At 39.0% G+C, this 137,295-nt stretch overlaps 2 protein-coding genes and 2 pseudogenes across 4 annotated transcripts; 1 reads left to right on the top strand and 3 right to left on the bottom strand.

The window, feature by feature from the left end:
• Positions 1-21,040: 21,040 nt before the first annotated feature.
• LOC308239535 (importin subunit alpha-1-like) lies at positions 21,041-78,639 on the bottom strand (annotated as a pseudogene). Its single transcript has 5 exons — positions 78,535-78,639; positions 76,740-76,803; positions 22,761-23,413; positions 21,509-22,319; positions 21,041-21,136 (listed from the first exon to the last, which is right to left on the bottom strand). The product of its transcript is annotated as an importin subunit alpha-1-like (transcript).
• A 317-nt stretch (positions 78,640-78,956) lies between these two features.
• On the top strand, positions 78,957-80,732 carry LOC308239534 (DDB1- and CUL4-associated factor 8-like; the record flags this gene model as incomplete). Its single annotated transcript, XM_080652315.1, has 2 exons — positions 78,957-79,204; positions 79,319-80,732. The coding sequence occupies 2 exons, from the start codon at positions 78,957-78,959 to the stop codon at positions 80,730-80,732; spliced, it is 1,662 nt and encodes a 553-aa protein (XP_080508441.1).
• Positions 80,733-107,204: 26,472 nt separating this feature from the next.
• LOC308239533 (tRNA-splicing endonuclease subunit Sen54-like) lies at positions 107,205-112,226 on the bottom strand (annotated as a pseudogene). The gene is made up of 3 exons: positions 112,163-112,226; positions 107,839-108,726; positions 107,205-107,663 (listed from the first exon to the last, which is right to left on the bottom strand). The product of its transcript is annotated as a tRNA-splicing endonuclease subunit Sen54-like (transcript).
• Positions 112,227-119,211: 6,985 nt separating this feature from the next.
• LOC308239532 (DDB1- and CUL4-associated factor 8-like) lies at positions 119,212-120,975 on the bottom strand (the record flags this gene model as incomplete). The annotated part of the gene is made up of 2 exons (XM_080652314.1): positions 119,212-120,610; positions 120,728-120,975. The coding sequence occupies 2 exons, from the start codon at positions 120,973-120,975 to the stop codon at positions 119,212-119,214; spliced, it is 1,647 nt and encodes a 548-aa protein (XP_080508440.1).
• Between the last annotated feature and the right edge of the window lie 16,320 nt (positions 120,976-137,295).

Here is a 137,295-nt window from a genome sequence, read left to right as displayed (position 1 = left end):
AACTCAGGAATGCTTTAAGATTGAAGTAAAAGAATCAGGAATATATTCAGGACTCATGCATTCACATAAGAGTTTAAGTAATATTCTAGGATTCAATACAGTTTTTAAAATACTGCCTTAAAAAGATAATTTTATGCTATGGAAGATAAAACCTTAAAGTGAAAATAAGGATACAGAACTGAGATTAAAAAGGGAACATGAAAATAGTGATTGTGCGCTCCATGTATGGGTGTGTGTCTTTACCTTTCCCAGATTAAATAATAAAGACAACACAGTGATAAATTTAATCCCAGTAGCATTTACAAAAAATAAATGAATATCTATATTGTAAATTTACTTTGCCGTTCTGTACCGCAGTAAAGTGATCTATTTCCTCAGAGCGGGTTGGGGGTTAATAATGAAGGTGAAGAGAGAGATAGGAAAATTAAGGGAGAAGTGTTTGCCTTTGGAAAAAATATCCTCAGATCTGAATAAGACTTTTCTCACTATTTTTATCTTCAGAGAAATTAAAACCTAATACCACATTTCTATACAATTTTGACCCAGCGCATATTCATTTGCTCAATTAACAACTCTACTTAAATGAAACAAAAGGGCCTAATGAATGCAAACAAATTGGACTATATAGCAAAAACATGCATAATATATTTTATTTTAGTTTTACCATCTTCTGGGTATGAAAACTCTATAATTGACAAAACATGATCCTATGTTTATACTTTTGCCGAAAAAAGTGAATATCCTGGCATATTATCTGGATCTCCGCTGTCTAATATGGTATCTATAGCCTATATATGGCTGTTTACATTTACCTTAATTAAAATGAAATAAAATTTAAAAGTCAGTTTATAATTAGCACTGGCCACATTTCCAGTTCTCAGTAGCCTCATGTGGCTCATGGGTACTGTTTCGGACAGCTCAGCTATGGGTCGTTTGCATCATCACAGACAGCTCCAGTGGACAGCACTCAATAATTCAAACCTTTCTGATGCTAGCATTTAACACATCATTCATTGTGTTATTTTAAGACAAAGTAAGTCAATTTACTTTTTTCTGTTTATGATCATTGCCTGTTTATCTTCCTCATTGGTATGTATAGCATCACCATAAGTATTTTCTTGATTAAATAGGTGAAGATTAGGATTAAAAGTAGACATTTTCATATCAGATCATAATTTTACTTTCAGAAATCCTACAAGTATGGTGTTCCAAGAAGCTACCTTTGACATAACAGTATTAGATACTTTTTAAAAACTAAAAATGGCGACTAGCTTCTATTTTTTTCTTTTCTCCCATTTCCGAGCTTTCGTAATCTTATCAAATGATTTGCTTTTTAATTTCTAATATTTTTAAGAGTTCGATGAAGTTTCTATAAAATATCCTGTCTAACACTGAGAGTGAATTTCCAAGCAAATTAAATTCCTGTCCAGGACAGGATGCCTTCCTCCGGGTGACTTTGCAGTGGGAGCACAGGGGTCCTGCCCCCACCACGTCTCCCAGGAGGCACTGCAGCTGGGGCTGTGTGGCCTCGCCTTAGACATGGCCATCAGGGGTCAGGCCAGCTTTCCACATGCACCAGGGGCCGTGCTGTGGGGTCTGGGCTAGACAGAGTGTGGGCAGGCTGGAGGGCTGGAGGGCGGGCGGCCCGGGCCCCCTTATCTAACCTCAGTAGCCCATCTGTCCCTGGTCAGAGCAGCTGTGTCCTTGCGGCCTGGGCGGGGGGCAGTCTGTGCTCAGGCAGACCCCCCCCCCCCCCTCGTTGCCCACAGCACTGCATACAGGTCCCCAGGCCAAGCCCAGAGGTGGTTATTGGGCCTGGTCCCTACTGGTCACCCAGTGTGCAGGCCCTACCCATCTTGCTCAGGCTCGGGGGTCGGGGGGCATGTTGGGGGTGGAATGGAGCCCCCAGACCTCTCTGGCTGCCTCGGGTCGGGGTGTAGTTAATTAATTAATTTATTTATTAGTCTGTGTCCTGTGGGAGGTGGCGACCAGGTCAGCCTCACACCAGCTGGAGCAGAGCTTGCATGTCCCCCCACCGCCGGGTCTGAGAGTGAATGCGGGGACACAGGGCGTGTCTTAAAGTGGGAGGGGGCGGTGAGGGGGAGATGGGAGGGGCACATCTCAGCGGCATGAGGAGTGGACTGGGGCCCACGGATGCTCAGCTGCTGCAGGGACAGGTCTGGGAAGAGGGAGCCAGCCCTCCCCCCCTGCTGTCCTCAGGTGACCCCCAGTCCCCTTCTCTCCCCCCCTCTACCCCCCACACTTAGAGCATCGTCTGGAGAGTTAATACAGCTGCTTCTGTGTAAATGCTATTTTAAACACTAAAAAACATTTACTTTCATGGGAAAAAAATCCCTGTCCATAATAAGAATACTGTAAAATAAAAAAAAAAAGAATACTGTAACTACTATATGTTAAGTGATTGTGACAGACATAATCATTGAATATATATTATGCCATTTAATCTTTATAACTATTATTATTTTCCTTTGAATATGAGAAAAATAGACTCAGGGATGCTAAGTAACTCAGATGTGATCACCTAGCTTGCTCTAGCTCTGAATCCCTTGAGTCTAACCATTAAGACATATAAGCACTTTAAAGATGGCTTTGAAATCCAGCTATGAAATGTCAGAATCAACTCACTGATTCAGCAATTGAAGTAACTACTACAAGTTTTTTCATTCAGTCCTTCAATTGTATGTATGGATTGCCTTTCTATATTCTAGGTACTGAGTTCTGGGTGTTCAGTTGTGAACAAAACAGATGAAGTTCTTGCTCCCATGGACCTGTAGAAACTGAAGTTTCAAGGCAAAGAAACTTGCTTAGATGTGTTCAGTCATGTGCAAAATAATCAAAAAGAGAAACAGTATCAGCTCCTGGGATCCACCATTTAGTTGCTAGGCCATTTTGTCAATTCCAACAACTTGAGAGCATTCCATTATTCCAACCACTCAGTCAGGCATCAGCAGGGATGAGGTTAGAATATATAGTAATATAGCCCTGACCAGTTTGGCTCAGTGGATAGAGCATTGGCCTGTGGACTCAAGGGTCCCAGGTTCGATTCCGGTCAAGGGCATGTACCTTGGTTTCGGGCACATCCCCGGTGGCGGGTGTGCAGGAGGCAGCTGATCGATGTTTCTAACTCTCTATCCCTCTCCCTTCCTCTCTGTAAAAAATCAATAAAATATATTTAAAAAAAAAGAATATATAGTAATATAGAATGATGAGGATCTGCCATACTGTTATTATTTCAGAGCAAAGTGATTAAAAAAATAGAACCATTGAAACCTTGAGTAAAAGAAACAAAATCAAGGGCAAAAATCTCATCCAATGTAAAGGTTAAAAGAAACCATAAGGACCAAAGATTTTTAAATTGTTTGCTACTTTTTTAATACTTTAGGTTGTTTTACTCTGAAGTGATAACAGTAAAAGTGATTTAATACATATTTCTAATGTCAGAAAAACAGACACACGATTAAGCTGACATGAAGGCCGAGTATTATATGTTTAATTTGGGGTGTGAAATTTTACTAGGTGACCATAATCTGAAGAATTTGAAGCAGATAAACTTTAAGATTATTTGGGAGACAGGCTAATCATTTAGAGTAATAATTTCTTGCAAGTATGGATTTATCTAGTTTTAAGAACAAAAACACATTCATGTAATAGTTGCCAGAATAACTGAACTCTTTGTCTACTTTAATATGGCAATTCCTGTTGGCTCATTTCGTTGTAAAATATTTTGTAAGTCATTAAAGCAAAATCAAGAAGAAGACAAGAAAATAATACCAGCAAAATGCATCACCTTGACTCATATATTTATAAACACTCTTCCTCAGGGAAATGCATTGCTGTAATAAAATACTTGTAAAGACATTATGTCTGCAATAGGAATAATTCAAGAATACAGTTATACACTCAGGTGGAAAGACTGTGACATATACTGTAATCTTATATTTTTCTCATCAAGTCAAGATCTAAATATTTATGAATAAGGATTTATGCAGCATCTGCTAGGAAATGTGCACTCTAAATTGTATTCCTTAACATTTGAAGAAAAATATGGAAAAAAATCCTAGGTAACATTTGTACAGAATGAGTTCAATTCATTGACACATTAAGTCTATGAAATAAAGTAATCATGCATTATTCAAAGAAGTTGGCCACATTCTATGAGACTTATGTCTCCTCCAGGTTTAAATATAAATAACATCATTATATTTTTCAAGTAGTCTGGAAATAAAGCTCAAAAGAGTCACTTTATTTTAGTAGCTGGAAAGTAGTAATTTTCAGATATTCATTTGTTCCTAGAAAAAGATACTGATCACATATTTTGACCTAATCACAGTGTCACATAATGTGATGAGCACAAAAATGCTGTGGCTTTTTCCCTATCTTCAAAAAAATTTTACTTGAATAAAAGAGATATAGATAAAACAAAACACAACCTTACAAAATGCTACAGGAAGAAATTATCTAAATTATATTTATTTATAAAAGAACTTTGTCTAGAACTAACAAACATAAGTAATCCTAGAATTTTATAAAGATAATCTCAATAAATTATTTCTTAGAAAAGAAAGCCTTTTCTTTTTTTAAAAAAATATTTTATTGACTTTTTTACAGAGAGGAAGGGAGAGGGATAGTTAGAAACATCGATGAGAGAGAAACACTGATCAGCTGCCTCCTGCACACCTCGTACTGGGGATGTGCCCACAACAAAGGTACATGCCCTTGACCGGAATCGAACCTGGGACCTTTCAGTCCGCAGGCCGACGCTCTATCCACTGAGCCAAACCAGTTGGGGCGAAAGCCTTTTTTTGTTGTTTACACATTCAATTAACATCCTGGCCATCTAAGTGATAGCTGAGTTTTTTTAAGTAAATACTAATAATACAAATACATACTGTGCTTACATTCATCAGGTTCTTCAAGAATAACAATTCCCTAACTTTCAACCTGTACAAAGCCAGCTTGCATACACTCATATCCACCATTGATTAAAAAAAATATTTTGTATTTTGTTGACATTATTATGCTTCCACTAGAAGCACTCTTCTCTGAAGTAGCCAGAAATGGGTGACCAGTCAGTTAATCAAAAAAAGCCCAATACATAGGAAATAACAACAATAACTACATGTGTATGCATATGTATGTTCATGTATGTATGCATACTTTAAAATACTCATTTAATGTAAATATCGATATATTTTACTTTACAACTCATTTTAACTTAGAATTAATGTAATTGCATTTGAGTTTTATTTTGCAAATCAAAGTTCCACAGTCATATGCATCATCTACACGTTCTAGTTTTCGGAGTTCTTTTATTAATTAGGTGGAAACTCAAAGACCCTTATGAAGCACTTTATATAAAAAAAATTCTAGAATATGGTTTTTCCCATTTTTGCAAGTGTCTCTTCCACTTATTTTAGCAGCTCACATTGGCACTAAAAATGTGAGGGGATAAAGCATAAGTGACTCTTTGATAAGCAAATAACTCAACTGATGGGGCCTGGACATTCAAGGGTGCAGTGGAGAGTAGCCTTGTAGCCATGAGCACTCACTCGGTGTGGAGAGCATCTGTCAGTATGCTTTATGGAGGAATTGAGGACAATTGCTCAATCCAGTGCTTAAGAGATTGTTATAAAGTACATTCAGGTAAGCATTTTCTTTTTTAAAAAAATATTTTTATTGCTTTCAAAGAGGAAGGGAGAGGGAGAGAGAGATAGAAATGTCAATGATGGGAGAGAATCATTGATCATCTGTCTCCTGCACGCCCCCTACTGGGAATCGAGCCCACAACCCAGGCATGTGCCCTGACCGGGAATCAAAACCATGACACTTTGGTCTGAGGGTCTATGCTCTAACCATTGAGCAACCGACCAGGGCTGGAAAGTTGATTTTGATTCTGAAGGCCGAGGACTCTGTGAGACAGACATTATTATCTCATTTTTACAAATAAAGAAACTGAATCGCAGGGAGGTTAAATGCATCCCCAAAGCTTCCCAGTTAGTAAATACCAAAACTTAAAACTGGAACCTTGTTCTAAATAGTACTGTCTCCAATATAGCTTTGATCATATTATATAATGATTAGTATTTAATTATTGCTGTGTGGTTGGATAAGAATTCTTTTTTAAAAAATATACTTTAATTGATTTCAGAGAGGAAGGGAGAAGGAGAGATAGAGAGAGAGAGACAGAGAGAGAGAGAGAAACATCAATGATGAGAGAGAATCATCAATGGACTGCCTCCTGCATGCCTCACACTGGGGATTGAGCCCACAACCCCGTCATGTGCCCTGACTGGAATAAAATCGTGACCTCTTGGTTCATAGGTCAAAGCTCAACCACTAAGCCACGCCAGCTGGGTTGGATAGGAATTCTTTAAGGGCAAGACCAAATATTTTACATTACAGCGCCCCCTGTGTATAACACCATGCCTGTGACACAATGGATGCATAGGTTCTTTGGAGAAACATTAACTTATTCAGACAATAGCTAGTTAGGTTGAACCTTGGTCTAACAGAGTGAGTTTTAAGTGAAATCGTTTTTGTCTCTTCCTTTTTAAACATCCTCTTAACAGATTTTAAGTGTATGTTATTGTTAACTATAGGAGCTAAGAGAAATAAGCCAGACACAGAAAGATAGGTACTGCATGATTCCACTTACATGAGGTACTGCATCAAAAATAGTCGAATTCGTAAGATCAAAGACTGAAATGTGGTTACCAGTGACTGCAGAGAGGGAGGAATGGGGAGTTATTGATCAACGGGCATAAAGTTTCACTTCTGTCTCTGTTTTTTAAAAGTGTTGCATTGGAGATTGCTACTTCTTACCATTACTACAGCTATCTAAATTTTTTTATATTTAATTATTATTTACAAGCCTCATTGAGTTATTAAAATAATATTTATTAAAAACCCTAAATCAGTAGCTTCTTGCATGTAAAATAATCTTACAGTAAATAAATTTGGTTTATATAATATAAATGAAAATGTATATAACCTCATAATCTAAAACGATGCTATTATCTGGAATAACTTACTGATTTACTTTCTTTTTCTTTCATGGAGGCTCAAGTTTTGAGATGAAGTTGGTGACTAGCAGTTACAAAAGTTATTTAGTGAATGTAAATTTAAAGATCTTTCTAGTAGATAGGATCTACTAATGTGGAGAATTAAAAATGGAGATACCATTCTGTTGAGGATGACCCTAAGTAAATTAGAACATGTAACAATTTTTAGGGCTTTCTTTTCTTGCTTTAAAAAAAAACACAAAATATTTTCTATGAATAAAGGTTAGCTACTTCCCTTACACGTTGTAAACAGGTTATTATGAAATCAAGTCTCAGAACAAGCTCTGTCATAATAGGAACATTTATTAGCAAAGAGGCAACAATGGTTCATGTAGCTTATTCTGTAAGCTTGATGAAGTCCTAGCTGTCTGTCATTATAGGAGTCCTGCCCCCCCAAAACAAACAAACAAACAAACAAGAAATATTGACTCAACACTGGACAACATCCCAGAAGTAGGACTCAGTTACTCTTATGGTCAGCATTAGGCAACCTGCATCTTTCTAAACCCAAGGCAGGATACAGAATAGCTAACAGACCAAGTCCTTGGCACCATTCCTAAAGGTAGAGACTACAAACCTGTTTTGGATGTTTATGTCCTGTTTATTCATGAGTGGGAAGTGTATTTATACTATTTGAGCCAATTCATGGAAGTTGAAAGCTTTTTGCTTGGGTAATTACCATCCATTTCTAACAGGTGCCATGCTAATTAATAGCTAGCCACTAATTTAATCAATGAGAAGCCATTTCTGACATGAAATATGGTGATTAGCAAAACACCTGGATCTGATCAAAGACAAAGATAGCTAATGTGTTTGCAATCACTGCCTCTGGAGGGGAGCCTGTCCTCTCTGACAAAGTAATATCTAACTGTCCCTGGCATGGGATTCCTGGTTAAATGCAAAAACTGTCTGTGCTGAATTATTTTTAAGCAAATCACAATCATCATTAAAATTTCTTACTATGATTAGGAATTCAGTTGCTAAGAAATGGAAAATAAGAAGGGAATAAATGCAGAGGAATTCAGCTCATTTATATTAACTTTTTTTCCTTTTTATATAGTTGTATTTTCTTATAGAGAGACGTAATGTATTAATCCACATTATCATTGACTTAACAACGATGTTCTTCTGTCTGGAACCAGCTGTATGATATTGGATGGGATGCTCTGAATAGAGTGGTGAGGGAGGAGGTAGCTGCCATCTTGAGAGTTTAGTCAGTAAAGTCATATTCTGGAAATTAATGGACAGTATATGTCTCTGCCATGGCCCTCACAATTCGGCTTATTCAAACCACTACACATTTAACATTTGTTCAGCTTTCATTTGGGGGACAAGTTGATTGTTGTGTACAAGGTTCAGAAGAAGGACAAATCTGTCAAAAATACTCTACCTCTAAATTACTATAGCCCCCTCACTGACATCAGTCAGATCATCACTCATTGGCTCTACCCTCTTAGTAGTAAAAAATCCAGTGATCCTCTATTATTACTTTTATTTATTTAACCTATATAATAAAAGCCTAATATGCTAAGTGTCTGGTCGTCTGGTCATCTGTTCAACCAATCAAAGCATAATATGCTAATGATATGCTAAGGCTGCTCAACCTCTCGCTATGATGTGCACTGACTACCAGGGGGCAGACAGTCAACTGGCCGGCCAGTTGGTATGATGTGCACTGACCATCAGGGGGCAGACGCTCTAACCAGTAGGTTAGCTTGCTATGGGGTCCAGCTGATCAGGACTGACATGCCCTGGAGCGCTCGCATGGTCCCTTCCGGCTGGCCAACCTCCCACATCCCTCCCGGGCCCAGAATGTGCACCATTGAGGTACCTTGGCCTGGCCTGCACCCTCTTGGATCTGGGCTGAGGGACCCTTCTTCTGAGTGCATGAATTTTGTGCACCGGGCCTCTAGTTTTTCAATAAAATTCTTAAGAAACCCATAATATTTAACTACACAAAGATGTGCTGGCTGGTCTCACTTTAAATTTATGGCCACAAACTTCAAGTGGGCCCTCAGGGTTGCCTATCAGTTCTTCATTTTCCCACTCAGATAATTTTCTCTTCTTTCTATTGTTACTTCGATTAACTGGGGAACTTATATGCATATATGCATAGCCCATGAGCACAGACAATAGTGTAGTGAAAGCTTGGGAGGGGCTGGTGTGGGAAGGAGGGGTTGAAGGGTGGGGGGGGTGACCCCAAAAAAGGGAACATCTGTAATACTGTCAACAATAAAGTTAAATTTAAAAAACATATTTAAAAAAAGAAAAACTATGGTAAAATATATATAACATAAAATTTACCAATTAAATCATATTAAGTGTACAATTCAGTGGCAAAAATAAATAAATAAATAAATAAATAAATAAATAAATAAATAAAGTCCCTTGTAACATGTGGAGGGAAAGGAATCTTTGTTAGTGGGAATGTGAATTTTTATAGCCATTATGGAAAACAGTATGGAATTTCCTCAAAAAATTAAAAATAGCACTACCATGTGGTCCAGAAATCCCACTTCATATATATATATGAAGGAAATTAAATCACAAATTCAAAGAGGTATCTGTACTCCCATGTTCTTTGCAGCATTATTCACAGTAGCCATGATATAGAAACAATCTAAGAGTCTGCCAACAGATTAATGGAAAAGGAAAATGTGGCATATTCTTTTTTTTAAATATATTTTTACTGATTTTTTACAGAGAGGAAGGGCGAGGTGTAGAGAGTTAGAAACATCGGTGAGAGAGAAACACCAGTCAGCTGCCTACTGGGGATGTGCCCACAATCACGGTACATGCCCTTGACTGGAATTGAACCTGGGACCCTTGAGTCCACAGGCCAATGCTCTATCCACTGAGCCAAACCAGTTAGGGTGGCATATTCTTTTTTATGGCCATGTAATATTCCATTGTATATATACCACAGCTTTTTAAACATTTTCCCATTGATAAAAAACAGGTAACTTATTTTTCTAGGCATAAAATTATCACCTAACTATATAATACTATTTTAAAAATGATTTTCATCAATAAAAAGTAAATATATATATATATATATATATATATATGTGTGTGTGTGTGTGTGTGTGTGTGTGTGTGTGTGTGTAATACATATATATATATATATATATATATATATATATATATATATATATATACTGAGTGGTCAGATTATTATGATCTCTGAACGCATAATAATCTGGCCACTCAGTGTACATCCTATATAATAAAAGGTTAATATGCAAATTGTCCCCTCGACCAGGAGTTCGACCAGCAGGCAGGCCAGCCAACTGCCCATGTCCCCTTGCCCTGGCTAGGCTGGCCGGACACCACACATGCACGAATTCATGCACCAGGCCTCTAATATATATATATATATATATATATATATATATATATATATATATATATATATATATTGTATTGAGTGGCCAGATTATTATGAGTTCAGAGAGCATAATAATCTGGCTACCAGTGTATATATAACTATTTTCTATAGCTGAAACACTTACTCAATTAAATCAAAATAACTGAATGTTAGTAGAATTCTGGTTATTTCATACATTGTGACAATTTAAAGGTTATCTCTTGTTTTTAATATTTTATTGATTTTTAGAGAGAGAGGAAGGGAGAGGGAGAGGGAGGGAGAGAGAGAAACATTGATCGGCTGCCTCCTGTGCGCCCTCTACCAGAGATAGAGCCCACAACCCAGGTATGTGCCCTTGACCAGAAATCGAATGGGCAAACTTTTTGTGCATGGGACAATGCCCAACCAACTGAGCCACACCAGCCAGGGCTTAAAGGTTATCTCTTCATAGAAATGATGCAGTAACAGAACATCAAAAGAAAATGACCACAAATGTTTTTGTCAGTCATTGGGCACAATAATTTAAATATTACATATCTTATTGCAGCTCTTTTATCTGTGTCACACTGGTTGAGAACAAAATTAAAATCATTAAACTGCATTATAAAATCCCTAATCAAGCTGTAAGGTGAGTCAATAGAATTTATATTCAGATTTACCTAGTTTATTTATCTATACTTTTATTTTTCTTGATAAAGGTTATTCTTATTTGTCTGTGCTAAAATGAATTATACAGAAATGTTAAGGTTTATTCTTTCTCCTTAATATATATCATTATGATAACTTCAATGTGATTTTAAAATCAAACATTAATTACTGCTGAATATGAGAAATTATTTTTTCTCTCTCCTACAACCTCCTTCTGTTGATTCTAACCCACACTTCCAAAGTTCTAGAATTCATCTACTTGAAACACCCCCACCAACTCCTGCATCCTGATTTTTAAATAACCAGGGAAAATGAAGAGAGAGCCAGAGAAAAATAAAAAGTAACTAATACAAATTCCACTCTTTGTGTACTGCTCACTTCAAAACGCTGTCACTGTAATCCAAGATGTTAAAATAATATGACACTTTCACCTCGAAGTCAGTCAACTTATGAGAATATTTGGAGTACTCTTTTCAAGAGACTGATTGGAATCAAGACTTTGGGCTGGTATAAGAATAGTTGTTAAATGGTTTTAGGTTACAGAGCAATAGTTAATCTATATACTAGTTATCCGTAGCTGATTGGCTCCAATTATTCCTTCAGACATCTGAGAAAGACAAAGCATGGACATAAACAGCTCTTGCTCATTTGCATGTTCATAGTACCTCAGTGAATCACCAGTACTGGCACTGAGGCTCCCTGAATATTAATGCAGAGCCAACAGCTGAGCTGAAGGGCAAAGCAATATATAGAAGCAAACTGCAATTTCCCTCCGGAATTCACAATTTAAATGGATGGTGGACGTTTTTTAAATCATCATCATCATCATTTCATCCCTTCTTATAAGAATGCTCCCCATTTCTTACAGCATCTAGTCAGATTGGTGTAGGATTACAGCACACCTTTTGCTTGTGTTTTAAACCAGGTTTAATCATTTAGTCTTCTTTTACACCAAAACCCACAAACTACACCCTTGTACAAGCTCAGTATCGATGCAGTATGCACCACCTCCCCCCACAAAAAAAAGGAGGACTCCAAGTTGTACACTGCATTCAGCTGAAGGACATATCTATTTTTATGCGCTTTTAAAAGCTTCAAATTTGTGAGCAGTTAAAAGTTCGGACAGTTAAATACCTCTGCCTTCAATCCTTCCCTTTAATTTCTTATAAAAACCTCTGCCTCCTCACCCTGCCCTTGGTCACAGCTCAAATGACTCTTTCTGACTTGACTTTTTTGAAGAGTCACAGATTGCGGCTTCCGGAAGAAATGCTGCAATTCCTTCCATGAGCTGCAGCAGAGTATTTGTGGAAGAATCTGTAGGAGGGAGATGTGTTAGGGGTTTGCATGTGTGATGTATTTGTAGCATCGCCATTACAGTTATACATCTGTGATCGCAAGATCGTTTATTATAGGATTCTATTTTCCTTGGAGAAGCGGCAGATGAGACAAAATCCACCCCAACCATTTGCATTTCCTTTTGCTGAAGAAAGTGCTGCCTGCCAATAGGGGTTTCAGAAAACAAATAGGAGGAGATAAAACAGTATTTCTTAAAAACAGCCTCAGGTTTAGAAAATAGAGTTCTGTGCCTTCCTGATTATCATGCTGTTTTGCTTTATTTGTTTTCATTAGGCTTCTATTTCAAATGATAGTAAATAATAACAGCTATGGCTAATCTTTATTAACCAGACTCTGTATCAGTGAATTTTTGCTCCATAACAAGTACACTTAAAATCAGTGGTTTAAAGCACTAAACTATTATTGCTCAGGTGTCTCTGGGTTGCCTGGGGTTTAGCTGATGTGGGGATAGACTCAGCTTGGCATTTCTGTTTTGGGCTGTGGCAGGCAGCATGGCCCTACTTCTCACTGAGTGGTCTGGAGTGGCTGTCCCATTTGTCTAGATCCCCATTAGACCTATGGGCTAACCAGGTAAGATTCTACTCAAGAGTTTTAGCAGAGGCACAGGGTACAAGCACAATATAGGAGGCTTCAAGGGCTTAAGCTAAGATCCAGAACACTCACTTCCTTTTTATTCTATTAGTCAAAGTTACCCTTTGAGATAGCATGGAGGGACCTGGAGAGTATTATATTAAGTGAAATAAGCCAGTCAAAGAAAGACAAGTATCACATGATCTCACTCATATGTGGAAGCTAGTGAACAAAATAAACTGATGAACAAAAATAGACCCAGAGACATAGAAGCATGGAACAGACTGATGAATCTCAGAGGGAAGGTGGGGTCAGGGGTGAGAGTAACTGGGGAACTTATATTCATATATGCATAGCTCATGGACACAGACAACGGTATGGTGAAGGCCTGGGAAGGGCAGGTGTGAAGTAGAGGGGGTGAATGGGCAAAAAAAGGAGGGGACATCTGTAATACATTCAACAATAAAGATAACTAAAACAAAGTCAAATATATATTATCTCTTTAGTGAACGAGATTGAGAAGTCACATGACAAAAGGAGAAGTGAAAAATGTAGACCAATAATGCAATCTACTACCCACACAATGCCCCAGGCTCCTTTGTTCAAGTTACATGCATCATTTCATTTAGTCTTCAGAGCAATCCCATGTATTGTTGTCATCATCCTATCTAATAAAAGAGTAATATGCAAATTGACTATCACTCCAACACACAAGATGGCTGCCCCCATGTGGTCAAAGATCCTGCCCCCATGTGGACACAAGATGGCCACCACAAGATGGCCAGCAGGGGAGGGCAGTTGGGAGGGACCAGGCCTGCAAGGGAGGGCAGTTGGGGGAGATCAAGCCTGCAGGGGAGGGCAGTTAGGGGTGACCAGGCCAGCAGAGGAGGGAAGTTGGGGGTGACCAGGCCTGCAGGGAAGGACAGTTGAGGGGGACTCAGGACTGCAGGGGAGAGCAGTTGGGGGGGACCAGGCCTGTAGGGGAGGGCAGTTAAGGGCAAACAGGCTGGCAGGGGAGCAGTTAGGCATCAATCAGGCTGGCAGGGGAGTGGTTAGGGGGTGATCAGGCTGGCAGGCAGAAGTGGTTAGGGGCAATCAGGAAGGCAGGCAGGTGAACAGTTGGGAGCCAGCAGTCCTGGATTGTGAGAGGGATGTCCGACTGCCCGTTTAGGCCCAATCCCAGTGGGATCGGGCCTAAACGGGCAGTCGGACATCCCTCGAGGGGTCCCAGATTGGAGTGGGTGCAGGCTGGGCTGAGGGCCACACACCCCCGTGCACAAATTTCATGCACCGGGCCTCTAGTTTTACAAATAAGAAACTGAGATTCAGAGAGGTTATGTAACTTGTTTAGGAGAACACTGCCAACAAGTGGTAAAGCAGTGACTGACATTTAAGCAGATCTTAAATACTATGCAATTTTTCTCAAATGTTCCATCCTACCTGGTTTCAAAGACTATTTCTATATTTAGTATAAAGATTATAAAGATGTGGGATATAATGTTCAGTCATCATGATAATGATAATGAGTAAGGATAGAGCATAACAAGAATTCTGCTGGGATAACACTATTCAATTTTAAGTCATCTCATCCTTAAAATTCATTTGTGAGACAGAATAAGGATAATGTCCTCAGCAGGAAAGAATCACAGGAAAACTAATAAATTAAATTTCCATTTATAGTTATTTTGTGACCAATAATTATTCCTATAACAATAAAGATACTTTTCATTGACAACAGATACCACATATAAAATTATAACTGATTCTATTTTATAAAAAAAGTGCAACACACAAATGTAGTTGTATATATTCTAATGCCGTTAAGCAAAACCCACAAATGACTATAATAATGATAGAGAACTTTAATGAATGGAAATTAGTTGTTACAGTGTCAGTAGAAATATAAGTATACTCCTAATTAAAGTATTTTCTAATTGTCTTCTTGGCAATCAAGGGCAATGTAATCTTAGAATATGTTTATATTTGCATTGGTCTCTTGATTTTACATATTTTCATATTTTTGTCTAACAATTGTCTTCAGAAAACTAAAGAAGTGCTTGACTGGCGTGGATCAGTGGTTGAGCATCAACCCGTGAAACAGGAGATCACAGTTTGATTCCTGGTCAGGGCACATGCCTGGGTTGCAGGCTCCATCCCCAGTGTGGGGAGTGCAGAAGGCAGTCAATCAATGATTCTCTCTCATCATTGATGTTTCTATCTCTCTTTCCCTCTCCCTTTATCTCTGAAATCAATAAAAATATAATTAAAAAATAAAAAGTAACCTAAAGAAGTTTAATTGAATCAAAAAATAGATTAACCCCTGTTGGCAGGAATAATGTCCTGTACCATAGGACTTAGTGATAATTCTATCCTGTTTTCATACTGTTCTTCGTTGTATAAAGTATGGCTTAGTAAATATCACAAACTGTTAAAAGAACATAATATTCTAAAATAAACATGAAAACAACAGAGCATAATTAAATAAGATGGGCTGTGGCATAAATACAACCTTCATGTCACAAAATTTTTCCCAAAGGTTAAGCCATACACAGTGGTTTTATTTGGGAATAAGATTAGCATTCATAGAAATTGGAATACTAAAATATTGAAATGAATGTCTATGTGCACCTTGTGACCATTATGTTTTTTAAGATTAATAGTTGTAATGAATCTCACACTTGGTCCACTTCCTTACTTCATGCCGAAAACGTTTCAGAATCTCATTAAATGCAGACTGGAAGCTAGGGCCTTGAGAGAATTTCTGTGTTTGTTCTGCCGAGGAAAGTGCATGGTATGTAATAAAAATTCAATAATTATTTGGAAGAATGCAGTTTTATGAGCTTTTACAGCACTAGACTCAAGCAGAACTGGGTTCTTAGTAGTTGAACAACCTCAGTCAAGTTATTTAATATTACAAAGCCCCATTTTTTGTTTTTTTTTTGTTTGTTTGTTTTTTACCCATAAAAATGGGGATAAAAATCTACCTATGTCATACAGTGGTTTAGAGGAGGGAGTCAAAACATTTATTTGTAACCAAGTTTCCCCAACCTTCATTAACTGATGAGTTAAAATGGAATCATACTATTAAGTCACATTAAAATATATATATATATATATATATATATATATATATATATATATATATATATATATTATTGACTTCAGAGAGAAAGGGAGAGGGGAGAGAGAGATAGAAACATCAATGATGAGAGGGAATCCTTGATCAGCTGCCTCCTGCACCCCCCTACTGGGGATAGAGCCATAACCCAGGCATGTGCCCTTGACCGGAATCAAACCCAGGACCCTTCAGTTTGCAGGCTGATGCTTTATCTACTGAGCCAAACCAGCTAGGGCTCTGAATCATATTGGAATCATTCTAGCCCCCATTTTCTGAGGCAGCACTTCAGTCCCTTCCCCCTAGATCTCTACCAGTTATGTCTAATGTTACCAGGAAGAGTCTCAAATGTGCTCATGAGAGGACATCTCCTATTTCTTGACCTCAAACCTTTTCACTGTTGCTCCTGGCCTGCAACAGCACTTGAGAATCAATTCTCCCCTACAGCTACCACTCAACATTCTGGAAAATGGTAATACTGTACCCTATGTTGCTATCTCTTGTTCCTGATGTTTTAGCCTCTCTGAATACCCAAAGGACATTCCTTGCTTTCTCTTGGGTACTCATTGAGTTGCTGCTCCTATGTATCTGATGCAAAATAGAGGGATCATCCTTGCCCTTCAGCCTGTAGAGCCTCTCTCTCTAAAGTTCAATTACAAATCAACTTTCTGAGCTAGGGGAGGTCAGTATCTGAGACAGAAATCATGCTACTGTCTGGTCAGGTAAATCCATACAGACAGACTACCTCCTAACCTTCCAAAGTCTCCTTCCACCTTTAGGATGGATTTTAGCATACATGAGAAGAAGAAACTCACATCAGCCAATCACAACCCCTTGGGAAGAGAAGACCCTGTGTTTGGTAGGGTTTTGTATACCTAGTGCAGTTTGGCTCACCTTTATATGGACATGCCCTGGAACCCTCCTGTGGTCAAGGTGGGGTTCTGGATTGTGAGAGGGCGCAGGCCAGGCCGAGGGTCTCCACCGGTGCACTGGGCCTCTAGTGGTATATAAAAATAATTTTGGTCACTCCAAGCTTCAGGGCATGGAATAGGATAAATTATAGCTGATACTGACAACCTCCTAACATATCACAGTGTTATCCCATAGCATGAAAGTGATACAATTAAAACAAATATAACAAGGACAACAAACACTCACTAAAGGTAGGGATTCTCTGTAAATATGTTCCATTAAGAAAAAGCTGCCCTAGCAGGTTTGGCTCAGTGAATAGAGTATTGGCCCACGGACTGAAGAGTCCTAGGGTTCTATTCCAGTCAAGGGCACGTACCTCGGTTGCAGGTTCGAACCTGATCCCCACCCCTGGTCAGAGTGCATGCAAAAGGTAACCATATGATGTGTCTCTCTCATATTGCTATTTCTCTCTCTCTGTCTCTCCCTCCCTTCCACTCTCTCTAAAAATCAATGGAAAAATATCTAATAAAAACTAGTGATATCCACTTTCATAAATAATTTTATATTTTATCGTGATTTGACTCTACATAGTGTCCTTTTAAAATATTAAATAATAAACATTTACAAAATTAATTAATACAATTTTCAGTAAAAATATGAATTAATCTTCTCTTAAGGTGTATGCAACCTCGGTACAGCCTCTAACGTTTTAGACAATAAAAACAAAGTTTTCATTTACTAAGGAGCCTCATAAAATATGGAAAGTTTTATTTGATGACTGTTTCTTCTGAATATACTAGTACATTTGGTTGTTCTAAGAGACACTTATTATTTTATAGAATAGTACAAGAAGCAGCTACTTAACCTTGCAAGTAAACAGCTTACACAATTTGAGGTCATATCTATTCAGGTAACAGATATCATATTTTCACTTGGATAGAAAATATTCTATAATGTAAAAGTGTCAAGATAGTCTGAATAATTTAAATCTTTGTAACGCAGACAAACCTTGCCAGTAACACAACATATTTGTTTTTCAGTATTGTTTTGTGGAACATGCTATGTAGGCAATTGAAAGATGGTAATCACTTTGGGGGGATTCCAGTTTAAAAGACAATTTTGTTTTCTGTGCTTCAAGGATGTAAAGCAAAAATTCTATACAATTTGTAATAGAATTGTTTTTAACACATACTATTTTTTAAAATCTCTATAGTATATTTATCCCTTAAAAGAATGCCATTTGGAAAAGAATGCAAGTTCAATGTTATTTCCTTTCATTGTAACATATTACCCAAATAAGAAAGGAAAAGGACTAGTGGGTTTCAACAATAAACACTATAGTCTGTCCACTACAGCGCTTTCAATCTTTAATGCACATATGAATCTACTGGAAAAATCTTGTTAAAATGTGGATCCTGATTCAGTAAGTCTGGGGAGAGTCAAAAATTCTGAATTTCTAACCACCTTCCCAATGATACTTCCAGATGTTCCTGGTCCCAGGATTATAGGTGGAGTAGCCAGCATCTATGATTAAAAGGTCCATGGTGGGGGTTGAGAGATCGGGAGTATTAAATGAGATACCAGGCAACGGACAAAAAGTGTTATAACTTTCCCTTGACAGGTACATATATTGATCTAGTAATTTTTGTTCTGTGAGTGGTTGCTTGTTTTTTTTTTTAATTATTTGATAATTAGGAACAAATAAAAAATCATTTTTGTCTGGTAATCAATAGTTAGGTTAAGTTGCACATGAGGTTCAGTGAGTGAATGTATAAGCCATCTTTTAATAGCCTCAAAATAAATATATAAGTAAATGTACTAAGCGAAAAGAAAGAGGATACTAAGGTTAACTATAGGAAGAGATCAACACAACAGGAGTTCCAAAGGTCTGTTTTATACTCTCCAGGAGAGTCAGACAGAGACGGACACAGGACTAGATAGCTTATGGGCAACTGTGTGAGAGCAGAGACAAGCTGGAAGTCACAAAGTCTAGTTCAGCTGGCGCAAATAAAATTCCGACAGACTCCAATATTTTGCCAGTAAGTAGTGGTTTAGTGGTATGGTTTTGTTTAAAAAAAATACTGAGTAACAATGGAGACTGAAATGGAAACTATTTGCTTGTCAAAATGCTTTAAAATCGTTTTCATTCTTCTGGGAGCCTTCTACGTTATGAAAGAGAATTTCCAGGATTTCTTTTTCTGCATAATCATTACCAAACCCATTAATTTATCAAGTTTCACTTCAAATATTCCTGTTTGGCTATTTTACATATAAAAGATACTGACTTCTGGGGGGGAGGGGAATTAGAGCTCAAGTTTATAAACTGAATTGATAGAAGGCATGATATTCTTTCACTAAAAAAGAATGGATTTGCAAGGCATATTCTATTGGTCTGGCATGCTCTTCTTAAGCTGATGGCTGTGGCACTCAAGCTTTCAAGATAAAGAAGTGGTTCCAATCAGTAGGTCTCTTTCCCCAGTGGATAAAACAGTCCTCATCCATGTGATCAATCATTGCTTTTGTTGTTAATCCTCACCCGAGGATATTTTTCCATTGATTTCCAGAGAGAGTGGAAGTGAGGGGGAGAGACAGAGAGAGAGAGAGAGAGAGAGAGAGAGAGAAACATCAATGTGAGAGAGACACATCAATTGGTTGCCTCCCACATGAGCTCCAACCAGGGTTGGGGATCGAGCCTGCAACCCAGGCATGTGCCCTTGACTGGAATTGAACCCTGGACCCTTCATTCCATAGGCCAATGCTCTATCCACTGAGCCAAACTAGCTAGGACTAATCACTGCATTTTAATCAATATAAAAAAACCAAGATTATTGACCATGAGGGGGAAAATATCTCTATTAAGGACAAATAGCTTCCAAGAAATACTATCATGAGAATAATATAATGAAATAGACTTAATCTTGGATACATCCTGCCAGCTAAGACATTGTTAGCCTATAAGATACATCCAGCTCTCAGTTTTCAAAAAGCAGACCCCAAGATGAAGCTTTGTGTAAAAGTGGTTTATTAGGAAGTCTTTTCAGTGGAGAAACAAACAAGCAAGCAAACAATGAAAAAATTGTAGATAAATAGAAAGAAGTGGGGCAGGGGAAAAGGGGGCCTCCCAAAAGTGAATATATCAAGCAAGGTTCCGTGGAGGGTAACACTGAATTAGTGTCAAAGTTACTGTCCTGTGGCCTGGCCGGCATGGATCAGTGGTTGAGTGTCAACCTATGAAGCAGGAGGTCATGGTTCCATTCCTGGTCAGGGCACATGCCTGGATTGCAGGCTCTATCCCCAGTGGGGGGTAGGGGGCGTGCAGGAGGCAGCGGATCAATGATTCTTTCTCATCATTAATGTTCTATCTCCCTCTTCCTTCCTCTCTGAACTCAATAAAAAATATATTTTTTAAAAGTTACCTTTCTCTGGACACAGTATAAATCACTAGAGTTGTCTCAACCAGAAGGCAAAAAAGCTGGAGTATTTATACTCCTGAGACCAGCCAGCCAGCCTCAGGGGTCATAAGTTATCAGGAACTTCTGGCTTTTTCAGTTCAGGTGAAGCAGTTCTGTGGCCTGAGGGGAGTTTTCAGACAAACACAGGTTGGAGGGAGCAGGGAGAGGAGTGAATGTCAATTGGGAAGCCCCCTGCACACAAATAGTAAAGGGCTGGATAGGGTAAGAGCAGGCCACAGACTGAATAGGCTTTCCTTCCCAAGTATCCAAAACAAGATCATAAGAGAAATGCTTTTTAAAAATTGAATCTTCATTTAAAGGACACTGCATCATATGAAATGCCACATAGAAATAAGGAACCCATTGAGAGGCAACACTTCATACAGTGTGTACAGATTGGAACTGTTCGAGCATAGTTTGTTGTTACAATAACAAACTACATTTAAAAACAGTTCTTAGTAGAGAAACAGTAAGACATACCTGTATGAACCATAGTACACAACAAACAAATTTATGCCTCAGCTGTACAATCTAACAGTTAAAATTCCCAAGAGTGCCATCCTTCAAAGGTAGTTTCTGGCATAACATTTTGATCTTCCTCTTCCTCTACAGAGAAATACTTCTCTATCAATTTCTTAAAATATATTTTGTATTGTTGATAGTATTATAGATATCTCCCTCCGCCCCACCTGCCTTTACCTCCTCCTCCCAGCCCCTACCCACCCCCCAGGTCTTCACTACCCTATTGCCTATGTCCATGGGTTTCTTTATCAATTTTTTAATTTATTTTTTATTGATTTCAGCGAGGAAGGGAGAGGGAGAGAGAGATAGAAACATTAATGATGAGAGAGAATCATTGATTGACTGCCTCCTGCATGCCCCCAACTGGGGATTGAGCCTGCAACCCAGGCATGTGCCCTTGACTGGAATCAAACCTGGGACCCTTCAGTCCGAAGGCCGACGCTCTATCCACTGAGCCAAACCAGCTAGGGCTCTTTATCAATTTTAATGAAGCTTTGTACACAGACTTGTTTTCATGGTTTTGTAGAGCATCCATTTTGTCCAAACCTCCAAATTCTTCCATCACTGTATCCACTAAGTTTCTCAGTTTCACCTAGTTTCTCAGTAGCCTGAAAGGTCTTTGAAATGGCATCCAGAATAACCAGAATAATTTTGGTATCTTTCGCAGTTAAGAAGTTCATCAGTTCTATAATGCCACAATGAACGAGGTATACAATCTGTTCAACTGTTCCACCACTTGTAGAGTTGGCCACAGTCCATACAGCTTCCTTTTGTGTCTTAAAGTCTGCCTTAGAAAGAACAATGAGGAATGGGACTAATCCCTGATTCACAACTTGCTATATCTGGTCCTGGAGGCCAGCTGTGATGTTTGACATTGTCCATGTAGCTTCCTTCTGAATATTAGTTCTGGAGTTCATTAGCAGGCTGTGAAAGACAGGAAGTGCTCCTGCATCTATTAAACACCGAGTCTGTTTATCTGTCTCAGTGAGATTATTTCTTATGGCTTTAGTGCAGGAGTCACAATTGGCAAGTCAGTAGCTCTTAGAAGCCTCACAATTGGGGGGCACAACTCCTTCTTTCATGACCATTTCAATCATTCATTTGAATGATCAGTAAGGTAGGAAATGGCCCAGCAGCTATCTGCTAGTATTTATGGATCATCATCATGTAGGAGACAAACTAAAGTAAGAAGAATCTGCTCAGTAACATCTAATGGGGGTGCAAGATTCTTGTTGCGATAGAGGTGTAAAAGTGTCCAGCTGAAATAAGTAACTGCCGAGGCTAACCAGCAACCTCTGGACGATGGATGAGCGGATTACTCAGACACAGTCTGACTGTGAAAGAGAGGGCTAAGGGGCCCCTGGCTCTAGCAGCCAGAGCAGCCTCAATTGCCTGCCTCATTAGGCCTTTATTGGAATTTTTATCTTTAGATACTATCAGTAGGGTGAGCCATCTTGGGAGGACACATTTACATTGTCCTCTGGGCAAGGGCATCCAAAGATTAAGCATAAGGATTCCAGTAAACACCCGGGGGTCTGCATATGCACAGACTTGTTTGGAAAGGCCAAGGAATAATTAGGGGCACCTCCTTTGACACTCCTCTAAGTTGGAATTCCGATAAACAGGGCAGACGGCCTTCCACACACTTCCCTTTTATCAGAATGTCCTCCTTGCAAGCTTCCTAACCAAGTCTCATGCTTCCCAACAAGTAACCACATTATATAAGTAAAGATGACATCCTAGGAACTACAAGAAAAGCCAGTAGTGGGTCAACTGCAGCATATATGACATCCAAGTCTCACAAAACTGAACCATCACCTGCAGTGTTTCCCAGAGCCCATGTGGCTTGTTCCCTGTTGTAAGCATGGGGAGATGCCAACAGAGAAATGAATGCTGGGATAGCACCTCAGTCTACTACAGCCTTGGTCTGTTCCGATGCCCTGGAAGCAATGTTAGCGAGGGCCCAAGCAGATTAAAACTGGATGGGACTACAATCAGTTCTGCCCAAGAAGGACACACATTTTGGGATCAAACCAGCCTGGATTATGTTGTCTATGGGTGGCTGTTTTTCCCTAGAAAGTAGTTTCCTCACAGCCTGAGTAGCTTGGAGCTGGCTTTCCAAATTGTTGCTATTTATGCCTTCAACCATGTCCTCAACAGAGCAATTTACAGTGCCCTGTTGTTGTGGTTTTCCTGCAGTGAAGAAGTACCATCATCAGGAAATGAGCTGACATTTCTCCTTTGAGCATCTGGTCATCCTTCTTCGCTTTCCTCAGCTCCACAGTAATTTCTGAACTGTCTTTCCCCTTGTTCTTGAATCTGTTAAAGTGGGCAGCTGGTGAATTAGCATTCTCGTTGGTGGACGTGGTTATGAGACAAAGGGAGAAAGCTACACAGTCAGCTCAGGCTTTCACAGGAGACAGTGAGGGGCACACAATCTGTGGTTCTGCTGCTCTGAAAACATCCACCACGAATCAATCTGAAGATGGTATCAGAAATGCTTATTTTTTAAAACAAGAACAAATATTTCAGTATATAGAACAGACATAGGTTAATATAATCAAGACGTATAAAGATCCTACAAATCAATTTTTTTAAATATATATTTTACTCATTTCAGAGAGGAAGGGAGAGGGAGAGAGAGACAGAAAGATCAACGATGAGACAGAATCATTGATCAGCTGCCTCCTGCACGCCCTTACTGGGGATGGAAACTGCAACCCGGGCATGTGCCCATAACTGGAATTGAACCTGGGACCCCTCAGTCCACAGGCTGACACTATCCACTGAGCCAAACCAGCTAGGGCACAAATCAACTTTTTTTTTTAAAAAAAAATCAAAGTGCATAACAAAAAAAAGAATAGGATATATGAAGTCATTCACAAAAGAAGGACTAAATAAAATCAAAACACATGAAAAGATGTTCAATTTCACTAATAGTCAAATTAAATGTCAGTTAGGTTTGCCATGTCTTTTTATTAAATTTGGGATGATTTTCAAAATAAGAAATGCTTTTAAAAAATAATATTTGTATTGCCTTACTCTATCACACACACATAAAAAAGATATTATCAAACAATAAGGGGAAAATATCTACATATTTGGCAAATTAGATAGGAAACACAGTTACTGTGTAATGTAACTTTTTATTTTTTTAATCCTCACTGAGGATATTTTTTCCATTGATTTTTTTAGAGAGACTGGAGGAGAAGGAGGAGTGCAGGGGAGAGAGAAACATCAAAGTGAGAGAGACACATCAATCGGTTGCCTCCAGTTGGTACCAAAACCAGGGCCAGGGATTCAGCCTGCAACTGCGGTATCTGTCCTTGACTGGGAATCAAACCTGTGACCCTCATGTCTGATGCTCTAATGACTGAGCAAACCAGCCAGGGCTATAACTTTGATTATCTACAAAGCTTTCTGTTGACAAGTTATCTCTGGTCATAGATGAGTTTCATTCCCAACACTTCAGTGTTTATTTTTTTCTTGGAGAATGAGTATTTAGTTTCCCAGGGTTGATTAGTTTAAATCACCTACCCAAAATTTCTAAAAAAGATACTGAGAAGCAAGTTTCTCTGGTGTCAACTCCATGACTTCCATTTTTGTTTCATTGCGGTTTTTAAAATGTTTTCTGCTTTGTTGCTGCCACACTTCCTGAGTTCCGTTTTATTGTTGGTTCGTTTGTTTATCTGTTTCTTAAAACCTTCCCTGATATTATAGATTGTTTCTCAATTTCTTAGTCAGACTTTGATTTCATGTAACAAACACACAACTGAAACTCCCTTCAAAGTCTAGGCCTCTCTTCCCTCCCATACTCCAAATTTGCAGCCTTAAAGTGAAAACATTCCTGAAACACAAAAATAATCCATTTCTAAACAGGGTGAACATCTTAATCTATCTTCCATCTATTCCATCTTCTCTCTTTTTTTTTAAAGAAAGTCTTTATTTATTTATTTTTTTTTAAATATATTTTATTGATTTTTTACAGAGAGGAAGGGAGAGGGATAAAGAGTTAGAAACATCGATGAGAGAGAAACATCGATCAGCTGCCTCCTGCACACCTCCCACTGGGGATGTGCCCGCAACCAAGGTACATGCCCTTGACCGGAATCAAACCTGGGAGCCTTGAGTCCACAGGCCAACGCTCTATCCACTGAGCTAAACCAGTTAGGGCCATTCCATCTTCTCTTGATAATAGTTTCTAATCTTCAGCTGGGTGATAACCTAATTTTAATGATATCCACCCAGAGGAAGTAGAGCCAAAAGATGGAGAAAAGAAATCTGAGGACTAGAGATATTCCTGAGTTCCTGAAAAGCCATATCTGGTCTTTGCATTTTCTTCACACTGCTCATTCCTATTTACTAAGGCTAATTTTAGCTGTTTTTTGTCACTTTCTTTACATATATATATATATTGATTTCAGACAGAAAGGGAGAGGTAGAGAACCATAGGAACATCAATGATGAGAGAGAATCATTGATTGGCTGCCTCCTGCAAGCTCCCTACTGGGGATCGAGCCCACAACCTTGAGCAGAATTGAACCCAGGACCCTTCATTCCACAGGCCGACGCTCTATCCACTGAATCAAACCAGCTAGGGCTCTGTCACTTTCAACTTAAATAATTCTAACTAAAACATACAATTACTCAGTAGTATTAATATATTTAGGGAGCGTCATTTTCAAAATATGAATTGAGCTCACTGAAGTCTCAGAGAATGTCAATTTTTAGAACAATGAGCCCAGAATGAAGTATTGAATTTTACATGCTATGCTAAAGGAAGTTTTAATTCAACTATAAACAGTCTATCTTAATATAGGACTAAAATCTTCAGAATGTAAACAACTCCCTGAAGCAACACAAAATTATATATACAATGTTAGAAACTACATGACTTAGAGTAGTGGTCGGCAAACTGCGGCTCGCGAGCCACATGCGGCTCGTGAGCCGCAGTTTGCCGCTCTGTTGACTAATGAGTTTGCCGACCACTGACTTAGAGAAAAGCATGCTGACACATATGTAACAAAACAATTTCAAAACATACAAAGATTCCATATCAAATAGAGTGTTTGGTTTTGGTTGAATTACTGTGAAATAATCCGTTAATGTTATTAGTGTGAAAATGTTCTTTGAACTCTCCAGTTTGTGCAGTTCAGGTTAGCCAAAGGTAGATGGAGGTAACGCAAAGCCGAGGGCCTGGCTTACTTCGGTAATCACTTTGGAACATTGCATTGGCTAGGACTTCTAGCTTATCCTAATTAATTATTTGGTGACATTCAAATAATTTGCCCTGGCTTGTGATCAGTTCAAATACATCTGCCAAGCAAACCACTCAAGATGATGAAGAACACTACATTTTCCCAAACACTCCCAACATTATGTTGGAGCAATTTCATTAGGTTTCAGACTTTCATTTTTAAGAAACTCAGAACTCAAGTTCTCACAGCTACTGCCTATTTGTAGCTTCACAGAGGGGAGAGAGTAATGCAATGCATTACAATAGGAGCATCTGAGAAGGATAAATGGATTGAGTACTACTGCCAGTTAATCACTTTGAGAAAATGGCCTTCACCTATAGCAGGAATAAACACAGTTGGCAAAAAGTTATTTCTGACTAATGCAGTCTGAAGACTCGAGGCCAAGACAACTACAGGGTAAACCCTTTATATTTGATAAATATAATCCCTCAATTTCAGATAAAGTGTAATTCATGGTTAGTTCCTCCAAATCTCTCACATTGCCTTTTCACCTGTCAAGTTTGATTTTCAGTTGGAGTGATAAGAAAAAAAGTCTCTGCATATTATTTGAATTAGTTACAAAACTAGCAACTGCTTCTACACTATTTTAGTTTGAGGAGAGATGAAATTTCTCCTCAGGACATCTTGACTTAAATATATAACAGGCCTATTAGAATGCCCACAAGCCCCTGAGGAGTTTTGGGTAACTTCATCCCCCCGCAAAAGACACACATACATGCACATACTACCCCTAAAACAAGGCAGCTAAGAAGTATCCTCATATATATCAGTTATATTTATATGACTATAATTTATTTTCTTGAAACTTCTAAAGAATCCAAAGATCAATCTTAGTTTTTGTTTGTTTGTTTGATGTTTTTTTGTTAATTCTCACTCAAGGATATTTTTCCATTGATTTTTTAGAGAAAGTGGGAGGGAGAGGAAGAAGTTGAGAGAGAGAAACATTAATGTGAGAGAAACACATCGTTTGGTTGCTTCCCACGCGCGCTCTGACCAGGGCCAGGGATAGAGCTGCAACTGAGATACATACCCTTGACTGGAATCGAACCCGGGACCCTTCAGTTCGGGAGTTAACACTCTATCCACTGAACCAAACTGACTAGGCCCTAGTCACTAGGGCCAATATTAGTTTTATATACAACTTGGGGGTAGGAGTAATATTAGCAATAATAATGACTACTAACTTTCACTGAGTCTTTTCTATATGCCAAATACTTTTGAGCCACTTAATAATGTTTAACATCATTACTATATGCCAAACATTTTTCTAAATGCTTCACATGTAATCAACTCATTTATTTTTCATAATACTTTATATGCATCCTGTTTTTTAGATCAGGTAGTCAAGGCACAATGTTTAAATGTCTTGCCCAAGATTGCACAACTAGAAAGTAGAAGATATTAAATATCAAACCAGGCAGCCTGCACCTGGAGCTCACATCCTAAATCATCCATCTTAACTCACAAATTTCTACACTTTTCCAAATATGGGTGATAGAATCAAGCAAGTTATTTGTTTAGTAATATCGGGTAGCATAGTAGTTAAAAGTGTAAACTTTTAGTCAGACATACTTTCCTACTTATTATGTTGAGTGACACTGAGTAAGTTAACTTCTTTGTGCCTTGGTTTAACAATTTTCTGTAAAATTGGAACACACATGTATCATTATATAAGAGGCTAATTAAAGAAAAAAAATGTCCTTGTTTGTATGTCTGTGTGTTCATGTAACATAACCTTTTTAAGCATTTATGATTTTCAATTCATGGTGTTTTCATCTATTTTGCACTCTCTGCTTATTTCCACCAGGAATGTAAGTCACGTTAGTAAAAAAAAAATTAATACTATAGGCTTTCTCTGCTTAGAGAATTAGAAAGAGTGGAAGATTAGAAAACTAGTGTCTAAGGTAGGGAGTGTAGGATGGAGAAATAGAATGTGTCACCTCTGTTAAAGGACAGACAGAAAGCCTAGCAATAGTATCTCTGATGAACAGCTCTTTGCAGACTTTTTACTTCCTGTTTGTCTTAATTTCCTGCCTAAATAAAATGCTGTCCTCTTCCTTTAGGAAAAAGAAAGTGGCTTATTTCACTTAGCATAATGCTCTCCAGTTCCATCTATGCTGCTGCAAATGGTAAGAACTCCTTTTTTTATAGCAGCGTAGTATTCCATTGTGTAGATGTACCACAGTTTTCTAATACACTCATCTGCTGATGGGCATTTAGGCTGTTTCCAAATCATGCATGCATATAAGCATAACCAATGGATGGAAGACACTGGGAGGGGGGTGAGGGCATGTGCCAGGGGTTAGGGGAGGCTGGGGGAAGGTCAGTGGGGGAAAAAAGGAGACATATGTACTACTATTTTTAATACTTTAAGCAATAAAATAAAATTTAAAAAAAAGAAGGAAAGCTAAAAAAAAAAGAGTGGGACAACTACTCTACAAAGGAAAGGGAACATGGTTTGCAGGATATTCTTAAAGAAAAGAGTAGAAACTGTGGACAAAGGGTATGCTTCTGGCTAATTTTTAAAGCTCTGTTGAATGTGGAATTATGGTGTTCAATTCAGCAAACATGATTGATCCCTAAATGTGGTAGATGTTGGGGATGCCAACATGAATAGGGCAATGCAAGACCCTTATCTGAGAAAAATGCCTGAATTCTGGGGATACCATAGAGACATAAATCAATTTATTCCTTCATCCCACAAGCACTGAGTGTCTATTCTGTGTTAGGAACTGTGCTATCTGTTCTATATTTAGAGGTTCAAAAAGGTAGACATGATGATGACCTCCTGAACCTTATGTTCTAATGGGTAAGATATCCTATATAATAAAAAAGTAATATGCAAATTGACCAAATGGCAGAATGAACAGAATGCCCATGGCCCCTCCCCTCAGCCAGCCCCGCCCCCAAGCGGGCACCCCCACCCTGATCGGGGGCGGGGCCAGCCAGAAAACTACCCACAGCCCTTCAACCCAGCCCCTCAACCCAGCCGACCCACCCCAGATGGCCCCCATCAGGCAGGCTGGCTTGATCCCACCAGTGCACGAATTCATGCACCGGGCCTCTAGTATTTTAATAAAAAAAAAAAAAACAATAAAATTTAGAAATGTGTTTTATGATAAGATTAGAGGCCCAGTGCATGAAATGCATGCATGGGTAGGGTCCCTAGGCCTGGCGATCAGGGCCGATTGGGGCTTTCCTTCCCCGGCTGCCAGCTGCTGGCTGGGGCCTTCCTTCGTTCCGCACCACCCCCTGGTGGTCAGAGCACATCATAGCGAGTGTTCGAACCCCCCCGTCAGTCAAACTCCCGAGGGGACAATTTGCATATTAACCTTTTATTATATAGGATGTTAAGAAAAAGAGAAACGCATTCATGTGAGCTTATAAAGGAGTTTAATCTGATCTTAGAAGTGAAGGATAACTTCCATGTCATGATCATAAAGAATAGAGGGTAGGGTCCTAGTTAGAGTGAATATAATTCACCATGTCCCTATTCCAGGTAGGAGACCCATTAAAAACCCAAGGAAACTCAGTACGATGGAAGATCAGAAAAAGAGGTAGACTTTGTGAGAGATGAAGCTGTGGAAGTAGAGGCCAGATCAGACAGGGCTTTGCCAACCATATTAAGAATTGTACACTAGAGAGTAGAATCATTAAATGTATTTGTAATAAAAAAGAATTGTGATCTTTATCTTAATAATGTTAAACCACTGAATATTTATTTTTCAACAGGTGGGTGACATGATTATTTATGAACTTTCTGGACATATTGCATAGCAGTGCTTGTAAGGAGAAAAGATAAGAATGGATATGGGTAAACCAATTAGAAGGCCATTGCCATTATCAAAATGATAATGAGAATTCTTTCTAGAGAAATGGTGATAAGGATAGACATAAATAAGTGGAATTAAGGAATATTTGAGTTAAAACTGACAAGGCAATGATATGAAAGGTGAGGAAGAGAGTTCAATCAAGGGTGAAATCTTATTTTCTGGTTTATATGCCTGCCGTTCTTCAAAAGAACACTAATGAAGGACCATATTTTGAGGCATAGATAAGATATTTTATTTTATTTTGAAGAGTCAATGTCAAATGGAAGTATATAAAAAGTATATAGTATGGTGGTTTCACAAAAGAACTAAAAGCAGAGACCTTGAACAGATATCTGTATACCAATGTTCACAGTAGCATTTTTGCAATAGCCAAAATGTGGAACAACACAAATGTCCATTGACAGATGAATGGGCAAATGAAATTCGGATACATGCTACAACATGGATGAACTTTGAAAACATAATGCCAAATGAAATAAGACAGACACAAAAGGACAAATATTGTATTATTCCACATATGCCAATTCATAGAGACAGAAAGGAGAATGGTAGTTGCTGGGGGCTGGAGAGGGAGGGTAATGGGAATTATTGTTTAATAGGTATGAAGTTTCAATTTGGGAAGATGAAAAAGTTCTGGAGATCAATGGTGGTGATGGTTGTACAACAATGTAAACGCACTGCATGCTACTGAACTCTACTCTTTGAAATCGTTAAAACTTTAAATTTTACATTCTTTATATTTTGCCATCATATTTTAAAAATATATTTTTATTAAGTTCACCGAGGAAAAAAGAGATAGAAACATCAATGATGAGAGAGAATCATTGATCGGCTTCCCCCTTCATGTCCCCCACTGGGGATTGAGCCTGAAACCCAGGCATGTGCCCTGACCGGGAGTCGAACCATTGGCCTTCTGGTTCATAGGTCGATGTTCAACCACTGACTCATGCTAGCCGGGCTTGCCATAATATTAAGAAAGAAGTATAGGGCCTTAGCAGGTTTGGCTCAGTGGATAGAGCATCAGCCTGTGGACTGAAGGTTCCCAGGTTTGATTCCAGTCAAGGGCACGTACCTTGGTTACAGGCTCCGGGCCCTGGTCGGGGGCATGTGGGAAGCAACCAATCGATGTGTCTCTCACATTAGTGTTTCTCTCTGTCTCTGCCTCTCCCTTCCACTCTCTCTAAAAATCAATGGAAAAAAATGTCTCCAAGTGAGGATTAAAAAAAAAAAAAGTATACGGATCTGGAGCTCAGAGTCCTAGCCTAGAAATGTAAGTGAAGGAGTCATTGCTGTATCTATGACAATTGAAACCAAGTGAAATTGCTGACTTTGAATATAAGATAAAAGAAAAATAAGTATATAACTAAGCCTGACGAACTCAAATATTACTTGTATACAGAGGAGGATTGATCTTCAGGAGGGACAGAAAAGAGAAGGGATGACTAAGAAATTGTAAGGAACACGAAAAGAAAATATTATCAGAGAAGTTAAGGGGCAAGAACATTTCTAGGAATCAGTGATCAATACTGTTTCAATGTTCCTTCAAACCTTCTCGGTGGAAGAATTCCATTTCTCAGTTATCTTAAAAACTCCTCCTGGGGCTATGATACTAGGATAGTTCATTTTTGGTCTAAAGAAGAGCTCTCTGAATTCCAATTTGAGATGTGTGTTTTTTTTTTTCCTACTTTGTATGTGATAGGGAATTCCCATCAGGCCACAGATGTGGTTTAAAGAAGAAGTAACTTGGCAGGATTAAGGCACTGGAAGTATCAGTTATCTGCTCATGCAAATTACTTATGCCTTTAGAACTTTCTCAGGCTCAGTGCTGTACGTATATTTTTTCACTTGATATTTAAAGGCTTCTGAGTATATGACTAAGTGTAACAGATTATATCCGGTTTATGACAGTGGCTGGGTCAGGTATTCTTGTGGGTCCCTAGGACAGGAATTCAGCCTCTCTGAGCTGATTCAGAGGTTCTTCTCAGGAAGCAAATAGTTACTTAGGAAAGAAGGCAAAACTTGGCTTCAAAAGTCTTGGATCTCCATGATTCTTCCTTCATGACTTCCGATGGGCTTGATAGCACACCCCCATCTGCCTCCTACAATACAAGCACCACAGCATGTGCTGTTTTATAAAGGCCAGTTGGCAACACCACTTGTCCTGTACCTTGGACCTCTAGCATCTCTTCCTTTACCCAGGGCTCCACTAAAACTGGCAGGCTTTTGTTCTGTCTAGTAAATAGGTTTAACTAGAACAACATAATGTGGTCTGTATATTTTTAAAATATATTTTTTATTGATTTCAGAGAAGAAGGAAGAGGAAGATAGAGATAGAAACATCAATGATGAGAGAGAATCACTGATTGGCTGCCTCCCACTGGGGATTGAGCCCGCAACCTAGGCATGTGCCCTGATGGAGAATGGAACCGTGACCTGGTTCACAGGTTGATGCTCAACCACTGAGCCACACCAGCCGGGATAATCTGGTATATTTCTTAAGTATCTCTAGAAGTCATCCAAGAATGTTTAGTGGTAAGGAAATGAAGATGTACAAATATATCCTATATTTTGCATCAGATCACTGAGACTTAAAAAAATTCCCAGGTAATAAAAACCTGTCCCTCCCAATCTCCAGTGCCATACTCAGCCATTTAGGATACTGTTTACCTCCTTCATCCTAGATCCTATTGCAAGAAGTCATTGCTGAAGTTCAGCACGACCTGTAGGAAGAGGAGTTAGTTGAAGTCCCTGTGAACTATACAGTGGCACAGAGCCTAGGAGTGGGCATATATCTCTATGGCAAGATTGTGAAAATGTGTTTGTTCCTGCCCTGCAAAACCCAAGATAATGAAACTGTGCTACAGTGTATGTGGTTGAGTTAGGAAAATTAAACTTCAGAAAGCACCGGTACTACTGTCCAGATCCATACAGGGTCTTAATAGTATTAAAGTATGCACGAGTAAGAATGTGCATCAGAAAAATCAATAACATACTGTATAAATTATATCTCTCCTTTTGCACAGAGTTAGAAGTAAACAATAATGAAAAATTCTCTTAAGTACTGGGAATCACTATTTACTGGTTGTTGTTCTTCCTTTTCATCAATTTTTCCTACACATCACAGGCTACCCACCCCTTCTGTAATTTTTCTGTCCATCCAATCCCCAGTGTCCAATTCCTCTCTGAAACTTGGAAGTTTCTAAATTCAAGCGTTTAGAGTAGTTGAATACTTGGCATCCCTGCATTATCTTAGCCAAGAATTGGTACTTAAATCCTTTCAAATGTAAAGTGAAAAGTGGAAATTTAGATATTGCCAAGCAAGTGGAAATACAATTTGAGTTATTAATACATTTGAAGACTCTTTATACATGAAAATATACTTGATTTAGTCCATTTTAGGTGATTGGATGGCTGGAACTATAAGGTTAAATCTTCACTGTCCTTGTTCACCTAGAAATACACCCTGGGGAGGTGAGGTCAGTAAGGATGGCTTTGCTGAAGGCTAGGTCCAATATCTTGCTAGAGGGGAGGCAACAGCTTCTTTGACCAAATTTTATTGCAAGAATATGGAGTCCTGTCTTAGAAGTAAATATCTGTAGGTTGGCTAGTGCCTTTTCATTGGGCTAATAGAGGAGGCCTTATACTCAGCAGTGAATAAAGGCATCCTTTGTGTGGTAAGTTTGAATGGGAGTGGCATAGCTGTTCATAGCAAAGGCAGAAATTAAATGGGCATGCACCCTCACACACCACATATCAGTTAGCAGAAGCAGTGAGTCAGTGTAGGTCTTGGCATTAAGGTAAGAGTAGAAGGAAGGGAGAGTGGTGGCAAAATCAGAAACAGTAAGTAGGAATAGAGACAGGGAATAGTCCCAGCATAATGTTGTATCCTTTGATTGTGAAACACTAGGTCACTTTTCTTGAATGGGGTGACAAAGCAACAGGTCATTAGAGCTATACCATCCTGAATTGCATGAATGGTCTTTAGTAGGTCCACTCTAAAATTAAATACCATTAACTAAAGCAACTGAAGAAAATTAATCTAGTACAATGATTTCAATCAGATCAATCATCTACTGTATAAGCTTTCATCATGTAAAAATGTATCAGTCAGTAGTATTTTATTTTATTAAAACAAGCTGTATATTTACCTTATGTGATTGGATTAAAATTATATAGTCAGCTGAAATGGTATAACAGTTCTTTCAACAATTCCTTATTGAAATATCTTTTAGAAAGAACCCATATATTAAGCCTTTGTTCTCTGAACCTTTCTTTTTTTAAAATTTAAATTATTTATTGTTTAAAGTATTACATGTCTCCTTTTTCTCCCATTGACCTTTCTCTGGCCACTCCCACCCCCCAACACTTGACCTCCCCCCCTCCCCCTAGTGTCCATGTCCATGGGTTATGCTTATATGCATGCCTACAGCTCCTTTGGTTGATCTCTTATCCGCCCCCACCCTCCCCTGCCTTCCCTCTGAGGTTTGATGCTTCTCTGTCTCTGGATCTATTTTTGTTCATCAGTTTATGTTGTTCATTATATTCCACAAATGAGTGAGATCATGTGATATTTATCTTTCTCCGCATGGCTTATCTCACTTAGCGTAATGCTCTCCATGTCCATCCATGCTGTTGCAAATGATGAATTCTTTTTAATCCACTCATCTGCTGATGGGCACTTGGGCTATTTCCAAATCTTAGCTATTATAAATTGTGCTGCTATGAACATAGGGGTACATGTATCCTTTCTGAGTGGTGTTTCTGATTTCTTGAGATATATTCCTGGAAGTGAGATTACTGGGTCAAATGGGAGTTCCATTTTTAATTTTCTGAGGAAACTCCATACTGTTTTCCACAGTCTGCATTCCCACTAGCAGTGCACAGGGTTCCTTTTTCTCCACATCTTCGCTCTCACTTGTCGTTTGTTGATTTGTTGATGATAGCCATTCTGACAGGTGTGAGATGGTACCTCAGTGTTGTTTTTTTTAATATTTTTTATTGATTTCAGAGAGGAAGGGAGAGGGAGAGAGAGATAGAAACATCAATGATGAAAGAGAATCATTGATTGGCTGCCTCCTGCACACCCCTCACTGGGGACCGAGCCCGCAATCCAGGCATGCGCCCTTGACTGGAATCGAAACTGGGACCCTTTAGTCCGCAGGCTGATGCTCTATCCACTGAGCCAAACCTGCTAGGGCTCAGTGTTGTTTTGATTTGCATCTCTCAGATGATTAGTGACTTTGAACATTTAATCTTTCATGACCCCAGTTTTTGTATTTGTACGATAGCTGGTCTCCACTCTATGATTGTTCAGATACTATATATTTTCTAAGTTGAAATTCTATGCTCATACTACAAAAGTCAATTTTACTACATACCTAACATACTGTAGAAATTCAGAGAATTATTCCTGGCCATAGATTACAAGAACAAAATGGCATCACATTTATTTATTTCAATTTTTTTTATTTATTGGGGGATTAATTTTAAAATGAGACTTGCCAGATACTTAAAAATATTTTTAAGGTCAAACTGCTGGTATATGTGGTAAATGAATTTTTAAAATTGTCTCTGAATATAGGTATTTCCTATGAAGTTAGGGAAGGGAGAGACCAATATTGAAAAAGACGTTTGAGAAAGCAAAATACAATAATTTGTTTTAAAGAGTGTCCAATAAAGATGGATCATTGCCTTCTACTTTATAATAACTTAATTTATCTGAGGTTTAGATTTTCTTGAAAAAACTTTTCTGTCTTCATTTAAGGAGTAAACACCTTATATGTACCAAAAAGTTCATTTATATAATGGAATTATATTGTTTGCAGTTGCAGATAATAGTGATTAAAATCCCATATGACAGAAGATTATGGGTCATTGTGATTCAGGTCAACACAAGTTCACAATGTTGGCAAAATGAGTATTTTTATATGCTGTTGAAGCTGTCAAGAGTCTTCCCAGAGTCCTTTATTTAAAGAAAGAAGACTGTATTTCTCAAGAAAAAAATCCTATAAAGTTTTATGTACTTTATATTGACTCTTTGTCTTCCTGACATATTTAATAGTTCCTGTTCAAGCCACAAGATATTGAATGAGATGTTCTCTATTGGGTCACTGCTCCATTTGAATAAACCTTTACAGCTTTAGTCTTCAGGAACTGACAGCTATTACAATGAGACCCATCTCATATGTAACATATAACAATCTGTCCAAAGATTATTATAATCACATATAAGACTTCTTTGAAACTAAAATCTTTACAAAGGAATAATGAACAGCTAAAGATTGAGTCCTTCTATAATATTTTGTCCTTTTAGCTTTGAGCATGCCTAACTCAGCTTTTGGTTTTATAGTGGCAAACCTTTCTTTTTGTGTCATGGGATAAAAGGAAAAGTAACTGGCTTTTTCTGTGCTAATTTGCCAGTGAGAACTTCAAATGCCCTTTCCACTGACAGTCACTGCTCTCATTGTGCTTTATTACTCATTCAACAGGCAGGAAGCGGGATGACAGTTGTGGGATTCGAACCCTCTATCCAACAAGTTTTGGGAACTGAATAGCATTGGTTCACCATGACTTTAGTTTTAGTTTCAACTACCTAATTAGGTTTCTACGCACTTCTTAAAGGTGTATTTATTGTTTCTTTGTGCTCCTATCAGCATGCAGTAGCAACAAAGTCCTCCCAATAGTCAGCTTATAGACACTCTGTAACTGTTAATGTTTATGCTCCAACCAGGTCCCCTTAAATCCTTTTTTTTTTTTTTACCATTTTTAGAGGTACCATCCATTTCCCTTTTCCTCCCGAGCTGCTGGATCTGCTTTTGTTCACAGCTGAAAAGATTTTGAAGCATCTAGGAGTTAGCGAGCCCATCGCCCAGAGTAGCCTTAACCAATGACTGAACCGTGTAGCAGTATGAAAGAGCAGCTCCCTAGCCTTGGATAAGGATAAATATGAGGCATAATTTACACTCCAGAGTTTCCCAGCAGGATCAGACTGAAGCTATACCATCTGAGAGACTTCTACTGGAGATGGAACCCTTCCTTGGCTTCCATTATCTCTTGCAGTAAATCCCTGGGAACACTTCCTTAAATTACTTTAACACAGATCCTCATATCAGGGTCTATGCCTAACTCTAAGATACACCTCCAAGGGAGACCTCACTGTCATATCAAAATATCTCCACCTGGTGGCAACACTACGCATATTGAAGTTGTTCTTTTGCATTCAGTGCATGACCTTTTATTGAATAGAGAGAGAGAAAAATATAACAATGGCATTATCTCTACCAAAGAGCTAATGATCTCTGCAACCAAAAGAGAAATGACAGCCAATGCGACTATAGGTAGGATCTGTACAGCTGTCATTTAGAAAACAAAGGGGAAGCAGCATGGGAAGTTTTCTGAGCATCAGAACCACAGACCCTCATAATACGAGACACATCAAACACATCCAGCATCTCTCCCAGCATGTTTTATCATCAGAAGAGGCCAAAGCAGAATTTTTCATATATTGAAACTCACCAGTTGCATATTTGAATTGCAAAAACTAGTTTATGCCCAATTAAAGTAGGATTCAAAATGGCAAAAATGAGTGAAGTACACAGGTGGACAGTAAAAAGAAAGGTTGAGAGACTAGTCCAGAGATTGTTTGATAGCATGGAAAATTCCTCTAAGCTCAAAAGCCATAACTATTCTACATTTAGAACATTCAGAATTTAATAGTGAATCCTACTATATTATGTTGAACTATGCATCATTAATATAGGTCAAAAATGGTAAAAACAAAAACAAAAAACAACTAATCACTTTCATATGGTTCCACCTAATCCAATATTCTACATAGTAGCACACCTTTGACATAAATTAGTTATGGAGAGAATTGTATAAGCCATCTAGTCCAAGCTATCCATCTACACATATTTAAGAGTTTTTAAACTTGATTCTACAAACATGTTTTCAGCATGAGATTTGTGATCATTTGTAGGCCTGCTCAGCTACAAATATTGTAACTTTATTAATCTTACTTATAATATTAGGAGATGAAACTGAATTCCTCTTTAATTTTCTCTTCTTAAATTACAAACTCATGTTTACTTTAACATCCTTTTCATGATGAGACCCTTTTGATCACTCTTCTTTGGAATCACTGTAACTGATCAGTTTTAGAACAGAATGTAGTATCGTATCAGCATTGTGCACTGAGCTTATACATACGGTATTTCTCTACAATTGAGAAATTTGATGCTTTGCAATGGGAACCTCCTGAATAAATCAAGAACATTTTTTCCAATTTCTAACTGAAAATAATATGTAAAGAATAATCTAGGTGAGAAAACCGAAGTGACTAGATAAAAGAAGTTTGGTATTGCCTCTATCACTTTAAAGTAAGCAGAACACTAGGGGCAGGCCACACCCAGACAATATCTGTCAAAAGTTTGACAATAACTTGGGATGAAGAAATAAATGATTTGTGGATATGCTACATTTGACAAGATTTTGTCCCACAAGACAATTTTATTCAATGATTGTGTTAAATAACTATGTAAAGGAAATAAACTATAATTATCAAATTTCTTTATCACATCTTTATTGTTAGGATAAAATGTACTTAAACAATTAGGGGGAAAAGTTTCAAGAATGAATAAAATTGAATGAATAAGAATATAAACAGATATCCATAACATCAAAATAAGGTAGCAAAAGAAAAATAACTAGATGCAAGTACTGAAAATATTTATAAATAAAAGTAATAAACTGTATCGGTGACAAAATTATAAGAATGAAATCCACATGATTCTGGAACATGTCAAACATACAATGACATTAAAGCATTAAGAAAATATTCTTTCTTTATAAAGGCACTTGGCTTTAGTCCCCTACCTAAAACTCTTATTGGAATATTAGGTTTAATTTGAATCTCTATTTTAATAAAGGATTTGAAGAAGTTAAAGTGTATGCCAAAGAATTTTTTAATTACTAAAGGGGAGAAATCTAGTTGTATTAAAAGGCTAACTACTAGTAAAGTTCTGCCTATACAGAAAATGGAATAAAAATGAATTAATTATTGTGTATTAGTGGAATATTGTTTTGTCTGCAGAGGATCAAATTAAAGGACATTTAAATGAAATGAAATATTTCAGCTACACATAAAGAAGAACTGCTAAATTATCTAATTGATGAAGAGTAGAATGGGCTGATCATGATGAGATTTAGAATAGGTTTTTTTCAACAATTACATTTATAAATACTAGAACTTCAAGGGAACATATGAACATTCAATCTCTCATCTTATTGTTTCTAGACCAAGAAGCAGACACAGAAATTAAAAATTGCTTAACTCACATCAACAAGTCAATGACAATCTAACACTAGAGCTCACCATTTTTATCTTCTAGTCTTAGATAAACTACTTAAAACTTTTGTGCATTAGTTTGTTTTGTTTTCATTTGTATAATTGAAATAATAATGCATAACTCAAAAGGACAACTATAAATATTAAATAAATATTTGGAAAATACTTAGCATGATGATCATCTATAATAACTGTTTAAAAGGGAGTAGTTTTAAAAAAAATCATTATTATTGCCAGGTGCTTTTTTGTCTTAAAAAATCATCTAACAATAAAAAAGAGATAATCTAGAACTGACTTTTATGGGCCACCTTTTATGTCAAAGTTCAGGTTAGAACAATTTAAAATGTTAAAGGTTTATAACTTTTCCAATGGGAGCAAATGCATAGTCTTAAATTATGCCAATGAGAAAATAGCTGCTAAAATATTAATGTATTTGATAAGTATATTGAGGCTATTGTTTTTTACTTTCATGTGTCATTCATTTTCAAATCCAAAGACAATTCCCTCTCTTTAAAGAACAGTCAACATAGGTTTCATTATCATCTCTACTTTATTGATGACTAAACTCACACTTCCAAGAGGTGAAATATCCATTTAATATTCTCTCTGATGTGTTTAGAGTACTCCTGGCATCTGAGGCTGATGACCAGAAAGAATATGGGAAAACATATTATTTTGCTGAATTCTAAATTTGCACCCCCTTTTAGGATACAATTTGGCTATCTCTATCAAATTTAAAGGCACACATACCTTCATTTAACAATTTTCCTTCTAAGAATTCATCTATTGAATATGCTCAAAATGCATATATAACAAATGTACTCACATATGTACATAAAGATATATGTACAGGAATATGTTGCAGTCTTTAGAACCAGAAACTGAAAGATGGTTACAAAACCTTAGTGTGACTTGTACAATTGAATGCCATGGAACCATTAAGAAGAATGGCATGGTAGAATATGGACTGACATGGGAGGATATCAGTGGTTCATTCACTATTACATTCAGCAAAGATTTGAGCTCATACTAAGTTCTGGGCACTAGCTACACAGCCATCAACAAGACAAAGTCCTTGCTTCTATGGATTTTACAATGCAGTGAGATAAGCAGTAGTTAAACAGAAAATAATATATATCATGCATGTTATATAATGCAATGGGCTGATAAAAAATTTAAAAATGGGAACAAAAATTATGTTTTGCTCAGTAAAAAAAACCCTAAGCAACAGGAAAAATTGACTATTATTGTTCTATTTGTGTTAAAATTAGAGGGAATATACATAATTACATGTATGCATGAGATATACTTTGGGGGGATGCATAAGACACTGTTGATAGTGGATATTTCTGGAGAGAAGCTGAAGGACTAAATTATGACAGTAAAAATTATTAAAATATTAATATTATTAAGTTATAAATTTCTGTGTTGTAACTTTTATACACATGACTTTTTAAATTCTGTGTATATAGTACATCAAATTGTTTAGTGCTAAAAGAAAAAAATATTGAATAGGCTTTTATTATAAGCTCAATAAAATGCCAGCTTGTTATAATGGCTCACAGAGTCTTCTATGATCAGGCCCTGCCACCTCTCTTTTCTCATTTTTTTTCCACTCTGCCCTTTAATGGCGATCACACAACAAAGTTAGTTTTGCTCTTTCTTGCTTTTAAATCTGCACATTTAGTAGTCTGTGTTATATGAACTACTTATAGCTCAATTGAATTGATACAAAAAGTCCTTTTATTCAGAACTAATATCCCTAAAACATAACTACTTTGAAGTTTTTCTTGACTTAGATGGTAAATACAAATTGAGAGCATATAGGCTCCTGGCCATTTATATTCCCATCTGTCATCAAGTCCCACTGAAATAAACATTTTTTTAAATGAAAGACGAAAACACATTTCCCTGTTCCAAGCAATTTTTCTGTATTTCTTTGCACATTTACCTGAAACTTCTTTAGATATATGCACATTCATCATTCTATCAGAATGACATTTAATATATTAAGGGAAAAAAGCTAACAAAATATCACATGTAAGATCCAAATCAAGTTGTAGCAATTTATTAACTTTATGGAACTAACAAGGTTATAGCTCTTCAAAAAGTAGTTGATTTTATACTATAAATTATTTTTATGTTAAATAGATGTAGTTTTTTTTGCTTCATTTATTTCTAGAATGTTGTTTTAAGAGAAATATGGATAGGATACTCCAGGTTTTCTAAGGATTTATAGAGTGAATTTAAATCTGTCAGGAAGGGAAAAACAGATATAAGTGTAATTCATTAAAAAATAAAATTTTAAATTTCTACATAAATCATTCATATACGTAAAAACTACAGCATTAGTTGTTGTTGGACTAGAAAGATGTAGTTTTATGTAATAGGAATATCAATACATGAATAAATAATGTAATTAATTTTAATTGAGACATCTATTTCTGTTTCTTTTTTTATTGAATTTATTGGTGTGACATTGGTTAATAGAATTATATAGGTTTAAAGTGTACAATTCTATAATACCTCATCCGTATATTGTATTGTGTGTTCACCACTCCAAGTCATTTCTCTTTCTATCACCATTTTGCCCCCCTTTACCCTCTCCTGCCTCCCCCATCCCCCTTTCCCTCTGGTAATCTTCATACTGTTGTCTGTCTATGAGGTTTTTTATTTTTGCTTAATCCCTTCACCTTTTTCACCCAGCCCCCCTCTCCACTCCCCTCTGACAGCTATGAGTCCATTTCTATTTTATTTGTTAGTTTATTTTGTTCATTAGATTCCACATGTAAATGAAATCATATGGTACTTGTCTTTCTCTAACTGGTTTATTTCATTTAGCATAATACCCTCTGGGTTCATCCATGTTGTTGCAAAAGGTAAAATTTCTTTCTTTGTTATGGCTGAGTAGTGTTCCATTGTGTAAATGTACCACCGCTTTTTTATCCACTCATCTCCTGATGGGCTTTTTTATCCACTCATCTCCAAATCTTAGCTATTGTAAACAACACTGCTACAAACATAGGGGTGCATATATTCTTTCTGTTGGTGTTTCATATTTCTTTGGATATATTCTCAGAGGTGGAATCACTGGGTCATAAGGCAGTTCCATTTTTAATTTTTTGAGGTAATTCCATACTGCTTTTCACAGTGGCTGCACCAATCTGCATTTCTACCAACAGTGCACTGGGATTTCCTTTTCTCCACATCCTTGCCAACACATGTTCTTTGTTGATTTATTGATTATAGCCATTCTGACAGGTGTGAGGTGATATCTCATTGTGGTTTAATTTATATTTCTCTGATGATTAGTGATGTTGGCCATCTCTTCATATGTCTATTAGCCATCTATATGTCATCTTTGGAGAATTGGCTATGCAGGTCCCTTGCCCATTAAAAAACGTTTTTATTTATTTCAGAGAAAGGAAGGGAGAGGGAGAGAGAGACAGAAACATCAATGATGAGAGAGAATCTTTGATCAGCTGCCTCCTGCATGCTCCCCACTGGGATCAAGCCTGAAACCTGGGAATATTCCCTGACCAGGAATCAAACGGTGACCTCCTGGTTCATAGTTCAACACTCAACCACTGAGCAACACTGGCTGGGTGGTTGCTCAATGAGCTTTATGAGAGCTTCAAGGGACTTAGTGAAACTTTCTTAATGAGAATGTCAAAGACATGAAAAAGGACCCGTCAAAAAATAAGCATACACTAACTGAAATAAAGAATAATTTACAGGGACTCAAAGGTAGAGGATTCTGAGAATCAAATCAATTATTTGAAATATGAGGAAGCAATAAACACTCAAATCAGAAGAGCAAAAAGAAAAAAGAATCCAAAAATAGGGAGATAGTGTATGGAGCTTCTGGGACAATGTCAAGTGGACCAATATTCTCCTTATGTGGGTTCTAGAAGGAGAAGAGAGCAGGATATTGAAAACCTATTTGAAGAAATAATGACAGAAAACTTCCCCTACCTGGTGAAAGAAATAGACTTACAAATCCAGGAAGCACAGAGAACCCCAAATAAAAGGGACCCAAAGAGGCCCACACTGACACATCATAGTTAAAATGCCAAGGGCTAAAGACAAAGAGAGAATCTTAAAGGCAGCAAGAGAAAAATGGTTAGCAAGAAGAAGAAGAAGAAAAAAGATTTTAAAATATGAACAATAAAATGGCAATAAATACATACCTATCAATAATTGAATCTAAAAATAAAAATAAACATTTTGTCTAATGCACAAAATAAACTGATGAATAAAAAAAACAGAGGCCTGGAAACATGGAACATGTCAAATCTCAGAGGGAAATGGGGAGAAGGGGGCAGGAAGAGATTAACCAAAGAATTTATATGCATAGATGCATTACCTATGGATAGACAATAGGGTTGTGAAGGCCTGTGGCATGGCAGGAATGGGGTGGAGGAGGTCAATGGGGTGGAAAAAAAGGGACATCTATAATACTCTCAACAACAAAGATTTTATTTTATTTTTTTAATCTTTATCATTGAAAGTATTACATAGGTCCTCCTTTTCCCCCCATTAACCTCTTCCAGCCTGCTCCTGTCCTCCCCCGCAACAAAAAGATTTTAAAAAATAAAGTAACTTAACCACATAAATAATTAAATAAGTAAATAAATTAACAGATATTCGAGAAGATCCTTTTGAAGTTACTTAACATATATGCAAATTAAACTCCCACCTGCTTCGTTTTATCAGTAAAATCATGGAACCCATTAACAAATAAGCAGAAATTTTGTACTATAAATCAGGAAATTTATCAAATGGAGTTACTACTTCATGTCTGAGTATCTGAAATGACTAAAAATTAAATGTTGGAATAAAAAGGAAAATCAGCTCTCCATAAATTATTCATTTTTTCCTCCCCCACCCCAGTTTTATTGATAAATAACTGACATACATTACTCATAAGATTAAGGCAGTGGTCGACAAACTGCGGCTCATGAGCCACATTCGGCTTGCGAGCCGCAGTTTGCCGCTCTGTTGACTAATGAGTTTGCCGACCACTAGATTAAGGTAATGCCACATATGGTTTGATTTACATACATTGTGAAATGATTACCTCAATAATTTTAGTTAACATGTCCTCACATACAGTAAAAATAAAAGAAGAAATTTCCCTTGTGATGGAACTTTTAGTATCTATTCTCTTAACAACTTCCCTGTACACTGAGTGGCCAGATTATTATGATCTCTGAACACATAATAATCTGGCCACTCAGTATACATATATATATATATATATATATATATATATATATATATATATATATATATATATATTAGAGGCCCAGAGGCCCAGTGCATGAATTCGGGCATGGGTGGGGTCCGGCCAACCTGGCCATGGGGAGGGGACATGGGCTGGTCGAACTCCTGGTCGAGGGGACAATTTGCATATTAGCCTTTTATTATATAGGATATACACTGGGTGGCCAGATTATTATGTGTTCAGAGATCATAATAATCTGGCCACTCAGTGTATATCATACAGCAGTGTTAACTATAGTCATCATATTCATTTATTTTACTAGTCTTCACATTAGAATCATTTAGATTTTCACTATGTATAACTTCTATTCCCTTATATTCTACCCCAGTTAAATAACTATATTTTTAAAAAATTATTTTGGGCCCACCTGGTGTCAGTAGTTGAGTGTCAACCCATGAACCAGGAGGTCACAGGTTCAATTCCTGATCAGGGCACATGCCTAGGTTTTGGACTTACTCAATCCCCTGTGGGAGCTGTGCAGGAAGCAGTCAATCACTGTTTCTCTCTCGTCGATGTTTCTATCTCTATATTCCTCTCTCTAAAAATAAATAAATAAATAAATAAATAAAAAATAAATAAATACTATAAAAATTTATTTTGGTTTTCCCCCTTATGTTCCTGTTCACATAAAATCTGTTCTATGATTTTATCATTATATTTTCATTTATTTCTGTGTTTAAATATCTCCATTTAACTATGCTTAAACTTATTTGAAAACTAAAAATATTATTTCTATCAAACTGATCTTTTTGTAAGGTAACAATTTCAAATGAGCTATGTTACTTATCAAGTACACAATTTAATATTAATGCTTGTGTAAAAGCATTAATAATAAATTGTGTACTTGATAAGTTACTAACCATTGTTTCTTTAAAGCATGTCAAGTAATAGCTACAGCTAAATTAACATAGAAAGTTCAACTATGTGAACAGAAAATATTATCTTTCTTGTCTACCTACTTATAGACAGATTCATTATTTTTTTCTTTTTTGTGCATCAATAATTCCATTAATAGTAATGGGAAACAAACCCAAATTTTAAAGTAATGTTTGACAGAAAACTTTCAGGTGTTCAAAGAGATCCACTAGATTGGAGATAGCCACATACATTATTTCTTGTCATGTATATATCAGGTTTAAGAACATCCCATGCCAGCCTTGTTTCTCATTATTATGACAATAGAAAAATGACTGTACCTGAAATGTAAACATAGCTAGTATAATGACATTCCAGCTATACTGTAGGACATTTTTATTCAGGAAGGACCACCTCATAGGGTTGAACTCTACCTACATAATGGGTTACACATTGCTCTTTTTTCTCCTTTTCAACCTCAGCCACACCAGTTTGTACAGCATATAGAGCTGACAGAAAAGTTTGAAGATTTGGTGTTCAGACCTGGCCCTCTTTATCACTGAAAGTATTACATAGGTCCTCCTTTTCCCACCATTAACCTTTTCCAGCCTGCTCCCGTCCTCCACCCACAACAATAAAGATTTTAAAAAATAAACAAATAAAGTAACTTAACCACATAAATAATTAAATAAGTAAATAAATAAAAAGATATTCCAGAGGATCCTTTTGAAGTTGCTAACATATATGCAAATTAAACTTCCTTATAAAGTCTTACATGCTTACATGTAAGATTTTATAAGGAAGCTCTTCAGCTTATTTTCAGGAACTATGATTCAAATTTCAAATACTCCATTTTATAACTTACATTTGAATTTGCATGTAAATGTGAATTTTTACAATTCAATATGAGTAGGCTAATATTGATATCAAAATTACAATGTAGCCCTAGCTGGTTTGGCTCTGTGTGAGTTCACACGTGTGGGGGTAAGAGGGAGAGATCAACCAAAGGACTTATATGCATGCATATAAGCATAACCAATGGACACAGACACCAGGAGGGTGAGGGCATGAGCTGGGGGGAGGTTGAAGGGGTAATGGGGAGATAAGGACACATATGTAATACCTTAATAAATAAAATAAATAAAATAATAAAAAATTTGATGTTTAATTAAGAGAAGACTAAGGAGTGACCTAAGGACCATTTTTTATGAATGTTGTTAATTTTGCAGGGTGGATTTATGATAACATGTAGCAGTTTATGCAGAGCAACATTTCTTGCCAATAGAAAACCAAATTATATGGACAAATTTTAAATTAAAGGAGAAGAGAAATAGTTTCAATCCACTATTGATATGGGCTACAGAGGATGGCATTTTGGAGTTATCAAAATGGATAAGAACTTAGGTTTTGTTTTTTTTTTTTTTTTTTTAAATAAATCTTTATTCAGATTATTACAATTGTTTCTCCTTTTTCCCCCCATAGCTCCCCTCCACCCAGTTCCCACCCCACCTTCTGCCCTTACCTCCCCCGCACTGTCCTCATCCATAGGTGTATGATTTTTGTCCAGTCTCTTCCTGAACCCCCCTATACCCCTTTCCCCTGAGAATTATCAGTCCACTCCCTTTCTATGCCCCTGATTCTTTTTTTTTAATTGTTTTTTTATTGTTTTTTTTAATAAATCTTTATTGTTCAGATTATTACAGGTGTTCCTCTTTTTTCCCCGCATAGCTCCCCTCCACCTGATTCCCCACCCCACCCCATGCCCTCACCCCCCGCCACTGTCTTCATCCATAGGTGTAAGCTTTTTGTCCAATCTCTTCCCGTACCCCTCACACCCCCTCCCCCCTGAGAATTGTCAGTCCACTCCCTTTCTATGTCCCTGATTCTATTATATTCACCAGTCCATTCTGTTCTTGAGATTTTTTATTCACTTGATTTTTAGATTCACTTGTTGGTAGGTATGTATTTGATGTCATTTTGTTGTTCATAATTTTTATCTTTACCTTTTTCTTCTTCTTCCTCCTCTTCTTAAAGAATACCCTTCAGCATTTCATGTAATCCCGGTTTGGTGGTGATGAACTCCTTTAGCTTTTTCTTGTCTGTGAAGCTCCTTATCTGACCTTCAACTCTGAATGATAGCTTTGCTGGGTAGAGTGATCTTGGTTGTAGGTTCTTTCTGTTCATCACTTTGAATATTTCTTGCCACTCCCATCTGGCCTGCATAGTTTCTGCCAAGAAATCAGCTGACAGTCGTATGGGTGCTCCCTTGTAGGTAACTAACTGTTTTTCTCTTGCTGCTTTCAAGATTCTCTCTTTGTCTTTGCCCTTGGCATTTTAATTATGATGTGTCTTGGTGTGGTCCTCTTAGGATTCCTCTTGTATGGGGTTCTGTGCGCTTCCTGAACTTGGAAGTCTATTTCTTTCACCAGGTAGGGAAAGTTTTCTGTCATTATTTCTTCTAATAGGTTTTCAATATTTTGCTCTCTGTCTTCTTCTGGCACCCCAAAAATTCGGATGTTGGTACACTTAAAGTTGTCCCAGAGGCTCCTTACACTATGTTCATATTTTTGGATTTTTTCTTTTTGTTTTTCTGGTTGGGTGTTTTTTGTTTCCTCATGTTTCAAATCTTTGGTTTGATTCTTGGGGTCCTTTGATTTACAGTTGAGTTTCTGTATATTCTTTATTTCAGACAGTGTATGCTTAATTTCTGACTGGTCCTTTTCCATTTTTTTGGCATTCTCATTAAGATCCTTGAAGGTCTCACTAAGTTCCTCAGCGGTTTTTAGAAGATTCTTGAGTAACCTTATAAATGTGGTTCTGAACTCTATGTCGTCCATTAGTTTGCTTTCCTCCATTTCTCTCATTCGTGACATGTTTCTTTGTCTCCACATTTTGTTGCTTCCTTGTGTTGATGGAGTGGCTTTGTGTGGTAGGTGACCTATAGGGGCCAGTAGCTCAGCCTCCCCAATCACCTGAGGTGGACGCCTTTGGTACACCCCTTTGTGGGCTGAGTGCAAAGTCTTGGTGTAGTTAAGCCTTGATTGGCACACTGGGAGGAATTGACCTCCAGGCCAATTGGCTGTGAGGACCCGCTGTGTCTATAATAGAAGAACTGCTGTGCTGGAGACACGCTTATGGTGCAGGACTTGTTTCAGTGGGGCTTTGGTGCTCACTGAGTCTGCCTCTTGAATGTGTCACTTATGGATGTGCGGAGTTGAAATCTGGTGTCTCACACTGACCACTAGGTACACTGGCTTCTGGATCTTCAATGGGGTGCAGGTCAGCTACTGTCTGAGGCCACCCAGCAGGAGCTACAGCGAGAACTACAGTTTTCTCCTCTTTGCTTGGGGTTTGGAGGTTTTGGAGCTGTCTGACCCGGGCTGCAAGTTTGCTAGGTTAAGCTGCGATAGGGCAGGCCATTCATATGCTAAAGCCGCTGCTTGGAGCTTGGGTGGGTTCGTAGATTGTGCAGGGCGGGGTCTCAGGGCGTGACTAGGCTAGGGCGTGGCAAACAGCGATGGCTGCCAGTAAGCTGGCTCTGCGTCTCCGACCCCCGCGTCCAGCGCCCCAACACAATAAACAATTATTCCTGTGCGCAGCCCTGCAAGCAAGCCTCCCTCACTTTCCGACCCCACGGCAGACAGTCCAGCTTCTCCCCGTAGGAGTTTGGGTCCCCTGCTTCTCCCCAGAAACTGGAGTTCGGAGTAATCGGGAGCTTATCTCCCTTCGGGTTGAAAACAGCAGCGCTCCCAGATGCCCCTCGCCAGCCCGATTTGCGCGCGTCTCTGTACCTCAGCTTTTCAGCGCTTGTGCACCCCTCAATGCTGTTTGCTCTTTCCTTCTAGTTGTAGAACTTCCACTCAGCCAGCATTCCCGTGGTTCTGGGTGATAGACGTTTTGTCTTTTAGTTGTAGTTTTGAAATTGTTGTGCGAGGCAGCAGTTTAGGTGTTTACCTACGCCGCCATCTTGGATCCTCGGGCAGAACTTAGGTTTTGAAATCAAACAGATCTGAAATGGGATCAGTCTTTAGTCATTAATTAACTAAATGTCCTTTAGAAGTCCTTTACCTTTTTTGAGTGTCAATGTCTTCATCTAAAATATGTGTATAACAGTACCTACTTTTCAGGGTCAAATATCTTTAGTGCCTGGTCTATAATATAATCAGTAAATATTAGAAACATTAAACCCTCTCTATAATTAAGATAGTAATCAACATTTGTCCTGATTAACATAATTTAATGCCTACATGTAAGACTTTATAAGGAAGCTCTCAGCTTATTTTCAGGAACTATGATTCAAATTTCAAATATTCCATTTTTTTTTCAAATTTTTTATTAAGGTATTATATGTGTACATATCTTACCATTGCCCCCCCCACCCCACTCCCATACCTGCCCTCATCCCCCAATGTTTTGCATCCGTTGGTTACTCTTATATGCATGCATACAAGTCCTTCAGTTGATCTCTTATTTCCCCCACCTCTCCCTAACCTTACCGCTGTAATTAGACAGCAAATATTCCATTTTATAACTTACATTTGAATTTGCATGTAAATGTTAATTTTTACAATTAAATATAAGTAGGCTAATATTGGTACCAAAATTGCAATGTAAAGAATTGGGTAGCATACCGGAATGAATATAGCCAAGACTGACTCTAACTAGCTATGGGGCCTTGAACAAGATATTTCACCTTAGTTAGCCATATGTTTTTCAATAAAAAGGAAGATTTAGACTGGATACCTTAACAAGACTCTTTGTGTTTTAAGTCCTGAAATTTACTATTTAAGAAATAGTTTCAGTTGACCAAAATCTATATAGAAATGTTCTTTTTTTCATTGTCTAAAGTTTTACATAAGTCTTCTTTTTCCCCAATTGACCGCCCCCCCCAGCCATTCCCACTCTGGGCAAGCCCCCACCGCCCCAGTGTCTGTGTCCATTGGTTATGCTAATATGCATGCATACAAGTCCTTTGGTTGCTCTCTAACCCCCCCTCCCCTGACATTTGTCGCTGATCTATTCTTGTTGATCAAATTATGTTGATCATTATATCCCACATGTGAGTGAGATCATGTGATATTTATCTTTCTCCAACTGGCTTATTTTGCTTAGCATAATGCTCTCCAGTTCCATCCATGCTGTTGCAAATGGTAAAAGTTCCTTCTTTTTTATAGTGGCATAGTATTCCATTGTGTAGATGTACCACAGTTTTCTAATCCACTCACCTGCTGATGGGCACTTAGGCTGTTTCCAAATCTTAGCTATTGTAAATTGTGCTGCTATGAACATAGGGGTTCATATATCCTTTCTGATTACTGTTTCTGGTTTATTGGGATACAGTCCTAGAAGTGGGATCAGTGGGTCAAATGGGAGTTCCATTTTTAACTTTTTGAGGAAACTCCATACTGTTCTCCACAGTGGTTGCACCATTCTGCATTCCCATCAGCAGTGCACGAAGGTTCCTTTTTCTCCTCATCCTCACCTTAAAGTATTTCTTCTTGTTAAAGAACATTTCCATATGTCGAAAGAGGACATATAAAAATGTTATTTAACAAGAAGAAATACTTTAAGGCATATTAACACAGACAAGTTATGAGCAAATGGCTGTCAAGATGTGCTTTACTTTTCCTCCTAAACACTAGTTTTCCAAACAAAAGGCCTCCAGATGATTGATAAGCCACATCCTGTCAAGTACAATAGTAAATCTTTCTGAGAAACTGTCAGTGGGTTTGATTCTTGAATCTCTCTTTAAATAGTCTCCATAGGGCAGTCTAGACACAGAATACAATGGCAGGGAAGACCTTTAGAGTCAAGTTGGAAAACCTTACGTCCTTTAGAAGTAGTAGCTTTTTTCCCCTTGTATAGAATGAATAATATCCCCCCAAAAAAGAGATTTCCACAACTAAATTGGGAAGCTCAATCTGGCATTATCAGTTTATCGGGTCATAAGAGGTTGAGGAGGCCAGCACCACCTGTGCAACAGAGTTTGAAAATATTTTCTTTTAAAAAATGTATACAATATTCTCTTAACCTGACCTAACCCCTCTTACTTGGTTAAAAGCTGAATGGCAGTTCTTTTTGGCTAAAAATAATCCAGCAAAATAAACTGAGGTCAGAATTTTGCAGAAGTCAGATTGACAGGGAAAAGGCCTAGAAAGAACTTTGTGATGTGATAAATATATGCAGTAGCTATTAAATAAATACTAAAATAAATCTACTTATGTCAACTTTAATATTTGTACTGTATAGCATTTTCTACCATTAATATATTTCTTTCCCTCAAAACTAGAAATCTGGATATGTATAGACTTTATGTTTCCTGATAGCTTTAGGGGTTGAGAAAATGACAGTAATGTCCAATAATGCATGACAAATTAGATATGCATATATTTTATATACTTTTCAATAAGTGTTTTTTAGTGCCCAGCTAAACTTGTATACTGATTGCAGGGTAGGAGGATTGTAATATGTTTCAGAAACTCTATAAAACAATTGCACTGAAACAAAGCAAACATAAATTTTATAACTAGTTTATTAATTATTCTGTTCTTTTTTGTTTATCTTTTACTAAATACAATTAAACGTTAGCTATCACCTTGTCAATTTCTACCAAAAAACACCTGGGAATTTTTATTGGAATTTTGTTGAAAATATAGTTAAGTTTGGGTATAATTGGCATATTATGTATTTTGAGTCTTCCAATACAGAATTATAGTATATTTCTTAATTCATTTAAATATTCACTAATTTCCTTGTCAGTGTTCTCTAGTTTTAATTTTTGTGTCTTGTGCATATTTTGTTAAATGCATTCCTAAGTATGCAGTGATATTGAGCACTGTTATAAAAGTAATCTTTTAAATGTTATTGTTTCTTGTATATTCATTTACTACCCCGTGACTTTGGTAAATTCATTGATTTTTTTTCCCTAGTAGTCATTTCTAGATTCCCCGAGATTCTTCCATTAAACAATCATGCCACCTGCATGTAGAAACAGTTTTTCCTTTAACATCTTTATGACTAACTTATTTTTTCTTCCCTCATTGCTATGGCTAGGACCTCCAACCTAAAGTTTAATAAAAGTGGTGAAAGGGGCCTTTGTTTTATTTCTTTTTTTTTTTTTAAATGTATTTTATTGATATTTCACAGAGAGGAAGGGAGAGGGATAGAGAGCTAGAAACATCGATGAGAGAGAAACATCGATCAGCTGCCTCCTGCACACTTCCCACTGGGGATGTGCCCGCAACCAAGGTACATGCCCTTGACCGGAATCGAACCCGGGACCTTTCAGTCCGCAGGCCGACGCTCTATCCACTGAGCCAAACCGGTTTTGGCTCTTTGTTTTATTTCTGATCTTAGGGGAAAGCACTCACTCTTTCACCATTAGGTAGGATGTTAGATTCAGGGCTTTTTTGTTTTGTTGATTCCATTTATCAAACTAAGAATGTTCTTTTTCTAGAATGATAAATATTTTTATCATGAACAAATATTTGTCTTTGTAGTGTTTTTTTTTTTGCATCTCTTGAAATAGTGATATTGTTTTCTTCTTTGTTCTCTTAATATGTTTTGAATTACATTAACTTTTTAAATTTTATATAAAACTTGCATTCCAGAGATAGAAACTATGTAGTCATCGTATATCATCTTTTTTGTACACTGCTAAAGTAGATGTGCTATATTTTGTTTATGATTTTGCATCTAAATTGATAACACATATTGATCTGTAGTTTTCTTGTAATATCATGTGGTTTTGGCATCAGGGTAATGCTGGCTTCATAAACTGAGTATGGAAAGTCTTCCCTTCCCTTCTATTTTCTGAAACTGTTTGTGATGAGTATCATTTCTTTCTTAAATGTTAGTTTGGATTCAATAATAGAACCATCAGAGCCTGGCTACCAGAAGCAAAATCACCACGTTCTCCTTGAAAATGTCTTTTATCTGCTTTTAAGTTTGTTTGTTAATCGTGACTATGGCTTTATCAAAATAGTAAATGAATATCTTAGGTCACTGTATAATTTTTCTCCACATCAAAGCTCTAATTTCTGCTGTATTAGTTTCAGTATTAGACAGGAAATAACTAGTGGCAAATATGGCGACTGTAAGTAAATCTGACTTACATTGTCATTACAGAAAGTCCTTTAAAAAATAATGCCTCTTGCCTTCTACCTCAAGAAGAAGCTGAGGATGGGGCTGAGTGGCTTGTCTTGAGGCATGATGATGGAATATGCCTATTTCTTGCTTGAATTCCTGTGACTCACGTCAGAAATCTGTTAGCTATATTAGTTTATGTTTTTAGTATATTCTTCACACATGCTAATTATAATAGTTTATAATTAATGTGTATACTGATTTCAATTGATTGAGAGAGTCCACACCTACTTTAATATAGACATTTATTTATATTTCAATAAAATGACAGTGATTTGGGCCCTCTCTGGCCTGGAAACCTACTGAGAGCCTGAGTAGTAAAGGGGAAACATTGATGGTGATCCAGTGATGGTATTTAATACAATTAATATATGGAAGCTATGTTTTCAGTTTGTTACCTCATAGAAAGCAAGTTCATTTTATACTAGGTGAAAGAGAGGAAAATACAAAATAATATGTTTTAAGGGGTTCTGCCATAACCCTAATTCTGCTTTTTATTTATTAAATATTTTAAGAGAGATATTGGTCTAAGAAATCAAGCTGTTGCCCTGACTGGTTTGGCTTAGTGGATAGAGCATTGGCCTGAGGACTGAAAAGTCGCAGGTTCGATTCCCGTCAAGGGCATGTACCTTGGTTGCAGGCACATCCCCAGTGGGAGGTGTGCAGGAGGCAACTGATCAGTGTTTCTCTCTCATCGATGTTTCTAACTCTCTATTCCTCTCCCTTCCTCTCTGTAAAAAATCAATAATATATATATGTATGAAATCAAGCTGTTGGAATTATTTTAACCCTTAATTGCACCAAACCAATAAAATGCTCACCCATCACTTCTTTTTTTTCTCATTTGAGGCTGCTGTAAAAATGCACCTAACACTTCTTTTTCTTAAGTTTGTATATCTTAAGAAGATAAAAAAACCTGCTTAGCAGTTCCTTTCCTAGCCATTTGTTTTCAACTCCAAAGACTTTTTCTCTATGTATGCTTAGTTTAGTAGAGAAATGCTTATTTCCATTGCATAAAATGACTGTTTCAGCATCACTAAGATTTTAAAGGCATTTTATTTTGGTGAAGGAGTACTTCTTTGGCAGCCAACATCATTATAGAAGGTGCTATAAATTATGGAGATTGCAAAAATAATAGCAGTGAGGATACAGATATTTGAGAACATCATGTTTTCTGAGAGATTGGATATACTGACAAGAGCTTTACAACTTGCTTACCTATCCTGGTGCTTTAAATGTTGAGGTAAATGCAATGTTGGTATCCTGGATTCTACTGGGTTGGAGACTATATTACCTCAGTATTATGAGTAAAAAAAAAACAAACACAGGCACCTTATAAAACATATTTAAAGTAGAAAAACATAGATTTAAAAACTTTTTTAAACTTCCAAGGCATATATTTCTGGGTGCAGATCAAATTTTCTGAAAATAGCTTCTCACCTCCATCCTGGAGACTTAAGATGCTTTTATTGTGATACCAATATATTTTTCCACTCCACCAGTCACAATGCTCCATAATTCCTAAGGAAAATAAGATATATAGGGGGAAGCAGGAGTCATAAATATCCAATATCAAATGTATTCTTGATATCTGGATAGAATTTGGAAAAAGCAATAAAATATGAAGGCACTTCAACTCAGTGGTTAAGAATACAGAGGCAGGATCCAGATTCAGAAGTGTGGGAGAGTTACTTGATGTCTCTGGTTCTCTGGTTTCTCATATATAAGACAGAGACATCAAAAATACCCACTTTATAGGGTTATTACAATGAGTAATATTTTATTTTTTAAATATATTTTTTATTGATCTCAGAGAGAAAGAGAAAGAGATAGAATCATCAATGATGAGAGAATCATTGATCAGCTGCCTCCTGCACGCCCCACACTGGGGATGGAGCCCACAACCCGGGCATATGCCCTGACTGGGAATTGATCTGTGACCTCCTGGTTCATAGGTCAACACTCAACTATTGAGACATGCTGGCTAGGCAAAGGAATAATATTTTAATATTTGTCAAAAACTTAGAATAGAACCTGGCACAAGTCAGTTAAATAAAAAATATAACGTGTGAGGGGAAGTTATTGATAGAAAAGGAATAGACACAGGAAAATAATTCAGGGCATCAGTGTCTCAAGCTATGCAATAATAAGACCAAAGAGTAGGGGAACGCACACTTGTATTTTTATTCCCAGGTCATTTCTGCCTCAACCACTTTAGCTACAAGTACAACCAGACTTTCTAAGATGCCTAATGCTAGGGTAATTATATCCCTCTCTTCAGAATGGATAGAAATATTTTTGCTTTTCCATCTCAGAGCTTTTAACATTATTATCGAACAGTTTTTGAACCACGTATTCCATAACCTTAAACTTAAATGTGCTATGCTCTCTCTTCATGGGCATCAGGTAAACTGAATGCCAATAACTTCCTTGGTTACTTTTTATTTTTATTAAGAAATCTGATCAGACTTGTACTGAAACAATTTATTTCATCCCGTTAGGAAATTTCACTAAAAGAGAGGTCTATTAACTCTTTCGGATATTGTGGAATCAGTGGGGAAATCACTAATTGCTTCAGGCACAGGTGAGTGCCATGAGTACCAAATTATGCGTGACAGCGGCAATTTCCTAAAAGATCTGTGATTACGTAGTGGTTAAAGCTTTAATGTGTTTTCAGTGCCTAAGTCATTAACAGAGAATGATTTAGGCACAAGGAGAATCTAACTGAAAGGGCATTACAAATAGTAGTGAACCCAATAAAAGTGCTTGAATATTACTTAGTGTCAGATGCGAAAATTTTGCCCATTAATTCTGAAATGTCGTGAAAGATGCAAAGCAATTGAAAAGCACAAAGAGAAAGCGTGTCATAAAATGAGACAAGAATAAAATGGAAATAAATTTAAAAGCCTTTTCCTTGTATATCATCATCTTCCTCATATTTATAAAATGTTCACTTTTTAAGAATTTAAAATAATACCACAGTCTCTGTATTACTGGCTTTCCAACCCTTACTATAAGGTCCTTTGGGAAATTTGTCATTAAGTTTTGTAAATGGGGGACTAACACTAGATGTATATATCTGAGGCTGTGGAACTTGTGCTACCCAATTATTTTATTTTGCTTAAGGACTGCATTTATTCTTACAACAATTGCTTAAGGACTGCATTTATTCTTACAACTGCATTTATTCTTACAACAAATACAAATTCAAAATATATATATATTTTCTTGAAACAACTATGATAAATGCCCATGGTCTCTTTTTAGTGTCTATTGAAATGTGTGATTTTTTAAAAAATCGTTTCAATCACAGCATACCAACCACATATGAGTCCAATTACATTTTCAATTCCATCATTTTTGCAAGTGCATACTATTTCATTCAATCAAAATATCATAATCATTTCTTTATTATAAAATAAATTAACAACCTCTTTTCCCCAGTTTCATTGAGAAATACAATAAAACCAATCCAGTTTCAGTGTACAGTTTGATAAATTTTGACAATTGTATGTATTTGTGTAGCCATTCCCACAAACATTATATAGAACTTTAAAATCAACCCAAAAAGTTCCCTAGTGACTCTTTGCATTCATTCCCTTCATCCTCTGCCTCAAGAAACCCTGCTCTGCTTTATGTTACTAAAATTTTGCATTTTCTAGAATTTCATATAAATGGGATCATATACTATGTACTCCTTTATGTTTCACTGTCTACTTTAGCATCGTGATTTTGAGATTAATCCATGTATTTGTGTATATCAATATTTTTCCTTTTATTACTGAGTAGTATTCCAGAGTATGGATAAACCACAATTTGTTTATTTATTCACCAATTATGTGACATTTGGGTGTTCGTTTTTTCTAGTGTGGGGCTAATATAACTAATGCTACTTTGGAAATTTGTGCATAGGTCTGTGATGGTAAATTTTAGGTGTCAACTTGATGGGCTTTGTGGTGTCCAGATATTTGGTGAAATATTATTCTGGGTGTGTCTGTGAGGGTGTTTGTGGATGAGACTAACATTTAAATGGTAGACTGAGTAAGGCAGATTTTCTTCCCTAATGTCCATGACCCTCATCCAATCAGTTGAAGGTCTGAATGGAACAAAAAACCGACCCTCTCTTAAATAAGAGGGAACTCTGCCTGCCTGACTGATTGAGTTGGATCATTGGCCTTTTCCAGCCTTCAGACTCAGACTGAAGCATGAGCTCTTCTTGAGTCTCAAGTCTGAAAGCTTTTCAACTGGAACTTGGCTCTCTCCTATGTCTCTAGCTTGCCAACTGCAGACCTTGGGACTTTTTAGTTTTCGTAATCACACAAGCCAATTCCTTATAATAAGTATCTCTATCTATATCTATCTATCTATCTATCTATCTATCTATCTATCTATCTATCTATCCATCTACATACATATACACATATATAGTATACACACATACATCCAAATGATTCTACTTCTCTGGAGAATCCATGTTAATAAAAAGTCTTTATGTTGACCTATTTTTAAAAAATTTATCCTGGGCAAATACATAGATATGAGATTGTTGGGTCCTGGATAATTGCATGCTTAATGCTGATGTTTAACAGACAAAATGATTTTTCTCAAAATGATTGTACCATTTTGCATCCACATCAGCAATAAAGTTGCTTCATATCCTTGTCAAAACTTAGTATTATAGTTGTTTGTTTGTTTGTTTTTTAGATTTTAGCAATTCCAGTGTGTGTATCATTGAAGTTTTCATATGACTTTCTCTGTTGACTAGTGATATTAAGCATCTTTTCATGTGATTATTGGCCATACATATATCTTCTTTTGTTAAATATCACTTCAATTCTTTTGCCCATTTAAAAATTTTGATTTTTTCTTAATATTGAGTTAAATTTATTACTTTTTAAAATATATTTTTATTGATTTCAGAGAGGAAGGGAGAGGGAGAGAGAGATAGGAACATCAATGCTGAGAATTATTGATTAGCTGCCTCCTGCATGCCCCCTACTGGGAATAAAGCTGGAAACCTAGGCATGTGCCCTGACCAGAATCAAACTGTGACCTCCAGGTTCATAGGTTGGTGCTCAATCATTGAGGCACAGCAGCCGAGCTAAATTTATTCTTAATATTTTCTGAATACAAGGTTTTTGTCAAATACAAGACTTGTAAATATTATCTCCCATTCTGTGGCAGGCAATTACATTTTCTTAACCATGTCTATCAAAGAACAATAATCTATTTTGTCTTTTATGGGTCAATGCTTTTTGTCCTTTTGAAGCAACTTCATGAAAGCCAATAAGACAAATATTTTACCCTATGTTTTCTTCATGAAGTTTTATATCCGTATCTAACATTTTTGTCTATCATTCATTTTGAACTAAATTATGTACATGATGTAAAGTCAGTTATTATTTATTTTTTATCATGCAGATATCCAATTGTTCCAGTAACATTGAAAAGAGTATCCTTTCCCCATTCAATTGCCTTAACACCTATCCTAAAAACCAATTGACCATATATAGTATACAGGTCTACTTCTGAAATCTTGATTCTGTTTCATTAACTTGATGTCTTTCATTATGCCAATACCACACTCCATTAATTATTTTAACATTATAGTAAGTCTTGAATCAGATAATATAAGTTTCCAAATGTTATTCTTTTTTTAAAAAAAATCAAAGCTGTTTAAGCTATCACAAATTCTTTTTATTTTCATGTAGTTGATATAATCAACCTATCAGTTTGACTGGGATTGCATTGAATCTATATATCAATTGGTGAAGAATTGACATCTTAACAACATTGAGTCTTCTAATTCATGAACATGTATGTATGTGTTCTTTAATTTAACCTCATAAATGAATATTTTATAATTTTTCTCAGTATTCAGACCTGGCATGTATTTTATTAAATGCATTTCTAAATAGTTTATATTTTTATATGTTTTAAAGATTATTTCTTAAATATCAATTTTCATTTTATATAAATACAATCAAATTTTGTGTGCTGGTCTTGTAAACTGCAACTTTGCTAAATGTACTCATTAATTATAACTTTTCTGGGAAATTATTTTACAGTTTTCCACATACATAATCAGATAATGAGCAAATATAGTTTTACTTCTTTATTTCCCAATCAAATTTCGTGCCTTTTGTTTATTCATCCATTCATTTAACTTTACTTTTTTCTACTGTCTGGGTCTTCCAGTATAATTTTGAAATAATGGTGGTAACTATTATAAAAGGTAATACTATTGAACAAATTGGAAATGGGAGGAGAAGAAAAAGGAGAATTTACAAGCTAATTAATTTCATTGTTGCTCATAATAAAACTGCCTAAAGAAAAGAAGACTAAGGATATTATATAAAAGTATAGGTTTAATGGTACCACTAAAACAAAGATATTTTTAAAGTCCTAAACTTTAATAGTAACTACAAAACACTAAACATATTTAAATAAATCCAAGTGGACATAGCTCACTTAATTTGCCTAAGTTTCATATTAAACCATGAAGCAAAAAAATATTAATAAACTATCAGCATCCTTAAGAACACAAAATTAGAAAAATATGGATAAGTAATCAAAATCACTAATGGAATTTTGAAAAACATTTACAAGTTATTTTAGGTCATCTTATGCAAAAAAATCTAAGTGAAATGGATAGGACTCTAGAAAAATAAAATCTACAATCATTAATAGATGAGAAAGTGGAAAACTGGAGATTTGTAAATAAAATAACCTCTGACCTACAAATAACACCAAGTTCAGATGGTGTCACATGAAATCCTACCAAATCCACAAAGAACAGATCATTCTGATGATAATTCACCTATTCAAGAGTACATATAAAGAAGGAATTCCTCAAAATTATTTTTATGAAGTGTGAGTAATATGTTATCCATAACCAGAATAAAAGCACAATAAAAGAAAATGACAAAATAAATTCTCACTTATCTCTCACTAAGGCAGATCACTGATGCAATTCAATGCAACTTAATCTGACTGATTTTTTAAAATGTTGAAACAGTATTTAGACTGGAGTCAAACCTATTTCTTCTTAAAACAAAACAAAAATACCTTGATAAAATAGGATTCAACAGATAATTCATTAAAATGTTTCCCAAACAAATATTTTATTCATGATACATTGCAGGTGTTCCAGTTAAAATCAGGAAAAGGACAAAATGCTTACTGCAATAACTGCTATAAATATTATATAATACTAGAAGCCCGATGCACGAAATTTGTGCAAGGGGCTCAGCCCTCACAGCCGTGGTGGCTTGCCTCGGCCCTCGCAGCCCTGGCTTCGTCCGGTAAGTCGTTCAGCTGTCCAGTCTAATTAGCATATTATGCTTTTATTATTATAGATGTATCAGCTATTGAGATTAACAAGCCCAAGATAATGTAATCCAAGCTAACAAAGCTCACTCATTCATGCTCACTTTTCCTGTTTGCTCTCGTGTTCTCTATCCATGAAGCCATGTGGTCCTAGCAGCCACACAGCCTGCAGCTATGTGGGCTCCAAGCAAAGGTCTGGACATTGAGCCAGCTGGGGTGTAGCCAGGAACACAGACTAAGCTAGCTGGATACAAACTGGGACTGAAATGGACTGAACCAATGGCACAGAATCTATGGACCCTGGCCTTTCTTCTGGGCTTGATGAAGACAAGGCTGGACTTCCTTCACAGCAGATGTATGGAAATGAGACATGGGGAACATTCCATTTCAACCCCAATAAATCTTACCACAAAACTTCAACCTCACAATGCTGTTAAGGACTCCATTTTTACCGGCAACAGTCACACAAACAAAGCTTAATTTAGCTTATTTTGCAAGACTAACTTGATTTGGGTCATTTCTTGCTTATGCTTCTGGAAATCAGAAGCAAAACTTGAACAATTTTCTAAGGTTGATATGAGGTAATCACTGAACACTGTAATATTATATCCAATCATTCTGAAGAATAAACAGTCACTGCTCTCTCACTATATAGCTTCTTTTATAAAAAATATATATTTTATTGATTTTTTTACAGGGAGGAAGGGAGAGGGATAGAGTTAGAAACATCAATGAGAGAGAAACATCCTACTGGGGATGTGCCCGCAACCAAGGTACATGCCCCTGACCAGAAACGAACCTGGGACCTTTCAGTCCACAGGCCGAAGCTCTATCCACTGAGCCAAACCAGTTAGGGCATATATATCTTCTTTATAACAATACACACTTGACCCTCATTCTGTGTTTTGATTTGAGTGCTTCCAAATGTCTTTTGGGGGGTGCACAATAAACTTTTACCAATTACTACTTTAGTGATTCATTGGTTTCACTTCTGTTATTTCTAGACTTTTGACATAACCACCATGGCAATCATGATGCAGGTTATCTCCATCATCTCCCCAAATTTCCCTCATGCTTTGTATTCAGTCCTCTCCTATGATTCCAGCTCTAAGCAAGCAATGACTGATCTTTTCAATTTTTTTTTCAATCACTATCCTAAACCAATTTTTTAAAAATATATATATATTTTATTGATTTCAGTGAGGAAGGGAGAGGGAGAGAGAGTTAGAAACATCGATGATTGACCGACTGCCTCTTGCACTCCCCCAACTGGGGATAGAGCCTGCAACCCGGACATGTGCCCTCACCATGAATGGAACCATGACCTCCTGGTTCATAGGTCGACGCTCAACCACTGAGCCCTACTGGCCGGGCCTAAACCAATTTTGATGCTGTATTCCTAGCTGGGCATGGGATGAAAATACTGAGCCCTAAGAAGTATATCCATGGATACCCAAAATAAGGACTCCATTGATAGCTTTGTAGGGACTGACTGTAAGAATGCAAGATTAGCCCTAACTGGTTTGGCTCAGTGGATAGCACGTTGGCCTGCAGACTCAAGGGTCCCAGGTTCGATTTTGGTCAAGGGCATGTATCTTGGTTGTGGGCACATCCCCAGTATGGGGTGTGCAGGAGGCAGCTAATTGATGTTTCTCTCGCATCGATGTTTCTAACTCGCTATCCCTCTCCCTTCCTTTCTGTAAAAAAGCAATAGAATATATTTTTAAAAAAGGAAGAATGTAAGATTAATTGTTAAAAACATCTTTATGTGGCAGTGGTAAGACAAAACATTAAAGAATTCATCAGGTAATCCTTATTTGGATTTAGAAGTTGGATTGAACCTTACTCCTAATGACACCTGCCAACATTTAGGTCTCTATAAGTCATATATGTTTTCAACAAACTGAACATGTGAGGGGGTGGTTATGAGGCAGGAAAGAAAGAAGTTAGGGGAAGATTCCAACAAGTGGGATGACGAAGTAGGAGCCCTCAACCTCTCACAAGAGCCCCTACCTCTGGGATTGATTAAAGAGAAACTAATTGCCCAGCCAGCATGGCTCAGTGCTTGAGTGTCAACCTGTGAACCAGGAGATTACAGCTCAATTTCCTGTCAGGGCACATGCCTGGGTTGCAGGCTCCATCCCCAGTAGGGGGTGTGCAGGAGGCAGCCGATCAATGATTCTCTCTCATCATTGATGTTTATATCTCTCTCTCCCTTCCTCTCTGAAAGCAATAAAAATATATTTTTTAAAAATGAAACATACTTGACCAAAAGATCATATATCTTTATAAAACAACATCTGAGATCAATAAAAATATATTTTAAAAAACAAAGAGAAAATAGTTTATGGCAGGAAAACCCCTGTGGTGGTTGTAGAGATCAACAACAAAAAGGACTGGCTAGTACCAGATCATTCCAAGATGGAGGAAAAATTGACCAGAGACTGAACCCAAAGGTCATTATACCATCATTATAATGAAAACTGACACCACAAGTAGAAGGGGAGCTAAGGGGGACAAATGCCATGACAATTTCGAAACAGACCATGTTAGGAACCATGCCTCATCTCAACCAGAAGGCAGAGTCAGAATTCCACCATAAAGCTTGGAAACACCCCCCACCCACCCAAACATATAATCCCAAGAACTAACTGACCATACACAAAACTCACTCTCAAGTTTGCCCACATCCACTCGGACACACATTTTTTTGCTTCTTGCACTGTGGCACTCATAACCTGGCCTCTTCCTTTTTCTCTACCTGAATAAAACTTGATTTATTCTCACTCCAATTTTCCTGGGTGAGTCAAGGATGGGGAGGTTACCTGACATACAAAAGCTCCTGGACTGTGCAGGGGCAAAGCCATTCCCTGGCGTGGAAGTGGTCCAGTAATAGTTAGGGCATGACGAACAATATTGGTGTTCTGTTAATTTAGTCTTGTGACATACAAAATCACATATATTTTTCTTTCATTTTTTAATATATAATTTTTTATTTATTTCAGAGAGGAAGGGTGATAGAGAGGGAAAATCACCAGTGATGAGAGAGAATCATTGATCGGCTGCCTCATGCACACCCCCTACTGGGGATTGAGCCTGCAACCCGGGGCATGTGCCCTTGACTGGAATCAAACCCGGGACCCTTCAGTCCGCAGGCCAATGCTCTATCCACTGAGCCAAACCAGCTAGGACTATTTTTTTTAAAAAACAAAAACAAAAAACCCTAATGTTTGTTTAACTGTATTTACAATTCAATCTGTGGAACAGATCACAACATGCTAGTCATATATTTAAAGTAAATAAATCATAATGCTGGCAAATATTTGGGACATAAACCTTTGGGTTTTTTCATGGAGCCTGAATATATTCATTCCATTGGCTTTAGCCTGATTTTATATGTAGCTCTCAATTTTATTCCTCCAGGCTTTAGTGTCATTATTCAAGCCATTGCTACAAATATTGAAATGTTTAAAATCAAGTACAGAACCTTGAACCTGTGACCACAGAATTTACTTTTGGCTGGCATTACTAATAATGACAGCTAACCTTTATGTAGTGTTCACTATGTACCAGGAAATACTCCAAGCAATTCAAAAATATTAATTTATGTAATAATAATTAATTATACATTTGAATTTATTTTTATCACACAATATTCTCTCTGAGACAGTTGTGATAATTAATTGCACTTTACATATAGGGTCACAGAAGCACAGAAATGTCAAAGAGCTTGCCCACAATTACTAGTATATAACTACAAAAGGGCAGGGTTAGGATTCAAACCCAGGCTCTGGATACCATGTTTTTAAACTTCATGTTTTGATCATATCTATTGTGGCAGTTTTGAATCTGACTGCAACCATTGTTGCATAGTCTTAACTCCCCCATCTTGGCTTAGAAATATTTTAAAGATACTGTGGAGTGCCTTGCTCAGATTAATACCCCCATATTAGTTTTGTATTACTGCTGTAATAAATTACCACAAATTAGTGGCTGAAAACAACACAAACTTATTATATTACAGTTCTGCAGGTCAGAAGCTTAAAATAGGGAAGCAGGGCTTCATTCCTTCCAGAGACCCTAGGGAAGAATATGTTTCTCCTCCCTTTCCAGCTTCAGGATGCTGCCTCAAGACCTCGCATCACTCTGACCTCTGCTTCCATCATCATGTCTCCTCTGATTCTGACCCTTCTGCCTCGCTCCTCTTACAAGGATCCTATGATTACACTAGACGTGGCCCAGTGCATGAAAATTCATGCACTGGAGGGGGGTCCCTCAGCCCGGCATGCTCCCTCTCACAGTCCAGGAGCCCTCAGGAGAGGGAGGTGACCCAGCGATCAGGGGAAGGTGAGGCCTGCATCACACCTCTGCTGCTGCCACTGCCGGCAGTGCAAGCCTTGGCCAGCCCTGGTTACCTGAGCCTCAGGTGGCCCTGGAAGGCTGGGCAGCCGCCATCTGAGGCTTGCCTGTGCCTTGGGCCCACCCTAGGTGGCTGGGGGGCTGAGGGTGGGTCCAGCCGCACCATGCACCTGCCGCCCCATGCACCTGCCGCCCCCCTGGCTGGGCTGAAAGGACTGGGGGACTCCCGTGGGGCTGAGGGGACTGGGTGCCACCATCTTTGTGATGGCATGACAGTCAATTTGCATATTCCCTCTTTATTAGATAAGATTGGGCCCCTCCAGATAGTCAAGGATCAGCTCCCCAGCTCAAGCTCTTTAATTTAACCACATAAGCAGATTCCCTATTACCACGTAAGTTAGCATATTCTCAGGTTTGGGAAGATGGTCATTATTCTGCCTACCACAATTCTCCTGTTTATACGAGGATGAAATTTTCACTCAGTAAAATCATGTTCTATAGTCATGTACTTAAAACATTTCTGTTGATTAACAGTGCACTGTCTCCCTACACCTTTAAGAATTTTTAACAAACATTGGGCAATCTCTTCTTCAAATGGCTGGGTTTTTAAAAAATATTTTTATTGATCTCAGACAGGAAGGAGAGGGAGAGAGATAGAAACATCAGTGATGATAGAGAATCATTGATTGGCTGCCTCCGGCACACCCCCTACTGGGCGTGGAGTCTGCAACCCAGGCATGTGCCCTGACGTAGAATAGAACCGTGACTTCCTGGTTTATAGGTTCAACCACTGAGACATGCCAGCCAGGCAAAATTGTTTTTATTACTGTCCTTATATATGAATCATCAGGTGAAAATGTATCTGTTCATATTCTTAAAGCAACAAGTGTTGTGGAGTCTTAATCCCAAGCCTTTTTTAATTTTGCCAGGACTCTTCCTCTTCCTCTTGTCAGTTGTTTAGCTGGTCTCTTTCTTCCAACTCTTTGTTTCCCCAACTACTGACACCTTTGGGAGCCCTCCCTATGTTGACTCTCTTTTTTTATAACTGTCTTTACAGCGTACTCGGTAATGAACACATGCTATTTGAATGACTTCCCCTTGGGATGTAAATGATGAAACTAAAATGAATGACAATATCACTAATTTTTAACAAACTCACAAAATCTTTTCTCTTCCAAATGAGTACAACCTTTCAAAGTAGTCACTGTGGAAATTCATGCATTTTATTCCATCAAGCATGATGCTTCTCATACTACATTTGTAGTCTCATTTTTTGAAATTGGCTTTAGGGTTTATTTAGAAGCCATATAAGAAAATCAGCCATGTTGCATCATAGAGTCAACTTGTATTTGACTAAAATTAGCCTTTAAAATCATGCATTTTAACCCTCTCATTTGCATTTTATAAAACTGAATCTGAGAGACCAAATTCTACCATTCACCCTTTTCCCATCAAGTGGATTCATTAAATTTTAAAGCAATTTATAACCACCACTTCCCACTCTCCTAATTCCCCTTCTCCCCACAAGCAATAACATTCTTCAGTAAGAGCTGGACTACAAAACATGGTTAAAGTCAGGAGCTGAAGTAGGGATCACCTAACTCACCTAAAATCTAAATGTTGGCACTAATTTAGTGGGTAGGTTGGCGAGGGGGGGGGCAATAAATGGGGAAGGGGAGAGAAAGACTGAAAGAAAAAACATATACACAAAGAGTTGATGTGATCTGTAGAGCAGTCAATGTATGTACCAAAATAGTGCACAGAAAAGGATGCCAAGTTCATCTCACTACCAGATTCAGTGGTAAAAGACAGCACCAGCAAGAAGGATGGCCAGCACTTATACTATAACTTGATGTGGGGTTGTGGGGATGAGAAGAGATAAGCTAAAGAACTTATATACTTACTAGAGGCCCAGTGCACAAAATTCGTGCACAGGGGGGTCCCTCAGTCTGGTCTGCACCCTCTCGCAATCTGGGACTGCTGGCTCCTAACAGTGCACCTGCCTGCCTGTGCCTGATCGTCCCTAACCACTCTGCTTGCCTGCTTGATCACCCCTAACCACTCTGCCTGCCTACCTGATTGCCCTTAACCACTTGCCTGCCTGCCTGATCTCCCCTAACTGCTTGCCTGCCTGCCTGACCGCCCCTAACCTCCTCTGCCTCAGCCCCTGCTGCTGTGGCTTCATCTGGAAGGACATCTGGAATGATGACCAGAAGGTCGTTCGACTGTCCAGTCTCATTAGCATATTACACTTTTATTATTATAGATAGGCATAGCCCATGGACAGGTGCAATAGGGTAGTGAAGTCCCGGGGGAGGTAGGGGTATTATTAAAAAAAAATAAGGCAGGCTCTGGGCACTGTCCAAATACACATACTACATATTGACAAGAAGCCCAAAGTACCAACCATGTTTGAACATTGAGGGGAAATTGTGGGCAATAGAGCAAAGGGGTGTGTCACACATGAGCAGTAACTCGGCTCAATAGTGAAATGCCATATTTCAGAGTCTGACATGTCACATTAAGAGTGAAAAAAAACAGAACTATTCCAAAAGTGGGGAAAAGCAGAAATTTCCTTCTGCATGTAAATGAAAGGATAAAGAAATAGTGGCACTACTCCCAATAATAGATGTTTTAAAAAATATAGACTTTTGCTTACTTTTAAATCTAATGTATTTAATTCTACGGGGTGGGGATGGTAAACATTCCATTGTATTATGGCAGGATCTTTTTTGTATTTCAGTTTTATATCTTTATTTCACACATTATCATGACTATCCATCTCACATACCCCTAGAAATAATGTTCTCTTATTCGCTTAAATACATCAATATCTCTAGTTTGATTAATGAATATTCAGGTTTTTATGCTCACTATGTGCTTTATTAAAAAATGCAAAATTAATAATTGATGAAAATAAAAACAATTCCGTTTTCAAAACTATATTTTCATTTTTCTTCAATGGTACAATTTCTGTAACTCACTGAATTATACAACCAATAGAAATGTATGATACATACTAAGAGCTCAAACTTTCATAAACACAATTTTTTTAAATTTAAAGCAATGGAAATAATTAGAGTTGGAGGCTGTATTCAGCTTTTAAGATGGTGGTAGTCATTCTTTGGATATATTGATGCATTTTTGGCATAAATAAAAAAGACAAATAGACTAATTATAATGAAACTAGAGGCCTGATGCACAAAATATGTGCAAGAGTAGGCCTTCCTTCCCCTGGCTGCCAGCACTGGCTTCCTTCTGGCACCCAGGACCTGGGCTTCTCTCCCAGCCCCTGCTTCGTCCAGAAGGTTGTCCGGAAAAATGTCCAGAAGGACATCCAGTCTAATTATCATATTATGCTTTTATTATTATAGATTATTATAGATGACTACTATTTTCTATCGGTGCAGATGCTACTCTTACTAACTTTAAAATTATTCACATCCTCCTGGGACAGGGCAACAATAGAAACAAAATATAAAGACAGAATGGCACTCAATATGGAAGAATGGGATAAAATAGAGACTCTGGCCAGATGGAAAGATGAGTGACAATAAAGTACATGAGAACTGAATCCCTTTAGTACTTGAAGTGTTCTTTCTTTTGTTGGGGATACTCTCTTGAAAACATGAAGCCAGACTTTGTTCACTTCTGAACTTATTTTAGGCTCTTCACAACACATTTTTCACATAATTCTTTGCTGTTTAAATTACATGGTGTCTATTTAATGAATTGTGAGCTATGAAAATCCGTTCTTACTGATAGTCATACTTGTAAATGTGTCATGATCCCTAGAAGGAGCTTCTGATGTAGGAGGATGCTGGCAGAAGATTTGGTCAGTTTCTATGAATAAGTCAAATGCTGTGTTCCCTACTTTCTCCCCACATCCATATTAAGAGTGGGGTTAGCAGATTTATTCCCAGAGTTGTAGGGATAATTCAACTCCCCACATTATGGATGGAACGTAAAAGTAGTGAATTTGAAAATGAGCCACTGTGCAACAGCCAAATTTATACCACTTGGTTGACAACAAATTGGCATCCACTAATAGAATTGGAAAGTTAGGACAGAAAAAAAATCCAAGAATTCTGATTAAACATTTAAAATACGAAGACATTAAAAATAAACACTGAAACATCAAATGTATTAAAAACAAATACTAAAATATTAAAGAATTGAAAACAAATATTGAAATAGACTGAGATCTTGGCTTAATTAGATAAGACCCTATGCAATTTTGAAACAGCCTAAGGTGCTAGGAGAGGCTCAAATCCTACAAGCACCTGAAATTCATCATATGCAAAATGAAACCAGAAATCATCCATTCAAACCCCGCCCATTCTATCATGCCTATTCTTCCTGAACCAGGGCCACAAAAGGTTGAAATAATGGTGTTGCTTGTCTTTTCTGTCACAGTCCTTACCCAGTAAGTAGGTCAACAGCATTTCTAGTCAGTCAACAGTGAATTCCATACATCTCCTGAATCTGCTCTATCTATATTGCCACTGCCATTAAGTTCAAGACTGGGCCATCATTTATCTGCAATATTCTGATAGCCATTTAGTTGGTTCTTTCACTTGTTTCAACAGGTCTTTACTTGGTGCTTACTCTGTACTCTCTACAAAAATCTGGAGCTATAAAGATGAATCAAAAGCAGTATCTACTTCCAAGTAACTTATTTTTGAGTAGAGGAAACTAGGCACATGAAAAAGCGTATTAATGGTATTATATACATGTCTGCAAAAACAGTCCTTCCAGATAATCTGTGAGAAATTATTTGAATGTTGTTTCCGAACATTTAACCTTGCCTCTATCCAACTATTAAATTGTTGAAGAATCTGTGTATCATCAACTAGATAGAATCCAACTTGTTCTCTATATGTCTTTATAAGAAATCAGCAGTTCTTAAAGTGTGCTTGGGGAACCCATGGGGAGGGACAGGGTTCTCTGAGACCCTGTAAAGGTCAATATTATGTTCATGATCATCTTAAAATGTTATGTGCCTTTTTCACCCTCATTCTCTCACAAATGCACAGGCAAGTAATCCAGACACTGCATAACTTGTGATATTCCAAGATTGCTTGAAGAAGCAGACATGAGAATCCAGATGTCTTCTATTAAACGAGATAATAAAGAAATACTCAGTATTGTGGAATTCAATTTGTTTGGGGGGAAATAGCCATTAGAAAATATTTATGTTAACATGCATTGGGGTTTATTACTCTTTCTCAAAACAAATTAATAACTATTTAAATATTTTTCCACTTTAATGTCTACGGTGGCAAATATCAGAAGATGCAAATCATATCAATATAAGTACTTTGGAATTCTTCATAGTTTTTCAGAATGCCAAGGGAGTCCTAAGACCAAAATGTTTGAGGACTTCTGCAATAAAGGATTACAAGTTACAGGCTGGCCTTGTCTCAGACTGCTGTTTACACTTACTCTGGGCTCCAATCATACTGAGACTTCCCATTTTCCAGAATATGTCATGCGGTTGCTGTCTCCTCCCTCCTGTCACAGACCGTGTATTCATCTTTGATGGCTTCTCACCCTGCCTGACCCCACACACATGGGACTGAGGCTGAATTAGGGTGAGGCAGAGGAATGTGGGCATGCATACCCAAGAGCCCAGAAGACAATTCCTCTTAGTTGGCTCTGTGCTGCTCTGTTGTTCCTCCTTTCGTGATATTATTCTCAAAGATATTTTTCTGGAAGCCCATCTAAGCCCTATATCTACCCCAAAAGAGTCTCTCCTGTCACTCTCTTTCACAGGTAACCCTCTGTAAATAATTCAAGTAACATACCAGTATATTTTGCTATTTCAATTATTTGTTCAAAAAGAAAATAGACTGAGTGGCCAGATTATTATGACCACCTGATATTTGTAGGCAAATTAGCCGTATACTGCATCGTATGGGATATGGAAGCCGAAGGCCTGTTTGAACACCTTTGCTGTCTGCAGTTATCAAGATAAAACGTCTCCAATTCGCACAGGAACACAAGGATTGGACAGTTGAGCATTGGAAAAAAGTCATGTGGTCCGATGAATCACGTTTCCAGTTGCATCATGCAGATGGCAGAGTGAGAATTTCGCGGAAACAGCATGAAAGCATGCACCCCACATGCATGAGTACAACTCTTCAAGCTGGTGGGGGCAGTGTTATGGTTTGGGGCATGTTTTCCTGGCATATTTGGGCCCTTTAATTCATGTGGAACAATGTCTGAATAGCACAACATAGCTAAGTATCATTGCTGATCAAGTTCATCCTGTCATGTTGATGGCGTATCCCAATGGAGATGGCTTCTTCCAACAAGACAATGCGCCATGCCACGGTGCTCGTATTGTGCAATAATGTTTTCAAGAACATGAGGGAGACTTTACCTTGCTTAGGTGGCCCCCAGAATCTCCAGATCTCAATCCAATTGAGCATTTGTGGGACGAAGTTAAAAGAGCCATCAGGCAGCTGGTTCCACAACCATCAAATCTCACAGAACAGGACAGTGCTATTCATCAGGCATGGTGTCAGATTCCTCACATCAACTTTCAACATCTCATGGAGTCAATGCCAAGAAGAATCGCCGCAGTATTGAAGGCAAAAGGTGGCCCGACGAAGTACTGATGGGTGGACATAATAATCTGGCCATTCAGTGTAGTTCTAGAATATAAAGAATTTTCTATCTCTTTTGTATCCAAATGGCCTCCTGAAGTTTCTGGGCTTCCTAGAAATTTAAATAGGTGTTTCTCAAATCCAGGAAGCATATTTAAATGTAAGTTTTGCCAACACCTTATGAAATGTCCACAGAAAATCTTCTACTGATCTTAGTATACAATTCATGTCATGATAATGACTGGTTTATAAGTCTGTGGTGTTCTTTCTGTGAAGGCTGAAAACTAGACAAGCCCATTACATAAGGGAGGTAGGATAATATTTAAGAAAGGATTCTCTTGAATCCTCAAACACACTGAGGCAATCAGGTAAAGATCCCTCTTTGAATGCCACTTTCAGAATCAGGCAGTAGTCCTGCTGGCCTGTAAGAATATTTAGAGCATGTACAGAGAAAGACAAATACTGCATGATTTCACTTACAAGTGGAATCCAGAAAAACAAAACAGAACAAATAAACAAACAAAACAGAACAGAAACAGACCCATTCAGTGTAGAGAACAGGCTGATGACTACCAAAGGGGGGCAGTTGGGGGATGGGGAAAAATAAAAATTAGGGAAATTTTTTCAAAACCTCTGTATGAGTCAGTTTTAAAACCATTCTTTTTTTTTTCCAAATTTTTATTAAGGTATTATATGTGTACATATCTTACCATTGCCCCCCCCACCCACCCCTTAAAACCATTCTAATAGACAAAGGCAGATGGCTCCAAATCCAGTCCTTTTTTAAAAAAAAACTGGTTATAGTGATGTCCTGAGAAATTCAAGTGGCTCTGGAAGGTTTCTTCTAAAAAAATCTCTCTCCTAGACTAGGAAATTCCTCTTAGATTAAGGAAATAGCTTCTGGGAAAATTAAGCTTATCACTCAGCCATGTTTTAGAGTGAATTACTTTACTCTTTTAATCAAATTGCTTTTGCTTTAATAGCCTGGGTACATATTATAGTGTTCTGGGTCATCCTGCCCTCCTAAGCGTCATATATACTTACAGGCCAAGAGGAAGTGAAGCAAAAAGGAACTCTACTTCCTCTCTGGTTGAACACACCTGCTGATCACAGCAAAAGGTGACTCCACTGGGACTTCCAATCCAATGATCCTATCAAATTTGACCTCTTTATCTTCCCCTATTGTACTTAATATCCTTTTTGATAAATTCATGGTTCCTCATTTTTTTAAAATATGTTTTTATTGATTTCAGAGAGAGGAAGGGAGAAGAAGAGAGCGGTAGAAACATCAATGATGAGAGAGAATCATTGATCAGCCCCCTCCTGCATGCCCCTTACGGGGAATCGAGCCCACAACCGGAGCATATGCCCTGACCAAGAATTGAACCATGTGCCCTGACCAGGAATCAAACCATGACCTCCTGGTTGCTCAAACACTGACTCACACCAGCCAGCCTCATGGTTCCTTATTATAAAAATTTCATTATGTAGGGTCTAAGCTCCCTTGCCCCCAAACTCGCATTATCCTCAAATAGCAAAAATTTTTGGATTTTAATTTAATCTGTGAATTTGCCTACTCCACTCCTGTCTTCAAGTATCTGAAATAGAGAAACACAAATGACCATGCTGTCTCATTTCACTTTTATGCTGTACAACTGCAAGTGGACCCTCTCTGCTTCTAGGCAACAATTCTCCATTCCCTTATTGGACTCATTCTCCCATTCACTGAGTTCACTATTCCACATCTTCTTCTGCCTCCAAGATCCAGCACTGCTTTCCTCTTCCTCATTCATGGCTGACATCCTTCCTTCTTTTTTCACTGGGAGAATGGAAGCAATTAGAAGAGAGTATGCACATTCTTCCACCAGCAAAGCTAACAACCTACGTGCCTCTGTGCTAAATATTGTGTCTGCCTTCCTGTTACAATTCCTCTACCTATGCATCGAATCCTATGTCTTCTGCCTATTCAAGAAATTCTTCCTAAAACTTGTATCTCCCTTGCATTATCAGTTTTTACCCTTACTACTAAGTCATTGTCACTAACATATAACATCCAGTGGTGATCCAGATTAAAAAAGGATTATCTTGACTGCCTTTCCCCTTCTGACAGGAATTGCATTGTATCTGCAGTTCTCCTTGGGTAGTGTGGACATTTTAATAATATTAAGTGTTCCAACCCATGGACACTGGATGTCTTTCCATTTATTTGTGTCTTCTTTAATGTCTTTCATTAATGTTTGGTAGTTTCCAATGTACAAGTCTTTTACTTCATTGGCTAAATTTATTCTTAACTATTTTATTATTTTTTGTGCTATTGTATATGGGATTGTTTTCTTAATTTCCTCTTGAATAGTTCATTGTTAGTCCCCTAAATCCAAAAGCAGACAAAAACACTACAGGAAATCAGCTGGCCAATAGTTGTGATGAATGGAAATGCAAAAATTCTAAACCAAGAAAACTAGCAAACCAAATTCAGTAGCATATTAAAAGGACAATACACCATAACAATATGGTCTCTATCCCTGGGATGCAAGGATGGATCAACATAAGTAAATCATCAAAGTGGTACACCATTTTAACAGAATGAAAGATAAATTCACATGATCTATGCACTGCTATGCTCATAGCAGCACAATTTACAATAGCTAATATTTAGAAACAGCCTAAGTGCCCATCAGCAGATGAATGAATTAAAAACCTGTGGTACATCTACACAATGGAATACTACACTGCTGAAAAAAAAGAAAGAACTCTTACCATTTGCAACAGCATGGATGAACATGGGGAGCATTATGGTAAGTGAAATAGGCCAGTTGGCGAAAGATAAATATCACATGATATCCCTCATTTGTGGAATATAATGAACAACATAAACCGATGAACAAAAATAGATCCAGAGGCAGAGAAGAATCAAAAAGACTGTCAAATATCAGAGGGGAGGTGGGGAGGGCAGAGGTAAGAGATCAACCAAAGGACTTGTATGCATGCATATAAGCATAATCAATGGACACAGACACTAAGGGGGTAAGGGCATGCACTGGGGGTTGGGGGTGGCCAGGGAGAGCTCAATGGGGGGTAAAGGGGCATATGTAAAACTACATGTAATACTTTCAAGATTTTTAAAAAATAAAATACAATAAAAATCACATGATCATCACAATAAGTGCAAAAAAATTGACAAAATTAAATACCCTTTCATGATAAAAATTCTTAACAAGCTAGCTATAGACAGAATTTGCCTCAACATAATAAAGGCCACAAGTCACAAGTCTACAGCTAACATCATACTGCACAGTGAAAAACTGAAAGCTTTTCAGTTGTTCTTTAGTTTTGTTTTGTTTTTAAGACCCAGAAAGGCAAGGATGTCTGTCCTTGCCATCTCTATTCTACACAGTACTGGAACTTTTAATGTGTGGGAAAAGGCTCCAATCAACTGAGCCACACCATCCAGGGCTAGTACTGGAACTTTTAGCCAGAGAAATTAGGCATGAAAATAAATAACTAAGAGGCTACCAAATTGGAAAGGGAGAAGTAAATGTTTACAGATGACATTATCTTAAATATGGAAAACTATAAAGATTACACACTCTCTCACACACACACACACACACACACACACACACACATACCTGTTAGAACTAATAAATTCAGGAGAGTTACAGAATACAAAATTCTACCTTCTTCAAATGACTCAGTGGGAAGTACCAGCAGGGGAGCAGAGAGAGGATACTGAATTGGGGGAAGTTGTCTCTCTACCTCCCCATATATGAGCTAACTGACTGATTGCTAATGATCGCTCCTGTCCAGTCAGGTCAGACTCTCTACACTGTCCTTTCTGTCTCAGGTTTTGGTAACTGCTTTCTTTCTTCCCCACCTTTAGGCCTAGAGGCATAATGTCTCCCTGGTCATTATAGGCCTGAGGTCCTGACCTTTCCCTGTGATTTCTCTACAGCCTTCTCTCATCTTTGAACAAATCCCACTTGGGAACTGCTTCAAACTGCCCAAGTGAAAGGCGTACCAGGCCAGGGTGCTGACTAACCCACCTCACACACATTCAACTTAGGAGTAAAGGTTATCACATCCACTTTCAAAATATATAACAAACGTAACCCGTTTCCACCAACTGTATGATCCTCATCCTAGTTTAAGCCACCGTCAATTCCCACCTGGGTGAGAGCAATAGCTTAGTCCTTCTGCTCTCTCTTTCTACCCATTCTATTCTCCACACAGCAGTCAGTGTCCCCTTTTCAAGAAGTAAGTCTGATAATGCCTTTGCCCTGCTCACAAGCTTCTGAAGGCTTTCCACTACACATAGAATGAAATAAAAATTTAAATTCCTCATGGTGGTCACACAAAAAGGCTCTTTTTGAGATGGCCTTTGCTTCTCCTAATCCCCTTGCCTGACAAGCTCTGTAATGCTTACTTGCGTTGCTTCAGTCATAGGGGCCTCCTTCAAGTGCCATGGACACTCATATTGTGCCAGTATTTCAGAGCATTTACCCTCAATGTCACTTTACAGGGACCAATCTCATCCTAGATATTTCCATGCTCCATCTCTCCTTTCTTTCAGCCCTCTGCTTAAGTCATCCTATGAATGAGACCTTCTTTGAATGCACTATCTAAAATAACATCCTCTAGTCTATATCTACTTACACGGCTTTATTTCTCTCCAAATTACTCATCTCTGCCCACTTGTCTGTTTCCTTTTCCCAATGAGCGAAGGATTACTACTTTTATTCACCACTACTATCAGAACCTAGAACAACACGGGGTATTTACTTAGAAGCTTTAAATAAATTTGTGGTGAATGAATGAATGGGAATGGAAATATACCAAATATATCAACTTAATGAAATGCAAACTTAAGTGAAAATTCAATTCATAGTTAGATTACTTAATGAGCAGGTAAATTCAATAGCATCCCATTAAAATAAGCTGATTCAACCTCTAACAGTGGAACTCTTCCTTGGAATGGGACTAGACATATTTCCAAGTCAATTAATAGGGATTCCTCACCTGCACGATGTCGGCATGGGCATAATAGGGCTTAATGCTCTGGTTATCCTGTAATGTTTTTGTTTTGTTTTCTTTTGTATTTTGTGGTCCATGGCGGAGCAAGACCCCTTGTTCATGAACATTATCTTAAAGCAACAACACACTACTATGCCATGTATCATACAGAGAAAAGGGTATGTAAATGCAAATGACAGGCAATAGATGGCAAGGAGAACAACAACATAACTGTTTATAGGTGAGCTATAAGTATTACCAAGATTTTTCTAAGTTTCCTCTCTTCCAGATTTTAACGTCCTCCTCTCCTAAGAATTATCCTGAATTTTGAGTCAATTTTTTCCTTGCCATTTCAAATTTGCATAGAAAAACTATAATGATCTGCATCAAAATGACATTATCAATGATTCCTCTCTCATTTGTGGTTTCCTCATCAGTGTGTTATGATTCACCGCTATTGCTGTATTCAATTTTAATTCATTCAGTATGATTTTTGTACATGATTCCATTATAGAAATATATGTTAATCTATTTCTCCATGTCACTCTTGATAGGCTTTCAGATGGATTTCAGGGTGCTGTGCTACTCTTTGCAAATCACAGTGAATATCCTTTTACATGTCTTTCTGTTACTATTAGACTTGGAACCATCCTCTCCCTTTAGAAAACTTTATAATTCTATGTTTAATCAACTTTACATTGATCTTGCAATTATTCTGAGGGAAGTCTTGTTTTCTGCATTCTTGGTCAGCAGTTTACTGTAGGCCTTCGAAAACTAACTGACATCACCCGAGATAATTCATTTGGAAAAGCTCTGAAGTTAACGCAGCAATCCCAGTGAACTGTCTCCAAAGAGCATTCTTCTCCTAAAAGCACCCACATCCAAGCCTCTTACCTATTGGGGGATTTACTTAAAATATATTGCTAGTTTTATAACATCACAGAAGAATTTCTTTCTCATGACATTATGTTAAATTGAACAAACTCCAGATAAATATATAGAATCTCAGGTGGAAAAAGAAAATAAACGTGCTTCTCTTTTAAATGAGTGAAGCAGTTACTCATTTCAATGTCTACTTGAAATTGACCAAGTGATTTCAGCCTTGATTACACTGAGGGACAAAATTACACTTCTCACTAAAAAAGACTGTCAGGTATAACAAATAAAAATTGAGGAGACACAGTGAAATTTGCATTTCAAATAAATAATAAGTATCTTTAGTAGAAGTCATGTCAAATGCAATATTTGGGAACTATTCATACTGAAAAATACTCATTTTTAAATCTCAAATGCAATTAACTAGGCATTGTGTATTTTATCTGTCAACCCTAGGGCTTTTCTACCCATTTGAGCTCTCCAGGTTTCCTTTAAGCGGTTTGATTTGCTCAAGATAGTTGTATTTCAGGGACTCACTAGCTGTGCGGGCCTTGGCAATCTTTCATCGCATTGGCTTCTTCATTTCATAAGAGTACATTACCTTCAAGCAAAGCACGAGAGTCTGAGGGTAAGTGTTCTTCCCGAGAAGGATGTTTTGTTGCCGGTTTACTGGTAAGAATGTTTCCAACGTGCAACAAGTTTCCATCTTCGAAGGAACAGCAAGCCCTGAGGCTGCCAGGGTCAGATGGCTGCAGGGGCGCGGCTCTGCCTGGAACACGCTGTGCTGCCCTGAAACCCTGCGAGACCCTAGATGGCAGCAGTCTTTTCAACCTTTTCGGCTCCCATACCTGCCTCCCCTGAACCGGAAGTTGCCCTTCACACCTTGGCTGACCACGAAGGTGTCCAGCTCAGAGGCCTCCCTTCTTGTCCGCTGACCCGTTGCAACCCTTGGCTGGCCCGCTCCCTTCTCAGGGCTTCTAAAACTTTCCCACCACAGCCGGGCCAAAGTGAGCATCAGCAGACATGTCTGGCTACGGGAGCAGCACAGATGGCTCAGGGGAGCATTCAGAGCCGGAGGCCGGGATGGGGACAGCCCGGAGCCTCCATCTAAGTTCTCAGCCTCAGAGGCTCTGGAGAGTGGCCAGGCACAGAGGCGGCAGCGGGGATGCCATCGCGCACCTCCTGGCCAGCGCAGAGAGTCAAGGCACAGACACGGAGAGTGACAGCATCGTCTCCGGGATCCTGGAAGACAGAGCAGAAGCCACAGGCGAGTACTCCGATCGTGAGCCCACAGAGGAATGGGAGGAGGAGGAGGAAGGCGAGGAAGAGGAGTGGGGAGAGGAGGAGGAGGATGAGGCAGCAGAGCAGCTCCTGGGGCAGAGCAGTGAGGCCAGCCCTCCCCAGCACGTGTCCGCTGAGCACGAGGCCCTGGAGAAGTGGGTGTCCTCGGAGACCTCTGCGCTGCCTCCGCCCCGCTGGCAGGTGCTCAACGCCCTGCGCGATCGGCAGCTGGGCTCCAGCGCCCGCTTCGTGTACCAGGCCTGCGGGGCCAGGGTCTTCGTGCAGCGCTTCCGCCTGCAGTACGGGCTGGAGGGCCACAGCGGCTGTGTCAACAGCGTCCACTTCAACCAGCGCGGCACCTGGCTGGCCAGCAGCAGCGACGACCTCACGGTGATAGTGTGGGACTGGGTGCGGCAGCGTGCCATCATGGCCTTTAACACCGGCCACAGAAATAACGTCTTTCAGGCCAAGTTCCTTCCCAACTGTGGCGACTCCACCCTGGCCACGTGTGCCCGCGATGGGCAGGTGCGCATAGCACAGCTGCCTGCCATCTCGCTCAGCAGGGTTTCCAAGCGCGTGGCCCAGCACAGGGGAGCCTGCCACAAGGTGGCCCTGGAGCCAGACTCCCCTGTCAAGTTCCTCACTGCGGGCGAAGATGCAGTTGTCTTTGCCGTTGACCTCAGGCAGGACCGCCCAGCGTCCAGAATGGTGGTAACCAAAGAGAATGAGCGGAGGGTGGGACTGTACGCAGTCTTTGTGAATCCTGCCAACACTTACCAGTTTGCCGTCGGGGGGCGAGACCAGTTTGTGAGAATTTACGACCAGAGGAAAATCAATGAGACTGACAATAACGGGGTGCTCAAGAAGTTCTGTCCCCACCACCTGGTCAACTGTGATTCCCAGTCCTTCATCACCTGCCTGGTGTACAGCCACGATGGCACCGAGCTCCTGGTCAGTTACAATGATGAAGACATTTACCTCTTCCACTCCTCCCACGCTGATGGAGCCCAGTACGTGAAGAGATATAAGGGGCACAGAAATAATGCCACGGTCAAAGGGGTCAATTTCTATGGGCCCGGATGTGAGTTTGTGATGAGCGGTAGTGATTGCGGCCACATCTTCCTCTGGGAGAAATCATCCTGTCAGATCGTTCAGTTCATGGAGGGGGACAGGGCAGGGAACATCAACTGTCTTGAGCCCCATCCTTACCTACCTGTGATAGCGACCAGTGGCCTAGACCACGATCCCAAGATCTGGGCACCCACAGCTAAGGCGACCACTAAGCTTGTTGGGTTAAATGATGTGATTAAAAAGAACAAGCGGGATCGAGATAGAGAGGGCTCAGGCCACAACCACCTGTTTGACAGTAACATGCTTTCATTCCTCATGCATCACTTCACACGTGGAAGTCCTCCTGGTCAAAGGCGGCGCAGGGCACCTCTTGAAGGTAGAGTCCTGGATGCAGAGTCAGATGAGTCTTCTGGTTCCTCAGATACATCCGAGGAGGAAGAAAACTAAGACCATCAGCGGAGCCTGCTATCCTGAATGCCTGATTGCTGCTCCAGCTAGACGTCACCTCAGTAGGAATTTTACATTTGCAATTCTGTTTACCTGTTAGATTTGCCTTTTGCCTTTTATTTTCCACTATGAAAACCTCCTTTCGTCTGTTGCCTGTACTATCTTTTCTTCCTCTATGACTTTTTTTTCCTCATTCCTTTTCTTTCCCTTGGTTTCTTTGCTCCTTATTTCTATGTGAATGTGTAAGCCAGTTATTCGTGCCCTTTTTCTTTTGTTCTTTTATGGTTGACCTTTAAAGGTTCCTAATTCAGGAGGAAATACTGATGGCCTCATTGAATCTATATTGTCATTTCTGACACTTGGAAAATTTACATTTTTTTCATCTTTAGTAGATAATATTACGGTCTTAAGTTGAGCTAAAAATGTTAAATGTGTTTTTTCTTAAAAATTAAATAAAAGAGTGTATGCACACACATACATACTCCTGCATACTCACACAGTCACTCTCAAAGAGCAAGCAAGAGAGAGATGGCCACCAACACCCCTGTGAAGTATAACACCCTTCTTTTCAGATGTTTGTTGGTGTGATATAACATTCTGTGGCCTCACAAAGGCTTTTCTTCAATAATGCTCTTTAAAATGCATATTATCTCTGGCCCCTTGAGAGCAGGTGGAGAAACTCATATAATGAGATTAGACTTTGGAACGGAAAGTTATTAATCACAGTTTCTACTCACTGAGATGCAAAGTTAGGGACAACTTCCTAGGTATCTGGGGCCCATCGGTAGCTCCTCCCAAGGTCTGTTCTCAGGAAAAGACCATAAATGTCACAAAAGAACACAGTGAGTTGGAACTAACACTGTGATTTAAAACAGAAAAGGAAATGGAAGAACAGGTGGTTAGATAAATTCCTAGCAAGATAATTTATCCATCTAGAATTAATAACTTTGTGTTGTTCCCATTTTATGAATGCACATGTTAATATTGATTAATTTGAGTAGAGAGGCTGGTAAGGGTGAAATTTAATTACATGATATTTTTTACTCTGTACTTTGAATTCTCCTGCAGTTTCATGGCTGAGAACTCCCAAAAGATTACTTTCCAAGAAGTTCTCTTGGGACAAACATCTCCTAAAAGATACCAGCCAAGAATATAAGAATTCCTAATATTTGAAAGTATATTTTTCAACTAATTTCCAAATAACTTCATGTTGCAATAAAGAGTTGTTTATATTGATAGATAACTGTGATATTAGAATAAGTATCTCATTAGACATTTAGGCGTTGCTCAAAATTCTCTTTGGCTCATTTCATGAGGTTAAATTGCTTTTAAAAATATTTTGTTTTAAGCCTTATTTATTGTAAATGTGGAACATATGATGTCCAATTACCATTCAGTAATAATGTTTTTGTTTTACAAACATTATTTGTGTGAGTGAAGCAGAGTCCTCCTTGGCCCCAACACCCTTCTTTTCAGAAGTTTGTTGGTAAAGAAGGATGTGATAAAACATTCTGTACCCTAACAAATGCTTTTCTTCAGTAATGCATATTATCTCTGGCCCCTTGAGAGCAGATGGAGAAATTTATATTATGAGATTAAACTTTAGAATGGAAAGTTAATATATTTTTATTTATTTCAGAGAGGAAGGGAGAGGGATAAGTTAGGAACAACTTCCTGGGTATCTGGGGCCCACTGGTAGCCCCGTCCAAGGTCTGATGTCAGGAAAAGACATTGAATATAACAAAAGAACACAGTGAGTCTAAACTAACACTGTCATTTAAAACAGAATAGAAAATGTAACAGAAAATAAAATGGAATAAAAGGTGGTTAGATAAATTCCTAGCAAGATATTTTGTCTGTCTAGAATTAATAACTTTGTGTTGTTCCCATTTTATGAATGCACATGTTAACATTGATTAATTTGAGTAGAGGGGCTGGTAAGGGTGAAATTTAATTATATGATATTGTTTACTCTGTACTTTGAGTTCTTGTGCAGTTTCATGGCTGAGAACTCCCAAAAGATTACTTTCCAAGAAGTTCTCTTGGGACAAACATCTCCTAAAAGATATCAGCCAAGAATATAAGAATTCCTAATATTTGAAAGTATGTATTTGAAACTCTTTTAAAGAATAAATTCATGTTGCAATAAAGAGTTGTTTATACTGACAGATAACTGTGTGATATCTTTGGAATAAATTTCTCATTAAGCATCCATGCATTGCTCAAGATTCTCTTTGACTCTTCAAGAAGCTAAATTGCTTTTAAAAATATTTTGTTCTAAGCCTTTAATAAAATGTGGGACATATGATGTCCAATTACAGTTCAGTAATAATGTCTTTGTTTTGTAAACATTTGTGTGAGGGATGCAGAGGCCTCCTTGGCCCCAACACCTCTGCGAAGTGTAACACCCTTCTTTTCAGATGTTTGTTAGTAAAGAAGGATGTGATAAAACATCCTGTGCCCTAACAAAGGCTTTTCTTCAATAATGCTCCTTAAAATGCCTGTTATCTCTGGCCCCTTGAAAGCAGGTGAGGAAATTTACATAAGGAGGTTAGATTTTAGAATGGAAAGTTATTGACCAACATTTATGCTCACTGAGATTCAAAGTTAGGGACAACTTCCTAGGTATCTGGTGCCCATGGGTAGCCCTTCCCAAGGACTTTTGTCAGCAAAGGACCTTAAATGTGTGTGTGTGTGGGGGGGGGGATGTGGGTGGGAAGAGATCAACCAAAGAACTTGTATGCATATATGCATAACCCATGGACACTGAAAATATGGTGGTAAGGCCTGGGGCAGGGGATAGGGGCAGGCTAGAGGGGGTTGATGGGGGAGAAGGGGGACATATGTAATACTTTCGACAATAAAGATTTTATTGAAATTTGAAAAAATACAGTGAATCTGAACTAACACTGTGGTTTAAAAGAGGATATAAGGAGACCAGAGTTATAAACTTCAATCCGAAGTGTGGGGCTACCCTGCACAATTGTCTGGGGTGTATACTAGGAATAAAATCAACAAATAAAAACCTTTTGGAATTTCCACTGACACATGGTGGCAGTGAGAACAGTGGCAAGAGTGGATTACTACCCAGTTCTTTATTCACCTGCTCTTTGGAAGCATGTCTGTCATTGGGGTTTTGTACTCAGAACTAAAACCTTATTCAGAGTTCCCTGCTTGGCCCGGAGATTCTTTCTGCAAAAAGAGGCACTGGGATGGAGGATGAGGGGGGGGGGGCAGGCTGGAAGAGGTCAAGGGGTGAAATGGGACATATGTAATACTTTCAACAAGAAAGATAAAAAACGAAACAAACAAAAAAACCGAGAGCCACTTGGAGTGATGTTTGGAAGGCAAGTAGGAGCCCTATTTGATTTATGCTCAGAAAGAAGGGACAGAGGCACATTGGTGCTCATCTACTGGCTTACTTAGTGTGAGGCAGCAGCCAGGCCCACAGCTACAGCGGCTCCCCCTGAGCTCTTTCATCGCCAGCAGCTCCATAAGAAAGAGTACCCACTTCTGCCCAGCACTCCCGTCCCCATGGTTGGAGGTTTGGGAGCTGGAAAGATCAGCCTAGTTTCCAGACTGTCCTCTCAGGTTCCATCTGTTCCTTAAGGAGTCCAGTCTTTCTCTGCTTCCCCACTTCTCATCCCTCTCTCCTCCCTGAATGCTATGCTGACCTCAGGCTCCAGCATCTGAAGCAAAGACAAAAGCCTCATGAAGGCTGCTTATGCAGATCCTGCAATCACATACCATCAGGTCCCTGTTACAAGTCCCCTCTTACACGCATATCACCACCAGTGTTTCTGTTCCTCTGTTTGAACCCTGAGGGAGGCAACCATCCCCACGCACTTTGGATTGAGTAAGACACCAGATTGCGTAGACAGTTTGCCATTTGGAAGAGTAAATTCCTTCTAAGAGAGACATTTGACTTGATCCATATAAATGGACAGATGGGTGAGTAGATATAGAGATAGATGGGTAGAGAGAGGAAGAGAGAATATGGAGTCAAATAACTAATTTGAAAAGTAAAGTTATGATAATAGGTGAAAACCAAACTGGTGGCATAGGCCCAGGAAAATGAAAGGAATGTTACCAGTTTAATTTACGTAAATATTGGTCTGTTAGTATATGGGATAGAGCAATATATATCACAACCAACTTACCATGAGGTGGTGGGCAAAGCTAATAATTCTATCACATAAGCAGGCAAAATTTCACCTTGAAATTTAATTTTTTCAACACCAATTATTTTCATTCCACAATGGAATGCCTACAGGACAGTTCTGTGTAGGCCCTCATGTCCTTTATGCAATATTATAATTGTGTCCTAATTATGCACAAGATTTAATGGCATAGAGCTGTGACAGATGCCAAACTATACTTTTAAAAAAAGACATCTTCTGGCAGCCATTCCTTAAAAGGACAGGTGTGGAAAAGACCACAGATGGGAAAAAAAAAACACATATAAAGGAGCCTAATTGCTAAATGGCAGGCCAAAAATTTGTAGTGAGTTCTATTTGTCCAGCAGTGACTTTCAGCATTGCTCCTTCTACCATGTGAGCCAACAGCATGATGCAAGAAATTTACAACAGACTGGACCTTACCCAACCTGTGATCAACATCTGTAAACTTTACTAACTTAATTTGCCCTGACTTAAGTATCTTCCATAGTAAAAGGAGAAGTTTAGATTTTTAGATTTTGTTGTTAGCCTTATGGAGCACTTAATACATATTTCTTTAGTGGGCAATGGGTTCAGAGATAGGTATATGAGAAGGAACTGACTACACTGGTCTCAAGCTGTGTTCTGGGGATAATTAGGGAGTTTTGGATGTTTTCACTATAAGAGCATTGGGAAGTTTCCTGTCCTGGTGTTTTACACAAACTACAATATTTAACCCTCCCCCCCCCCCATAACTTTGGCAGCCTCTTTATCTCTAAGCCAATTATATAAGCAAACATCTATGGAAATTAGATACTAGCAAGTATATTCAAATGTAATGTCTTAATAATTCTTCAAAATAAATATATTAAAATGGAGGACAGGAAACTGAAGTTCAGTGAAGGTAACTTTCCAAAGTCATTAGCTAAGAAGGTATAAATTAGAGGATCAACTAGAATTTCCTACTAAATTAATCCAACATATAGTGGCACATAGCACGACTGTTTTGGTGCATGGTAATTGGACTTAGGTGACAATAGAAATTGGGATCACAAGTCTCAAGATTCTTTCATGATATTTTTTCAAGTTTTAAATAGTCGTTCTTTGATATTGTACATAAACCACACTAAAATCATGACATTTAAAAGTCACTCTTCGGGGGGACGAAAAATGGCTGCGGAATAGACAGACATGTTCCGAGCCTTGTCCCGGAGTAGAAAGAAAGAACAGCTGAGGGTCGCACGAGGAGTGTTTGTTGGCAAGTTAAGGGACAGCTAAACTCCAGAAGAATGTGGGGGACTGGTAGACGGGGTTCCCCTGACCTGACAGCCCCCACTGCAGCTGGGTCCCCTCCCGGAGCTGCGGGCTTGGACGCGGAATCTGCACCATATTGAACGGGAAAGTGGAGCTTATTGGAAGCCTGAGAATCCACAACAGCGGCACCCATGGAACAGCTGCGAGCCCCAGAACACCGGTCCCCAGTTGGCGCAAACACGCGGATTCAGAGGAGCTATACACTCCACCATGGAAAGGAGAGAGAGAACTACATAACCAGGCATCCAGAGAAGAGAGACCATGGGGAGACAAAGAAACAGCCTGCATATGAAAGAAAAGCAGGCATCATCAGAAAAGGAAGTAAACGAAATGGAGGCAAGCAACCTTCCAGAAAAAGAATTCAGAGAAATGGTCATAAGGTGGCTGAAAAGAATGGAAGACAAATTCTACAATATGAACAAGAACCAAGAGGAAATGAAGAAGAACCAAGAAGAAATGAAAAATGACATCGCTGCTATAAAGAACTCAATAGAAAGCATCAAGAGTAGACTAGAAGAAGCAGAGGACCACATCAGTGAGCTAGAAGACAAGATGGGAAAAAATACCCAAGTAGAGCAACTTCTAGAAAAAAAAATTAAAAGGCAGAAGGAGAGCCTAAGGGAACTTTGGGACATGAAACAAAATAACATCCGCATAATAGGGGATCCAGAAGGAAAGGAAGCTGAGCAAGGAATAGAAAACGTCTTTGAAGAAATAATGACAGAAAATTTCCCTGATATAGGGAATAAAAAAACCACACAAATCCAAGAAGCTCACAGAGTCCCAAGCAAAATGAACCCCAAAAGACCGATGCCAAGGCATATTATAATTAAATTGGCAAACACCAACGACAAAGTAAGAATCTTAAAAGCGGCCAGAGAGAGACAGAAAGTTACATACAAAGGAACCCCCATCAGACTAGCGACTGATTTCTCAACAGAAACTCATCAGGTCAGAAGGGAATGGAATGAAATATACAAAGTCATGCAAAGGAAGGGTCTGAATCCAAGAATACTGTACCCAGCAGGGCTATCAATCAAAATTGAAGGTGAAATCAGGAGCTTCACAAACAAAAAAAAACTAAGGGAATTTATTACCACCAAACCAGCAATGCAAGAAATGCTAAAGGGTGTGCTGTAAAAAAAAAGAACTAGGAAGCGAAGAAGGAACAAAGGGGTAAAGAACAAAAATTGCGACAAATAAGTACCTATCAATAATAACTTTAGCCCTAACCGGTTTGGCTCAGTGGATAGAGTGTCGGCCTGCGGACTGAAGGGTCCCAGGTTCGATTCCGGTCAAGGGCATGTACCTTGGTTGCGGGCACATCCCCAGTAGGGGGCGTGCAGGAGGCAGCTGATCGATGTTTCTCCCTCATCGATGTTTATAACTCTCTGTCCCTCTCTCTTCCTCTCTGTAAAAATCAATAATATATATTTAAAAAAAATAATAACTTTAAATGTAAATGGATTAAATGCCCCAATCAAAAGACATACGGTAAATGAGTGGATAAGAAAACAAGACTTATATATCTGCTGTCTACAAGAAACCCACCTCAAAAAAAAAGATGCACACAGACTGAGGATGAAGGGATGGAAAAAAGTTTTCCAGGCAAATGGAACTGAAAAAAAAGCTGGGGTAGCAATACTTATATCTGACAAATTAGATCTCAAAGTGAAGGACATAACAAGAGATAAGGAAGGCCACTTCATAATACTAAAGGGAGCAATCCAGCAAGAAGAAATAACTCTGGTAAACATATATGCACCCAATACAGGAGCACCCAAATACATAAACAAACTCCTGGAGGATATCAAGGGAGAGATTGACAGCAATACAATCATAGTAGGAGACTTTAATAATCCACTATCACCATTGGAAAAATCCTCTAAACAAAAAAATCAGCAAGGAAACATCAATCCTAAATGACTCACTAGACCAGATAGAATTAATTGACATCTTCAGAACATTTCACCCCAAAGCCACAGAACATACATTCTTCTCAAGTGCACATGGGTCATTTTCAAAGATAGACCATATGTTGGGTCATAGGCAAAGTCTCTTCAAATTCAAGAAGATAGAAATCATATCTAGCATCTTCTCAGATCACAGTGGCATAAAACTGGAAATCAACTACAATAAAAACAACCCAAATAAATCAAACACATGGAGACTAAACAGCATGCTATTCAACAATGATTGGGTTACCAGAAAGATCAAGGAAGAAATAAAAATCATCATGGCAACAAATGACAATGAAAACACTACAATCCAAAATCTATGGGACACAGCGAAAGCAGTCTTGAGAGGGAAGTTCATAGCTCTACAAGCCTACTGCAAAAAACAAGAAACAATGGTAATAAATTACCTAACCCAACAACTCAAAGAGTTAGAAAAAGAGCAACAAGAAAAGCCCAGTGTAAGCAGAAGGAAGGAAATAATAAAGATCAGGGCAGAGATAAACGACCTAGAGACCAAAGAAACAATACAAAAGATCAACAAAACCAAGAGCTGGTTCTTTGAAAGGATAAACAAGATTCATGAACCTCTAGCCAGGCTCACCAAGAAGCAAAGAGAGAGGACCCAAATAAACAAAATCAGAAATGAAAGAGGTGAAATAACAACCGAGCCCGCCGAAATACAAAGGATTGTTTAAAAATACTACGAACAACTCTATTCCAACAAACTGGACAACCTGGAGGAAATGGACAGATTCCTAGAAAAATATAACCTTCCAAAACTCAATCAGGAAGAATCTAAACAGCTCAATATGCCAGTAACTATGGAAGAAATTGAAGCAGTCATCAAAGAGCTTCCGGCAAACAAAAGCCCGGGTCCAGACGGCTTCACAGGAGAGTTTTACCAAACATTCAAGGAAGAACTAAAACCTATCCTCCTCAGACTATTCCAAAAACTTCAAGAGGAAGGAACACTTCCAAGCTCCTTCTATGAAGCCAGCATCACCCTAATACCAAAACCAGATAAAGACAACACAATGAAGGAGAATTACAGGCCAATATCCCTCATGAACTTAGATGCCAAAATCCTCAACAAAATTCTAGCAAATCGGATCCAGCAGTACATCAGAAAGATCATACACCATGACCAAGTAGGGTTTATCCCAGGAATGCAAGGATGGTACAATATCCGCAAATCAATAAACGTGATACATCACATAAACAAATTGAGAGATAAAAATCACATAGTCATATCAATTGATGCAGAAAAAGCATTTGACAAAATCCAACATCCTTTCTTGGTAAAAACTCTCAGCAAGGTGGGAATAGAAGGGTCATACCTCAACATAATAAAAGCTATATATGATAAACCCACAGCTAACATCATACTCAATGGGAAAAAACTAAAACCATTTCCCCTAAGAACAGGAACAAGACAGGGATGCCCACTCTCACCACTCCTGTTCAACATAGTACTGGAAGTATTAGCCATTTCAATTAGACAAGAAGAAGAAATAAAAGGCATCTAAATTGGAAAAGAAGAAGTAAAGTTGTCCTTATTTGCAGATGACATGATATTGTACATAAAAAACCCCAAAGACTCCATCAAAAAACTAACAGACTTAATAAATGAATTCGGCAATGTAGCAGGATACAAAATTAATGCCAAGAAATCTATGGCATTTCTATACACCAATAGTGAACTTACAGAAAGAGAGACTAAAAAAGCAATCCCATTTACCATTGCACCAAAAAAATTAAGATACTTAGGAATAAACCTAACCAAGGAGGTAAAAGACCTATACGCGGAAAACTATAGGACACTGAAAAAAGAGATAGAGGAAGATGTAAACAGATGGAAGAACATACCATGTTCATGGATTGGTAGAATCAACATCATTAAAATGTCCATACTACCCAAAGCAATCTATAGATTCAATGCACTCCCCATTAAAATACCAACGGCATATTTCACAGACCTAGAAAGAACTCTCCAAAAATTCATCTGGAATAAAAAAAGACCCCGAATAGCCACAGCAATCCTGAAAAAGAAGAATAAAGTAGGAGGGATCTCAATACCAGATTTCAAGCTGTATTACAAAGCCACTGTCCTCAAAACAGCCTGGTACTGGCACAAGAACAGACATATAGATCAATGGAATAGAATAGAGAATCCAGATATTGACCCAAACCACTATGCACAATTAATATTTGACAAAGGAGGCATGAACATACAATGGAGTCAAGACAGTGTCTTCAATAAATGGTTTTGGGAAAATTGGACAGATACATGCAAAAAAATGAAACTAGATCACCAACTTACACCATACACAAAAATAAACTCAAAATGGATACAGGACTTAAATATAAGACGGGAAACCATAAAAATACTAGAGGAATCCACAGGCAGCAAAATCTCAGACATATGCCGAAAGAAATTCTTCACTGATACTGCCCCTAGGGCAATGGAAGCCAAAGAGAAAATAAACAAATGGGACTACATCACAATAAAAAGCTTTTTCACAGGAAAAGAAACCATCAACAAAACAATAAGAAATCCCACTGTATGGGAGAACGTATTTGCAAATGTTATCACTGATAAAGGTTTAATCTCCAACATCTACAGGCAGCTTATACAACTTAATAAAAGGAAGATAAATGATCCAATAAAAAAATGGGCAACTTACCTAAATAGAAGCTTTTCTAAAGAAGACAGGAAGGCCAAGAGACACATGAAAACATGCTCAAAGTCACTAATTATCCGAGAGATGCAAATCAAATCGACAATGCGATACCATCTCACACCTGTCGGAATGACTATCATCAACAAATCAACAAACGACAAGTGTTGGCGAGGATGTGGAGAAAAAGGAACACTCGTGCACTGCTGGTGGGAATGCAGACTGGTGCAGCCACTGTGGAGAACAGTATGGAGTTTCCTCAAAAAACTGAAAATGGAACTCCCATTTGACCCAGTAATCCCACTCCTAGGAATATATCCTAAGAAACTAGAAACACGAATCAGAAAGGATATATGCACCTCTATGTTCATAGCAGCACAATTTGCAATAGCTAAGATTTGGAAACAGCCTAGGTACCCATAAGCAGATGACTGGATCAGAAAACTATGGTACATCTACACAATGGAATACTATGCTGCCATAAAAAGAAGGAATTATTACCATTTGTAGGCACCTGGATGGAATTAGAGAACATTATGCCAAGTGAAATAAGCCAGTCAATGAAAAAAAAATACCACATGATCTCACTCATTTGGGGATAATGAAAAACAGTATATACTGATGAACAAAAAGATAGATACAGAGGCAGTAAAGCATCAAACAGACTGTCGAATTACAGCAGTAAGTTTAGGGAGAGGTGGAGGAAATAAGAGATCAACTGAAGGACTTATATGCATGCATATAAGAGTAACCAACGGATGCAAAACATTGGGGGTTGAGGGCATGTATGGGAGTGGGGTGGGGGGGCAATGGTAAGATATGTACACATATAATACCTTAATAAAAAAATTAAAAAAAATAAAAATAAAAGTCAGTTTTCGCCTATTAAGGTGGCTGTAGTCTCACTTTGGATTTCTCTCAGCTGTGTGACAGACATGTTAGCAAACCAAGTCCCTGAAATTGAATTGTAGGCCTCTGAGGAGAATGAACAAAACAACAACAACAATGAGCCAATAAAAAATTACAAATATGAAAACAATAAATTCTGGGGTAGGGTCAGTCCTTCCAGCTTCAGCTACACATTGATTTGGATGACATTGACTGAAAAGATTTTTGCTAGTGGAGGGACCAAAATTCTGCCACCCTGAAGCTGTTTTGGGGGATATTTCTTTTTAAATATTTTTATTGACTTCAAAGAGGAAGGGAGAGAGAAAGAAACATCAATGCTGAAAGAGAATCATGGATTGGCTGCCTCCTGCACACCCCACACTGGGAATTGAGCCCACAACCTGGGCATGTGCCCTGACCGGGAATAGAACTGTGACCTCCTGGTTCATAGGGTTGACTCTCAACTACTGAGCCACGCCAGCTGGGCTGCTTTCGGGAATGTTGATTTAAGCTGTTTATTAAGAAACAAGTCTCAGAAATAACCTTTGACCCTCTCCCTTTTCCTGACCAAGAGATTCAGACAGAGAAACCTGCTTCAGGTTGGAGAGTTTAGGATGTCTCCTTAGCCCAATTTGTGTTAAGTATGGTAAACAAGAGGGTTTCAGGAAGGTGTCTGTTAGCTGGATACCTCCTGTGTCCCGCTGTGTGTGAGTCTCCTTGCAAGGATTTGCCTGCCTTGTGTGTCTTACTGCTCCTTAACTACCTGAAGATCACCCATTCTCACTTCTGAAATCTAATGTCTTTGAAATTTTTATGCCAATGTGAATTCCTCATGCACAATTATTAAACTTTGATTTTTCTCCTGTTCATCTCTCACTTTTAGTTTGGTTATTAGCCCAACCTACAAGAATTTAAAAGGTGGGAGGTAAGGAATCAAAGCTTTTTTCGCCGAAGCAGAAGCATTCCCGATTAACATTAAGATCAAATAAGAGCCCTGACCAGTTTGGCTCCGTGGATAGAACGTTGGGCCATGGACTGAAAGGTCCCGGGTTCGATTCCAGTCGAGGGCATGTACCTTGATTGCAGGATCGATCCCCAGTAGGGGGCGTGCAGGGGACAGAGGATCGATGTTTCTCTCTCATCGATGTTTCTAACTCTCTATCCCTCTCTGTTCCTCTCTGTAAAAAAATCAATAAAATATATTTTTAAAAAAAGAACAAACAAGAATGTGCACTAAAAGAACTACATTCAAATTAAAGTTGTTCAGGAGATCCCAGCAAATGCAGGGAGTGATGGAGAAATAAGAGGTATGATGAGTGCAAAATACATTTAAGGGTAACTGATTGTCGATGATAAGACATATGGGCAATCTAAGAGCATCTCATTAATAAGAACTAATTAATATGAGAATTGAACAAAGTGACCATTTACAAAAAGCTCATGTGCGATTACTGCACTAAAACTTAAGAACAGTGATTTATTGGGTTTGCTCTAATATAGCATCTGCCGTAATGTGGCTTCTGATTTCAGTTGGCAATTTCAGCCTTTAATATTGATCCCATTAGATCCCCCTCAGTACTTTAAAACGTGTCTGTGCTCATTTTGAAATTAAAGAAACTGTTTGCTGATTTTTTTTCTTTTTTTATATATTTTTATTGATTTCAGAGAGGAAGGGAGAGGGAGAGGGAGAGAGAGATAGAAACATCAATGATGAGAGAGAATCAATTGGCTGCCTCCTGCATGCCTGCCACTGGGGATCAAGCTCACAACACGGGCATGTGCCCTTTACTGGAATCGAATCTGGGACCCTTCAGTCCGCAGGCCGACACTCTATCCACTGAGCCAAACCGGCTAGGGCTGATTTTTTTCTTTATACACCATCCTGGACCATGTTGGAATATTTGTTTCCTCATGTCAAGGCATCTGATTCTCATTACTGAGGTTTCTCAGGTTTTAGTCCAGGTTTTAGAAACTGGGTTTCTGAAAGAGTATGAGAGTATGCCTCTCCTCTATGGTGCCCTGAGGAAGCATCTTCCCTGATAACCCTACGATGGGCCTAGATATGTATTATACTGAAGTTGTGAGCATTCTCCTTGTATATGTAGGTATGATCAACAGAAAGGTATGTAGGTATGATCATACCTACAAGGATCATACCTCCTTGTAGGTATGATCAACAGAAAATTTTTTCTTTTAATCCTCACCTGACAATATGTTTTCATTGCTTTAAGAGAGAAAGAGAGAGAGAGAGAGAGAGAGAGAGAGAGAGAGAGAGAGAGAGAGAGGGAGGGAGAGAGAGAGAAACATCGATGTGAGCTAGAAACATCCATCAGTTGCCTCCTGTATGCTTCCACAATCTAGGTATGTGCCTTTACTGGGAATCGAACCCGCAAACTTTTGGTGTACAGGATGATGTTCCAAGCAACTGAGCCACCAGCCAGGGCAACAGAAAACGTATGAGCATTTGGTGGTAAGTGCAAATTCCAGATTAGAAGACCTTAAATGAAATTGACCTGACTTCCACAGAAATCATGGATGTTGTAATAATGTCTGTTATCTAGTTCACACAGGAGCACCTCCTTTATCTCCAGTGAAGCGAGGTTTTGCCACACATCCTTATTATCCACTTCCATGCCACATCTGGATTTCAAATAAAATGTCAGTAATGTGATGGCCAAGGCAAATATACAAATCCTTGTTCCTTGAAAAAATTATATATCCTTAGGAAGTTTATTGTCTTACTTTCTGAGAAAATGAGGTTCAATTATCTTCTCTTTTCAAATCTACAAAATTCCCAACCCCATGAGTCTAAACTGGTGGCCTTACCTCATATTTTACAGGCCAGAATGTCAAAGCAATAACAACAAGCTCCCCACGCCTATCTTCCCACCACCAAACCTGTGAATTTTCTGACCTAATTCATACCATCTGGTCTAATCTTAGGAAAGGGCACATTGTTCCACTGGTTTCTAGATCACACCTCCTCAAGGGCTTAAATCCTGGTATTTTCCTCACTTTCCTACATAATTTATTTCTTTCTCACACCTCGAAGTTTACTGTCTATATATTTCTAATATCATCTTAAAAATAGCTCAGGCAGCATGGCTCAGTGGTGGAGCATCAACCTATGAATCAGGAGGTCACAGCTCTCTTCCCAGTTGGGGTACATGCTCGGGTTGCAGGCTCAATCCCTAGTGTGGGCTATGCAGGATGTGGCCAATCAATGATTCTCTCTCATCATTGATGTTTCTCTCTCGCCCTCTCCCTTCCTCTCTTAAATCAATAAAAATATATATTTAAAAAAATTAAGTATAACAATGATCCCTTAATTCTACATCTCACTCCAGCTGTCACTCCTTTCTTTTTCCTCGTCATAGCCAAACTTCTGAAAAGACTTGCCTACACTCACCATTTCGCTTGCTCTCCTCCTAAAAACCCCTTCAACCAATGCAAATCCAGCTCAACTCCACCTCTGCTCTAAGGATGTCCATACAGTTTTACTTACTGCAAAGTTTCCTGCTAAATGATCAGTGCTTTAAAGAAAGCAGCTATTCAAGAATATTTTGTACTGTTCCTAAATACTAAGAACTTCACAGTTTAGTTTGGTGTAATATGTTCCTTTAAGAAATTTTTTTTTCTTTTAAGAATTTACTAAATGTTGTCCTTTAAAATTTCATCTTTATTTCAATTTACACTTTTTATTGAACTTTTATTGGAAGCCACTTTCCAAAAGCACATCATTGAGCAAAATAGAGAAATGATGAAAGAAAGAACATTTTCAAAAGGTCACAAATAATGAAAGTTACTCAGCATGAATCACAAAACAAGCAGAGACTTCAAAAACTGAGGGAACTGTATGATTTCTACTGACACGATAAACATTACCATGGATTTTTGAAACTTAATGCATTTTTTATTATTTTGAAATAATTTTAGATTTATAGAAAAGTTCCAAAGATAATACAGAGAATTCCCACATAGCCCTTATTCAATTTTCCCTAATGTTAACATCTTACTTCACATTGGTATGTATGTATGTTTGTTTGTTTGTTTATGTATTTATACCAGGATGGATTGATGAATATTTATCTAATTCTTTAGGTCATATGTGATGCCACATTGTTTGGGAGGGCTGGTGAAACTGTTCCAGCTTTGGCCATTGGGAACTCAGTTTTCATGTCTCTCTTTGATATACTTTCATCCCACTTCCTTACTATCTGGAACTGCAAGATGCTCAAGGTTTATCTTGTATATTCTCTGGCCCAAAATTAGAATCACACATTTCTCCAAGGATCCCTGTTTCCTTTTATTGGAGAATAGTATGAGAAACCAATATCTGGGTTCTGGGGGTACTCATTACTACTGTGGTGTCATTCTTCCCAGGGCTTCTCAGTGGAGAGCGCTATGAAATATACATCAGTACACTAACCCATGTATACACACATATATATCATTATTCCTGCCTCTATCTATCTATCTATCTATCTATCTATCTATCTATCTATCTATCTATCTATCATGTTAACCTAATTGTGCATTAATACTGGCATTTTCAATTCTAATTTAGTACAGCAGGGTTCATCGAGACTTCCCTCCTTGTTTACCTATAATTTCCCTCTCTGACAGTAAAAAACCTGGTTCTCACTATCCATCATCCATTTTTCTATTTACTCTAGCCAAGACATATATGTAAAGCCAGTTGAGAATTATTACTTAACCTGAATCCTCATGAGAAACTAATTTTCCAATAGAGTACTGTTTTTACATACATTTTGTTCTGCCTTTACCTTTACGGTTGCCCTTCAAAACAGGATTTGACAAAGTTATTTAGTCAGCTTCTTTTTCTCCCACCTGCTTCAGTGAGGTTATGTCATACATTTGTAATAGACTTAGATTCATTTGTCATAGTGTGTATTTGATTCTGAGATCCCCTGACATCCCGGTTAAAATTTTTTTAGTTTGCATATATTAAAGCTCATTATTTTTGATGTACAACTCCATGAATTTTGACAGATGCACTGATTCATGTATCCACCACTCCAGAACCATACAGAGTAGTTCCATCACCCTAAAATTCTGCAAACATTTTTATTCTTAAGAAGGAACTCTTATGGGAAACATGTGGAACAAAATCATCTCCCCACCCCCAAATATTTAGTTCTATGTGTTGATATTAAAGTATGTTTATTTCCACATTTCTAAAAACATCTAAAAATTATAGAGTTACCCCTATTCACTAAAAATTCATAATTGCAAGCTTTTAAAAAATATTCATGCATGTGACTATCAATTACCACTTATTAATCTTAAGAGGTTAACACCTGAGGCCAAAATCTTGACCATTAGAGAGTGGCTTACTGCAGAAAAAATAGGCTTCCCTATGTCATCCAAGATCTTAATGGTTATCTATTATGGGTTTTAATCCCTCACAGTTTTGGAAGACAGTCCCTAGAATATCAGGGTCATTATAACTTTTTAGCAGAGTAATCAAAAGAACCAATCATTCAAGCTAAGGTATGCTTTGAATTTGAGATTCATAAGTGTGGGGGTTAAAAAATATTAATAGTTTTCCTCCCACTTTCTAAGTTCTTCTACACTGGACTAATTACCAAATTAACAGAGACTGATTATCAGGAGAAAATCAAAGTTTATTACATGCACATGGGGAATTCACATAGGTATGAAAATTCGCAAGACAGTGAGGCAACATTGGGCATCTAAAAAATTTTTTGTACAAAGGAGAGCGGGGAGAGGAAATGGGTTATTAGATTTTAGAAGTGAGAATGGTTGATTTTCAGGTAGCTGAGGAAGAGGGGAACACCCATGGCAGGCAAATCTTTGCTAGGCCACTCAGAAACAATGGGACACCGGCTGTATCTATCTAACAGGCACCTGCATGAAGCCCTGCTGTTTACCATACTTAATTCAAAATAGAGTAAGAGGACATCCTAAACTCTCCATCCTGAAGCAGGTTTCTCTGCTTGAATCTGTTTGGCAGGAGAGGGGTTAGGGCCAAAGGTTCTTTCTGAGTCCTTTGTGATTAATAAACAGCTCAAGATCAATATCCCAAAAAGCAACTTCAAGGTGGTCCCTTCAGTCTTGGACTTTAAAACTTTATTATTTAAAGTTTCACATTCCAGAAGCGAAGTTATTAGATTGCTCCATATTTCATTGATCCAATCATCCAGTCCTAAGAATAAGTCAGTTCGGTTCAACTGTTGAGTTCAATTGTTGAGTTTCTTTTGCTGAAATGAAGGCAGGCAAGGACTACCTGATCGTCTCCTGGTCTGCAGTTGAATGTCTAGGGATGTCATCAGGTGCTCAGGAAAATTCTACATTGCTTACACAGCATCAGCCAGTCACTGAGATTGTTTCAGAATGAGCTGTCGTGATATTTCTCAAGTTCACCTCATGTCATTTAGCCACAATTTGCAATTGCAAGGCTCAGGAGAGGAAACGTTTTAGTTCCAAACTCAAAGTAAATGGAGAAAAATTAAACATTAGTTTGAAGAATTGTAACCAAGTATTTAAGGAAACCAGAAAAATTCAGGACCCCGTCACAATTAGAGGTAAAAAACAAAACCTGAAAGACAATGAACTGGATTCTAATATCCACAACTGCATATTACAGATTTCTTTGGAAGCACAATTTCTCTCCCTAAATCCACCCTCATTTTTTTTTTAAATATAGTCAAACTAAGACTATTTACTGCATAAATCTAGTTTCAATAAATTGGCTTGATTATTCACATAAATACAACAAGAATAGCAACTGATCATATAGGCTTTCTTAAATCTGCTTTGCAGAATCTCATAAGGAATCTCCACATTGAACTTTAATTAGCTTCTCAGGGCAAAGAAGCCGAGCTACATAGTTGCCATCAGGATTTTCTTGAGATCCCCAAAAATGTCTTGAGGTGCTTTCTTTGCCATCTCCCACGAAAGCAATTTTTATTCCTTACCTGGAAAGCTACTCTGACCCATGAAAATAAGCAAGATACCAGGTGGCTATTTTCCCAAGAGGCTTATATCAGCTTCCAAAATCAGTCTTAATTTCTTAAAGTTTTCTGGTGACATCCAGAGTTGATGCATGTCTCTCTCAAACATGACATTCCAAAGTCTTGTTTAATAAAAGCAGTTTCCAACTGTGTCCTGATATAAAAAGAATAGATTCCTATTGATTTCATACAAACAACCACCTTGCCATGAAAATAATAATACTCAATAAGTGTTTCTAAATTATGGAGGAATCAGGTAGAGAGAAGACATAAATGCTTCAATATTGCTTACAAAGGTATAATTTACCAAATTGCTCTAAGAAAAACAAGTTTACTTATATCTGGAAAACAAAAAAAAATATTTTAAAAATTAGACTAGAAAAATGGCAGCAGAGTAAGTGGATGCTGCACGGACGTGCTCCCAGGAACAAACTGGAATTACAACTAAAATACAGAAAAACTTCCTGAATAATCAATGGAAGCCTCACTGGAGAGAACCCTGAGACCTGAGGACTGAAAGTGGAGACCACATAGAGACTGGTAGGAGTGGTAGAGGCGAGAAAGGGCTTGCCAGGCGCCCAAAGACAGCAACTGAAGTTCCAGAAAGATAGCTGTGGAAGATTGCCACTGAGAACTCTGGGATCTAAACCCCAATTGAGTTTCCCAGCAGAGAGCACCAGAACTGAGAAGGGTACCCACATAACATCTGGCTATGAAAAGCAGTGGGGTTGCTGCCTGCCAGGGAGCAATGGCTGGAAATTCAGGCACCCTCTTAAAGGGCCAACACAAAAACTCCCTGTGGAGCCACCCACCTTGTGCTCTAGCAGAGGGAGGCAGAGTAGACTGGAGCTATGTGAGCAGAAGTCAGGAATGGGAACTCAGGGGTCAGAGCTCAGAAGGCAGACACCCCAGTTACCTGTGCTCAATCATCCCCTCATACAGCCGAGGACATCTTTCCCACACAGACATTTGCCTTGTCTGGGGAGAAGACTGTTGACCCACCATATTGGAAAATGCCTTGCCCTGAGGCCACTTCAGAGACTAAAATTAACAATTAGCCTCCAGGCAGAAGATACTGCCCCACCCTGTTGAAAAAAAATTCTGGCCACACCTGAGGACAATACCTAGGGGAAATTCAAGAGGAATCCTATCAGTCTTTAGGCAGGCAGTCTCTGGAGGCTTTGAGTCTTTGCCTGATTTAATTAGTCAGAAACAGCATTTGACACAGTCCTGCACTAGAGATTGAGAGGCGTAGAGGATCTATCTAATACATAGTAATGAATCCAAACAGGCAGCCAAAATGAGGAGACAAAGGAGCAACCCCCAAATGAAAGAACAAGATAATTGTCCAGAAGAAGAGATAAATGAAGCAGAGATAAGAAATTTATCTAAAACAGAGTTCAGATATGAGAAAAGATATAGTAACTATGAAAACAGAAATAAAGAATGACATAGAACAAATAAAGAACAAATTGGAAGGAATAACAGCAGATTAGGAGAAGCAGAGGATCAAATCAGTAAATTAGAAGACAGGGTTGAAAAAAATCACTCAATCAGAGAAAGGGAAAACAGGAGGACAATTTAAGGGAGCTGTGGACAACATGAAATGTAACAATATTAGAATAGCAGGTGTGCCATAAGAGACAGAAAGGGAAAAGGGGTAGAGAGTATGTTTGAAAAAATAATGGCAGAAAACTTTCCTAACCTGGTAAAGGAAAAAGTCACACAAGTTCAGGAGGCACAGAGAACCCTAAGCTTGAAGAACTCAAACAAGCCCATGTCCAGACACATCATAATTATAATGCCAAAAATTAAAGACAAAGAGAGAATCTTAAAAGCAACAAGAGAAAAGAAAACTGTTACCTACAAAGGAGTTCCAATAAGGCTGACACCTGATTTCTCATCAGAAACTCTATAGGCCAGAAGGAAATAGCATGAAGTACTCAAGGTAATTGAAAGCAAGGATATAAAATCAAGATTACTATATTCAGCAAGGCTATAATTCAAAATAGAAGGTCAAATAAAGAGCTTCCTGGACAAAAAAAAAAGGCTAAAGGAGTATATCACTGCCAAGCCAGCATTACAAGAAATGCTAAAGGGACTGCTGTAATGAGAAGAAGAAACACAGAGAGAAATCTAGGCATACAGAATTAAAATGGCAATAAATAAGTACCTATAAATAATAACCCTAAATGTGAATGGATTAAATGCTCCAATCAAAAGGCATAGGGTAGCTGAATGGATACAAAAACTATATGCTGTCTATAAGAGACCCACCTCAGGACAAAAGACACACACAGGATGACAGTGAAGGGATGGAAAAAAATTGTCCATGCAAATGTAAAAGAAAAAAAATATGGAGTAGCAATACTCATATCTGACAATTTAGATTTCAAAATGAAGGCCATCACAAGAGACAACATAATACTAAAGGGATCGATCCAACAAGAAGATATAAAGCTAGTAAACATATACACCCAATATATGAGCACCTAAATATATTAAAAAAAAAAAAAACTTCTAGAGGACTTTAACAGAGAGATTGACAACAATACAATCATAGTAGGAGACTTTAACACCCCGATGACTTCACGAGACAGATCTTCCAGACAAAAACTTAACAAGGAAACAGTGACTCTAAAGGACAAACTGGCTAAGATGGATTTAATTGACATTTTTAGAACATTTCACCCCAAAGCAGCAGAATATACATTCTTCTCAAAGTCAAATGGATTATTCACAATGATAGACCACACGTTAGGACACAAAAAAAGTCTCTACAGGTTCAAGAAGATTGAAATAATATCAAGTATCTTCTCAGGTCACAGTGGAATGAAATTAAAAATCAACATCAGTAAAAACACCCAAAAACATTCAAACACCTGGAGACTAAATAGCATGTTATTAAACAACTAGAGGCCTGATGCACAAAATTTGTGCAAGGGGCTTGGCCCTTGAAGCCCTGGCTGCCTCAGCTGGCCCCGGCTTCATCTGGGTCATCCAGAAGGTCTTCCACATGGTTGTTCTACTGTTAAGTCTAATTAGCATATTAACTATTTATTATATAGGATGAATGGGTTGCCAATGAGACAAAGAAAGAAATAAAAAAATTTCCTGGAAACAAATGAAAATGAACACACAACCTCAAATCTCTGGGACACAGCAAAAGCAGTACTGAGAGGAAGTTCATAGCACTACAGGCCTACCTCAAAAAACAAGAAAAATCAACAATAAACTATTTAACCCTACAATTTACAAAACTAGAAAGAGAACAACAAGAAAAGCCCAGAGTAAGTAGAAGGAAGGAAATAATAAAGATTAGAGCAGAAATAAATAACAGAGACTAAAAAAAAAATCAATGAAACCAAGAGCTGCTTCTTTGAAAGGATAAAAAAAAATTGATGAACTGTTAGCCAGACTCATCAAGAAACAAAGAGATAGGATCCAAATAAATAAAATCAGAAACAAAAGTGGAGAAGTAACCACTGACACCACAGAAATACAAAGGATTGTAAAAAAAAAAAAATACTATAAACAACTATATGCCAACAAGCTGGACAATGTGGATGAAATGGAAAAATTCCTAGAAAAATACAATCTCCCAAAATGGAATCAGGAGGAATCAGAAAACATGAATAGGCCAATAACAACTAATGAAATAGAAGCAGTAATAAAAAAGAAACTCCCAGCAAACAAAATTCCAGGTCAGGATGGCTTCACAGGGTAGTTTTATCAAACATTCAAAGAAAAACACCTATGCTTCTCAAACTGTTTCAAAAAATCCAAGAGGAAAGAACACTTCTAAAGTCTTTTTATGAGGCAAACATTATCCTAATTCCAAAACCAGATAAAGACACTACAAAGAAAGAGGCCAATATCCTTGATGACATAGATGCTAAAATCGTCAACAAAATATTAGCAAATTGGATCCAGCAATATATTAAAAAAATCATACACCATGACCAAGTGGGATTTTTCCAAGGATGCAAGGCTGGTACAATATTTGCAAATCAATAAAAGTGTTACATCACATAAACAAATTGAGAGACAAAAATCACATGATCATATCAATAGATGCAGAAAAAGCATTCTACAACATCCAACACCCATTTTAAAAAATACATATTTTTATTGATTTCAGAGAGGAAGGAAGAGGGAGAGAGAGATTGAAACATCAATGATTAAAATCATTGATCGGTTGCCTCCTTCACGCCCTCTACTGGGGACCGAGCCCCCAACCTAGGCATATGCCCTTGACTGGAATCGAACCCGGGACCCTTCAGTCCCTAGGATGACACTGAGCCAAACGAGCCAGGGCCTAACACCCATTTTTGATTTAAAAATCTCAGCCAAGTGGGAATAGAGGGAGCATATCTCAACATGATAAAGGCCATATATGACAAACCTATAGCGAACATCATATTCAATGGGCAAAAACTAAAACCATTTCCCCTAAGAACAGGAACAAGACAGGGATGTCTGCTTTTACCACTCTTATTCAACATTGTACTAGAAGTCCTAGCCACAGCAATCAGACAAGAAGAAGAGATAAAAGGCATCCAAATTGGAAAGAAAGAAGTAAAACTCTCATTATTCCTGGATGACATAATATTGCACATAGAAAACCCTAAAGACTCCACCCCAAAACTACTAGATTTAATAAATGAATTTGACAATGTAGCAGGATACAAAATCAACACCCAAAAGTCAATGGCTTTCTATACACCAATAATGAATTCTCAGAAAGAGAAACTAAACAAACAATCCCATTTACCATTGCAACCAAAAAATTAAGATACTTAGGCATAAACTTAGCCAAGGAGATAAAAGACCTATAATCAGAATACTACATGACTCTGGAAAAAAGAGATAAAGGTATATATAAACAAGTGAAAGAATATACTGTGTTCATGGATTGGTAGAATCAACATCATTAAAATACCCATACTACCAAAAGCAATCTAGAAATTCAATGCAATCCCTATTAAAATACCAACAGCATAATTCAGATCTTGAACAAACACTCGAAAAATTTATATGGAACAAAAAAAAGACCCCAAATAGCCACAATAATCTTGAGAAAGAAGAACGAAGTTGGAGGGATCACAATACCAGATATCAAGTTATACCACAAAGCCACTGTAATCAAAACAGCCTGGTACTGGCACAAGAACAGGCATATAGATCAATGGAACAGAACAGAGAACCCAGAAATCAACCCAAGCCATTATGCTATATTAATATTTGACCAAGGAGGAAAGGAGCATACAATGAAGTTAAGAGAGTCTCTTCAATAAATGGTGCTGGGAAAATTGGACAGATACATGCAAAAAAATGAAACTAGACCACCAACTTACACCATACACAAGAATAAACTCAAAATGGATAAAAGACTTAAATGTAAGTCGTGAAACCATAAAAATCCTAGAAGAAACCATAGGCAGCAAAATCTCAGACATATTTCATAGCAATATGTTTATAGCTACATCTCCTAAGGCAAAGGAAACTAAGGAGAAAATAAACAAATGGGACCACATAAAAATAAAAAGCTTCTGCACAGCAAAAGAAACCGTCAACCAAATGAAAAGAAAGCCCACTGCACAGGAGAACATATTTGGCAATGATACATCTGATAAAGGGTTAATATCCAAAATATATAAGAAACTCATACAACTTAACAAAAGGAAGACAAACAGTCCAATTAAAAAATGGGCAAAGGACCTAAATAGACACTTCTCCAAAGAGGATGTACACATGGCCAAGAGACATATGAAAAAATGCTCGAAGTCACTGATCAGCAGAGAGATGCAAATTAAAACATCAATGAGGTATCACCTCACACCTGTCAGAATGGCTACCATCAACAAATCAACAAATGACAAGTGCAGGTGAGGGTATGGAGAAAAGGGAACCCTCGTGCACTGCTGGTGGGAATGCAGACTGGTACAGCCATTATGGAAAACAGTATGGAGTTTCCTCAGAAAATTAAATATGGAACTGACCCAGGGATCCCACTTCAAGAAACCAGAAACACCGATCAGAAAGAATGTATGCACCCCTATGTTCATAGTGTTGGAGAGTGTGAATTTTTGAGCATGCTTACTACTACCATTCCAGAGAGGCTGTGGACTATGCCCCACATAGAGTTGTCAGTGCTGACACCAGGCCAGGCCTTGAGATACAGTCTCATGGCCCCTTCCCAGCACGTAGGCCTTCTTTCATAGATCACTGTCAGCTTTCTGAAGAACAGGATGACCCTGTGAATAACATGGTCATCAATGGCATGATCCTGACGTTGTTTTGTCTTGGGTTACTTGCTTTGCAAAAACAGGATGTGGTTAATGTGCTTGAAAGTGGTCCTGCCCAAAGGGTCGGGGCTGCTCTCTGGACTCCCTGCGTGGAGAAAGGCAGAGCAGTCGCCGGCCGGCTGGCCGGCCAGCTGGCCGGCTAATAAAGGCTCCCTAAATTTTAATTTTGTCTGGACTCCAGTGGTCGTTCACTCATGCTCGCTCTACAACAATAGTAGCACCATTTACTATAGCTAAGATCTGGAAACAGCCCAAGTGCCCATCAGTAGATGAGTGGATAAAAAAGCTGTGGTACTTACACCATGGAATACTATGCAGCACTAAAAAAGAAGAATATCTTACCTTTTGAGACAGCATGGAGGGACCTGAGAGTACCGGTATGATGCTCAGTGCAATAAGTCAGTCAGAGAAAGACAAGTGTCACACGATATCACTCATATGTGGAATCTAAGTAACAAAATAAACTGATGAACAGAGTGGATCCAGAGACATGGAAGCATGGAACTGAATGTGAAATCTCAGAGGGAAGGCGGGGGAGGGTGGCTGGGTGGGAGCTACTCAACCAAAGACCTTGTATGCATATATGCATAACCCATGGGCACAGACAATAGGGTGCTGAAGGCCTGGGGTGGGAGGTGGGGTCAGGCTGGAGGGGGTCAATAGGGGGAAAAAGGGGACATATGTAATACTTTCAACAATAAAGAATTATTTTTTAAAATGTAAAATAAAGTAAAATTAAAGAGGAGAGAGAAAAAAATGAAAAGAGACTAAATTTTTAAAAATTATTATTATTCTCAGTTCATTTCGTCCCATATAAACAGTACTTAATTATTTGCCAGTATTTCCATAAATCCAGTCATTTCTTAGAGTTCTATCAATCTGCATCCAATTCAAAGATATGATCTGAATATTTATCCTCAGAAATATGTAATTTATAATAAGTCAGAGTCCTTTCTATGGACCTTTAAGATGAAACATATTTGCAAAAACATTAAAATAAAACAATGTCTGTAAATGACAACACTTAAAATGATATAATTGTAGATCTGATTATAATGCAATTAAAAAAAACATTTTGCTTTTCTAAAACGTGTAATATTCCAAGATAACAATTAGAATTACAATGTAAATATATCATACCTTTGTAGACTCTTGGAGATTTTCATATATTATCTGGAACATCCACTTTAATGATAAAAATATATGTATACAAATAGAACATAATTATTATTTCATTATTTAACAAAACTTCCGAGTAACTTCAGGATATCAAAAAGGCTTAATTAGCTTAAAAGTTGTTTTTTATTAGAAGAGAGAGAAAAAAATCTTACATATTCCGGGTGTCCTTTGGTATAACCCAAAGCCATTTCCAGGATAAGAAAATGTTTCCTTATGTTACCATGGTCAGCTAGATATTGAGGGAAAGAATGAAAAGGGAATGGGACACTGAGCCTGTTTGCTTCACTAGGAAGCTACAGCTTCATACTCTTCCCCCACCCCCCGGGAACCACCAATCCATTCTGCACAGATGGGGGGAAGAGATAGAACAAAAGGGGGGTAAACACATGCGCAATAAAGTAAAAATGGTGCAGGGGTAGATGTTGGACCATAGAAGACTGTCAGTCTAACCTGGGAAAAAGATCATTGTCTAGGGCAGGGGTGGGGAACGTCTGACCTGTGGGCCATATAAGGCCCATGAAAACATTTGATTTGGCCCTGCCAAGGCATTAGGGGTGAGTTAATTAAATGTTCGACCAAATATAGCAGGCTACTTTTTTTTTTTTTGAAGAAAAAGGACCTATTTTTTTAATAGCTATGGCTTTTGGCTTTATCATATGAAGCAGGCACCCTCTCATTTAAAGGCACAGAGTCCCCTCTTCTGTCCCACTTCGCTGGGTCTTTTGAATCCAGTGCTGAGTTCTAAGGACATCACTGCAAGGCAGCGGAGGCAGTCCTGGGGCTTGGAAGTGCTGCAGCAGCCAGGTAGAGGGACGGGGGGAGGGCTCAGCATGGTTCTTCTGCAAGCATCAGATACCCCATACCCGGGGCCAAGGCCCAGACTAGTCCCTGCAGCTACAAGGGTATAGGAGGCAGCTGAGATGGTCCCTGAGAGTAGACAGACCAAGCCCCCGCAAGTCCCCTAAGCAGGCCCCAGGCCCTGCCAGAACTGGTCAGTGTCCCAGGTCCCTGGGCAGTGTGAAGTCCCTGAAGCTGTAGAAGGAGAGGTCTCCATAATCCACCAGTGCCAATATCAGAGGAACAGCCCCACTCTGGTAGGACAACGGCTTGAGAGTGCAGAGGTCTGGGACTGGCTCATCAAATCCACTGATGTACATCCAGCCGTAGGGCTTGCCAGGGTTATTCTTTCGGAACGTGGCCACAGCGTCAGCCTGGTAAACATCCAAGCTGATCTCCAAGCCCCCAGACTTCTCCGGCAGCCGGGCACCTCCATCAGCGAGGTGTGTTGTCTGCAGCACAGAGATATGTTGAAGGACTGTGGCTGGGGAGTCTGCCTGGCTGGGACTCAGCATGGGAGTGACAGGATGGTCCCCCAGGCATTGGGGGCGGATCTGGGTCTCCGCAGCAGCTGTTTGTACTCCTGCCAGCTGGAGCAGCGCTGCACCTCGGTCCTCAAACTACGGCCCGAGGGCCACATGCGGCCCACCGAGGACATTTATCCGGCCCGCCGGGTGCCGCTGCCTGTCCTGCTTAGCAGCCGACTCGTCCTGGGCCCGCAGTGCGCATAGGAATTTGTTCATAGTTTTTCTTTAAACTATAGTCCGGCCCTCCAACGGTCTGAGGGACAGTGAACTGGCCCCCTGTTTAAAAAGTTTGAGGACCCCCTGGACATCGTCCCGTTGGCGTCTGGAGAGTTTCTCCTTCCGCTGACACCAGGACTCAGCATCTGTCTCCCGCCCTGCAACATTGGCCTGGAGCAGCTCTGGGGCTGGGTAAGCAGGAGGGTGTGGCGACTGTCTGCGGCCATGTTGGGGAAGGAGATCTGCTCAAAGTTCCAGCGAGGCTCCCGAGCCCCCTTGACCCCATTCTCCACTTTGCCACTTTCCTGGTTGCATCCCACCACCTCCCTGGCCAGGCCAGAGCAGGGCTCCAGGGAACCCAAAGGCTGAAAGAGGCCCGCCGGGCCCTTTACAGGGGCTTCACTCCTGGGATTTCTCCTCCGGACATCGGCTGTTGTAGTTGTGGGGAAGTAGAACAGAGGTTGCCAGGCTCTGGGGTGTCCCAGCCACACTCCCTGTAGGGGGTTCTCCAGGGTCTTGAGCTTCTTATTAATGGACCGAGAGCTGGAGCTCCTCCTCTTCCTCTTGCCATTCCCATCCTCCACGCGCTGGGCATTGCTGTTCAAGTTCAGCTGCCTCTCATAAGGGGACAGGATAGAGCTTGATTGGAAACGTGGAACCACAGAGCCCAGGCTCTTGAGGTGGCAGAAGACCTGATTCTGCAGAAAAGTCAGCGTCCTGAGTCAGCAGTAACTGGTAGGCTTCACACTCTAGCAAATACAACACCTCCTCAGGGTGCAGCCTCAGGCGGCCCCGCTCTGAAAAGCAATGGTCTGCTAGAATTGACCCGCAGGAGTCTTCAACTCCACGAACCCCTCTTTTGGTCTCCATTTGGCGGCCACCAAACTGCCCAGGCGCTCCATGTGCTCCGCCTCTGCCAGCAACTGCCAGAGCTCTGCGTGTCCCAGGCATAGTCATTAGGCCTGGGCCGCAGCTGCTAGGCCTGGGCCGCGGAGCGGTAGGGGAGGAAGTCCTTGGGGCCAGGTGAGCACTAGGGCAGCTTCTGGGGCAGCCAGCCGGTGCGGCTAGGAGTTCCCAGGCACTGAGCACGTGCCTGGCAGTAACCTCAATAGTTGTGGTCTCCGGTTCAGGCTCTGTCGGGCCGCCAGCAGGCTAATTTTTGAGTTGATAATTTTATATGGCCCACAAATGATGTTATAAATATCCAAATGGCCCTTGGCTGAAAAAAGGTTCCCCACTCCCTGTTCTAGAGATTGGATCCCATCTGAAGCCCATGAAAGATTGGAAAGCGGATTAGTTACTTTGAATAAATTTCTGGTTCCCCCCAAGCTTGAGAATACATAATTTCAAGTAAACAAAGTAACTCTATTTTTCTCTCAGTTGGTGACCCACGCTCACCCATGTGTTCACATATTCTCTCTCTATAGCTGTGTGGCCTTAGCAGCCGCCTGACCAATGGCTACACAGACTCCAAACACAGGCTCCAGGCAGGAACCTGGATAGTGCAGCACAGCAATGGATTGTAGCTGGGAACACAAGCTGGGCCCTCCAAATATTGGACTGAACTAAACTTTAATATGGCACATGATCTCTGGACATAGATTCTATTCTGGCCCTGATTTTCCTGGGCAAGACTGATGGAGATGGAACATTGGAAGGGCAACCTTTTTTTTTTTTTTAAAAAAAAAAATATGTTTTATTGATTTTTTACAGAGAGGAAGGGAGAGGGATAGAGAGCTAGAAACATCAATGAGAGAGAAACATCGATCAGCTGCCTCCTGCACACATCCCACCAGGGATGTGCCCGCAACCAAGGTACATGCCCTTGACCGGAATCGAACCCGGGACCCTTCAGTCCGCAGGCCGATGCTCTATCCACTGAGCCAAACCGGTTTCGGCAGGGCAACCTTTTTGTATCACAAATAAATATGACCACCGGACATCAATGATTCTCTCTCATTATTGATGTTTCTATCTCTCTCTACCTATTCCTTCATCTCTGAAATCAATAAAAATACATATTTTTAAAAAACAAAACATACTTGACCCAAAGATCATATATCTTTGTAAAAAATATTAAATTATTCATTTACTCAAAGTGACAACCGAAAGTATTAAACAAACATGAGTTAGCAAAACTTCAGTTCTTTGGACTGAGAGGATCATTTTCGTAAGTAATCAGGGAATTGATTAAGACAATGTGACAGAAATATTTTAATAAAACAGAATCTTTGTTTTCTAGGTAGAAAAATTTTTATATTTGGAGCAGAAGAATAATACAAAAGAAAAACTTTGTCCCTTTAAAAGAACCAAACTCTGATTTTGCATCAGCTTACATTTGATATTTAAATTCATTTACTTAATTAAATGTATTCCAATTTTATTTAGATTACCCATATATAAAATTTCTTCTCAAGATTTCTCTTCATAAACCTACAACTGTTTTCATCCCTTATAGTTTTCCTCTCTTAAATCATTCAAAATACACCAACTTTAGAACAACCCACTTTCTTTTAATTTCCTCAAAAATTTATTTCCACACCTTATACGTTCCATTACCAAAAAAAACATAATTTCTTACAAACTAAATTAGAATTTTAACTTTTATAAACTTTATTGTCTAGTGACAACTAAAAAGTAAATAATTAACATTCTTCAGGTTGGCAAATTTATGAATAAATTTCATAACTTCTAGAAACAGACTCTTATTGAGAAATATATTCACAATTTTATAAACATATTTAATAAAATAAAACATATATTCATTAACTGATCCAAATTTATTTTCTAGCTTCTCTATGATAAGAAGCCAAAAGTAGCCCTACCTAGCCGGTTTGGCTCAATAGATAGAGCGTCAGCCTGTGGACAAAAGGATCCCGGGTTTGATTCCGATCAAGGCCACATGCCCGGGTTGAGGGCTTGATCCCCAGGAGGGGGCGTGCAGGAGGCAGCTGATCAGTGATTCTCTCTCATCATTGATGTTTCTATCTTTCTCTCCCTCTCTGTTGCTCTGTGAAATAAATAAAAATATATTTTTTGAAAAAGAAGTCAAAAGTAGGTAAACTTAGATCATTTAACTTAAGAATACTCTAAAGTTTCAAGTTACCAGCAGACTTTAGAAATCTATGTTTAGGCATATATATATATATATCTCAAAATTATTACTAAAAAGTTTTATCTAAACCCTTTATTTTAGTTATAATTATTTATTAATTATTAGTAACACTATGAGATTTCAAAGTCAATTATTATCCAAGTTATTTTCTTAACAAATTTTGTAACAGAGATAATGTGAACTTATTTTTGCAACTGCTGGTAAAACAAACATATATAATTAATGTTAATGACTCTAAAAGACATCAACAAAACTTAAACCTGCATTGGAATAAAATATTTTCATAGATTACATGACCTTAAAAAAATATTTGGGATAGTTTCAATTTCTTAATTTATATAAACATTTAATTCATCTAAGCCAATAAAATGTTATAAACTAGTAGTAATACCATCTAGAGGCAGAAAACACCATTCTTTATATATATATAAATAAGCACAGATCTCACAAATAGATCAAAACATAAACAAAATCACTTGTAATTGTAGAGAAGACCCAATATTTTTTAATATATATAGATATTTATTGATTTCAGAGAGAAAGGGAGAGGGAGAGAGAAATATAAACATCAATGATGAGAGAGAACCATTGATCGGCTGCCTCCTGCACGCCCCACACTGGGGATTGAGCCCACAACCTGGGCATGTGCTCTGACCTGGAATCAAATCTTGACAACCTGGTTCATAGGTTGAAGCTCAACCACTGAGCCACACCAGCTGGGCAAGACACACGATTTTTCATTTGCCCTTCACAACTTTTAAGGATGAGGGGATGTGTCAGGCATGGGAGACATTAGCCACTTGTGTTTTTTAAAGTGGCAGATTTTTTTTTTCCTCCAGTTAACTCAGTAGTGGGCTCAGTTTACATTTCTGATTACCTGGCAGGAAGACCTCTTGAGACTTTCAAAATATTCCTATTAGACTTTGAAAAATCAGCTTCCAATTTGTCAAATTTCTGATCAGTTTCTGATCAGTTTAGAAATCTTTTAAAACATTTTCAAATATACCAATTCTCATAAATCTTACATCTCACTAACCTTTTAAAATTTATACCTTGTTAGGAAATGTACTGGTTATCCCTTCTGCCTTTTCTTAAAATTATCTTGTTAATTAACCCAATTAATATCTGTAAGACCCAAAAAGCTAAATCACAAACTTAAAAGTCTTAAGACTATCTGTAGTTCTGGGTATCTTTTTTTAAAGTGCAGGTCTATTGTACTTCCAATGTTTAAATTTTTCACAATACCTGCAAATACCTGAAGGTAAACAGGAAAGGATCTGATTGGATGCTGATTTTTGTTCTAATTTCTGTCCTTCCATCTTGTTAAAGGTGTCTTTTAAAAATATATATATTTTTATTGATTTCAGAGAAGGAGGGAGAGGGAGATAGAAACATCAACGATGAGAGAGAATCATTGATCAGATACCTCCTGCACAGCCCACACCAGAGATCAAGCCTGAAACCCAGGCATGTGCCCTGACGAGGAATCTAACCGTGACCTCTGGTTCATAGGTCGACACTCAACAACTGAGCCACGCCTATATGGCTTATTAAAGGTGTCTTAATGGCTGGTTATAATACCAATAAGAGAGCTCTCTAAAGTTTTTCATTTTAGAAATTTTGTTCAATTCAAAACAGCCACTGTCTGGCCAGTGACAGTAGGATTTTGTAGCAACTTAATCAATAAGCCTTTTACAACTTAATTAAGGAAGCGAAATGTTTCCACAAAGACAATGCAAAAGATGCGTCCCTCATAGATCCAAAAGTTCACTTCCAAAAATATCAGAGGAAGCACAGACCTTCCTTACACAGATGACTAGGATGTTATGGGTACATACTGTGTTTCTCATCTACCACAAAATGTGAAATGACTCCAGCCACAATGGCACTAATTTGTGGCACTGGGCAGACGTTAATGTAATGGGATTTTTTCAGCACTAACAAGTAAGGAAGGTTTAGATGACAAAGGCCACTTATGGGCTGGGTTCCGTTATAACAAACTCCCCTGGAAGCCAGACAAAGAGACACTTGAAACTTCCCTCTATTTGACTGGCTACCAGGGGCACCCCAGTAATGCACCTTCCAGAAGGTGGAGACCAGAGAAAATATTTTAACTGATCACAAGCCCAGCTCTTAGAATACAGAACAAAATTGAAGGAAAAATCTCATCTGTTTTGTTTTTGAAATATTTTTTAATTCATTTGGATGGCATCCTATATAATAAAAGCCTAATATGCAAATTGTACCCTCGGGTGGTCATTCGACTGGGAGGAGTTTGACCAGGAGACCAGGAGTTAGACTGCTCGCTATGACATGCACTGACCACCAGGGGGTGGTGCGGAACATGGTGGGCGTCAGTGACGCGGTGCTGGCAGAGGGAAGCAGTGGAGCACTGCCGGCCCCAACAAGAGCGGGACTGTGGCTGGATGGTGAAGCAGGTGAGCAGGCAGTGCCAGGCCAAGGCAGGTGCGAGCAGGGGCCCTGCCGATTGCCCCGCAGATGGTGACCAGGGGTGGCCGCAGGGGGCAGGGCTGCTGCTTGGCTCCCAGGCACTGAGGGAGCTGGGCAGGGGGCACTGCGGGCGGGATGGTGGAGCAGGTGAAGGGGAGGCACCAGGCCAAGATGGGGTGCCAGGCGGGGCTGCAGGGCTGCAGGGCTACAAGGCTGGGGGCGTGAGCTGGGGCCTGATCTCCAAAAGCCAGCCTGAGGGACCCCACCCATACACAAATTCGTGCACGGGGCCTCTAGTTGGTTAATAAAATTATGTAGGTTTCAGCTCCACAATTCTATAATACATCATCTGTGTATTGTATTGTGGGTTCACAACCCCAAGTCAAATCTCCTTCCATCACCATTTATTCCCCCTTTACCCTCTTCAACCTCTTCTCACCCTCCTTGCCTCTGGCTATCCCCATACTGTTGTCTGTGTCTATGATTATTTTTTAAATATATTTTTATTGATTTCAGAGAAAAAGGGAGAGGGAGAGAGAGACAGAAACATCAATGATGAGAGAGAATCATTGACTGGCTGCCTCCTGCAGGCCCCACGCTGCGGATCAAGCCCACAATCTGGGCATGTGCCCTGACCAAGAATCGAACCGTGACCTCCTTGTTCATAGGTCGATGCTCAACCGCAGAGCCATGCTGGCTGGACTATGAGTACTTTTTTTCTTTGCTTAATCCCTTCACCTTTTTCACCCAGCCACCCAACCAACCTCCCCACTGACAGCTGTAGATGTGTGAGGCAACATTGGGTATATAAGACATTTTTGGCAAAAGGAGAAAAGGGTATTAGATTTCAGAGTGAGAATGGATGATTTTTAGGTAGCTGAGGAAAAGGGGAACCCACAGGGTAGACAAATCCTTGCTAGGAGATTCAGAAACAGCAGGACACAGGATATCTAGTTAACAGGCCTTTCCTGAAGCCCTCTTGTTTACCATACTTAGTGCAAAATAGGCTAAGGGGAAATGCTAAACTCTCCATCCTGAAACAGGTTTCTCTGTCTGAATCTCTTGGGCAGGAAAAGGTGTGTGTGTGTGTGTGTGTGTGTGTGTGTGTGTGTGTGTGTGTGTCTCAAAGGTTCTTTCTGACTCTTGTTTCTTAATAAACAGCTTAAAATCAATATTCTAGACCAGTCGGCATGGCTCAGTGGTTGAGTGTCGACCTAGGATCCATGAGGTCACGGTTCAGTTCCCAGTCAGGACACATGCTCCGGTTGTGTGCCAGATCCCCAGTGTGGGGCTTGCAGGAGGCAGCCGATCAAACATTCTCTCTCATCATTGATGTTTCTCTCTCACTCTCTCTCCCTTCCTCTCTGAAATCAATAAATCAATAAAAATATACTGTAAAAAATTAATATTCTGCTCTAGGTGGTTTGGCTTAGTGGATAGAGCGTCAGCCTGCGGACTGAAAGGTCCTGGGTTCAATTCTGGTCAAGGGCATGTACCTCGGTTGCAGGATCCTCCCCAGCCTGGGCCCTGGAGCTTGTGCAGGAGGAAATGAATAAATGTGTTTCTCTCACATCAGTGTTTCTCTGTGTCTTTCCCTCTCTCTTCCACTCTCTCTAAAAATCAATGGAAAAATATCTTTGGGTGAGGATAAAAACATAAATTAATATTCTGCAAAGCAGCTTCAGGGTGGCAGAATTTTGGTCCCTCCACTAGCAAAAATCTTTTCAGTCAATGTCATCCAAATCAATGTGTAGCTGAAGCTGGAAGGACTGACCCTACCCCAGAATTTATTGTTTTCATATTTGTAATTTTTTTATTGGCTCATTGTTGTTATTTTGTCTATTCTCCTCAGAGGCCTACAATTCAATTTCAGGGACTTGGGTTGCTAACATGTCTGTCACACAGTTGACAGAAGTCCAAAGTGAGACTACAGCCACCTTAATAGGTGAAAGGTGACTTTTAAATGTCATGATTTTAGTGTGGTTTATGTATAATATCAAAGAAAGACTATTTAAAACTTGAAAAAATCATGAAAGAATCTTGAGACTTGGGATCCCAATTTCTATTGTCACCTAAGTCCAATTACCATGCACCAAAACAATCGTGTTATGTGCCACTATATGTTGGATTAATTTAGTAGCAAATTCTAGTTGACCCTCTAATTTATACCTTCTTAGCTCAATGACTTTGGAAAGTTACCTTCACTGAACTTCAGTTTTCTGTCCTCCATTTGAATATGTGTTTTATGAAGAATTATTGAGACATTACATTTGAATATACTTGATGGTATCTAATTTCCATAGATGTTTGCTTATATAATGGACTTAGAGATAAAGAGGCTGCCGAAGTTACTGGGGTGTGTGTGTAAATATTGTACTTTGTGTAAAACACCAGGATAGGAAACTTCCCAACCCTCTTATAGTGAAAACATCCAAAACACCCTAATTCTCCTGAGAACAAAGCTTGTAGTTAAGTTCCTTCTCATATACCCATCTCTGAACTCATTGCCCGCTAAAGAAATATGTATTAAGTGCTCCATAAGGCTCTGAGAATGAAATCTGAAAATCTAAACTTCTTGTTTTACTATGGAAGATACTGAAGTCAAGACAAATTAAGGTAGTGGAAGTTCATTGATGTTAATCACAGGATGGTTAAGATTCAGTCTATTGTAAATTACTTGAGTTATGCTTTTGGCTCACAGGGTAAAAGGAGCAATGGTGAAGGTTGCTGTTGGAATAATAGAACTCACTAAATTTTGGGGGGCCTGCAATTTAGCAATTAGGCTCCTTTATATGTTTTTTTGTGTGTGTGTCCATCTGTGGTCTTTTCTGCACATGTCCTTTTAAGGAATGGCTGCCAGAAGATGTCTCTTTAAAGGTATAGTTTGGCATTTGTCACATTTAATTTATGCCTTTACATTTTGTGCATAATTAGGATGCACTTATAATTTTGCATAAAGGACATGAAGGCCTACACAGAACTGTCCTGTAGGTATTCCATTGTGGAATGAAAATAATTGGTGTTGAAAAAATTAAATTTCAAGGTGAAATTTTGCCTGCTTATGTGATAGAATTATTAGCTTTGCCCACCACCTCATGGTAAGTTGGTTGTGATATTTATTGCTCTATCCCATATACTAACAGACCAATATTTATGTAAATTAAACTGGTAATATTCCTTTCATTTTCTGACCTATGCCACCAGTTTGGTTTTCACCTATTATCATAACTTTACTTTTCAAATTAGTTATTTGACTCCATATTCTCTCTCTTCCTCTCTCTACCCATCTATCTTTATATCTACTCATTCATCTGTCCATTTATATGGATCAAGTCAAATGTCTCTCTTAGAAGGAATTTACTCTTCCAAATGGCAAACTGTCTACGCAATCTGGTGTCTTACTCAATCCAAAGTGCGTGGGGATGGTTGCCTCCCTCAGGGTTCAAACAGAGGAACAGAAACACTGGTGGTGATATGCGTGTAAGAGGGGACTTGTAACAGGGACCTGATGGTATGTGATTGCAGGATCTGCATAAGCAGCCTTCATGAGGCTTTTGTCTTTGCTTCAGATGCTGGAGCCTGAGGTCAGCATAGCATTCAGGGAGGAGAGAGGGATGAGAAGTGGGGAAGCAGAGAAAGACTGGACTCCTTAAGGAACAGATGGAACCTGAGAGGACAGTCTGGAAACTAGGCTGATCTTTCCAGCTCCCAAACCTCCAACCATGGGGACGGGAGTGCTGGGCAGAAGTGGGTAATCTTCCTTATGGAGCTGCTGGCAATGAAAGAGCTCAGGGGGAGCCGCTGTAGCTGTGGGCTTGGCTGCTGCCTCACACGAGGGTAAGGCAGTAGTAGATGAGCACCAATGTGCCTCTGTCCCTTCTTTCTGAGCATAAATCAAATAGGGCTCCTACTTGCCTTCCAAACATCACTCCAAGTGGCTCTCGGTTTTTTTGTTTGTTTCGTTTTTTATCTTTCTTGTTGAAAGTATTACATATGTCCCATTCCACCCCTTGACCTCTTCCAGCCTGCCCTCCCCCCCTCCGCCACATCCTCCATCCCAGTGCCTCTTTTTGCAGAAAGAATCTCCGGGCCAAGCAGGGAACTCTGAATAAGGTTTTAGTTCAGAGTACAAAACCCCAATGACAGACATGCTTCCAAAGAGCAGGTGAATAAAGAACTGGGTAGTAATCCACTCTTGCCACCGTTCTCACTGCTACCATGTGTCACTGCAATTTCCAAAAGTGTTTTTTTTTTAATTGTTGATTTTATTCCTAGTATGCACCCCACTCAATTGTGCAGGATAGCGCTAAACTTGGGATCCTAGTTTATAACTCTGTTTTCCTCATGTCCTGTTTTAAACCACAGTGTTAGTTCAGATTCACTGTGTTCTTTTGAAACATTTATGGTCCTTTCCTGACAGCAGACCTTGGAAGGGGCTACCCATGGGCACCAGATACCTAGGAAGTTGTCCCTAACTTTGAATCTCAGTGAGCATAAATGTTGGTCAATAACTTTCCATTCTAAAATCTAACCTCCTTATGTAAATTTCCTCACCTGCTTTCAAGGGGCCAGAGATAACAGGCATTTTAAGGAGCATTATTGAAGAAAAGCCTTTGTTAGGGCACAGGATGTTTTATCACATCCTTCTTTACTAACAAACATCTGAAAAGAAGGGTGTTACACTTCGCAGAGGTGTTGGGGCCAAGGAGGCCTCTGCATCCCTCACACAAATGTTTACAAAACAAAGACATTATTACTGAACTGTAATTGGACATCATATGTCCCACATTTTATTAAAGAAGGCTTAGAACAAAATACTTTAAAAGCAATTTAACCTTTTGAAAAAGGTCAAAGAGAATTTTGAGCAAGGCATAGATGCCTAATGAGATATTTATTCCAAAGACATCGCACAGTTATCTGTCAGTATAAACAACTCTTTATTGCAACATGAATTCATTCTTAAAAATAGTTTCAAATACATACTTTCAAATATTAGGAATTCTTATATTCTTGGCTGGTATCTTTTAGGAGATGGTTGTCCCAAGAGAACTTCTTGGAAAGTAATCTTTTTGGAGTTCTCAGCCATGAAACTGCACGAGAATTCAAAGTACAGAGTAAACAATATCATGTAATTAAATTTCATCCTTACCAGCCCCTCTACACAAATTAATCAACATTAATATGTGCATTCATAAAATGGGAACAACACAAAGTTATTAATTCTAGACAGACAAAATATCTTGCTAGGAATTTATCTAGCCACCTTTTATTCCATTTTCTTTTTTCTCAATCGCCCTTTGTCTTTCTGTGTGGGTGAGTGTCTGTGTGCGTTTGCACAAGTGTACATGCCTGTATGTATGCAGTTTCTACTTACTTTTAAACAATAAACATATTTATAAAATTCTTAGCTCAACTAAAGATCTTAATAATATCTACTGCTAGAAATGGAAAAAATGTCTAAGATTTCAGAGTATCAGAAATGAAGATTCAATAAGGCTATAAATATTTTCTAAATATTTTCTCTGGAATTAGGAACCTATCAAGGTCAACCATAGAGAACCAAGCAAAGGGGGCAGAGGAAATTGCTTATACATTCACATAGAAATAAGGAATAAAGAAACCAAGTGAGAGGAAAAGAATGGGGGGGGGGGGAAAGACTGTGAGAAAGAAAGGAAGGAAAGTATAGGCAAAAGATGAAATGAGGATTCAATAGTGGAAAATAAAAGGAAAAAAAAGAAAAATCAGGTAAACAGAATTGCAAACATAAAAGTCCTACTGAGGTGACTTCTAGCTGGAGCAGCAATCAGGCATGCAGGATGGCGGGCTCCGCTGACGGCCTAGGGGTTCTTCCTTCTAGGCAGCATCTGAGGAACCAGAAGACTCATCTGACTCTGCATCCAGAACTCTAGCTCCATGAGGTGCCCTGCGACCCCGCCGACGGGGATGACTTCTGCGTGTGAATTGACGCATCAGCAACGAAATCATGTTACTGTCAAACAGGTAGTTGTGGCCTTCTCCCTCTCCATCTCGATCCCGCTTGTTCTTTTTAATCACATCATTTAACCCAACAAGCTTAGTGGTCGCCTTAGCTGTGGGTGCCCAGATCTTGGGATCGTGGTCTAGGCCACTGGTCGCCATCACAGGTAGGTAAGGATGGGGCTCAAGACAGTTGATGTTCCCTGCCCTGTCCCCCTCCATGAACTGAACGATCTGACAGGATGATTTCTCCCAGAGGAAGATGTGGCCGCAATCACTACCGCTCATCACAAACTCACATCCGGGCCCATAGAAATTGACCCCTTTGACCGTGGCATTATTTCTGTGCCCCTTGTATCTCTTCACGTACTGGGCTCCATCAGCGTGGGAGGAGTGGAAGAGGTAAATGTCTTCATCATTGTAACTGACCAGGAGCTCGGTGCCATCGTGGCTGTACACCAGGCAGGTGATGAAGGACTGGGAATCACAGTTGACCAGGTGGTGGGGACAGAACTTCTTGAGCACCCCGTTATTGTCAGTCTCATTGATTTTCCTCTGGTCGTAAATTCTCACAAACTGGTCTCGCCCCCCGACGGCAAACTGGTAAGTGTTGGCAGGATTCACAAAGACTGCGTACAGTCCCACCCTCCGCTCATTCTCTTTGGTTACCACCATTCTGGACGCTGGGCGGTCCTGCCTGAGGTCAACGGCAAAGACAACTGCATCTTCGCCCGCAGTGAGGAACTTGACAGGGGAGTCTGGCTCCAGGGCCACCTTGTGGCAGGCTCCCCTGTGCTGGGCCACGCGCTTGGAAACCCTGCTGAGCGAGATGGCAGGCAGCTGTGCTATGCGCACCTGCCCATCGCGGGCACACGTGGCCAGGGTGGAGTCGCCACAGTTGGGAAGGAACTTGGCCTGAAAGACGTTATTTCTGTGGCCGGTGTTAAAGGCCATGATGGCACGCTGCCGCACCCAGTCCCACACTATCACCGTGAGGTCGTCGCTGCTGCTGGCCAGCCAGGTGCCGCGCTGGTTGAAGTGGACGCTGTTGACACAGCCGCTGTGGCCCTCCAGCCCATACTGCAGGCGGAAGCGCTGCACGAAGACCCTGGCCCCGCAGGCCTGGTACACGAAGCGGGCGCTGGAGCCCAGCTGCCGATCGCGCAGGGCGTTGAGCACCTGCCAGCGGGGCGGGGGCAGCGCAGAGGTCTCCGAGGACACCCACTTCTCCAGGGCCTCGTGCTCAGCGGACACGTGCTGGGGAGGGCTGGCCTCACTGCTCTGCCCCAGGAGCTGCTCTGCTGCCTCATCCTCCTCCTCCTCCTCTCCCCACTCCTCTTCCTCGCCTTCCTCCTCCTCCTCCCATTCCTCTGTGGGCTCACGATCGGAGTACTCGCCTGTGGCTTCTGCTCTGTCTTCCAGGATCCCGGAGACGATGCTGTCACTCTCCGTGTCTGTGCCTTGACTCTCTGCGCTGGCCAGGAGGTGCGCGATGGCATCCCCGCTGCCGCCTCTGTGCCTGGCCACTCTCCAGAGCCTCTGAGGCTGAGAACTCAGATGGAGGCTCCGGGCTGTCCCCATCCCGGCCTCCGGCTCTGAATGCTCCCCTGAGCCATCTGTGCTGCTCCCGTAGCCAGACATGTCTGCTGATGCTCACTTTGGCCCGGCTGTGGTGGGAAAGTTCTAGAAGCCCTGAGAAGGTAGCGGGCCAGCCACGGGTTGCAACGGGTCAGCAGACGAGAAGATAGGCCTCCGAGCTGGACACCTTCGTGGTCAGCCAAGGTGTGAAGGGCAACTTCCGGTTCAGGGGAGGCAGGTATGGGAGCCGAAGAGGTTAAAAAGACTGCTGCCATCTAGGGTCTCGCGGTGTTTCAGGGCAGCACAGCGTGTTCCAGGCAGAGCCGCGCCCCTGCAGCCATCTGACCCTGGCAGCCTCAGGGCTTGCTGTTCCTTCGAAGATGGAAACTTGTTGCACGTTGGAAACATTCTTACCAGTAAACCGGCAACAAAACATCCTTCTCGGGAAGAACACTTACCCTCAGACTCTCGTGCTTTGCTTGAAGGTAATGTACTCTTATGAAATGAAGAAGCCAATGCGATGAAAGATTGCCAAGGCCCGCACAGCTAGTGAGTCCCTGAAATACAACTATCTTGAGCAAATCAAACCGCTTAAAGGAAACCTGGAGAGCTCAAATGGGTAGAAAAGCCCTAGGGTTGACAGATAAAATACACAATGACTAGTTAATTGCATTTGAGATTTAAAAATGAGTATTTTTAGTATGAATAGTTCCCAAATATTGCATTTGACATGACTTCTACTAAAGATATTTATTATTTATTTGAAATGCAAATTTCACTGTGTCTCCTCAATTTTTATTTGTTATACCTGACAGTCTTTTTTAGTGAGAAGTGTAATTTTGTCCCTCAGTGTAATCAAGGCTGAAATCACTTGGTCAATTTCAAGTAGACATTGAAATGAGTAACTGCTTCACTCATTTAAAAGAGAAGCACGTTTATTTTCTTTTTCCACCTGAGATTCTATATATTTATTTGGAGTTTGTTCAATTTAACATAATGTCATGAGAAAGAAATTCTTCTGTGATGTTATAAAACTAGCAATATATTTTAAGTAAATCCCCCAATAGGTAAGAGGCTTGGATGTGGGTGCTTTTAGGAGAAGAATGCTCTTTGGAGACAGTTCACTGGGATTGCTGCGTTAACTTCAGAGCTTTTCCAAATGAATTATCTCGGGTGATGTCAGTTAGTTTTCGAAGGCCTACAGTAAACTGCTGACCAAGAATGCAGAAAACAAGACTTCCCTCAGAATAATTGCAAGATCAATGTAAAGTTGATTAAACATAGAATTATAAAGTTTTCTAAAGGGAGAGGATGGTTCCAAGTCTAATAGTAACAGAAAGACATGTAAAAGGATATTCACTGTGATTTGCAAAGAGTAGCACAGCACCCTGAAATCCATCTGAAAGCCTATCAAGAGTGACATGGAGAAATAGATTAACATATATTTCTATAATGGAATCATGTACAAAAATCATACTGAATGAATTAAAATTGAATACAGCAATAGCGGTGAATCATAACACACTGATGAGGAAACCACAAATGAGTGAGGAATCATTGATAATGTCATTTTGATGCAGATCATTATAGTTTTTCTATGCAAATTTGAAATGGCAAGGAAAAAATTGACTCAAAATTCAGGATAATTCTTAGGAGAGGAGGACGTTAAAATCTGGAAGAGAGGAAACTTAGAAAAATCTTGGTAATACTTATAGCTCACCTATAAACAGTTATGTTGTTGTTCTCCTTGCCATCCATTGCCTGTCATTTGCATTTACATACCCTTTTCTCTGTATGATACATGGCATAATAGTGTGTTGTTGCTTTAAGATAATGTTCATGAACAAGGGGTCTTGCTCCGCCATGGACCACAAAATACAAAAGAAAACAAAACAAAAACATTACAGGATAACCAGAGCATTAAGCCCTATTATGCCCATGCCGACATCGTGCAGGTGAGGAATCCCTATTAATTGACTTGGAAATATGTCTAGTCCCATTCCAAGGAAGAGTTCCACTGTTAGAGGTTGAATCAGCTTATTTTAATGGGATGCTATTGAATTTACCTGCTCATTAAGTAATCTAACTATGAATTGAATTTTCACTTAAGTTTGCATTTCATTAAGTTGATATATTTGGTATATTTCCATTCCCATTCATTCATTCACCACAAATTTATTTAAAGCTTCTAAGTAAATACCCCGTGTTGTTCTAGGTTCTGATAGTAGTGGTGAATAAAAGTAGTAATCCTTCGCTCATTGGGAAAAGGAAACAGACAAGTGGGCAGAGATGAGTAATTTGGAGAGAAATAAAGCCGTGTAAGTAGATATAGACTAGAGGATGTTATTTTAGATAGTGCATTCAAAGAAGGTCTCATTCATAGGATGACTTAAGCAGAGGGCTGAAAGAAAGGAGAGATGGAGCATGCAAATATCTAGGATGAGATTGGTCCCTGTAAAGTGACATTGAGGCTAAATGCTCTGAAATACTGGCACAATATGAGTGTCCATGGCACTTGAAGGAGGCCCCTATGACTGAAGCAACGCAAGTAAGCATTACAGAGCTTGTCAGGCAAGGGGATTAGGAGGAGCAAAGGCCATCTCAAAAAGAGCCTTTTTGTGTGACCACCATGAGGAATTTAAATTTTTATTTCATTCTATGTGTAGTGTAAAGCCTTCAGAAGCTTGTGAGCAGGGCAAAGGCATTATCAGACTTACTTCTTGAAAAGGGGACACTGACTGCTGTGTGGAGAATAGAATGGGTAGAAAGAGAGAGCAGAAGGACTAAGCTATTGCTCTCACCCAGGTGGGAATTGACGGTGGCTTAAACTAGGATGAGGATCATACAGTTGGTGGAAACGGGTTACGTTTGTAATATATTTTGAAAGTGGATGTGATAACCTTTACTCCTAAGTTGAATGTGTGTGAGGTGGGTTAGTCAGCACCCTGGCCTGGTACGCCTTTCACTTGGGCAGTTTGAAGCAGTTCCCAAGGGGGGTTTGTTCAAAGATGAGAGAAGGCTGTAGAGAAATCACAGGGAAAGGTCAGGACCTCAGGCCTATAATGACCAGGGAGACATTATGCCTCTAGGCCTAAAGGTGGGGAAGAAAGAAAGCAGTTACCAAAACCTGAGACAGAAAGGACAGTGTAGAGAGTCTGACCTGACCGGACAGGAGCGATCGTTAGCAATCAGTCAGTGAGCTCATATATGGGGAGGTAGAGAGACAACTTCCCCCAATTCAGTATCCTCTCTCTGCTCCCCTGCTGGTACTTCCCACTGAATCATTTGAAAAAGGTAGAATTTTGTATTCTGTAACTCTCCTGAATTTATTAGTTCTAACAGTGTGTGTGTGTGTGTGTGTGTGTGTGTGTGTGTGTGTGTGTGTGAGAGAGAGAGAGTGTAATCTTTATAGTTTTCCATATTTAAGATAATGTCATCTGTAAACATTTACTTCTCCCTTTCCAATTTGGTAGCCTTTTAGTTATTTATTTTCATGCCTAATTTCTCTGGCTAAAAGTTCCAGTACTGTGTAGAATAGAGATGGTAAGGACAGACATCCTTGCCTTTCTGTTGCTTAAAAACATAACAAAACAAAAGGACAACTGAAAAGCTTTCAGTTTTTCACTGTGCAGTATGATGTTAGCTGTAGACTTGTGACTTGTGGCCTTTATTATGTTGAGGCAAATTCTGTCTATAGCTAGCTTGTTAAGAATTTTTATCATGAAAGGGTATTTAATTTTGTCAATTTTTTTGCACTTATTGTTATGATCATGTGATTTTTATTGTATTTTATTTTTTAAAAATCTTTAAAGTATTACATGTAGTTTTACATATGCCCCCTTACCCCCCATTGAGCTCTCCCTGGCCACCCCCAACCCCCAGCACATGCCCTCACCCCCCTAGTGTCTGTGTCCTTTGGTTATGCTTATATGCATGCATACAAGTCCTTTGGTTGATCTCTTACCTTCGCCCTGCCCCGCCCCCCAACATCCCTTCTGATGTTGAAGGTTTTTTTGATGCTTCTCTGCCTCTGGATCTATTTTTGTTCATCAGTTTTTGTTGTTCATTATATTCCACAAATGAGGGATATCATGTGATATTTATCTTTTTTCGACTGGCCTATTTCACTTACCATAATGCTCTCCATGTTCATCCATGCTGTTGCAAATGGTAAGAGTTCTTTCTTTTTTTACAGCAGCATAGTATTCCATTGTATCTATGTACCACAGGTTTTTAATTCATTCATCTGCTGATGGGCACTTAGGCTGTTTCCAAATATTAGCTATTGTAAATTGTGCTGCTATGAGCATAGCGGTGCATAGATCATGTAAATTTATCTTTCATTCTGTTAAAATGGTGTACCACTTTGATGATTTGCTTACATTGAACCATCCTTGTATCCCAGGGATAGAGCCCAGATGGTCATGGTGTATTGTCCTTTTAATGTGCTACTGAATATGGTTTGCTAGTTTTCTTGGTTGAGGATTTTTGCATCTCTATTCATCAGGACTATTGGCCTATAGATTTCTTGTAGTGTTTTTGTCTGCTTTTGGATTCAGGTGACTAACAATGAACTATTCAAAAAGGAAATTAAGAAAACAATTCCGTATACAATAGCACAAAAATAATAAAATAGTTAAGAATAAATTTAGCCAATGAAGTAAAAGACTTGTACAGTGGAAACTACCAAACATTAATGAAAGACATTAAAGAAGACACAAATAAATGGAAAGACATCCATTGTCCATGGGTTGGAACACTTAATGTTATTAAAATGTCCACACTACCCAAGGAGAACTGCAGATACAATGCAATTCCTGTCAGAAGGGGAAAGGCAGTCAAGATAATCCTTTTTTAATCTGGATCACCACTGGATGTTATATGTTAGTGACAATGACTTAGTAGTAAGGGTAAAAACTGATAATGCAAGGGAGATACAAGTTTTAGGAAGAATGTCTTGAATAGGCAGAAGTCATAAGATTCGATGCATAGGTAGAGGAATTGTAACAGGAAGGCAGACACAATATTTAGCACAGAGGCACGTAGGTTGTTAGCTTTGCTGGTGGAAGAATGTGCATACTCTCTTCTAATTGCTTCTATTCTCCCAGTGAAAAAAGAAGGATGTCAGCCATGAATGAGGAAGAGGAAAGCAGTGCTGGATCTTGGAGGCAGAACAAGATGTGGAATAGTGAACTCAGTGAATGGGAGAAAGGGTCTAATAGGGGAATGGAGAATTGTTGCCTAGAAGCAGAGAGGGTCCACTTGCAGTTGTACAGCATAAAAGTGAAATGAGACAGCATGGTCATTTGTGTTTCTCTATTTCAGATACTTGAAGACAGGAGTGGAGTAGGCAAATTCACAGATTAAATTAAAATCCAATACAATTTTTTTTGCAAGTTGAGGATAATGGAGAGCTTGGGGGCAAGGGAGCTTAGAACCTACATAATGAAATTTTTATAATAAGGAACCATGAGGACAGCTGGTGTAACTCAGTGTTTGAGTGTCGACCCATGAACCAGTAGTTCATGGTTTGATTCCTGGTCAGGGCACATGGTTCAATTCCTAGTCAGGGCACATGCCCAAGTTGTGTGCTCAATCCCCAGTAGGGGGCATGCATGAGGGGGTTGATGGATTATTCTCTCTTATCATTGATGTCTCTATCACTCTCTCCCACTCCTCTCTCTAAATTCAATTAACACATATTTAAGAAATGAGGAACCATGAATTTAACTATCAAAAAGGGAATTAATGAAAAAAGGGGAAGATAAAGAGGGCAAATTTGATAGGGTCATTGGATTGGAAGTCCTGGTGGAGTCACCTTTTGCTGTGATCAGCAGGTGTGTTCAATCAGAGAGGAAGTATAGTTCGATTTTGCTTCACTTCCTCATGGCCTGTAAGTGTATATGATGCTTAGGAGGGCAGGATGACCCAGAACACTATAATCTGTATCCAGGCTATTAAAGCAAAAGCAATTTGATTAAAAGAGTAGAGTAATTCACTCTAAAACATGGCTGACTGATAAGCTTAATTTTCCCAGAAGCTATTTCCTTAATCTAAGAGGAATTTCCTAGTCTAGGAGAGAGATTTTTTTAGAAGAAACCTTCCAGAGCCACTTGAATTTCTCAGGACATCACTATAACCAGTTTTTTTTTTTTTTAAAAAAGGACTGGATTTGGAGCCATCTGCCTTTGTCTATTAGAATGGTTTTAAAACTGACTCATAACGTCGTTTTGAAATGATTACCCTGATTTTTATTTTTCCCCATCCCCCAACTGCCCCCCTTTGGTAGTCATCAGCCTGTTCTCTACACTGAATGGGTCTGTTTCTGTTCTGTTTTGTTTGTTTATTTGTTCTGTTTTGTTTTTCTGGATTCCACTTGTAAGTGAAATCATGCAGTATTTGTCTTTCTCTGTACATGCTCTAAATATTCTTACAGGCCAGCAGGACTACTGCCTGATTCTGAAAGTGGCATTCAAAGAGGGGTCTTTACCTGATTGCCTCAGTGTGTTTGAGGATTCAAGAGAATCCTTTCTTAAATATTATCCTACCTCCCTTATGTAATGGGCTTGTCTCATTTTCAGCCTTCACAGAAAGAACACCACAGACTTGCAAACCAGTCATTATCATGAGGTGAAGTGCGTACTAAGATTAATAGAAACTTTTTTTCTGAGGGGATCATTGAAAACAGTCTTAGAGGCCACTTACTGTAGGATATTATTATGCTTTTATCTCCTTAAAAATATCTTTATATGTTTTCATATTATTAGCTATCTAATACTCTTCCTTTTTAATTTTATTTTTAATTACAATTTACATTCAATATTATTTTGTATTAGTTTTAGGTGTGTATCTAATGCTTTCAATCACTGCTGGCATGATGGCCAAAGAAAAAATAAGCAGTAAATAAGCAAGCAAATAAATATGTAAATATACAAAAACATAAATAAGTGAGTGAGAACTCAATTGGTAGGATTATTCATCATATGTGAAAAATATATGGATATTGGCATACCTCTCCATATCCCAACATTCATTTTAGATTTGGCAGAGTAATGAAATAGACTAGCAAGTTCTTCCTGACAATGGAACTGTGGGTCAGAGAGAAAAATAGATAACAGAATTCCTCCTTGGAAAGCAGAAGAATGAAATTGGATATTTAATAGTCAGAAGTATAGAATAGACTTAGAAGTAAAGTATGGCTAGAAGTATAGAAGTATGGAATGATGTGGTATAGAGGAATTGCCAGGTTTATTTATTTATTTGTTTTGGGGTTTTTGTTGTTGTTGTTGTTTTTACCAATAATAAACTTCCTCTTCTGTCTAGGCACAGAGCTTAACTTCATTTCCCAGCCTTCCTTTCAGTTATGTGGCCATGTGATAGTGGGATATCAGAAGCAGCAAACTATTTCATTTCTAGACTTAATGTGTAAGAACTTCTCAAGTGTTTTTAACAGATTCTGATGAGGATAAAAATGATCAGGGCACATATGTAAGATGGGTCTTTTCCAAGTAAAGACACATGACTTTATTTCATTTGGATGTTATTTTATTGCTGCTGTTGAGAGGAACCAGAGTTTGCCACACCAAAATATGAAGTTGGGGAATATTTAGTATTTTAAACTGGTTATTTCTAAGAAACAAAAGACTCAAAAAGAGCTCTTTATACCCCTCCCCCTTACCTGTCTGAAGAAATTCAGATAGATAAACTTGCTTACATGAAGAAAATTTTAAACAATACCAAAAAATACATGTCATAAAGATCTTTTCTGAACAAATTATAAATCTAGAAGACAAAGACAGTCTTGCCCGGGTGGTATGGCTCAGTAGTTGAGCATGAACCTGTGAACCAGGAGGTCATGGTTTGATTCCTGGTCAGGGCACATGTCCAGGTTGCAGTCTCAGTCCCGAGTGGGGGTGTGCAGGAGGCAGCCAATCAATGATTCTCTCTCATCATTGATGTTTCTCTCTCTCTCTCATTCTCCCTTCCTCTCTGAAATCAATAAAAATATATTAAAAAAAAAAGAAAAGAAAAAGACAGTCCCAAACTACTATGTGTTGGAAAACTAACTGAATAGTTCATGGCTAAAGTAAATCATAGTTGGAAACTACATAATATTTATAAAGGAATAGCAATGAAAATAGTTTTGTGCTAAAACAGAGCCAAAGGTGATATTTAAGTTAAAAAAATGAAGAAGAAGCACCACCTTAGCATTGTGATATAAATTAAGTGTGGCAGACAGGAAGGAATATAGCGAAGTCTGTTAAACTCTCCACTGTGTACCATTTTTCTGGGTTGCCCAATAATTTGTTTACCCCATGTTTGCTCTTTCTCATCTACTTGCGAATTGCCAAGCCCCTGCCTCCTTCTCCTTAGTCCAGAAGCATGCAACCCTTAACTGCCCAAATTTATCCTTGGGTCCCTTAGTGCTATGGAATCTCGAAATGTGCATGCATAATAAATTTTGTTACTTTCTCCTATGAATCTGTCTCACGTCAGTTTGATTATTAAACCATCCAGAAGAATTTAGAAGGGTAGAAAGAAAAATTTTTTCCCTCCTTTTCATGGTCTTATTCCTCTTTCTGATATTCCTGTTGAATAAATTCTTAGAACATCTATCTGGCTGTATTTTCCAACTTCTCTTAGCTTTTCTACTATCCTTTCCAGCACTTTATTATTTTAGGATAATCTTCTGACTTAATCTTCTGACTATAAGATACCTGTTACCATGGCCTGATTCTACAACAGTGATTGGTTATGGAACTTTTTCTATAGTTTTATGGGAAAAGAATTGGTCTTTCTTTTTAAACAAAATATGTGAAATCATAATGGTGCAAATGCTCATGTTCCATAATGCCCTAGCTCAAGTTGGGAGATGAAGACATAGACAAGGGAGAACACTGATTCAATAGGCACTTTCTGCTGCACTATACCAAATAATCACCTTATTGGTTTTTCCAGGGCTTTTCCTGTTTCTCATCAACCCCTTCCAATTATGGAGTACCCTTGGATTAGTTTCCATCCTTTGTAGATTTCCTCCTTATAAATATACTAGAGGCCTGGTGCATGAAATCCATGCACCCACTCACAGTCTGGAAGCCCTCAAGGGATGTCTGACTGATTATGTAGGCCCACTCCCCGCAAGGACATCCCAGCTCAGAGAGGCTCCCGCCATCGCTGCTGTACTCACCAGCAATGAGCCCGGCTTCTGGCTGAGTGGCGCTCCCCCTGTGGGAGTGCACTGACCACCAGGGGGCAGCTCCCGTGTTGAGGGTCTGGTCAGTGCGCCTCATAGCGACTGGTGGTTCCATCTTTCGGTTGATTTGCATATTAGCCTTTTATTATATAGGATACCATCTAGTTTGCCTCATGTACTTCAGTATTTCTTTACTGACTCTGTTCCATCATGGGCACTCCATATATTTTCCAGAAGAATTGTAAATTTTGGGGGGTCCTTTTTGTACGTTGTTTTCTTATCCATAGCATTTTATTAGTAACCACTAGCCCCATGTTGTAACAGTTCTTTACCTTGCTATACCTTCAATTGCAAATCCTTTCCTCTATTAAATAGACTGATTAGCATGAGAAGCTGAAGACTTCTTATCTTTCATGGAACCACATTCACATTTTCATCTCCTGTGAGAATTTTTAGAAGTTTCATGATTAGCAACACTACCACTTTAAGTAGTGAAATTCTTTTTTAAAAATTTTATTTTATTAATTAAAGTATTACATATAGTAGTACATATATCTCCTTTTTTTCCCCATTGACCTTCCCCCAGCCTCCCCTACCCCCTGTCACATGCCCACATCGCCCCCGCCAATGTCTTGTGTCCATTGGTTGTGCTTACATGCATGCATAGAAGTCCTTCGGTTGATCTCTTTCCCCCTCTCCCCAACACTCCCCAGCCTTCCCGCAGTAATTTGACAGTCTGTTCAATGCTTTACTGCCTCTTTTTGTTTTGTTTTGTTTTGTTTTTATATTTTTTTTATTGATATTTTACAGAGAGGAAGGGAGAGGGATAGAGAGCTAGAAACATCGATGAGAGCGAAACATCAATCAGCTGCCTCCCACACACTTTCCACCGGGGATGTGCCCGCAACCCAGGTACATGCCCTTAACCGGAATCGAACCCGGGACACTTCAGTCCGCAGGCCGACGCTCTATCCACTGAGCCAAACTGGTTTCGGCTGCCTCTTTTTGTTCATCAGGTTATAATGTTATTTATTTTCCATAAATGAGTGAGATCATGTGGTATTTTTCTTTCACTGACTGGCTTATTTCACTTAGCATAATGCTCTCCAGTTTCACCATGCTGCTGCAAATGGTAAGAATTCCTTCTTTTTTATAGCAGCGTAGTATTCCATTTGGGTAGATATACCACAGTTTTCTAATCCACTCATCTGTTGATGGGCATTTAGGCTGTTTCCAAATCTTAGCTATGGTGAATTGTGCTGCTATGAACATAGGGGTGCATATATCCTTTCTGATTGGTGTTTCTGGTTTCTTAGGAGATATTCCTAAGAGTGGGATTACTGGGTCAAATGGGAGCTCCATTTTCAGTTTTTTGAGGAAACTCCATACTGTTCTCTACAGTGGCTACACCAGTCTGCATTCCCACCACCAGCAGTGCACGAGGGTTCCTTTTTCTCCGCATCCTCTCCAGCACTTGTCTTTTGTTGATTTGTTGATGATAGCCATTCTGACAGGTGTGAGATGGTACCGCATTATCGTTTTGATTTCCATCTCTCGGGTAATTAGTGACTTTGAGCATGTTTTCATATGTCTCTTGGCCTTGCTACTGTCTTCTTTCGAAAAGTTTCTATTTAGGTCTGTTGTCCATTTTTTTATTGGGCTGTTTATCTTCCTTTTGTTAAGTTGTATGAGTTCCCTGTAAATGTTGGAGATTAAACCTTTATCAGTGATAATATTTGCAAATATGTTCTCCCATACAGTGGGCTTTCTTGTTGTTTTGTTGATGGTTTATTTTGCTGTGAAAAAGCTTTTTATTTTGATGTATTCCCATTTGTTTATTTTCTCTTTAGTTTCCATTGCACTAGGAGCGGTATCGGTGAAGAAATTGCTTCGACATGTCTGAGATTTCTCTGCCTGTGGATTCCTCTAGTATTTTTATGGTTTCTTATTTTATGTTTAAGTCCTTTATCCATTTTGAGTTTATTTTTGTGTATGGTGTAAATTAGTTGTCTAGTTTCATTTTTTTGCATGTATCTGTCCAATTTTCCCAACACCATTTATTGAAGAGACTGTCTTGGCTCCATTGTATGTTAATGCCTTCTTTGTCAAATATTAATTGAGCATAGTGGTTTGGTCGATATCTGGATTCTCTATTCTATTCCATTGTCTATATGCCTGTTCTTGTGCCAGTGCCAACTGTTTTGAGAACAGTGGCTTTGTAATACAGCTTGAAATCTGGTATTGAGATCCCTCCTACTTTGTTCTTCTTTCTTGGTATTGCTGTGGCTATTCAGGGTCTTTTTTTATTCCAGATGAATTTTTGGAGAGTTCTTTCTAGGTCTGTGAAATATGCCATTGGTATTTTAATGGGGAATGCACTGAATCTATAGATTGCTTTGGGTAGTATGGACATTTTAATGATGTTGATTCTACCGATCCATGAACATGGTATGTTCTTCCATCTGTTTATGTCTTCCTCTATCTCTTTTTTCAGGGTCCTATAGTTTTCCACGTATAGGTCTTTTACCTCCTTAGTTAAGTTTATTCCTAGGTATCTTAATGTTTTGGTGCAATGGTAAATGGGATTGCTTTTTTAGTCTCTCTTTCTGTAAGTTCACTATTGGTGTATAGAAATGCCATAGATTTCTTGGCGTTAATTTTGTATCCTGCTACATTGCCGAATTCATTTATTAAGTCTAATACTTTTTTGATGGAGTCTTTAGGGTTTTTTATGTAAAATATCATGTCATCTGCGAATAAGGAGAGATTTACTTCTTCTTTTCCAATTTAGATGCCTTTTATTTCTTCTTCTTGTCTAATCACAATGGCTAATACTTCCAGTACTATGTGGAACAAGGGTGGTGAGAGTGGGCATCCCTGTCTTGTTTCTGTTCTTAGGGGAAATGGTTTTAGTTTTTGCCCATTGAGTATGATGTTGGCTGTGTGTTTGTCATATATGGCTTTTATTATGTTGAGGTATGATCCTTCTATTCCCACCTTGCTGAGAGTTTTTATCAAGAAAGGGTGTTGGATTTTGTCAAATGCTTTTTCTGCATCAATTGCTATGACTATGTGGTTTTTATCTCTCAATTTGTTTATGTGATGTATCACGTTTACTGACTTGCAGATATTGTACCATCCTTGCATTCCTGGGATAAATCCTACTTGGTCATGGTGTATGATCTTTCTGATGTACTGCTAAATCCGATTTGCTGGAATTTTGTTGAGGATTTTGGCATCTATGTTCATGAGGGATATTGGCCTGTAATTCTCCTTCATTGTGTTGTCTTTATCTGGTTTTGGTATTACGGTGATGCTGGCTTCATAGAATGAGCTTGGAAATCTTCCTTCCCCTTGAGTTTTTTGGCATATTCTGAGGAGGATAGGTTTAAGTTCTTCCTTGAATGTTTGGTAAAACTCCCCTGTGAAGCCGTCTGGCCCTGGGCTTTTGTTTGCTGGAAGCTTTTTGATGACTGCTTCAATTTCTTCCATAGTTACTGGCATATTGAGCTGTTTAGATTCTTCTGATTGAGTTTTGGAAGGTTGTATTTTTCTAGGAATCTGTCCATTTCCTCCAGGTTGTCCAGTTTGTTGGAATAGAGTTGTTCGTAGTATTTTTTAACAATCCTTTGTATTTCTGTGGGTTTTGTTGTTATTTCGCCTCTTTCATTTCTGATTTTGTTTATTTGGGTCCTCTCTCTTTGCTTCTTGGTGAGCCGGGCTAAAGGTTCATCAATCTTGTTTATACTTTCAAAGAACCAGCTCTTGGTTTTGTTGGTCTTTTGTATTATTTTTTTGGTCTCTATGTCATTTATCTCCACTCTGATCTTTATTATTTCCTTCCTTCTGCTTACACTGGGCTTTCCTTGTTGCTCTCTTTCTAACTCTTTGAGTTCTGGGTTAGATAATTGATTACCATTGTTTCTTGTTTTTTTGCAGTAGGCTTGTAGAGCTATGAACTTGCCTCTCAAGACTGCTTTCGCTGTGTCCCATAGATTTTGCATTGTTGTGTTTTCATTGTCGTTTGTTGCCATTCTGTTTTTTTTCTTCTTTGATCTCTCTAGTAACCCAGTCATTGTTTAATAGCATGCTATTTAGTCTCCATGTGTTTGATTTTTTTGGATTGTTTTCATTGTAGTTGATTTCCAGTTTTATGCCATTGTGATCTGAGAAGATGCTTGATATGATTTCTATCTTCTTGAATTTGAAGAGACTTTGCCTGTGACCCAGTATATGGTCTATCTTTGAAAATGACCCATGTGCATTTGAGAAGAATGCATATTCTGTGGCTTTGGGGTGAATTGTTCTGAAGATGTCAATTAATTCCATCTGGTCTAGTGAGTCATTTAGGATTGATGTTTCTTTGCTGATTTTTTGTTTAGAGGATTTGTCCAATGGTGACAGTGGGGTGTTAAAATCCCCTACTATGATTGTTTTGCTGTCAATTTCTCCCTTGATATTCTCCAGGAGTTTTTTTATGTATTTGGGTGCTCCTGTATTGGGTGCGTATATGTTTACCAGAGTTATTTCTTCTTGTTGGATTGCTCCCTTTAGTATTATGAAGTGGCCTTCCTTATCGCTTGTTATGTCCTTCACTTTGAGATTTAATTTGTGAGATATAAGTATTGCTACCCCAGCTTTTTTTTCATTTCCATTCACCTGAAAAACCTTTTTCCATCCCTTCACCATCAGTCTGTGTGCATCTTTTTTTCTGAGGTGGGTTTCTTGTAGAAGGCAGATATATGGGTCATGTTTTCTTATCCACTCATTTACCGTATGTCTTTTGATTGGGGCATTTAATCCATTTACATTTAAAGTTTTTATTGATAGGTACTTGTTTGTCACCATTTTTATTCTTTACCCCTGTGTTCCTTCTTCGCTTCCTATTTCTTCATTTTACAGCAGACCCTTTAGCATTTCTTGCATTGCTGATTTGGTGGTAATAAATTCCCTTAGTCCTTTTTTTGTCTGTGAAGCTCCTGATTTCACCTTCAATTTTGAATCATAGCCTTGCTGGGTATAGTATTCTTGCATTCAGTCCCTTGCTTTGCATCACTTTGTATATTTCATTCTATTCCCTTCTGGCCTGGTGTGTTTCTGTTGAGAAATCAGTTGATATTCTAATAGGAGATCCCTTGTAGGTAACTTTCTGTCTCTCTCTGGCAACCTTTAAGATTCTTACTTTGTCATTGGTGTTTGCCAATTTAATTATGATGTGTCTTGGTGTCGTTCTTTTGGGGTTCAACTTGTTTGGGACTCTATGTACTTCTTGGACTTGCATAGTTTTTTTCTTGCCAATATCAGGGAAGTTTTCTGTCATTATTTTTTCAAACAGGTTTTCTATTCCTTGCTTCTCTTCCTCTCCTTCTGGTACCCCTATTATGGAAATGTTGTTTTGTTTTGTGTTGTCCCAAAGCTCCCTTAGGCTCTCCTCTTGCTTTTTAAGCCTTCTTTTCAGTTGCTGCTGTGTTTGTGTGTTTTTTCCTACCTTGTCTTCTAAGTCGCTGATGCGGACCTCAGCCTCTTCTATTCTGCTGTTTAAACTTTCCATTGTGTTCTTTATTGCAGCTATGTCGTTCTTCATCTCCTCTTGGCTCCTTTTCATGTTGGTGACATTCTTGTTCAGCTCCTTATAGTTCTCATTGAGTTGCGTGTATTTGTCATCCAGCCGTTTAAACATCCTTATAACCATTACTCTGAATTCTTTCTCTGATATGCTGTTAGCCTCAATTCCATTTAACTCCCTTTCTGGTGATTCCTTTTTCTTTCCTTTGGGGATTGCTTTTTTCTCTTCCCATGTTTTGCTGTAACATTTTAATTGTAGGTCCGATTGGTTTGATACTCAGGTTCTTTTGGGGATGGTGCTACTGGTGTAATCTCTCAGGTCTCCTGGGCTTGGTAATCTAGTGTAGCTTTCTACTTGAGCTATTTGGGTTCTCTTGATGTAGGCCTGTGAGCTGGAAAGGTACAACTGCGGTGTCTGGAAGTCAGCAGCCATGGCGGGGGTTGTCCCAATTTTTGCTGTCTTGTGCCCTTGATTGAAATCACACGTGCCCAGCGGAGTCTCACAGTGGCACCCAGGAACCGTTTGTTGGGGTGATGGATCTTAGGAGGCCTGCGTTCTGGAAAGGTGTGACTGTGGTGTCCAGAGTTCTGTAGTTGTAGGGTGGGCAGACTCAGCTTTTGCTGCTGCACCTGTGATGGATATGCACACACTCCCAGTGGAGGATCACAGGGGCACCCGTGGTGCATTTGCCAGTGAGGGGTGCTTAAGTACTCTGAAGGGCCCTGGCCCTGAAGCCGTGTAATTGTGGTGTCTGTGGGCAGGTATCCAGGATGAGTGAATTCAGAATTTCTTCTGGGGAGTGCGTTCCTGTTTGTCCATGATTACACCCAGCAAGGACTCTCAGCAGCTCCTACAAGCGCCCTGTGGATAGATGGGCTCAGGGTGCCTGCCCGTTGGAAATGCACACACCAACTGGGGATGCGTTTGCCTGCACAGAGCTCTGTCGCACTTTGAGGGGCCCTGGCACTGAAGTTAAGCATCTTGGGTGTATGTGGGCAGTTATTCAGGAGGAGGGAATTCAGAATTTCTACTGTGGGGCAGCGTGTCCTTGTCTGTAAGGAATCACACCCAGCCGGGGCTCCCAGTGGCTCCCAGGCGCTGCCTATGGAGTGGTGTGCCCTGGATGCCTGCGCGGCTGGAAACACTCAAATGTGGTGTCTGGAGTTCTGCTGCTGGGGAGGGGAAAGATGCACTTACTGCTGCAGGAACGGTGCACCTTTGGAGGTAGAGGTCCCAGGGTCCACGGGTCTGGAGCTGGGGTAGCAGGATTTTGGCTGGAGTGGCTGCTGGGTCATGGGCAGTGTCCAAGGGCTGTCTGGGTGGTGGTGCTGATGAGTTCCTAGAAAAGGCCGTTCTCCCCTTCAAGATGGTGTGGGCTCCGTGCCTGAGTCCTGCAGTCCAGGGAGTGCCCACAGCAGTGGTGGTAGTCTCTCCTTGTCCAAGAGAGCCTGGTCTGCCAGCCCCTGCTGCTCCTGCGAGATTTAACTGTCCCTTACTCACTCACACACACACCACACACATCCACACACTCTCCTTTCATACCCTCACTCACTCACTTCCTCTCTCTCACCTCTGTCCTGCCATCTGCCATCTTTTTCTCTTCCACATTCAGTAGTGAAGTTGT

This window comes from Plecotus auritus (genome assembly GCF_963455305.1).
Source record: "Plecotus auritus genome assembly, chromosome: X".
In the NCBI taxonomy this organism is placed as follows: domain Eukaryota; kingdom Metazoa; phylum Chordata; class Mammalia; order Chiroptera; family Vespertilionidae; genus Plecotus; species Plecotus auritus.
This window is presented reverse-complemented; position numbering and strand designations above follow the sequence as displayed.